At 41.7% G+C, this 139,979-nt stretch overlaps 3 protein-coding genes across 4 annotated transcripts; 2 read left to right on the top strand and 1 right to left on the bottom strand.

Moving 5' to 3' along the window:
* The first annotated feature begins 14,788 nt into the window (after positions 1 to 14,788).
* LOC311052662 (regulator of nonsense transcripts 1) lies at positions 14,789 to 41,270 on the top strand. Of its 2 annotated transcripts, none has more exons than XM_084067742.1 (24): positions 14,789 to 15,246; positions 18,323 to 18,465; positions 18,941 to 19,030; positions 19,618 to 19,785; positions 20,304 to 20,484; positions 21,970 to 22,131; positions 22,769 to 22,856; positions 23,414 to 23,512; positions 23,867 to 23,975; positions 24,573 to 24,732; positions 25,412 to 25,530; positions 26,381 to 26,545; positions 26,923 to 27,037; positions 27,582 to 27,725; positions 27,966 to 28,179; positions 28,639 to 28,756; positions 28,967 to 29,123; positions 29,901 to 30,043; positions 30,916 to 31,090; positions 32,521 to 32,602; positions 33,142 to 33,300; positions 34,154 to 34,380; positions 34,768 to 34,890; positions 36,938 to 41,270. In XM_084067742.1, the coding sequence occupies exons 1-23, from the start codon at positions 15,049 to 15,051 to the stop codon at positions 34,885 to 34,887; spliced, it is 3,336 nt and encodes a 1,111-aa protein (XP_083923868.1). In that variant the 5' UTR covers positions 14,789 to 15,048; the 3' UTR covers positions 34,888 to 34,890; positions 36,938 to 41,270. The 2 variants fall into 2 exon arrangements, with proteins under 2 accessions (XP_083923868.1, XP_083923867.1); XM_084067741.1 differs by having other exon boundaries at positions 23,414 to 23,527.
* An 882-nt stretch (positions 41,271 to 42,152) lies between these two features.
* On the bottom strand, positions 42,153 to 52,098 carry ddx49 (DEAD (Asp-Glu-Ala-Asp) box polypeptide 49). Its single transcript, XM_084067753.1, has 13 exons — positions 51,844 to 52,098; positions 51,370 to 51,493; positions 50,085 to 50,170; positions 49,472 to 49,593; positions 48,593 to 48,780; positions 48,021 to 48,161; positions 47,514 to 47,589; positions 46,665 to 46,741; positions 46,045 to 46,142; positions 45,766 to 45,840; positions 45,297 to 45,385; positions 43,813 to 43,884; positions 42,153 to 43,360 (listed from the first exon to the last, which is right to left on the bottom strand). The coding sequence occupies exons 1-13, from the start codon at positions 51,956 to 51,958 to the stop codon at positions 43,133 to 43,135; spliced, it is 1,491 nt and encodes a 496-aa protein (XP_083923879.1). The 5' UTR covers positions 51,959 to 52,098; the 3' UTR covers positions 42,153 to 43,132.
* A 5,408-nt stretch (positions 52,099 to 57,506) lies between these two features.
* On the top strand, positions 57,507 to 133,756 carry LOC311052674 (homer protein homolog 3-like). The gene is made up of 10 exons (XM_084067761.1): positions 57,507 to 57,998; positions 61,547 to 61,601; positions 86,113 to 86,269; positions 87,014 to 87,145; positions 89,300 to 89,407; positions 108,760 to 108,899; positions 112,341 to 112,500; positions 121,097 to 121,207; positions 125,807 to 125,887; positions 129,259 to 133,756. The coding sequence occupies exons 2-10, from the start codon at positions 61,579 to 61,581 to the stop codon at positions 129,442 to 129,444; spliced, it is 1,098 nt and encodes a 365-aa protein (XP_083923887.1). The 5' UTR covers positions 57,507 to 57,998; positions 61,547 to 61,578; the 3' UTR covers positions 129,445 to 133,756.
* The last annotated feature ends 6,223 nt before the right edge of the window (positions 133,757 to 139,979 follow it).

Raw genomic sequence — 139,979 nt, 5'->3', positions numbered from 1 at the left:
AAAGGGCCTCAGCTGTTACCTCATTGAAATACAGTATAATGAATGATTGGAGGTGCCCCAAGTAATTTTTATATGTGCAGGTCCTGAATGTGAAGGTCATTCACGATGACCGACATTTTCACCAGTACAAAAAACTAAAAAAAAGTAAGGATCACCATAGTTATGCTTATAGGCTACTACTACTGCTTAGTCCATCTTAAGAAATGGAATGAGTATATGCAGGTGGCGGAGTATGACACCATTGTTGGAGCTGTTGGCTTGAATGGTCACTGGACACTAATTGGATGTATTTTGTCCAAATACACATTATATTTACCACCACTTAAGCTTCTCATAGGCTACATGACACAACCTTAAATCATATTTGTTCTTAAAGGCATCCAAAGGCCCATAGGGTAATTTATTTTGACCCATTGGCATCACAAAAACTAATAAAAAAGTGTCAGGATTCCACCAGGTAAGTAAATCCAATACTAATATACTAATGTGTATTTAAAGCAATGATTTTAAGTGCTACGAATGGTTTGCTTATGTAGGTATTGTCCAGTGAATGGATTTAGTTGCAAAACAAATCTAGGCCTATGTGAAAAGTAGATCAACAAATGATTTATCCTCATGCTTTAGAGCCTTCATGAGGCAGAAGAACCTTAACATGTCTCGGTGGAAGTGTGTCACACCAGAGCATCCTCACCAGCAGGACACATCGTCCTGTGGCGTGTTCGTCTGCAAAGTAAGATTACAATTTCCAATTTAGGCATTTAGCAAATGCTCTCACCCAGGGCAACTTACAAGGGTAAGATCAGTGTAGATGTCATGAACCCTATAGAATAAAATTGGAGCATTTTAAAGTGAGTTGCGAGCCCCCCCCACATCTTGTCTTTCGTGATTATTAAACCTAAACACAACCTACACCAATCTTAACACAGCCTACACCAACCTTGATAGCAGACCTCCCCCAAAGGCAGAAACTGGCTGTGGAGGAGGTTGATGATGGGTAAGTACAGTACAAGCTAATCCCTAGGAAAGACAACTCATAAGTTGCTATTGCTAAAGGTACCACCATCCGCTTCAAATGCCCAAAATCTTGCAATTGAAAGATTGCCTGGATTGAGTTACTTGATTCCCTTTAAAAAAAAGTTTTTATTTAATAATTGTATTCTATATTATTTTCATTATTATTTACTGCCAAGGATGTTTTCATTAATGAAGAACGAAAAGTTGGAGGTTGGAAAATGATCAGATAAGACATTAATTATGTCTAGAGGCATGCCTGTTTTTTTAAAGGCCTCCCGTGGAGGTTGGACTGACAAAGATACTACATTGGTCGCTGCTGTTCATTGGAGTGAGACCAGACCTCTGCAGGACAAGATATCTACTCCACGGAAAAGATCGCCACGGCTGCAGCCGGGCTAAGAGGGCTTCCAAGTCATCACTTTCTGAAGAGGATGTGTCTTGTCTTGTCCTGTTTACCATGACATCTTCAAAGACCCTGTTCTCCTGCCGTGTCGCCACAGCTTCTGTGAAGTCTGTCTACAGAAGTGGTGAAGAGAGAAGGAAATGAAGCAGTGTACACTTTGTAAGGACATCTCCTCAGTAGATCATCCACCCTGTAACCTGGCACTGAAGAACATGTGTGAGGCCTTCGTACTGGACAAACATCAGGGAGTGTGTGTTGTCTGTCAAGATGCAGTAAAACACACCAAACAGCTTTAGACCCATCGCTAAAGCCGCACTGCATCACAAGAGGGAAACTAAGCAAGTTAAAACTATGATGTAACACTAGAACACATCAATTTCCATACCCATACAGAGAGGTGCATTAATGAACTATTTAACGGTTAAATAGTTAATTAACCTCATGGTTAAGAATAGATTTATGTACAGCACAGCAGTGCAATGGAATGATTTGCCTAAGGAAATAAAAACAAGTGCCTCTCTAAGCACTCTAAAACATCTCTTAATACTTGGATTTAGTTATTTTGCACCCATTTTTTTTAACTTTATTTATTTTTATTTATTTACATTCCCTTTGCCCTGCTGCTGTTGTCACGTAAATGGTTTCAAATTAATGTATGCCAATTATGCACTTTAATAGAATGTTTCGTATAACACTTTATATGATAAACTGTGAACTTTATTGTATATTATGCAGTGGAGGTACATTTGAAATGGGACATATGGTTGAAATCTATGTAATTGCATTGATTGCACTTTTTTTTAAATAGCTTCTGATGTTATTGATAACAATTGTGTATAGTTATGTATTGTGATCGTCTTTCGTCATGTTGTTTAGTGCTTTTTGTTGAGGATCGCAATGGAAATAAGCCCTCTGGCTTTCTTGTGTGTTCTTCCTCTGTGATGTGTATGTCGGAAAGTGCTCTGTGCTCTTTTTTTTTATGTCACCAAAATCAATCGTTTTGTTTGTTAGGTTAAATTTTAGATTTAGTTTAGTGTTTTTATAATCTATTGCATTTTATTGGGTGTTTATTTGGATCTTTTAAGCATCCACTTTTGTACGAACGAACGAGCTTCATCAACACCGGGACCATCTGGATCCAGGCGGTCGCTCGATCAGAGCGGTGTTACAGGGGATGCCGCTGCCCGAGAAGGAGAAGGTTCCGTCCAGGAACCAGGGCATTGAAAGAGATAACGTACCAGAAGAGCACTGAGCTACTGATTAGGAAGACACCCTTCATGCACTTGGTTAGGGAGGTGTGCCAGAATTTCAGCCACCAAGATCTGAGATGGCAGGTCTATGCTGGCCCTACAGGAGGCGACTGAGGCCTTCTTGGTCAGGTTGTTGGCTGATGCCAACCTGCATGCCATCCAGTGTTAATCTTTACAGCAAATTCTGATTAAAGGCCTTTGCAGACAGGGTGCGATTTTCCGCACGGAAAAAACGGACAATATCATTTTTTAAACGAACACATAGTTCTCAATGACCTCATGCACACCCCGTGCGGCGATGCGATGTGTTTTTTTTTTTCAATCGAACCCAGTTCGATTCGTGCGTCTTTTCGCACGCGGTAAAAACTGATTGACTAATCGCACCCTGTGGGCAAAGGCCTTTAGTCTTAGTCTTTTGAAGAACACACCATTTAGTTTTAGTCCCATTTTAGTCTTCTGATGTTTAGTCTTAGGCTAGTGTTAGTCGACTAAATATCAAAACCTTTAGAGCCAAGTGTAAAGTCCGGCCAAAAACCCATTCGCTTGAATAGAGAGTTATTGCTTCTGCAGCCAGCAGGGGGGAAATCATGGGGGAAATAGCGAAACTAGTGGCCATTCATATGAATTGTCACTTCCTATATGGTTTCAATTTTAAAAAACGGATGCTTGCCGCCTGCCTGTCACCAACCTCAGCACAACCTTGGAAAAATGAGATACCGTTGTAGTTCAGACCATAAATTATGTCTAGGGCGTCTACTAGTGACAGAAAGCTCAGAAAACGAAATCAGAAACCTGAACACAACCTACACCAACCTGCATTCCCAGTGTCTTCATTATTAAAATTATTTATTTACCCTACGAGTCATGTGTGGAATCTCAGACCATGACCTCATGTTCTCGCAGCCTGGTAGTTTATTCCTGAACAGATTGCTCAGATTATAATTGCTCATGATTAAGAGGGATGGCTGGGGGCATTCGTATTGCACCGCTAAAGGTGAAATTCCTGGGATTGTGGCAAGACGGACGAGAAGCAAAAGCATTTGTTTGTTAGCACAGCAATTCAAGTGGCCGTGTGCGCGTCACAATACTCTGCGTTCGCAGTCTTTTCAGCACAGAATCTTCACCTCGTAGAAATGGAGGCACATACATACAATATATAGTAATACATTGTTATATATATAAAAAATGTGGTTAATTGCCCAGCCCTAAGCTCTACTATGTTGGCTACAGGAAGGTGCCAGCATCAACAAGTCTCTGCTGACCCTGGGGAAGGTGATCTACGCCCTGTCAGAACAGTTCCTGACCAAGAAGAATTGCTTCATCCAATACAGAGACTCTCCAGTCCTCACATGGTGAGATATTCTACTCATTCATTCTTACATTATGCAAAATGACTAGAAACTCCGGTAGATTTTAATGTATGTTATTGCAACATATTAAATACCCGAAGGGGCATTTTATGATACTATAGTTGAACTTTTCCCAACATTTTGGAGATGAAATATTGCCACTCTACCCCCTTGGGGGAATTGTGTTGAAAATAGTCAAGCTGTTGGAACGAACATGGAGTGTGCAGGGGTTGACACTAAGGTCTCAGAGGCACTTGCCCAAGAAGAAGAGAGAAATGATCAACAAAATGTTCAAACAAAAACATTTATAATATGAATAAAGATTTTGGGTACTTAAAAGCAGCATCTCCTTGTTTCTGAGAGCGAAAATTTGTAAACTTGTGCACACAGTAGCACTCGGCAGCATCTTTTTAACACTAATGTGTTATTCACTCAGATGGTGCATTTTCCGTTTGTAGTAGATCTGCATTCTGCATGCTACTTATTAAAGGTAGGGTAAGTGATATTTTTTGGTTAAAAAAAAAAGTATTTTGTTAAAAGGTTAAAATACTATATTCTGATAGTAATCATTGCTATAGAGTGTTTTTTCAGTAACAGTCTCCCTGTCTCTCCAGCTCTTTAATAAACAGAAAATACATTTTTCGGTAGGTGTCAAAATCTCAGCCAATCAGGAGTAAGTACCCATTTTTAAGCTTAATTTTTATAGTGTTCCTTCCAGTTCCAATTTTGTCTGCTCATTTCTTAGTGTCATCACTTCCAATTTCACTTGTTTAATCTGTATCCTGATTGAGTTCTGTCCTGGTTGGATAAAATTGGAAATGAAACTGAAACGAAAATGCATTTTCTGTTTTATAAAGAGCTGGAGAGACAAGGAGACTCCTTTTACTGAACAAACACTCAATGAGTACTGTCAGAATATAGAGCTATTTAACACTTATTTTAACCAAAGCAAATCACTTACCCTACCTTTAAGTAAGCCTAACTATTTTAAAAAGTAAGTAAGAATAGTTACATTTTTAGTCTGCCTCTTGAGTGCAGGTATTGGTCAATCCGATTTTCGAAAAAAATGCCAGATATCTTCTGTCCTGGACAATTGACCGGCATATCTAGTCTTGACTCCTTTACCAATTCTTTGAGACGTTTGTCCCTGGTGGCAGGTTGCTGAAGGAGAGCCTGGGAGGAAACTCCAAGACCACCATGATCGCCACGCTGAGTCCAGCCGCCAATAACATGGAGGAGACCCTGAGCACGCTGCGCTACGCCAAGCAGGCCCACATGATCATCAACCTCGCCAAGGTCAACGAGGACACCAACGCCAAGCTGATCCGAGGTCAGAGACGCCACAGTACAGGGGCCACACACATCTCTAGTGTTGAGCTCAGCTCACCGGTATAAGGTGTCCCTGAGCAAGACACTGAACCGCTAGGTTTGCATAGCCAGACAGTCTGTGATCTCTGCCTAAAACGTCTGGTGACATCTAAATTCAATGTAGAGGCTAGAACAGCGGTGAAAACATACTGTACTCTGACAAACCTACGCCTACTGCTTAACACATTGGCTGCCAATTATTTCAGATTTTTTGCAGTAGACTGCCAGAGATTTTTCAATGAAAAAACAAAAGTACTCAGGAGCCGAGATACAGAATTTTTAAGTTTTAACTATACACTATATTTCTATCCATCTATATTCATCTATGGATGACCAACAACCTAATTACACCAACCTCAACACAATTTAGGCCTTTAGCAGACAATTTACAATTTAGGCATTTAGCAGAAGCTCTTAATCCAGAGCAACACAACCTAAATACACCAACCTCAACCTACAGTACATACACCAACCTAAATGCTCTGCCGCTGGGGGCTCAACCTAAATGCTCTGCCGCTGGGGGCTCAACATCATGCATAGCTGGTAAGACCTGAGTTTAACTTCTAGTTTAACATCTGACCGCTCCAGAACAAATCATACATATCGCAGTGTATCTGGAAGTTATACGAGTTCCTGACAGAAAATGGAGAGGAGACTAGACTGAAGAGGATTCAACAGGCTGTACTGTAAGTACTGTAGACTGTAGCTCACCTGACATTTATATTAACAGTATGCTCTTTATCTATACCTACTGTATAGTAAGAGAAGACGTTCAATACATTTATCTTCCAGGACTTTAGCAAACAGGAGCTGAAGGAAATCTTCATGCCGCTTGTCTTTTTTTTCGTTAAAGTTTTACATCTCCTTGTCGCCAAGTCTCGTTTAATACTTGCTGCTCTATTACCGTTTTGATCACTTTCACCACTCGTCTTTCTTGGAAACTGGAAAACTTCAATAAACAGATTGTGGGGGAAAAAATGTTTTTATTAAAGTTAAAGTTTACAATAGAACTTTCAAATCGATATGATGCTAGATGACGAGAGCTGATCCCAATTTCCAGCAATTAATTATTTTGTGAGTTTACAGTCTTTGTTGGTCCATCCAATATCTGTAAAGTAACTACGCAAATACTTTTACTCCACAAAAATTACATGAAAACTTTGAGTTACTTATTTTGATCATTACAAAACACTCATTGAGTATTTACAAAACAAACATTGAATCAACGTCAAGGTTTCCCAACCAGATTTGTTTCAGATCCGTTAAAGTGAAACCGTGAAAGTATGGCCACCAACATGGCCTCCCCTGACTGCACGGCCACCAACATGGCCTCCCCTGACCATACGGCCACTAACGTGGCCTCCCTCAGAGCGGGAACACGCCCACCAGGCCACGGGTCCCCGACGCTGCGTCACTCGGCAGCAAGCCTGCGTCACAGCCTGACCCGGGAGTCTGTCCGCAGAGCCTCCAGGAGGCTGCATAAGGTCAGGGGCTCACGCCTCCACCTGCATTGATAAACCAATTCCACAGTCTGTGAGATCGGCCTTTCGTTTGGAACCCCTGGTAGAAGAACATGCAGAGAGCAGCCAGAAGAAGACTGTGGCAAAAGAACGTCTCAAACTGGAAGCGCTCAAGAAGAAGCAGGAGCAGGAAAAAGAGAGGACAAAGAAAATGGGGCTTAGTCACTTTCCCAGAACTTGGTGTAGGATGGTTTGCAGCCACGACTCAACTGTATGAGATGTTTAGTGAACTGAACTGATATCCTGATCTCCTGGCAGGAAGTTGAGGTTCTCCGACAGCAGGTTGACCACCTTTCAGAGGAGAACTGTAAGCTTGGGGCCCACAAGAACCACAAGCTGCAAATTTACTATTTGGAGAAAATAATAAGAGAACACCAGACTTCTGGTGATTTTTGCCCATCCCTGATATGTTTCTGTTGACCGTTTGTTTCCCTTTCTCCTTGCGCTCCCTGCCCGCCCCCCCCTTCCTGAAAACAACAAGAACGACGACACTTGCACAAAAATGAATTCCACCCACTTCTTTACACCAGTAAACCTGTGATGTGGCAATAAAGTTGAATCTGATTCTGATCAAAAAGGAAAGAAATTATTGTGATGGTGTTCCTTGCTGAAAGAACACATCTACAAGCATTGCATCATGACAAGTTGCTCACCGTCGTACTACAGAGTATAAATTAGGCTCTATAGCCTTCCCAGACATGCGTCCACCTGTACAAACCCCTGTACAAACCCCCACATACAGTCATCATCCCAATACAAAATGTGCCAACTACACGCAATTCACAAATAGCGGCTGATTTGACTGCAGTGTTAACCCAATAAGACCTGAGGCCGATTCTACAAATATCTTCTAAATCTAAACTAAATGTATTTGGCCGTGGACCGCCATCTCAAAATATTTCATTCCAGAGACCCCCAGAAGCAAAGATTTGAGTTACATATGTTTGCTTTAAAAAATGATCAAAGATTAGCAAAATAGCAGATCTACAAGCTCATAGCGCGGCACGAAGTGACGCGCTAAGAGCTTGTATATCTGAATATATTATACTGAATAGCCAAAGTATAAAATGAGACAGACGCTTTCCCGGTTTTAAATGAAAATGTGCACTTGAATATATTAAACTGGCACCCCCCCAAGAGCACCTCAGTGCCCCCCTTTCAAAAATATCAATAATGCCCCCCAAAGTTATTTGAACGACCCCGTTGAGCACGTAGAATGCCACCACAATGACTGGGAGTGATCTATGGCCGTGTACAGTATATGTATACAATATCACAGCCATTCTATGGCTAGGCTAATATTTCTGGTGTGAAGTAAATAACTGGAAAGGCCCTCCCAAAAATAAAAAAGGCCCCCAAAAAGGCCTCAAGGGCCCCCAAGGTTTTTGGAGGGCCCCTCTGAGAATCTTCCCATAGGGTCTCCCACAGACTCTAGGATCACCCCTGGTAACACACATGTCAATGACCTTGTTGATCTACTATGAGTTTGCATTGGACTGTTATTGTTAAAAAAAAACATATTGCACCGGCCATCTGTTTGACTACCTCACAGCAACATTGTCCCTGTCGGGCAGAAACCTTCCATCTCCACATTACAACCTTTAGGTTTTCCGTAAATTAACGGCCTACTTCATCAAACAAGAGTGTTGCACAAAAGTAGTGAAAATAGCAGATCTACAAGCTCACAATGTGACGCACGCGCTGTGAGCTTGTAGATCATCTATTTTCATTTTAAAAAGATCAAATAATATAAAAAGGAACGTTTCGGTTTTCAACCGACAGCGATACCATGTACCTGCAAGCACTGTGATCTCTAATGACGTCTTCTTCTGTGGTCACGCAAACGCAGACTTCCTGGAGGCACTGCCATCTTCTATAACAAGGTCTTCTTCTGTGGTAGCGCAGACTTCCTGGAGGCACTGCCATCTTCTATAATGAGGTCTTCTTCTGTGGTAACGCAGACTTCCTGTAGGACACCACCTGAAGCTGCTGCTGGTCAACCTCCAGAACGCCAAGACGTTTTGTTCCAACAAGTTATACACACCTGAAACCACGAGACACAAATTCACTCACTCATACTATACCTAGAACCAATGGTGTGCTCTACCGTGTTGCACTGTATACGCTGTATACAGTGCAGATTTTTTTTTTAAAAAGCGCATACAGTCTAATAACCATTTCATCCATTGAAAACGCGATAGCATATTGCACATGTCGTGCAGGGAATAATTATTCTAAACCCTCCGAAAAAAACCTTGAACACATCACTGCCTAGAACCAGTGGTGTAAAGTAACTAAGTATCCTACATTTACTCAAGTACTGTACTTAAGTACTTGAGGTATTTTGCTTTACTGGAGTATTTCCAATGTTCAGCAGTTTTACTTCCACTCCACTACATCGCAAGGCAAATATTGTACTTTTACTCCACAACAATTTTTTGAAAACTTCAGTTACTTTGTAGATTTTGATTATTACTACAAAACATACAGTAACCACTTCAGCCCTATATACATTTCGTCCGTTTTTTCAATCTTTTATAGCATTTTTTTTTTTCTAACCCTAATGAAAAAATGAAAGAGTGGCAGTAGATCTCACTCATGCAGAACTGATGTTTTTGACATCTTTCAACATACCTAGTTTGTTGATTGGCCGCTTGCGAACGCACACAAAAATATTCTCATCTTCAACCTGCACAAAATCTGAAATGTAGAATGATGTCAAAAGAAAATCAATCCATCACATAGAATTCATGCCAGTCTAGTCTGACACCACTAGTGAGAATCACAGCCGTTTATGGTGTAATGCTACATTCATCCCGACACTTTTGGGATAGTCCAGTCTTACCGTATCCATGGCTGAGAGAGGGATCATCTCCAATGGGTCTCTTCTAGAGCTCTCCAATCACCAGGATGCAGAAATAGTATGTCTACATAGGACGTACTAAAGAAAGATGCAGTGGAAAGTAATGGCAAGCTGGCCAGATGTTTGGAAATGACTGTAGATGCTAGAGGGCTTGATCCAGGACCACCTAGAGAGAAATGACAAACAATAAAAAAAAATCATTCACATGCAACATTCCCCTACTATTGTGTCCAATACAAACACAGCTGCCTCAATTCTTTTTTAAAGGAACGGTACATAAATATGCTCACAATTTGTCAAAATCTTTTAAAAAACTGCAGATGGACAAGCTCACAACTGATTGCATCCCGACGCGTTTTGAGCTTTTAGAGCTGCCATTTTTGAATAGACCAAGTATAATATAGATAATAGAATAATGTATGTTTTGTAATAAGAATTTAAATCTACAAAGTAACTTGTAACTAACAATGTATGTTTTATAATAAGAATTTAAATCTACAAAGTAACTTGTAACTAAAGTTTTCAAATGTTTGTGGGGTAAAAAAGTGCAATACTTTCCTCTGAGAAGTATTGAAAAATAGAAACTCAAGTAAATTAAAAGTGCCTATAAAAGATTTACAGTACCCTACTCAAGTAAATGTACTTTCCGCCACTGTTGGCCAGGCAGTAGTTCAATTTGTACAAGTATACCACTTAGTGGACAATGATGGTAGTACAATTCAGAGAAAGTTAACATGGTTGGAAGGGTGTTATTAAGTTCAGATAAACAATGCTTTAAAGTTTGTTTGTTTTTTGATGTGCTGTAGTTGTATCAGGGTGGGTAACTAATTTGGCATGCTTTGCCCACACAGTGAGAGGTGAACATATAGGCAGACAGTGGATGAAAGTAACCTTGTGTCACGACAGGTCCATCTATCACATAAGGTCCAAGGTACCCGTTGCTGGTCTACCAGCTCAGTGGTCTATCTTCAGCCATACCAAGGCAGTGGTTAGCACTGTTGCTTTACAGCAAGAAGGTCCCGGGTTCCATGACCCCCTGCCAGCAGTGGTGGCCTGCCTGTGTGGAGTTAGCATGTTCTCCCCGTGTTTGCATTGGGTTTCCTCTAACACCAAAAGACATGCACTTTGGGTACTCCTGCCAGTGGCCTTGACAAAGCCACTGGCATTACAGTAGTTAACTTTGTGCCCGAGTGCTGCACTGTGGCTGCTCCTCCCAAGTAGTTAGGATGGGTCAAATGCAGAGCACAAACTTCCCCAAGGGGATAAATAAAGTACACCTTTAAGTGCAGAGTTTCAGACAGTCTCCCAGAGCATGTAGTTGGGTCCTTCACAGACAATGGTCTTCAGGCCCATAGACATCTCCTGACCACCCTCTCATTGACCGTGTGATTGGCCAAATGGATATCATTATATTCTCTAACTTGGCTAATGTTCACACAAAAAGTAAAAAAAAAAAAAATCATGCAATGATCCTGTGCCATCTTCTAGTGCTGAAGTACTGTAGCTTCCCAGTCAGTTCTTACACACAGCTGAGAAGACTGGCCAAGCACTTAATTAGGGTGCACATCTGCACCAACAGCTGCATCATCATCATCATTTATTATTATTATCGTCGTTATTATTTTTAAGTTCGAACTCAAGACCCCACTTTGAGAACCACCACCAGTCTAAGATGGCATAGGTTATGAAGAGTATCATTCTTCTGACTGCAAATATATTCAAACAGGACTTTGGGGGATTTGCTCTGAGAATTCATGTATAGCACTTTATATGCTATAGGTCAGTTATTCACGTCATGCAAAATTCCCAAATGCTTTCTATATTTGTAAATTGCAGGTTCTTAAAGAGGGCCTTTTCTAACACTTCAGTAAACTCATGGGCATCCTCAAGTGCAAAGTTACAATTTAGGCATTTAGCAGACACTAAAACGAGGTCAATATTCTAGAAATAGAGTGCAGAGAGAACAGTGTAGTGCCTCAAAGAAACTAGGATAAACTAGCACCTAGAACCAACCATGTTAGGAAATGATGGTGCTGCTATGCTCTGCAGTACATCTTTGAGTTCACAAACCAAACTCATCAACTGCGTTATGTCTTGCCTTAGTCAGTGGTGTACTCAAGTACTTTTACTTTACTGGAGTATTTCCAATGTTCTATACTTTTACTTCTACTCCACTACAGAATCAGAATCAGGTTTATTGTCACATCACAGGTTTACAAGGTAAAAAAGTGGGTGAAATTTGTTTTTGTACAACACTCCCTTCTACACTACTACATCTCAGAGCCAATATTGTACTTTTACTCCACTACAATTATTTGAAAACTTTAGTTACTAGTTACTTTGTCTGACTACAGTCAGTGTCTGACTACATACATTTTGGCCATTTGAAAATAGCCGATATACAAGCTCACAATGTGTCGCGGTGCAACAACGCATTGTGAGATTGTAGATCTGCTATTTTCAGAAGATTTTTTATACATTTAAAAACTTGTGAAATGGGACATTCTGCATAATGAGTACTTTGTACTTTTGGTACATTTACTTTACAACACGTACAATACTTTTACTCAAGTACATTTTGAATACTGCAATTTTCTACATTGCAGTATTGATTCTTTCCCTTAAGTAAAAAAAAATATAGTACTTTTTCCGCCACTGATAATCTGGTGCATCCTCTACTTGCATCCTCCTCTGTACCCTCTGGTTCAGCTCTCGGATCATATCCAGTCTAGAGAGGTTCTTTCCAACTCCAAAGGACTAGGAATGGATGGATGGGTGGATGGATGATTTTCTGTACAATACAAGAAACTCATGTAAATTAATAGGTTGCTTAGTTTGCATACAATAAAGACCTGAGGCCAAGTCTATATATCTAAATCAGTATAGCTCTCAAACTTTTTCGTAATTCAAAATTATTCAAAAAGGGTTTTCAAACACTTCAAGATTTTTCAAAAGTTCTCAAAAATAGCAGATGTACAAGCTTAGCGGGGGCTTGCCTTGTATATCTGCCATTTTTGAATAGTCAACACAAAAATCTAAAATGACACAGATGCTTTCCCGGTTTTAATGGGTTAATAATAATAATAATAATAACAATAATAATAATCAAATTAACAGAGCACAAGTTAAACTTACATTATTAATGCATCCATTAAGGTAAAGAAGGAATCCTCACAGGCAGCAAACCTCAGGATCAAGTAGGTATATAGGCTTCAACACAGTGCATGGTGTCTGGTCCAAACATTTCTATGGTCTGTATATCAAACGGGTACAAAACAATCCATCATAATCTGTTAGGAATTCACATACATGCATAACTTAACAATAAGTAAAATAAATACATTGACTGAATTACAAACAAACAAACTCACTGGTGTAGCAGCATTCTATCAAACAAAGGACAAAGCACCTGAGCATGCCAACCACACCCAGCACTTATAGCCACCTCTTATTTAAACTCCTCCCCACGGTGCACTTACAGGCAATGGTGGAAGAAGTACTCAGATTTCTTTTCGTTAAACTAGCAATAACACAATGTAGAAATACTCTTGTTAAAGGAGCATGTCACCCATTTTCAACCATATCTCAGAATCTCCTCATTGATTCGCATTATTATAAGATGGCTCCATACCTCCATTTTATTATGGTCCTGCACAGTTTACAGAAACCTGCCAATGACATCATTGATGAGGATTCAAAGCTAATTGAAACGACAGAGGTTCGGGTCTGCAACAGAATTTGTTAACCCATTAAAACCGGGAAAGCATCTGTGTCATTTTAGATTTTAGCTGAAAAGCATTCTTTTATACTTTGGCTATTCAAAAATAGCACATCTATAAGCTCAATTGAAACATTGTGAACATGTGTTAACTCCTTTAACAACACAGATCTTGTATGGGTCAGGCTACTGCTTGGCCTAACACCTACAACTCATTTAACCCCTATTCATTTTTCTAGGGTGGGATGGCTCAGGGTAAAGGACAGAGTACAGCAATGGGCCTGGTCTACAAGATACACTACAGCTCAAACACAAAGACACCCATGTACCTGTCAAAGTACTTCAAAAACGGGTTGAATTCATTCTCCTGCTATGCCACAAAAATGTGGAATGCCCTACCAAAAGCCGTGAAGGAGTGTAAAACCCTACTCTCCTTCAAAACCGCCCTAAAAGAGTACCTACAGGTTCGAAACTGGCCCTTGTAAAAGTCAAAGCCTAGCCCCCGTCCCCTCGAACTGTTTACTGTACTTTTTTTAAAACTGTTTTTAAGATGTTTTGCATAGTAGTGTATATCTATCTGTCATTAAATGTCTCTATGACTTGAGTACAAAGGACCCCAATGGAAACAAGCCATAGGCTTTCTTGGGTTCTAAATCCTCTACTGACCTTGTATTGAACTGTACTTTCATGCACTTGTTTTGCAAACTGCTAATGAGGTATTCAATCAATCAATCAAACTACTTCAAATACGTTAAAGACGTTCACAATCACAACACCAGAGCTCCATAAATCACATTCAACCCAGATTCGGCTCAAACAAGGGGTTACATTCGTTTTTGATTGATTGATTGATGTACTTTATTTAGTAAGACATGAGAATAACAGTACATGGAAGTACAAATTCACAATACAAGGTCTACTAAACTGGAAGACTCATTAAGCACTGAGCTTGTTTAAGATGAGATCCCCAATGCACACAAATCATGATGACATAAAACTGCTAAAAAATGTGATTCCTTTAACTCTCCTTCAAACCCGCTCTAAAAGAGCACAGGTGGCTGCAATTCGTAACTGGCCCTTGTAAAAAGTCTTCTCAATAGCTTATCACCAGAAATGACCCACCACCACCAAAAAAAAAGAAAGTTTGAGAACACACTGGTTGAAGTGGTCAAACAGGTGTATCATGCCTCTCACACACAACACAAGGCAAAAAAACACCCTACGTGGCAATCTCTATGGTGGCTGGCAATACGGACGCAAGGCCAAAAAGCACCCTATGCTATGCTAGGGAAGTTCGTCACTAGAGCGTCCGCCGCCGTTACGTTGGATTGTGTTTCTGCTGCTGCGGTTCCAACAAGTCGTGTTGTTTGGGTTCAAATCCAAGTCCGAACGAACGGAGTCAGATCCGCGTCCATAGCAGCAGCGAAGAAGTCTCGGGTGGTTTTATATTAGATCACCTTGTTAGAAGGAGAGAGAAGAACGAAACATAAAACATCTTTGTTTTGTTTGCGGCAGAGCGAAAGTGTTTCTTTTTTTTATCGTTATTATTATTGTATTTTAGAGATGAGTGTGGAGGCGTACGGGCCGAGCTCACAGACGCTCACCTTCCTGGACGTGGAGGAAGCGGAGCTGCTCGGGGCGGACAGTCACACCCAGGGCTCCGAGTATGAGTTCACCGACTTCACCCTGCCGAGCCAGACCCAAACCCAACCGGGCCAGACCCAGAGCCAGGGCCAGAGCCACAGCCAGCTGGACGGACAGGTAACCGTTACGGTGGAGCTCCGTGGGGGATGTTTTGAGAAAAAAAAAAAGAACCGCGGTGCTGCTAGCTTAGCGTTAGCGGCTAACGGAGGTAACCTAGCTGGCTAGCTTAGCCTGGCTGCCTGCCTCGCAGGAATTGACAGATAACCGCCGAGGATGCGGCTTTGACGTCACGTCTAAGTATCCGTCTTTACGGAAGTTCTTTTAGAGCACTTTTTTGACGCGGCTATGTTGGGCATGCCATATATATAGGGCAGTGGAATCACTGGAATGTCAACCTTTTGAGGCCGTGACCCCTCAAAATAATGGGAGGCATGCGTTAATCCGACAGACCTTTTCTCCGACTATGTGGCATCCGCGTGCGGTTAGGGTTAGGGTTAGGGTTTGGTTCGGGTTTAGTATTGGAAACGTCGGAGCGCTGCGCTGTCGGAGGAATGCGCTGTCGGACTAACGTACTGCACCCCAAAATAATCATATTTGAAGGACCTCCCAAATGAATCCTCATATTTGAACTTGAGACCCCCCCAGATTAATCATATTTGAACTTGAGACCCCTCAAATGAATCATATTTGAACTGGGGACCCCCCCCAAAAAATCATATTTGAACTTGGGGACCCCCCACTCTAGAATTTGATTCCACAGATAAATCTTTTGAATAGGGTTCAATCTTGTAGATCTGCTATTTAGAAAAAAGCCCCCTTCTTAAATTATTTGACAATTTGGTCAATTTTTGACCAGTTTTAATAGTATAGTTTTTTGATTACTTTTGATGCAGTAATGGTCATTTTTCTTTTCGAGTTATTAAAGTCTTAAAAGTCTTTAAATTGTCACTTCACTGTCATCTGGGGACCCCCCCCCCCCCCCCGAAAATCATGTGCACAGGTTGAGAACCACTGATATAAGCGATCATTTATTGTATTTATTTATATAAATAAGTCAAAATGTTTGGAAAATGGCAACGCTCAACACGTCGTGAGCTTACAGATCTAAACGTGCTTTTGACTCAAGGAATGGAACATGCATGAACTTGACTGCACTTTTAAAATATTGATTTTATGTTGTGCAGTGTCCGTGTAGCTCAATAATAAATCAAATGAAAGTAAATGTAAGTAAAGTACTTCAGGCAGCTACACGCCTCCTATTGTTTGTGACGTCACTGCCCCATCCATGGTATCTTTATTCTCCCAGCTTGCTGCTAACAGTCAACATTAGCAAACCACAGCTCGTTAGCTACATGCTAACTCCAGCAGTCTAAACGTATTTATGTGTGTTTTGACTGTTTATCGCGCCCAATCCTACACATGAACAACATTGTACACATGAACAAGTCAACAGTCACAGAGTGTGATGAGACACGAGAGTTGACAGCAGTCTGTTGATGATGTTTTGTACTTTCAGTGTAATGCGCCCACCTGTGTGTTAGATAGTCAGTGGACAGCTAACTTAGTACTTTAGTGCACTAGTTAGTCCCAACCCTGGTACTGAAATATGACTAGTTGTACTATTCCTACCTGGACTTCTAGTGCGGCTAGTTTTATATCCTACCAGGACCTCTAGTACTGCTGGTTTTACATCCTACCAGGACCTCTAGTACTGCTGGTTTTATATCCTACCAGGACCTCTAGTACTGCTGGTTTTATATCCTACCAGAACCTCTAGTACTGATGGTTTTATATCCTACCAGGACCTCGTTTTATATCCTACCAGGACCTTTAGTATTACTGGTTTTATATCTTACCAGGACCTTTAGTACTGCTGGTTTTATATCCTACCAGGACCTCTAGTCCTGCTGGTTTTATATCCTACCAGGACCTCTAGTCCTGCTGGTTTTATATCCTACCAGGACCTTTAGTATTACTGGTTTTATATCTTACCAGGACCTCTAGTACTGCTGGTTTTATATCCTACCAGGACCTCTAGTCCTGCTGGTTTTATATTCTACCAGGACCTCTAGTCCTGCTGGTTTTATATCCTACCTGGCTGGACCTCTAGTACTTATTTTACATCCTACCAGGACTTCTAGTAGCCTGGGACCAGACGAATCTGCCAGTGAAAAAAAAAAATTGCCCTCTGCGATTCGGGTCTGGCACTGCTCCGTTGTGAATCCATTACCTGCTCCCGAAGTCTGGGGTGACCAATCAGGGCCCAGTATTCAAATATGGGAGACTGTAATTGGTAGTTGGTTGTAGGTCTAACCAATTGCGTCCAAAAAAATCCTCATAGAAGCACCAGACTCATATCCACGCAGTGATAGTCTGGCTACGCGAGGCTAGACTTCTAGTACAGTTGTTTTATATTCTACCTGGATCCTATTCCCTAGTACTGCTGGCCTTATACTAGGACCCCAGTGCTTTCTATACTATCCCAAATACATCTGGTTTAAATTACGACCCTACGATTTGAGCATAGTACTGTTGACATGATATCCTAACAGGATGTTGACAGATTGACAGGTCTGTCTAGTTCTTTATGCACCTGGAAGGATAGTAAAGCAGAAAGACTTCCAGAGGACCAAGTATGCCTGTCACAATTATTAGGCTACATAATGGCCTGATCTCAATGATTTGAGATAATCACAATCATTTTGCATAATTGGCAGAATAATTTCTCCATGCGTTCATCTGTATAAATTCTATCAGTTGAAAAAAGTTGATTCATTTTCAAAAATAGTGGAAATGGACAAGCTTGTAGATCGACTATTTCCATTATTTGAAGTTAATTAATATGGTTTATTTTGGGCCTAGTACATTATTTATTTTGATTATTGGTACCGATCATTGTCGGTCCTTTCTTTTTATATTTTAAGTTATTTGTCATCTCTTCTGTGCAATTTTAAATTGCACAGAAGCCAAACGGCTTTTAGGCATATCATTTTTATTTATAATATAAATAAAAATGACCATCGGAACATATTATGTTCCAATGTTCATTGCCAAATAGACAACTAAATCATTTATCACAATTATGACAATGAAGCTAATATTTCATGATGGTTTCATGATGGTGACAACAACCCTAGGACCAAGGTAGTTTGGGAATGGTTGGCTGAGAGATCCATTCTGTTGTATTGTGCAGGTGAACGGCCCTGATGAAGGCCTCCATAATGGCGGTGTGGACGACTCCATGGCCAAGGCCAGCCAACTGCTCGCTGAGCTCAACTTTGAGGAAGATGAAGAAGACACCTATTACACCAAAGACCTCCCTCTGCACGCATGCAGGTACCACACCACACCACACACTAACACTCCATGACCAGTCCCTAGTCTGTTTTATGGTCTTTAACACAGTATGATACTGATATTAAAGACAGAGGAGTGGGTGTCACTTAAGCCACTATCTCTTGAACTGTCCCTCAGCACTGTATATATTAAGTATATTTTATACTCTTGGACATTTTGTTACACTGACATGCTAACTTGTTACAATGTTACAGCATGGCTGTTTACCCTGATTACACTTGTGTGGGCTTGTAAATCACCATGAAAAGGCATTGTTTTATATAAGCTATGGTACAGAGTATACACGCACACACATTATGCCATTATCGATAATAACGTCCGGCCCGTCGGGTAGCCCACCTCTAGTGTTGTCCTTATACCATGTGCATCCATTCATACTGTGATGCATCTGCACCAGTGTCGTAAAGGAAACCGAACCGAATTCTGTATAATACACCTAATGTTTTCGTTTCAGCTACTGTGGTATTCATGATCCGGCATGTGTGGTGTACTGCAACACCAGCAAGAAATGGTTCTGCAACGGACGTGGAAACACTTCTGGCAGGTATGTTATCCTGCCATAGTGGTCATATGGCATTGCGTCAGGCCAGGACACTAACTTCTTTGCTTGAATTGTTGATTCCAAACTTTATTCCACAATTTTAATACTTTCCCTGACATGACTACCTAGAGCAGTAGTTTTCAAAGTGGGCTTCTTGGACCCCCAGGGGCCCTCCTCGAGGATATTCTAGGGGGTCCCCAGCAAGTCAACTTTAATTCAATACACTTGAGATTATTACAGTACAAGAATGTGTGTCTGTGACACTGCTAGCATGTTTTAATATCACCAATAGAGTATGAATCTCATGCACAATTAGGATTGACATGAAAATGTTTGAAAACCCCTGACTTAGAGTATAGAAAATAATGTAATTTTAATGGTTGATGACGCTGGTTGCATAATAAGAGTAGGTAGCACTGAGATCAAATTATGAGGATTTGGTTTAGAATGTAGACTGTAATTGTAGAGGTGTGTGTGAAATCTACTTATCTTATGTCATGCACTGTATGTGAGGTCCTGTTGCTTGTCTCTTCTTTTCTGTTTCTTTCTGGTGTTTGGTTTGATGTGGTGGTCCTTCTTTTGCCCTACAGCCATATTGTCAACCACCTGGTGAGGGCCAAATGCAAAGAGGTGACGCTGCACAAGGACGGTCCTCTGGGCGAGACGGTGCTGGAGTGTTACAACTGTGGCTGTCGCAACGTCTTCTTGCTGGGCTTCATCCCCGCCAAGGCCGACTCTGTGGTGGTGCTGCTCTGCAGGTATGCATGGATTAAAGCTCTGTCGCCACGACTAGGGATGTTAACAATGAATTGACTGTCAATTAATCAATGGTCAAGAATCTACCCATGAATGTCAACATAAACATTGGAACAAAACCAAAATACAGCCAGAGGGATGTCTTTCTGCAAGGAAACACACCAGCACAATAATATAGTGGCTGATAGAGGGAAATGAGAGCTAAAATATGTATTTAGATATATATAAAAAATAGGCTAAAAGTTACCTAGTTTCCCTTTAAAGTTAACATTGATTGCTGTCAACGTAGGCTATTCATCTTCATGCGATAGACTCAGCTGTTGATTGCTTGTTTTCGATAGTCTGTAAAAGTTACCAAAGACAAATTTAGTTTGACTTCCTCCATCATTCGCTACAGCTGCGTTTACGCACATTTTTAAGACTGGATGCATCAAACAAACCATCGTTTGCTTAATTTAAACACTGTATCTAATACAACCTTGCGATGCGTTGCTGCTGTGTTTGTGATGCGTACACACAGACAGCCGTGTGCCAGTCAGAGCAGCCTGAAGGACATCAACTGGGACAGCTCCCAGTGGCAGCCTCTCATCCAGGACCGTTGCTTCCTGTCTTGGCTGGTCAAGATCCCGTCTGAGCAGGAGCAGCTCCGAGCACGCCAGATCACCGCCCAGCAGATCAACAAACTGGAGGAGCTATGGAAGGTAGGCAGCAGCTTCCTTCAAAATAAAACACTCTCGGGGTGTAATTAATATTTTTTTTATTTCCTCGGTTGTGATGTCATGGCTGCTTAGCTCTCTGATTGGATATAATTTGCTGTTGGCTGTTAAAACCCACCAAGTGTGAAGTCGGATCGGGTGAATGGTTTGTGAGATATGCGAAGGAATAAGATTCCTGGGATTTATACATAGATGTTTTTCTTTTTTATTTGTCAAATTAATCAAATCAAAGGTCTTCCTGCGGGAGGAGCGCATCACATGATGAGTTGTGATTGTTGTGAGACTCGGCGTTCCCACGGTCATGAAAATGGAAATATATTTGAAACGTTTTCCAGGCCTGGAAAAGGTTTGGAATTAATCAAATGTTTGGGAAAATTTTTGGATATAATAGTTTCTGGCTATTGATTTTGTTGTCCTTTTGATGTCCCAAAACATGTCTAGCATTGCGTCAAATATGTGTGGCTCAATGTATACAGGACGTGACAAAAATAATAGATCTATAAGCTAACAACACGTTGCACCGTGCGCTTGTAGATCTTTTCTTTTTGTCAAGTGACACCTTTGCTCGAATCTGTCTAGACCTAGGGGCATTGATAGCACACATGTGTAAAAGCCTCATTATTGCACCATGTGATTGCTATAGAGGCCTGGAAATGAGTTAAAATGGTTTGGAAAAGTTTAGAAAATTCATTGTTAAAAATGTGCGGCAACCCTGGAGACTGTTGCTTCACTGATGCTTTTCTAAAGGAAGTCACACACGCCCCCATCCAGGTGGTTGTACCGCAAGCGGTGGTGCTAGCACTAGTGAAAATGTCATCGGCTAATCTCAGAACGTCCATCGTAGTGCCAAGCTATTTCTTACCTTTTTTGTTTTTTTGATTCCGTCATAGGCCCCGCTAAATCCGTTTAAAATCCGCGTTCATTTGGTTCGACACAAACACGGGACCCGACCGAACAAAACGCTGAAAACCGTGCCGCGATCCGACACTGCATTCTGGAGAACGAGAGGAAAACGCTAAAATGGTGGATGCGGTGAGAAAAACAACAAGCCAGAGATAATGGCGTCCAAAGTTGACCGCTAGACAGGAAACGGAGGCGGGAGAAAAACCGGAAACAGTATTATTTCGTTTCCGGTCCGCCCCCTTCGAAACCGGAAGTGCAAAAAAAAATCCGGAATCTGCACCTGCACGATTTAACATGGGAAAACACCCGCCCCGTAGGACTACGGGAACGGCAGTTAACGGTTGGATTTAACGGCCCGTAGGACTACGGGCCTGGCAGTGGATGTGTTAAAGGGCCATGAAACAACATATGAAACCTTCTTTCAAAAAGAACGGAAAAATCAGCCCAGGGTTTCATGCCGTGCTTTAACTGCAACAGCCCTACTGGCTACACCCGGTATACCACAGCGTGCGTTTGAAAGGTAGGATTCCTAATAAGGCAGTGTCCCCTGACTCCTCCCCTTCCCAGGACAACCCCGGGGCCACCCTGGAAGACCTGGAGAAGCCCGGCGTGGACGAGGAGCCGCAGCACGTCCTGCTGCGCTACGAGGACGCCTACCAGTACCAGAACATCTTTGGCCCGCTGGTCAAACTGGAGGCTGACTACGACAAGAAGCTCAAAGAGTCCCAGGTACGTCATCAAAACATGTTGTTCGTGTAGATTCTGTCTGGGTTAGAATCAGAACGCCATGAAAACGTGGTGTGTGTTCTCGCTAGATGTAGGCCTGTCACAATTATTACATAATTGCAATTATTTGAGATTATCGTCATAATCATTTCCATGTAAAAAATGTTCATATATTTAAAAAATATATCAAATAGTGGAAATAGCAGATCTACAAGCTCAAAACGTGTTGCGATGCGACACGTTTTGAGCTTGTAGAACGGCTATTTCCACTATTAATGTTTATTTTTAAGTATAAAGTAATAAAATGTGTTAATTGTCATATCTGCCCTGTGCAACTTTTGTTTACGAAGCTTAACAGCCAAACAGAAATGTAATTTGTTCCAATAATGTCCAATGACAGAAACACAATCAAATTGTTAATCGCAATTATTTGAGTAACAATTAATCGTCAAGTAAAATTGAAAAGTATAATCGTGACAGCCCTAGCTAGATGTGGAAGGTATAGTTGGTGGCGACCCTATTTTGGGAACGTCGTTACAGAAGAAATCTTCCAAAAATGTTTCACACTTTTTTTTTTGAATGGCAAAAACAGCAGATCTCTTCTCTTCTCCCTTCCTCTCCTCTCCATCTTTACCCACAGACCCAAGACAATATAACGGTCAGGTGGGACCTGGGGCTGAATAAAAAGAGGATTGCTTATTTCTCTCTGCCCAAGACGGACTCAGGTGGTAATTCTGTCAGCTTTTATATCCTCGTCTTATTGCACCCCCCTGCCCACCACCGCCCCTCTCCTCCAGTGGTTAATGTTGTGTCGTATAGAACCCACATTCCTCTCGGCAGCATTGCACGCAGCATCAGCATCTCCACCCCATACCTGCATCCCTCCATGGCGTGGCGTGCTGTGCTTGTCTTATTTTATTTTGCCCAATTTTTAATTTCTTTTGAGGTTGTTGTGTGCGCTTTTTGTGTGTGTGTATCAAGGTATTGTATAATAACACAATATTAATAAATCATTAACCCATTTAGACCTGAGGTCGATTTTAAGAACGTCTTCTAAATCCTAACCAAAGTTTTCAGAAAATCTTCTATTTTTTATTTTTTTTAAATACATTAAAAACTCCTGTTGCTATAGACACATCTAAAATGACACAGATGCTTTCCCGTTTTTAAAGGTATAACAATGTATATGGTATATAATGTTCCCGGTCTTAATGGGTTAATTAATAATTTCAGCTGTGAGTATGGGTTTCTTTCTAATTGGCTTCTTGTTTGGTACGGCTCACAGATATGCGTCTGATGCAAGGCGATGAGATCTGTCTGCGCTACAAAGGAGACTTGGCGCCCATGTGGAAGGGAATTGGTCACGTCATCAAAGTCCCCGACAGTATCCTTTCTGTCTGTATCTGAACTACAACAAATGATCACCTCCACTTTAACATTCATCATTATCGTCTGTCGGGTGGAAACCTCATTCATGTCAAAAATGTTACTTTTTAGGACTCAAAAATAGCAAAAGTAGCAGATCGACAAGCTCAAAACGAGCTTCAAGCTTGTAGATTTGCTGCTTTTGATACTTGTGTTACGCTTGTATTATGATCAAGTAGGGCATTATTTTACGAAAAAACACAAAGTTACACTATGGCGATGAGAGGTTTCTGCCCGACAGCAACGCTGTTCAAAATATTCATATTTATAATGTACATAATGCTGGTTGGTTTCCTGAGCAGCGTCTTTTCAGACTATGGTGATGAGATTGCCATTGAGCTGCGGAGCAGCGTTGGAGCTCCAGTGGAGATCCCCCACAACTTCCAGGTGGACTTTGTATGGAAATCCACTTCCTTTGACAGGTACGGTACACTGCAGGTTCACCACAGTGATAGAAGACCAATATGTACTCAACAGTGTAGAGTAGACATTACTTCCATCCACTACTTTAAAAATCTGAACTTTACTTTTTCTGGGCAGCTTCACTCAATCCAATATCCAGGTCACTTATTTATTTAAGTGGAAGAATCCTGCTATGTATACTTTTAACCACTTAAACCCTCTACACTTGATAAACTGGACCTGAGGTGCTGGGGTTCAAGTGGTTAACAACTTAATCCATATATTCTGAGTTGAACGGGGTCCCCCAGGGGTCCGCTCCTTTTTTCCCACTACACCAAATGTCTTAAGCTGAAAATAGCAGACCTACAAGCTCAGGAACGCGTCGCATTGTGACTGATCAGTCCAGCTCTTTGCGAGGTTAGCTCCGGACTCAACAGAATGACCCTTGTATAGATGACTCCTGCAGAGCTAGAATACAACTGCGTCCAGAACAGGAGCAGATTTAGCCCCAAACATGAAACAAAAAAAACTCCAGATAGGACTGCCATATAAAATCCTAATAGAGATTTGTGACCTGCCCCCCCACCCCCCTATAACGTGTCTGTTTGGTGTCCCAGGATGCAAAGCGCGTTGAAGACATTCGCGGTGGATGAGACTTCAGTGTCGGGTTACATCTACCACAAGCTGCTGGGCCATGAGGTGGAAGATGTCATCATTAAATGTCAACTGCCCAAACGCTTCACTGCCCAGGGCCTGCCTGACCTCAACCACTCTCAGGTAACACACACAAGTATTGTTACCTTCTGAGTGTTGTGTCAACATTGCTGCTGTCGCCTGCTAAAAATAACAGAGATTGGAGAACTGATCTCTGAAGCTACAGTAGCAACTTGAAGATCTGCTCTTGAAAATCACTTCTAAAAACCTGGTTGGCTGAAAGGGCTTTTCAGATGGGGAGCTGCACAACGCCTGCGTTCTCGCTTGCATCTGCGAGGTCACACACTGTGCTCCTCGTGGGAATAGACGCGTTTTAAAGTGGCGAGTAGAAAAAAGGTCAACACATTTCAACTCTTAGAATATGTACAACCAAGGCACAGTTTAAAAGTGTTAATATAAGGATAGTTGCCTAGCTCTTCATTGGGACGGGTAAAAAAAAGAAAAAGATGAACTAGCCATGATTTAAATTTTAACTTTTTGGAAGAGTGCCTTGGTTTTCAGCTAATTTAAAAAATAAATAACCAAAGAGCACCTTCCTATGCCCACGCCTCCCTACCTGCCCGCTCGCTTCTCGCTGACAACGAATGAACAAGGCGCGTCAATCGCTCCTCGTGTGAAAAGCCCTTAAACACTAAGATTAGATGTAACAAAATTAGAAGCTATGCCTGGGCTGCATAGTGTTTGACCATTATCCTCTTAATGACGTGTGTCAATAACCGATGTTATTGTTATGTTGAACTAGGTGTACGCTGTGAAGACGGTGCTACAGAGACCTCTCAGTCTGATCCAGGGTCCTCCTGGTACAGGGAAGACCGTCACCTCAGCAACCATCGTCTACCACCTGGCACGACAGGGCAACGGGTAACACCATCAACTCATTAAGACATGTGGCCCATTCTATAAATGTCTTCTAAATCAGTTTTCTGAAAAACTATTTTTGCCATATCAAAATTATAGTATTTGACCGTAGACCCCATCTCAAAATATTTTGAGATGAGATGGCGTTCGTGGCCCACCCAGATGGTTGGGCTGCATGCATTTTAAGACATTTTTATTTGAATGATCAATCAATTGTTCAGTATCAGAATAAAAACAAAAAGAGAAAATACCATGAATTATTTTCTACATTAATTTTACAATTTTAATGTCACGTTATTATTAAAACATTAGTGTTATAGCAATTATTTGGGGGTAGCCTGGAAACCAGACAAATCTGCCAGCGCAACAAAAAAGCTCTTGGCAAATTAGTCTGGCCCCACTCGGTTGTGATTGGATTTCGCTTTCCCCAAGTTGTGGGGCACCAATCAGGGCCCTGTATGCAACTATTGGGTGGGTTTATGACCAGAGGCATTTTCTTTATCCTCAATGAAGTGATGTGCGTAATTCTATTAGTTTTCATATGATTGTTTTTATCCGCCACTTGGAGATGCAGGTTCCACACAGAGATTCCAGACTAATATCTACACAGTGATATAAGTCTGGCCATGCCCGGCTAATTTGGGGGCCCATTTGCAATATCCTCACAGCCCACAGGTTGAGAGCCAGTGTTTCATACCATCTATCACCTGACACAACTGGGCAACGGATAACACGCCATGTAGAGTCTGGCTCATTTTCAACAGAAAGTGTTGCACAACACTTTTAGTCAGGCATTTTGTCGGCAATATATTTACTTCTCAGTCCTCACCACGTGCACGTGTCCGTCCTGCAGGCCAGTGCTGGTGTGTGCTCCCAGTAACATCGCTGTGGACCAGCTCACGGAGAAGATCCACCAGACCGGGCTGAAGGTGGTTCGGCTTTGTGCCAAGAGCCGAGAGGCCATCGATTCTCCGGTCTCCTTCCTAGCCCTGCACAACCAGATCAGCAACATGGACAGGTCAGTGGCATGCTGGGAAACTTGAGTTTCTGCAAGTTCAATGGAAACGAGTTATGAGCTTGCAGCTCTGCTATTTTCTTTATTTTGGACATTTTGTGACTTACTTTTTTACTCTCCACCTATAATGACATGCCCAGAATAGGGATCGATTACTTATCAATGATTTGATTACATTATTGATTGTTTTATACATTTTACTACAAATACAGGTTTGTGTTGCAGTACAGCGCATATCTTCAAAGACCTGACCCAGACAGTCTGACCTGTGTGGACACACTGTTGACTATCCTGTTAGCTATGCTAATGTTACAATATTGCACGTGTGTGTGTGTGTGTGTGTGTGTGTGTGTGTGTGTGTGTGTGTGTGTGTCTCTTAGCATGCCAGAGCTTCAGAAGCTGCAGCAGTTGAAGGATGAAACAGGTGAACTGTCGTCTGCTGACGAGAAACGCTACCGAGCTCTGAAACGTACGGCCGAGAGAGAGCTGCTCATGGTGAGAAACACACACAAGGGCAACGGACGTTGACCGGGGCGGTTACTTCTAGAGCCGTACTGATATATCGGCCATTATTTGACTTTATTGACATCGGTATGGGAAATTTAGCAGCCGATATGTCCCAATTTGTACCTTCCAACACGTTTCCAAAATAGCCAATCTACAAGCTCAAAACTGTAGCTTAAGTGAAACAAAACGTAGTTCAGTTTGTGTGTATTTTATATTTACTTGTTTGCTTTTTCATTGTAAAATTATAGTCAAATGTTCTTTTCAAATATTGAAGTTTGATATATACTTAATATATATATATTATTTGTATTTAATTGTATGCCTACAAGGTAGCCAGACATTATTGCAGTGCATGGGTAAATATGTTAAAAGGCTAGTAAAGTTACAGTACAATACTGTTAAAGGGCCACATAACATAGAGGAGACATCAGCTAAACATGGAGAAGTGGATTTCCATTCTTATAGTGGGACTCTCTAGGCCAAAAATGTGTTCGGTTCTGACCCGGAGCTTCCTCTCTCTGTGTTGTTCCAGAACGCTGACGTGATCTGCTGCACCTGTGTGGGGGCCGGAGACCCCCGTCTGGCCAAGATGCAGTTCCGCTCCATCCTCATTGACGAGAGCACACAGGCCACCGAGCCTGAGTGTATGGTACCTGTGGTGCTGGGGGCCAAGCAGGTATGCACGCATGCATGCGCACACACACACACACACACACTCTTACACCAAAGGACGACAATGACAATAAGCCGTCAGGCTTCTTTGTGTTTTATCCTTTTGACTTTTGAACATTTTCTGGTCTTCACATCTTGACTGGTTTAGAAGGCATTTGTAAAATCGGCCTCCGATCTAAATGTGTTAAACGTCTTTAAACAACTTGATGGCATCATTAGTTAAACTGCCATTCATCCTCCGCAGTTGATCCTGGTGGGAGACCACTGCCAGCTGGGACCAGTGGTCATGTGTAAGAAGGCAGCCAAGGCGGGCCTGTCCCAGTCCTTGTTTGAGCGTCTGGTGGTCCTGGGGATCCGGCCCATCCGCCTGCAGGTCCAGTACCGCATGCACCCTGCGCTCAGCGCCTTCCCCTCCAACATCTTCTACGAGGGCTCCCTGCAGAACGGAGTCACCGCCGGTCAGTGCATGTCCACTTTGGAAATGTTGGACTTTCATTTATATTGCACTGCAGCGTGCAGCGTAATCTTCTTTTGGCCGGCTGTCACGGTGGCCAGGAAAAACACAGTGTATAGGCAATGCCGGTTATTTCACAGATGTTTCCTTGCACATTCCAATCAAATAATGACATTCTTTGTAATGTTAAGCTTCATTTATACTCCATGCATCCATCTTTACAAAACAAACACTTCTACAAGCTATTTTTAAACACTGGGAGCGTTTATTTAATTTCTGTTTGTCTCTTCTATTGAATGACTCCTGTCTCTGTTGATGCTTTGATCTCCTGTCTCTCTGGTTTCTATCTCCTCTGTCTCTCTGATTTGATCTCCTCTCTGGTTTGATCTCCTTTGTCTCTCTGTTGACGGTTTGATCTCCTCTGTCTCTCTGTTGACGGTTTGATCCCCTCTGTCCCGTCCAGGCGACCGCATCAAGAAAGGATTTGACTTCCAGTGGCCTCAGCCAGACAAGCCCATGTACTTCTACGTCACTCAGGGCCAGGAGGAGATCGCCAGCTCTGGAACCTCCTACCTCAACAGGTAAACGCTTAAATAACTGCTGTGCAAAGGACTCCACATAGGAGTATGTACAGTATGTGTATATCAAATATCCTCCAAAAATGACTTGCTCGGGGACAGTTAGACATGGGCGGACTGGGAGGCAAACCGGTGACCCCCCCCGTCTTCTGTTCCATATTTGCGGACCAGTAAGTGATTTTCTGTGTGTGTGTGCGTGCTGCTTTGTTGTAGGACGGAAGCGTCCAACGTGGAGAAGATCACCACCAGACTGCTGAAGGCCGGAGCCAAACCGGACCAGATCGGCATCATCACCCCCTACGAGGGCCAGCGCTCCTACCTGGTCCAGTACATGCAGTTCAGTGGCTCCCTGCACACCAAACTCTACCAGGTACACTGAACAACTACACATCTACTAGCTCTTCATCGTGCCGCAGTTTTAAAAAACATTAAGACATGAGGCCATATTCTAAAAATATCTCTAAATCCTAACAGTTTTTTGAATAAAGAATTTAAACATAAAATATCTCAAAATATTTTTTCCAGGGACCTCCAGAAGCAAAGATTAGAGATACAAATGTTCGCTGTAAAAATATATATATTCAAAGATTTGCTAACGCTTTCATGGTTTTTCAAAAATAGAATAGCCACGCTATGGCCTTGTATATCTGCTATGTTTAAATAGCAAAAGAAATCTAAAATGACACCGGTGCGTTCCCGGTCTTAATGGGTTTAGACCTGAGGCCGATTCTACTAAATCAGTAGTTCTCAAAAATGTTCATGCCATGGACCCCTGCGGACCCCGCATCAGCATTTTTCAAACACTTTAATGATTTTATTTTTTAAAGAAAAAAACAGATTTACAAGCTTGCAGCGTGGCACTAACTGATGCGCTGTAAGCTTGTATCTGTTTATCTGCTATTTTTGAGAACCACTACCAATACCGACGTATGGCCGAAAAAGTGGTGCATCCCTAGCTACACGTTGACTAATGTGTCCCAGCAAGTCACCTCCGAAAGCTCCCTGAGCGATCAGGCGGTTTGAATGCATTAACACCCATACTTGGGGCCATCAACTTGTGACCAGCTGACCCAGGAAACATTATTTTAATGCCATTGCCAAGTGTGACCGGAGCTGTGTTTTTTTTGTCCCTGCTCTCTCTCCGTAGGAGGTGGAGATCGCCAGTGTGGATGCCTTCCAGGGCAGAGAGAAGGACTTCATCATCCTGTCGTGCGTTCGTGCCAACGAGCACCAGGGCATCGGCTTCTTGAACGACCCTCGCCGTCTCAACGTAGCGCTCACCAGAGCTAAGTGAGTCTGACCGCCTCACTCTCTGACACTAGTGATGTGTAGAGCCTTTATTATGCCTGATTTCTCATCCGTTGCACATCATGCTGTGCATTGAAAATCTACAAGCTCGTTGCATGAGAAGCAGAGTATAAAGTATAAATCAGGCCTTAGGAGTGTCTTGTGGTCTGGTACATAAGAGTAAAAAATGTTTTTGTTTGATTCCTCAGACACTGTAGCAGCATTAGAAATACTAGTGAAAGACAAACAATAAAAAAGCAACATCTGCAATACAACAGCAGCAGTACACCAATGTTGCCAGTAGAGGGCAGTGTGACTCCAGACATAAACTGTTAGCTCACTGAGAGAAGACAGTTTCTACACATCTCTCCTCATGAAGTACAAACTGTTGTACGTTAACTTTTGTAATGTTAAGTAAACGTACAAACGTTTACTTAACATTTCTAGGACCTCCAGTTTAGTATTGATTAGGCCACAGACCCCCATAACTCTCAGTGTACAAATGGAGCCAATGGAGCCAAATTGGTTCCTAACGGGTTGGGATCCGGAACCGGATCCAACCTTGTGGAACCGGAATCAGTTCCATCACTTTTGGAACCGGTTTTGATCACACTGTCAGAGCTATGCAATTATAATACAGGTGGCTCTTAAACTTTTACATTTCAAGGACCACCATAACTCTGAGAGTGTACAAATGGAACCGAATGGACCAGTAAGGGGGAGAGGGTCCTTCGCTCTCGCTCTCTCCTGTTTGTGTGTTGTTGGTATAGATTACGGGGTGATCATCTGACCGCCGCTCTTTGTTCATGGTGTGTGTGTTTAGATATGGGGTGATCATCTGACCGCCGCTCTTTGTTCATGGTGTGTGTGTTTAGATATGGGGTGATCATCGTGGGGAACCCCAAGGCCCTGTCCAAGCAGCCTCTGTGGAACCACCTGCTGAACTACTACAAGGAGCAGAAGGTGCTGGTGGAGGGACCCCTCAACAACCTGCGAGAGAGCCTCATGCAGTTCAGCAAGCCCCGCAAGCTGGTCAACACCATCAACCCTGTGAGTTATATACAAAATACTAGATCTACAAGCTGGTCAACACCATCAACCCTGTGAGTTATATACAAAATACTAGATCTACAAGCTGGTCAGCACCATCAGCCCTGTGAGTTATACACAAAATACTAGATCTACAAGCTGGTCAACACCATCAACCCTGTGAGTTATATACAAAATACTAGATCTACAAGCTGGTCAGCACCATCAACCCTGTGAGTTATATACAAAATACTAGATCTACAAGCTGGTCAACACCATCAACCCTGTGAGTTATATACAAAATACTAGATCTACAAGCTGGTCAGCACCATCAGCCCTGTGAGTTATACACAAAATACTAGATCTACAAGCTGGTCAGCACCATCAGCCCTGTGAGTTATACACAAAATACTAGATCTACAAGCTGGTCAACACCATCAACCCTGTGAGTTATATACAAAATACTAGATCTACAAGCTGGTCAGCACCATCAGCCCTGTGAGTTATACACAAAATACTAGATCTACAAGCTGGTCAACACTAGCCTGGGACCAGACGAATCTGCGAGTGCAAAAAAAAATTGCACTCTGGGATTTGGGTCTGGCACCGCTCCATAGAGAATCCATTTCCTGTCCCAGAAGACGTGGGGAACCAATCAGGGCCCAGTATTCGAATATGGGCGACTGTAATTGGTAGTTGGTTGTAGGTCTAACCAATTGCGTCGAGGGACATTGTTTTGATCCCGCCCCTTGGGAAACAAAACATCCTCATAGAAGCACCAGACTCATATCCACGCAGTGATATAGTCTAGCTACGCCAGGCTAGGTCAACACCATTAGCCCTGTGAGTTATACACAAAATAATAGATCTACAAACTGTTCAACATCATAAACCCTGTGAATTATACACAAAATACTAGATCTGCAAGCTGGTCAACAGACTCAACACCATCACACCTGTGTGAATTATTCTCAAAATACCCGAAATAGCGGATCTGCAAGCAGATGTCATCGTGACACATTGTGTGCATTTGGTTCCCAACAGTCAATCATTTAGCTGGGGGACCCCTAGGGAAGGACCCCACGGGTGTCCCCAGGCCCCACGTTGACCACCAGTGGTGTAGAGCCTGTCATCTGGTCACGTGAATTTCTGGACATCAGTGTGACTCATGGACAATAAATAAGAAAAAGGGTTTCGGAATATTGTTATTGTTAAATCTCATCCAGAACTGTTGCTTTTCAGGATTCAAATTGAAAAAATATCAAAAGTAGCAGAGCCGCAAGCTCGCGGATCTGCTACTTTTGATGCTTTGGTGTGACGCTATAGTATGATCAAGTAGGGCGTTAATATACGAAAAAAACAAATAGTTAGAATATGGAGATGAGAGGTTTCTACATTATGAACCCTGTGCACAGTAAGAGCTAACGTGTGTTAATATTGCATGTTGCCAGGGGGGACGCTTCATGAGTACAGCCATGTACGACGCCCGTGAGGCTCTCATTCCTGGCTCCGCCTACGACCGTAGCAACCCAGGTGAGTAATCCAAGGGTTCCCACACTTTTCAGGCCGCACCCCCCCGCCCCCCCAAAAAAAACTATCAGATTTGAACTGGGAACCCCCAGTACACCCAGTACACCCTGACAAGCACTTTGGAATTGTAAGAGTTTGAGGCGTTGCATTTAGTTTGACTCGGTTCCACAGATAAAAATTGTGAGAATAGCCAAACTATAAGCTCACTACGATCTTGTAGGTCGTCTATTTTAACAATGTTTGCCTCTTTTTTTAAATAATATTTGATAATTTGGCCAATTTGGTCTTAAAAGTCATTACATTGTATCTTTAGTAACGTGCAGATACCCTGTATAAACGTATACTGTATGTTGGTTTGTTTACTGTTGAGTGAGAAAACAGTGTTGCACATTAAGCTAATCATCAGCCCCCCCCCACCCCCCCGCGTCTAATCGATGAAGAGCTTCCATGGTTGGAAATGCTGCATTTCTGAAGCGCCTTTATCCAAAGCGCTAGCCCAAAAGTGTAATCACATATCTGTCTGTCTGTCTGTCTCTCGGCAGGGCGTCCAACCAACATGTACTTCCAGACTCACGACCAGATTGGTATGATTGGGGCAGGGCCGGGTCACATGGCCTTGAACATTCCCATCCCCTTCAACCTGGTCATGCCCCCCATGCCCCCGCCGGGGTACCTGGGCCAGAGCAACGGACCCATCGCAGGTACAGCTACCACCTTATCAACTGGTGTTGATCTGTCTGAATAGGAAACGCAGAACGGGTAGTTCCGACCAAGCAATCTACTGACTTTTAATAGATATTAAAGTTGTTTGAATTGGTCCAACGAGCAATAGAATACACGTTCAAAAGCATCTTCCATAAAATCCAAATGGTCTCGTTTTTTTCTTAGAAGCACAGGTTAAAAGAGAATTCCGGACTACCTTTTTCTTACCTGACTAGTGGTACAGAAGAAAAAAATCATAACTCCATCCCGAGTCCACCGCAGCTAAAAACAAGCGGACGGTCCTTGCACTAGCTTGTGTATTTTAATCGCTCTTTTTATTTATCTGACGTTCATATTGACAGAAAACTCTCCACAGTGTTTGTGTTAGTTGCGCCCCTCCGGAAGTCTCGCAAGACGAGATTTCACCTGTGATTTCATCCAAGTCGGCTGGTAAACACTATGGCGGTCCATTTGGGACAAAAACACTGTATGAACGTCGTATAAAAAATGTGAGCCATTTAAAATACGTGATCTAACGCATGGTCCGTCCGCTCGGGTTTTTAGCTGCGGTGGAGTTATGACATTTTTCCACTGTACCACTCGTCCTAGGATATAATATATAAAGGCCCAGTCTCTTTGGCTGTAGAACAGGATCATAGGTTTAATAAAATGATAATACCTGGCCTAATACATTTTCTTTTGTTGCTTTAATCACTGTGTATATGTAGGGCCTATTGTCTAATGTTTGTAAAATGTTATTCATGAGCCCTCAGTATATTTTGTAGTACAGTATTACTTTGCACATTGTGGATATACGTCAGTGATTAACTGAAGCGCTGGTGGTGCCTCCAGGTCGTGGAGGTATGAAGGGGAAGCCGGGCCGCGGAGGCCGGCAGAGGGGCCGGGGCGCGGGCAGCCAGGGAGCCGGGGGCCAGGGGCCCAACGGCCCCAACAGTCAAGCCAGCCAGGACGGGGCCTCCCAGCCCTTCTCCCAGGGGCCCCTGACTCAAGGCTACATCTCCATGAGCCAGCCTTCCCAGATGAGCCAGCCCGGCCTATCCCAGCCTGAACTGTCCCAGGTAAGAAGCCTCAATCCATCCATTCTGTCCAAGGTAAAAACTCCTGAATCCATCTGTTCTCCATCTGTTGTTTTGGAAGTATCAGTTGGAATTTGAAATCAAATGCTCTGTTATGTTGTCTTGTGTATTGCTGTGTAATTATTGTACTTTGTTTTATGACAGTGAAGCCATGTGAGGAGCGTAACATTTTATTATTGCGGAGAATAATGCATAATAGGATTAATGTGGCCTGATAACAGTATATTGGTATTTTTTCATTTAAGCATATTTTGATTATCGTTAACGATTTAATTTGGCCGCAATAATCGTGCATGAAATGAAAATATCGTCCCATCCCTGGTGTCACAATATGGCTTTAACACTGTTTCTTTCCCTCTTGTGTCACAGGACAGTTACCTTGGTGATGAGTTCAAGTCGCAGATGGACGTGGCTCTGTCTCAAGACTCAACGTACCAGGGTGAACGAGCGTACCAGCATGGCGGGGTGACAGGCCTGTCACAGTACTAGAGAGTACGTACCTCAGACAGTACTGCTTAAGAGGGCACCAGGTGCTGCTGGCAGCAATTATTATAGGAGGTTCTAAGTGGTTAAACCTTAACCTTGATACAGAAACCTTGCATGGAAGACTGAATTCGGTGCACTAAGACGTCTTCACTGGTATACCCAAATAGGGTTGGGTACCGAAATTCGGTTCCAAGTAGAAACCGATAAGGAAATGGTCGGTACCGGGTACCCATACAAAATATGTCATTTCGGTTCTGCATATCGGTTCCTAGACGCGGCTAAAAGCCGTTCAAACAAAGGCGTTTAGAAGTGCTACACAAACAGCACAATACAAAAATCACAAATCCGGTAAAACACCGTGGATGGAGAAGTATACATCCGTTGCATCTCACTCGGTAACACACCGTCGTATGGTCGGAGGAGCTGCTGCTGCTCTCTGAGTGCAGCTGCATTCCTCCCCGCACCCTCCCCCTCCCCTCTCCTCTCACACAACACCGTCTCAACTTTGTAAGCTTTGTTGTTCTCATCTTAGAATCCACATGTCAGAGGGGGTAGCTATACAAGAGCCTGTGCTGCGCAAAATAATTAACACCAGCTGTAAACGATTCTGTCTTTGATTGTGTGTGTGTGTGTGTGTGTGTGTGTGCGCGCGTGCGTGTGTCTTTCTGAAATGAAACTGAAAGTAACTTCTCAAAAGAAAGGAATGGCAGGCCTAATATTATTAATGCATTTTGGCTGTGTGCAATAATGCAACTGCCTTTTGTTAGGTTATTGAATATTTGTTTTCATTTCTTGCATTCATATATAATTTGCAATAATTCAACTGTATGGCATGCTAATGTTTTAAATAACTGATCTCAATATGGAGCCATTATAGTTATTATAAGTTTTGCCATAATCATGTAGCTCTACAACATAGGCATAGCCATGACAGCAATGGTACAAAAAAATATTTTAAAAAATGTATATATTTAGATAAAATAATAATTTTCGGCTATTCGGTTTCGGCCAAGAATTTTCCATTCGGTGCATCCAATATTATTATTTTTTTTACCATTTTGGAACCGAAATATGGAACCGTTAGGAACCGTAACCGATAAGAGGAACCGGAACCGGACTCGTAAAAATCCTAACGATACCCATCCCTATACCCAAATTGAAAATGCTTGACAATACCCCAGACCTGTCCGGGTCCTTGTTTTATTATGGCCAGTTGGGTCCAGATTGGTTTGGATTCTATTGCCTCGGGTCCTGGGGTCTGTTTATCATTGTGTACATAATGGTGGATCTGAGAAGTCCCGTACTCAGTGCTGATCAGGAGAGATTTTTGTGAAAGGTGAAGTTTTGCGTGATAGGCTGACTGATCAGATTACTGCAGCGCAAAATAAGGTGGGGGGAAAGTTGAGCGTGCACATGTGTGCCAGGCTGCCAGCTGAGTTCAGTGTGTTTGTAGAGTGATCAAACAATATCTCCATGGGATCAAATGTGCAACATGCAATTTAATAGTGGTGTAACGGTACAGCAGTGCATCGATATGTAAACGGCAACATATTGTATCGTTTGACTTTGTATCGTTTTGTAATGGAAATAATTGTATCGATACTTGGTACTTGTGTGTCTTTTGATTTATTTGATTATATATTCTTTTGACAGAAAATTCTGATTTAGTCTTAATCTTTTGAATAACACACCATTTAGTTTTAGTGCTATTTTAGTCACCTGAAATTGTTTAGTCTTAGTCTAGTTGACTAAATATCAAAATCTTTGTCTCTTAGTCAACAAAATTAACATTGGTTCATATGATATCCATCAGTCAGGGTCGATTCTGTAATGTCGGATCACAGAATAAATTTCACCCGTCAAATTAGGGATTGGGTCCAAAACATGTCTGAACCTATGGGAACAGATTTCACAGGTCCATTTTGGACCCATGAAGAGCTCTATGGTGCACCTCTTTTAGTAGTCAGCCAGGTTTTGTCAAAAGATCATGATACTGGAACCGTGGAGTTGGTGGACAGATATCTAATGTGTTCCTCTCCGTTTTTTCCTTCAGGTTACTGGAAGAATGGAGCTAGGCTTGTGTGGAGCTTAGTTCGTCCACATTTTAATCTGGGTAATGATAAAAACACAAAATGGATACAATCTGTTTTCCTCTGCTACAACCGAAGCAACCACCCTGTGAAAAGCGACGGGAGAGCGAAACCAAAACCAATCATGAAGAGAGGGCGAGAAAACGAGTGAAGCGACGGGCGGCAAGTGAGAGGGATGGAGAAAAGGGAGAGAGCGAGAGAAAGCGACGGAGTGGAAGAGACGGAGCGCTGCCCGGACTCGAGGGACGAAGTGACGAAAGAAGCAAAGAAGACTAAAACGGCGTGCGGCGTGGTCGCGCTGCGTCGAGGGAAACCGCAAGTCAGGAGACTTCTAAACGGTTTCTCTTGTTGGGTGGGTGGGGGGATGTCAAACGAGGCTGTGACCTCACCAACCCCCTCCCCACATCACATCTCCTCCTATCACCTCCACAATACCCCCCCCCCCCTGTTCGCTAACGAGGAAACGGTCGGCCAAAAACTGACATTCGTCAGAGCGGGGAAAGGAGTCGAAGTGCTCGAGCTGAATTTGTAGAAAGGAACGCCATCACACTGGCGATGCCCCCCCCCCCCCCAATCCTCCCCTGAAGTCTAATTGTTTTTGAAGCCGCTTGAGACCCCCTCCCCCTCCCTGGGATCATTTAGATTAGGACGGCAGGGGAAAAGTAGCGGCCGTGAACTTCTGGACCCCGCCCCCCCCCCCCCAAAAGAAAACATCCTCAGCGAGCCTGAAAAACAAGAGGGAGCAGCAGCAAGTCGACACGCTTTCTCCTCGTCGTTCAACTCTTGAGTTGGTGGGAAACGTTAACGATTTTTTGAAAATGGTTTCTGCGCTTAAAGTCTGACGTTAAAGAACTTTGCATTGAAACGCCACTTGGCTTTTTCAACAGCTCTTTAAACAGCAAACGGGTGGTTTTTGGACGACACGTCACTTGCAGAGTGGCACGAGGATCTCAGACGGAAAGATTCTCGAGGCGTGACTCGCGGACAAACCGGGACCCCCCCCGGCTTACACCGCCACCATGAGACGATTCTTTTTAGGAATTACCTTTCTTATCGCAGAGCACAAAAAAAAAAGAAATTATTAAACGCGACCAGCATTGAATACTCTACTCAATGTCATTTTGAAGTTCCAGCAAAAAAGGAAACAAAATAAACCTTTTTCTTTTTTAATATTTTAGAAGGGGCTGATGCTTTGGCCCCGTGTTTTTTGGGCAGAGGATTATGAGAATTATAATTTTTTGCTTCTTATGTATGCTTAGATTTGGCGATGGCTTTAAAAGGACGGCTTTGCTTAAAGGGGAATTCTCTTGTGAATGTTGGGAACTTTAACCTTGACGTCGTACAAAATCCCTGTTTTTAAAATGACTGGAAGCAAGGAGGAGGGAGGGGGATAGAAACTTGGTGTCATTAGCGAGATGTTGGTGGACTGATTATCCACAAGTGTCCCCATTTTGGGTTGAACATTCGTCAAAAATAACCAACCTGCAAGGTCATAACATGTTGCGATGCGACGCGTTGTGGGGTTGTAGACTGGCTATTTTTTGCAAAGATACTTTGGTCTATAGGGGGGGAAATGTAGGGGAATTAGTATAGACCCCTGAGGAGTTAAATAAGTATATAGGGTTTAAGTGGTTAAACCAGTAAAGGAGAGGAAAAGGAAGGTGGCTTTGGTTGGGAGATTCAGAACGCAGCATAGCCCAAATGTTCCAGGACACATTCGTTTTTCCGAAGATGGCTGGGAAAAAAACGAGGGAGTGCTTGTGTTGCTTCACATGATAAACTATTCTGTCCAACAACAGCTTGCTAACTCAGGCGGTGAGTGCGGGCTATCGGTTGCTCGCAGCGGGCACTCGTGAGCCTCGGGCGTTGTGCTGCCGGCGTGCCTGCCTTGTTAAGTGATGTATGGGACAAAAAAAAACAAGCGCTCTTCTTACTCAAATCCTCCTGGAGGAAAAACGAGAGCTTCCAGGACAAGTAGATCCACCCCAGCTACTTGCTTGTAAATAGGGTTGAGTCTAGTTGACTGGTCTACCTACCAGGACCTTCAACACAACACTCTGTTGAAAATCTAGTTGGATTAATGGATTTGGAAAGGTTAAAGTTTCTGGTAGCTTTTGGGAGGCCCAAGCATTTTTTAACCAGGATAAGTTGTGTGTGTCCGGCCCCTAAATGCAACCAACCTCTGAATGAAGACGATATTTTCCAGTCTGTTTACTAACCACATGAACGCTAACGTCCTGTAGTCTGGGTGGGGGCCAACGTTCGGCTGACATATTTAGTGTAAGGGGGGGGGAGCCTAGTATAGATCCCTGGGGGACTCCGGTCAAGTATACATATTGGGTTTAAGTGGTTGATACAGACAAATGTACTTTTTAAAATAGTTCCTAACAAATGCTTATTACTACTCCCTACACTAGCTGTTCACCCCTAGCATCCCTATTCTAGGGTGGGGGGACATTTGCGACGCGCCACGTGAAAACTTGTAACGCGTTGTGAGCTTGTAGATCGGCTATTTTCGGGCAAAGAGATTTGGTGTAAAGGTAAAACATAGGTGGTTTAGTATAGAGCCCTCAACTAAGTATATCCTCTCTGTCGGGTGGAAACCTCACAAAACTGTTAATTTTCAGGATTCAAATTCAGAAGCAGCAGAGCCACAAGCTCAAAACTCGTCGTTTTGCGCCGCGTTTCAAGCTTGTGGATCTGCTGCTTTAGATGCTTATGTGTGACGCTGTAGTATGATTAAGTAGGGCATTAATTTACGATAAAACACAAACTTAAAATATGGAGATGAGAGGTTTCTGCCCGACAGCAACGACGGAGAGTTTTTAAGGTGACAGAACTTAGTGAGGGATCCCAGTTGAAAATGGAACGGCGAAAAAAAGGTTACGTGAACCAGTGCCTCTAAAACAATCTTCAGACCAAACATGAATGTAGGTGAACCCAACGTAATACTGTACCAGCACATCACAGGGCTCCCAAATCATTACCAAAACATTGATCATGTCATATTTTATTAGTTTTTTTTTTTTGTAAGATAGGTATAATATGACAGTTGTCAGAATTAGCCAGTATGTATTGTGAGATGTGAGGACTGATCAAAGCGAGGCGAGCCACCTTCCTTCTCTTGGGCTAGACTGGCAGAAAAAGATGTATTTGTTATTGTATGAACTTTTATTTGTTATTCAAGCTTTTTTTGGACTCATTTTTGATCACCCTTCAGATTTCTGTAGAACCCTATCCCAGAAGTTGTTGTGACCCAGGTTATTTATACGAACCCCTGAATTGCTACCACCATTTATATATATATATAATTTTGCTTTGATGCGCGAGGTTTTCCTTTGCTATTTTTGTGTGCCATGTTTTCAGGTTAGTCACATGATGTACTTTTACTTTAAGTCCTTTTGTGTAGCGGTTGGTTTGACATCAGGTCCAGGGACCCCCAGGTGGTCCAAAAATGGACCCTTTTGGGTCTGTAACTCTTGAGAGTAAAAATGGAACTGCACAGTATTGTAGTGTGTAGATTGCGGGCTCCTGTATTGTTTGTCACTGCCTCAAACCTTTTCATGTTAAGGACTCCCAAGTTGATGTTTTTGGCCGCGGACCCCGCATTTGAAAAGGTTTTGCTAGAGACCACCCAGAAGAGAAGATCTTTGTAAAAAAAAAAGAAAGAAATCATGTAAAAAAAAAGAAATAGCAGATGTACAAGCTCACAGTGAGCTCACACCTAGTAGCTGTGAGCTTGTATATCTGCTATTTTTGAATAGCCAACATTAATTGATAAACTGGTTAAAATGATTGTGATATATTAACACATTTTGCTGCTGTGGACCCCCTGGAACCTCCCACAGACCCCTGGGGGTCCTCAGACCCCACTTTGAGAACCACTGTATTAGGTCACAGACCCCCATTTGATACCATGTTTGTATCTCTGGGACCCCAATCTACACTGTAAGAACATCCTCAGTGTTCACTTAACTCTGAGAGTGAACAAGTGGACCTGTAAAGGTCCTTTTAGCTCCATTTGTGCACACTCTCAAGAGTTGAAGACCATTTGGACCCCCGGTGGGTTCCCTGACGGTGAGAGCCAGTGACATACGCAAAGGTCAAGTCGACCCCTAAAAAGAATGTATGTTTTTATTTCCATTTCCTTCCTAGTTTAAAAGAATTGTCCATCTGTGTAGTTCAATTCCTGCTTTATATTTTTTACCACAAAGAACAAGATGACAATCACGCTGTCCAGTAGATCTTGACACGTTTTGAAATCGACATGCTTAATAAATAGAAACATTTAGCCTGTTTGATCATTGAGAGTTCTTTGTTATATTGTTTACTTCACCTGTGCAATCATCTTTCTCCACATTCTCTTTCACTCTTTCACTTTCAACTTGGCATCCATATTGTTTTGGACATCTTTTAAACAATTATCCTAAGTCATTTGTTCACGTTTCAATAATTATACGAAATTGTCAAAGTAATATTTTTAAAGTTTCAAAAAATCTTTCAAACTTGTCGGTCAGCTTTTACATTTTCAGATTTTTTAAAATGGCATATCTACAAAATCACGTGTCTCAATGCATTGAGTTTGTACATTTTTTTTTCTCTGAAATATTGCTTAAGTATACCGCCCTAAAAGCCAAAGTGCAGTAACTACACAAAGAATCAAACCGGGGAAAAAAGGCTTTAGCTTAATGTCTTTTCAACTGGTCAGCCAAATGGATTATTGGTATACAAGTGATATTAGCACTTATATCGTCTGTCGGGTGGAAACTTCAGGATTCAAATAAAAAAGTAGCAGATCTACAAGTTCAAAAGGCGTTTCGAGCTTGTGGATCTGCTACTTTTGTGTGAATCTGTAGGATTCAAGTAGGGTGTTAATTAAAATAAGTTAAAATATCGAGATGAAGTTTCTGACCGACAGCAAATATTATGTTCATGAGGCAATTGTTATCCCCCAAATCATGAAGGCTGATTTGACCTTTGAGTCACGTAGTCGCTGCACTTGTGGCTTTGTTGGGAAGTATAGATGTGACATTTGTGTCACGTCCGCTGAACAAAAAACAACGGCATCACATTTGTGACGTGCAGTTAACTGACAACCAGTGGTGAATTACTTAATTACACGTTATTTGCATCTCTTTTATATCGGACAACTCCACAAACGAGACGGTTTGATATCAGTTCATATTTGAATGATTAGTCTTATTTGCAGTGAAGATCAATCGCAGCATTCACAATATTGTTGTTCCGTTGTTAAAAAATGTGTCAATAAAAAGTTGCTTATGTCAGAGCAAATTATTCTGGTGGAAAAACAATACACATGTCTTTTTTATGCAAATTTCAAACATTACAATATTCCACGATTTAATAAAGGCTATTAAATTATATACAGAGTTGATTATCCAGTCCGGTGTCATTTATGCCTCTTTTCCCACTATGAAGGGTTAAAACCCAGAACCTGTTCTGTGATTGAATGCTCCCAAAACCAAATGAAAAAGGTAGTATATGCGCATCCCCACAGTTCTTTAACACGGTCCTGGACCCAAAAATAATCAAGTGAAGGAAATAAGCAATGTCCGCACAAGATAAACTGCTGCCCTGTCTTTTATTTTAACCAAAAGTGAACTTTTGGCTAAAATAAAAAAGACGGGAGGGCAGTTATCATGTGCTGACATTGTTTTTTTTCTCCATTAGAACCAGAAAGGTGAGTCATATGAAAACATGTTTTTTATTAGAAGAATACGTTGGGTTGGGAGTGTACCACCTCCTGAGCAGGACTTAAATGAGGTTCTGAGAACCTTATCTGAAACCCAGCTGTAGCGTAATGGAAATGAATGATCCAGAACCTGTGAAATATCGTCACTGTCGGGCGGAAACCTCCTATGTCCATATTCTAACTTTGGTGGTTTTTTTGGTAAATGAATGCCCAACTTGATCATACTACAGTGTCACTCAAAAGTAGCAGATCCACAAGGTCGAAACGCGGCACGAAGCGACGTGTTTAGAGCTTGTGGATCTGTTACTTTTGAGTTTGAATCCTGAAAGGTAACAGTTTTGGACGTATGAGGTTTCCACCCGACAGACGATATGTTACATGGCTCGCATTATAGTTCCTGTATTGGCCATTAGATGTGTTCTGCAGAGGTTTCTGGTTTGTTTTGTCAGGCTGTTTCTGTTGAGGTTGTTGGTTCTACTTGTTTTTTGGGGGCAGTTTTTTTCTTGTTGGATTTGTCATGTTTTTTGTTCCCATTGGTCTTGTCAGGGTGTTTCCCATGCTGCTGCTGCTGCTGCTGTCTCTTCATGTCCTCCTGGATCTTCTGCTTGAACCGTTTCTTGTGTCTCTTGATCTTGTCCATCTCTGCTTTCCTCTTTGCCTCCAGGTCAGGATCCTGGAACGAGAGCAGATATCAGAGATCGTAATTACAACTCAACATCACTGTCCCTGCACTGTACACGTAACAGAACAAAGATTAATCACTTAAATCAGCACTATATAACACATGTCACACAAAATTATAAAGTTACATGTTTAAGCAATAACGATCATCCTTCCATACATTTATAGACCCAGGGGAATCTCGGAGACAATGAGTTTCATCCTGGCATTTGCCAAGGCAGATCACAGCACTCTTCGGTAATGAAGTCAAAGACGTTGGCTGCCGTGTTATTTGTGGCCACTGATATCCCCAAACTACATAGTGCTGCTTTGAAGAGGTATTTCACTTTATAACACTGTTTGGGGTCATTTTAACGTCTACTTGGGCTTGTGTGTGCACCCCAGACAGTTTTAAAGTTGCTTGATTCAATATGTATTTGATATTCATTACATAATCAGTTTTACCTTCCCCTCCATGATCATCTGTTTCCTCTTGTTAGTCTCCTTCTTCTCATCAAAGTCTGTCGACTCCAGTTTCTGTCAAACAATTCACACAGTGGAACACAGAATAACATTAACCTAACTATCGGTATAGGAATGCAGATTTGACAGTCAAATCCACACCGGCTCTTAAGATATATTATTAATGACATTTCACTATGACTCAGTCATTTAAATAACATATCTATCTTGTATCAACCAGCTATGTTTGCGCATGAGGGATTTGTCTTGAGATTGGTGCTTTACACCGAATAAGAAATGGCTTGTAGAGCTGCTATGTTTGGTGAGTGAGGCCGACACCAGTATAAATGAAGTATTACGTGGTGACTGGAACTTCAATCTATGATACGTATGAACTGTAAAAGTGTGAACAGAAAGGCAGAATAACGTATGAACTAGAGGTGTCATGATATATCGTCTCGCGATGTTAAAACATAACGATATACATTATATCGTCGTGACGTCATACTATATCCCCATATTTTTTAATATAAATATAGGTTTTGCTGGTAAAGGTTAGTGGTATAAATTGTGAGCTTATCATAATCACAGTAATCATTAATCATGTATTATAGGGCTATTATAGGGCCATATTCAAGGGCTTTTGGAGAGAAATGAGACAGACTCCAGTCACTTTCAGTTTAGCGCACTGCAGAGGTTAAGCTTGAATTTCCTATTTATTTTTGTGTGTAAAGCACTTTGTAACTTAGTTTTTTTTTTAATACTATAATTTTTATCCCGCGATTTTTGGAACCCATTTTTTTCACCCGGTGCCAATTTCCTAAGTGATCCTGGGCGCTACACCAGCCCTACACCAGCGCTACACCAGTCCCCCACAGCCAGGGAGGCCAGGGCCGAGCTCATGCTTCCCTCAGTGCATGAGAGCCAACTGACCTTCTTGTCACCTGACAGGGGGGAGTTTCCCTGGTTGGACGTAGCGCGTGGAAGGAACACGTTATTCCAACCAGTTCCCTTCCCCTCCATCAGGCGCCCCGGCTGTCATGGGGGAGGCGGTATAGCGACCAGGATTACTACATGTTTTTGTGAGGGTATTAACTGCCCTAGGAGACACGGGGAGAACATGCAAACTCCACACAGAGTAGGCCCTTTCGCCAACCCCACCCTGGGTGTGGGCGCTGATGACGCGGAGGAGAAGACACGCCCCCAGCGCCCACAGCGTCCCTGGCGGGAATCGAACCCAGGACCTTCTAGCTGTGAGGCGACCGACTGCGCCACCGTGCCCCTTGTAACTTAGTTTTTTAAAGTGCTTTTTGGATGATGGCCAATGTTGATAATTGAAAAAAAAGAAAAGAAACGATTATTAATAATTCGTATCGTATCTATCGTGAGCCCAATATCGTATCACGAAATGAGTGTATTGTGACAGTCACACCCCTAGTATGAACTGTAAAGGTGTGTGTGGACAGAAAGACAGAAGCTTTGCGTACAATCTCACAGCGTCTCCTGGTGACGTTGACCTGGGTCAGAATGCTGAGTACTTCCTTCTCTTCCACAGGAAACTCCTTCAGCTTGGTCTCTGCACAAAAGAGAGCATATCGTCTGTCGGATGGAAACCTCATAGGTCCAAAACCGTTACTTTTCAGGATTCAAATTCATAAGTAGCAAGCGGCAGATCTGCTACTTTCGATGCTTTTGTGTGACGCTGTAGTATGATCAAGTAGGGCGTTAATTAAAGTTTACAGTTCGACCTGATGGCAGACACTTTTGGACAGTGCACTTGCTTCCCTACCAAAATGGTGTGAAATTATTTATCCTGCCTTATGACTGTATGCACTTTAACTAAAACTCAGTCATCAGTGACCCATGGAAAGCACAAGAGACCCCGTCAACACTGGCCATTCTACATGTATTCATTGTTTTATCTAAGTTATGTATATGGATGTAGATTAGACTTACGGGTCTGCTCCTCGATGGACTGGACCAGGTGAATGTCATACTGAGTCACCAAGGTGATGGACACTCCATTCCTTCCTAAACAACAAGCACAGCAGATGCTAAGACTTGTGATATCCTTACAGTCTTTACGGCAGTGTTAAAGTACATCATACATCTCAACACCACACCCAGCACCATTATAAGCAGTAGGATTCTAATGGGCTCTTGCTAGGATCAAATAAAGGACTGTGTGTGTGTGTGTGTGTGTGTGTGTGTGTGTGTGTGTGAGAGAGACGTTACCAGCTCGGGCCGTTCGCCCCACTCTGTGGATGTAGGTCTTGGGCAGTCCTGGGGTGTTGTGGTTGATGACCACCTGGACGGTAGGGATGTCCAGACCCCTGGGGATGTGAACACACAAACCAGTCAGAGACCACCTTTAACCACTTAAGGTAGCTCTCCACCAAACAGACTACTACAGATTACTACAGACAGGCAGTCGAATGAAGTCAGGAGATCAGTCGGTTGGAAGGTGTGAAAAAAGTTGCTGAATGCACCTGAGAGCCGACACCGACAGACTGGCTATTATGGTGCTAAAAATAGCCTATGGCTTCAGCTTTTTCAACAAAAAACCCAGCTGCTATTCGACGGTCGAAAGACCATTCAACAGCAGATTTTTGGCAACAGACGTTTTCCAACATTTACCGCCACCAACGTCGGTGCGGTGGAGAGCTACGGAACCATGAGCTGATTTTATACTTTGTTTTCCAGTTCAGGTTAAAAACTACAGCAGACTAGTAAGCAACATAGCACCAAAGCCACGGTTAATCTCATCTCCGTCGCACGACAGTGTAGCTTGCAGACAAGGAACAGATCTCGTCTGCAAAACCTGCATGTCATTCTTTGCAGAAGAACATGGTTACCTCGACGCCACGTCCGTGGCGACCAGGATCTTGTAGACGCTGGACTTGAACATGGCGAGGTTGGCGAACCGTTGTTTCTGTGAAGAAAAGTCAAAGAATGAGGCAAGCTGTGATTTACTGTGCAGACCCCTTCACCTGACTTAATCCTCTTTAGTGCAGATAGGGTGATGATTGCTTTGTGAAGCCGCACACATTTCAATCACACTCTTTTCAGAAAGCAAATGGGATTTTTCTATTTTTTTCTTCATTCCTGAGAGAAAGAGAGAGTTCTTATCAGAGGGTTATTATATTTCCATTGGTCTTATCCTGAACCACTCAAAGGATTGAGTGGAGGAGGATCAGGGTTCAGTGCGTCGCTCAAGGACATGGGGACCTTTCATAATGACATTTCAGTGATAAATGTCTCTATAAATGAAGCACAGCTTGAGGATGTTGTTACTGTCATCTAGGACTGCCACTATCAATTACTTTTTTGATTAATCGAATAATCGAGAAGTGTCTTTGTTTTGAGGATACTTTTTTACATGTTATTTTTTCATCAACACACAAAAATACCGTTGCAGCTCTATTGGACTGGGCGGTCCAATTTGGCAACTGTATTAAGACATGTACAAACATCATAGGATTTTTCAAATTAACATTCACTAGTACTTGAGCCGAGCCTAGAAATAGTCACTAATAATCGGGGACACACAAAAGAAATGTAATAATGAACTGCCCTCTTCCACAAAGCTGAGGTGATGAGTTAACTTAAACGTTTAGTTTCTCCAGAAAGAAGCCCTTGAACAAAGGATGGAAGACAGTCAAATGGATTAGTTTGATGAAGTGTTTCATCCCCACATCAGTCACCTGTTTCATCATGGAGTGTAAGGAGATGGTAGGGAAGTTGAATTCACGCAGCATCATTGTGAGGATCTGGCAATTTCTGGAAGAATAAAAAATAAAAAAAAGGTTTATTATTCTTTGTTTTCATTTGACGGGGCAGTAGAAGCAAACAAACACGCATAAATATCGTAGCACATTGGTTCTCAAAGTGGGGTCCGGGGACCCCCGGGGGTCCTTGAGGGGATTCCAGGGGGTCCCCACTACTAAATCTGTTAATACAGCATCACAATCATCTTAACACCTTTATCCATATTTTATACGTTGTCTATTAAAAAATAGCAGATATACAAGCTCACAGTGCTGCAAGCTTGTATAGTGTTTGAAAATCTTTGAATCATTTAGATTTTTTTTTTACATAAATCTTCTCTTCTCACTTTCAGATGGGGGTCCGTGGCCAAAAACAATCACTTTGGGGGTCGTTGACATGAAAAGGTTTGAGAACCACTGTCATAGCAAACAGAACTGTCTTACTTGCAGGTGTTGGTGAAGATGAGGATGGACCAGTCGTAGTGCTGGTCAGTGAAGCTCTGGATGAGGTGGACCAGGTAGGCGTCCTTCACTCTCTCTGGGGTCAGCAGGTACCGCTGGTCCAGTTCCTCCACCGTACGGGTCCTGATGGAAACGTAGGACAGAAATACCTTTATTTTTGTGGAGCGTTGTGAGGCATGATGACGTGACCAATCATAGATGTTCAGACCATTGGTTCTCAAAGTGCCCCCCCCCCCCCCCCTGAAAAGTAGTTAATGTAGCATCACAATTATTTTAACCACTTTATCCATTTAACGTTGGCTATTAAAAGATAGCCGATATACAAGCTCACAGCGTGTCACTTTGTGCCGTGCTGCGAGCTTGTACATCAGCTATTTTTGAAGATTTATGAAAAATATCGAAAATGTTTGGAAAAAATGTAATCATTTTGAATTTATTTAAACCTCTTTGGGGACCCTGGTACAAAATATTTTCAGATGGGTGGTTCGCGGTCAAATACATTTTTGGGGGTCCTCGGCGCGAAAACGTTAAGAGAACTACCGGTTCAGACTCACTCAGACTTGGCCTCAAAGAAGAAGGGCTGGTTGAGGGCGACGCTCTGCAGCTCCTGCAGTGTGTCGTTGAGAGTGGCGCTGAACAGCAGCGTCTGGCGCTTCTTGGGCACAAAGCTGATGATGGTCTCCAGGTCTTTACTGAAGTCCTCACAGCCCTGCTCTAACAGCCTGTCAGCCTCGTCCAGGATCTGACACACACAGTCACACACACATTTTATGACGTTAATTTTTTATATGCCATTTTTACCTTTTTTGGGCCATTTTAACACTAACCCTAAAGCCTGAGTTGTACTTGCGCGCAAAAAAATAGACATTCTACGAGCTTGTAGATTGATTGACTATCTTTGGTGCGCATCACCAGCACTCTAATTCCAACTCCTAAAACTAACCTCTAAATATATGGTCTCCTTGAACCAGTTAAGCCCAGTCATGCCATACAATGCCATGCCATGCCATGCCATGCAAGAGTGTGGTCTAGCCAACACCAACTCTGGACTCCTGAATCGCTGCCCTCCACACTCTCCTGTCTAGCATCAGGGTCTTGAGCTCTACAGCGTTGTTAGCTAAGCTGTCGTACCGCAGTGCATCTACGTAGGTGGTGCGCTTCTTGCCTTTCCTGGCTTAGCCCTGGGTTGGCTCCCATAGTGTCCATTTGCTTGCCACTAGTTAAAGACATGTCTATGAGTGCCTGACGAAGTGCCCTGCCTCATCCTTCTCTCTCTGAAGTTAAGCCCTATGTACTTTGTTGTACAAAGAATTGCGAGATATAGCCGATCTACAAGCCGCTGGCCCAAAATAGGGACAGCAGGTTTGAAAGTGGTTAATGACGAAATCAAGTTGTAGATTAAGAAGAAGAAGAAACTCTATATGTAGACAGACCAGGAACTGCAGTCTGCTCATGCTGAAGGTGTCGGAGCTGCGGATGTGATCGGCCAGTCTTCCCGGAGTCGCCACCACAACGTGAGGCTTCTTTGACAGCTCCAAGGCCTGTGTGATCATGTCTGTTGGAGACACAGCGGACTTAAGACCATAGAATGGAATACAAACGTTGTCATACACAAAAACTAAAAAGTACAGTACTCACACAAAGCCCCCTTCTCAGTTCAAAAACCAACATGAGAGATATGACAACTGCTATATCGTTGCTGTCGCGCAGAAACCTCTTATCTCCATATTCTAACTTTTTGTGTTTTTTCTTAAACAATTTACGTCCTGCTTGATCATACTACAGTGTCACACACAAGTATCAATCACGTTTTGCGTGTGTGCGTTTGTTCATGTTATACTGTACATAGCTATAATGGGCAGGTCGCAGACGGTGTCAAACCATTGTGTTTAATTACAAAAAGAGAAAAATGAAACTTTTAACAATGCGACTACAAGCCTGTGTTTTACGGGAAAATTGGTCAAAATTTAACTTATTTTAATTTCCCATTTTGTCTGCTCCCAGTGCCAGAGTACAAACAGAATGTGCATATGAATGAAACGTTACCCATTCCACCGACCACGATGCAGTCTCGCAGACCCAGAGGTTTCCCCAGGACTCTGAATTGTTCAGCGATCTGGTACGCCAGTTCCCTGTCAGACAAACACCACCATGTTTACAAGCAGTGGTGGAAGAAGAACTACTCACATTTTTTACTTAAATAAAAGTAGCAATAACGCAATATAGAAATACTATTAGTACAAGTCCTGTATTAAAAATGTACTTGAGTGAAAGTACAACAGTACTGGCATCAAAATACACTTAAAGTACCAAAAGTAAGCTCACAACGCGTCGCAATGCAGCGCGTTGTGAGCTTGTAGATCAGCTATTTTCAAATAGCCAAAGTAAAAATATATAGGGCTGAAGTGGTTAAAGTAACAGTAGTAAGACGTTGGACACTATTCTGTCTCATTATACCCAATTCTGAGAAAATAAAGAAAATTGCAATGTTTTCTGATCAAAGGATTTACTTCCATTTGTAATAATGTGCATGGAATTTACTTGTATTTTACTTAAATCATTTTGAAAAACATCATTATTTGGTCATTGTCTCCCTTAAGATGAACCATTGTTATGTTCTTGGTTTGGTCTCAAATACAGCATAATTACACATACTGGTTGTTACAATAGTACGGTACTCTATTAATACCATTTCAGAAATAGCAGATCTACAAGCTCATAGCGCGGCAAGAAGTGACACGCTATGAGCATGTATATCTGCTATTTTTGCATAACCAAAATAGCAGATGGGGACCTGGAACCTCCTCAATGACCCCTGGGGGTCCGCCCGGAACCCAGTTTGAGAAACACCACTGTACTTAGCCCAAATATCTCCACTTTTCCACAAGTTGCACACGGACGACTGTCTGGACGCGCTAGGGGGGCGCGATTTGACTGACGGACCCTTTTAGGTAAATGAGTCCGTCAGTCAAGTCGCGCCCCCCTAGCGCGTCCAGACAGTCGTCCGTGTGCAACTCGTGGAAAAGTGGAGATATTTGACTAAACACACGTTTTCTGGCAGAACTTTCAAATGGATATGAAACTAGAGGACAAAATATGACTCCAAGTCTTAGGAATTAATTATTGGGTGAGTACAGACGGAGTTTAGAGCACTTTTATGGCCGCGCAGATCGTCACTACACAGCGCGCCGACGAGGGGGATCTATGACTGTGTATTTGAAATACTTGAAATGTATGTAAGATCACAGACATTCTAGGGCTACACTGTACTGTACTCTATTAATAATACCCAGAGTACAGTACATAACCCTATGGATGAGCAGACACCAACCTGGTAGGCGTCAGCACCAGGCAGTAGATACCGTACGGGTCTTCAGACAGTTTCTGTAGAACGGGCAGGACAAAAGCTGCCGTCTTACCACTGCCTGTCTTAGCACAGCCCAGACAGTCCCGACCTGGAGAACACAACCAGAACCATGTCACGTAAATAGAACCAGGATGAACTACTGTATGTCACTAGTAGAACTATGTCACTTCAATTCAAATTAGCTTTATTGGCAAGAGAAAACATACGTTTTACATTACAAGCCAAAGCAAGTGTCAAGTGGGAGTTTCAGCAACATTAGAAATGCAACATTATACTGTATGCCACTGTTTTAGTTTTTGCATTGCTGTAACGTCAGTCAGTCAGTCAGTATGTGAATGTGCTTTACCTTGGAGGATGGGAGGCACACAGTCAGTTATTTAGTCAGTAAGTCACTGTCAGTAGTCAGTCAGTCAGTTACAATATATAAAAGTGCTTTACCTTGGAGGATGGGAGGCACACAGTTCTCCTGCACAGGAGAGGGCTTAGAGATCCCCAGTTGTTTACATTGTTGAATGAGCCAATCAGAGAGGCCCAGGGACGAGAAATCCCCCATTCTGGTATCTTCTGGATCCACTAGTTATTAAATAACCTTATTTTGTTTGTTTCGTGTGATAGAGAAAACAAATAAACATAGAAAAGAGGCTGCTATCTCCAGTTGTAAGAACTATACATCTTTCCTCGTGGCGATTGGCGAATGCTACGTCGCTGTGTGATGACGTTAGGGCGGGGGGGGGGGGCAGCGTTGCCAGGTTTTGTGAGATAAATAAGCAACCAGGTCTCCCATACTTGCCAAAATAAGCAACTAGCCAACATGAGCATTTCAAAGTTAAACCTGCATCGCAGCCGATCTACAAGCTCAGTGAGCTTGTAGATCTGCCACTTTCAAATACTCCTGCATTAAATGTGGAATATTTGGAATATTTTTGAAACATTCTAACAAGACAAATGCTCCCTGTGGCACAAAACGCTTTCATGAAAATATTTGAGAACTTTACAGAAAAAGAAGCCCAAAGTCGCTTATAATAAGCAGACATGGCAACACTAACGTCAGGGTGGTGGGTGCATAGAGGTATAGTGGGTGGTATCCGAGCTTGAGCCGTCTGTGATTGGTCCATTTTCTAGTCAGGGGGATTTCTGCAGTGTCAAAAAGTTTTTCGCTTGTAGATCAACTTTTTTTGACACGTTAAGCGTGAGGTACAAGGTCTTAATATAAAGTTGAATGATTATTGACCATCTTAGTTCCACCAACCATACTTGCAAACGACAACAATATGATAACAACAACTGTGCAAAGTTAGAGGAAATAAGTGTTTTGTTACACTTTATGTGTTCATCCTGCATGGTTGAAGTTATAATTGTGTTGAAACTTGTATTTCTCTTACCAAAATAAAACCAATCAATCGATCAATCAACATACAAACAATTGAGGTGGTTGTATTTGGTCTCCCTGCTCTTCTATTGAGACATTTAGATCCTATGTCTAGGTTGAACACAACCTTTGACACAATCCTGTTTCTGGTTTGACCCGAATTTCTATTTCTCCCCTGAGCAAGCAAGCAGGCAGGCTCCATTAGCTCAGTGGTAAACATTTCTGCGCTTGCACAGAAGGTCCTGGTTCAAATCTGGATTTAAGCAGGTTACCCCTTTCTTTAAAAAAAATCTGTTTATTGGGTTTTCAAGATTTTTCTCCCATTTAATGAAAGGTCATTATTTCTAAAGATACATACATGAATACAGAAAAGCCCCTCGTTCTCCCTCTCTTCCCGGCTGCAGATACCACGATTACAAAGAAAAAAAAGGAAAAGAAAAGAGATGACATAAAAATTTGATAATGTTACAACAGTTATAGTAATAGTCATAATAATAAAGCAATTATAAACAGCTTTAACCTCTTAACCCCTTAGGCCTATATAGTGAAAATAGCAGATCTACAAGCTCACAAACAATAGCCTACATATATATTTCTTTTTTTATTAAGTCACCAGAACCTTCTGTTGTCAGTCAATTAGTCTAACATGGTTTAAATGGATTTGAAGTTCAATGGATTTATACAGGAGGGGGCGTGTCTGATAAAATAACTATCAAATATCTGAATATCGAATCAAGCAACTTAAAAACTGTCTGGGGTGCAAACAAACATGAACATGACCTCAGAAGTCCTTTTCTGTAATGTCATTAAAGATTGACATTAAAGATTGTCAGTCTTTTTTTTCTAGATCATTTTTATCCCTCGATTTTGTAACCCTTTTTTCACCCGGTGCCAATTTGCTTAGTGATCCTGGGCACTACACTCCCCCCACCAGCCTAGGGAGGCCAGGGCCGAGCTCATGCCTCCTTCAATGCATGAGACTGACCTTCTTGTCACCTGACAGGGGGAGTTTCCCTGGTTGGACGTAACGTTATTCCAACCAGTTCCCTTCCCCTCCATCAGGCGCCCCGGCTGACCAGGGGGAGGCAGTATAGTGACCAGGATTACTACATGTTTTTGTGAGGGTATTAAACTACCCTGGGAGACACGGGGAGAACATGCAAATTCCACACAGAGTGGGCCCTTTCGTCGCCAACCTCACCTAGGGTATGGGCACTGGTGACACGGAGGAGAAGACACACCCCCAGTGCCCACAGCGTCCTCGGCGGGAATCGAACCCTGGACCTTCTAGCTGTGAGGCCACCGTGCACCCTAAAGATTGTCAGTCTTTATCACTGGCCATCAGTGGAAAGCCAAAGCTGAGGTTGAGTGGTTTGGTGTGCTGCAACACCAAAGGACTTGTTGGCAGAGTCCAAACAGGAAGGACAGGATGGGGAGAAGCACAACCTTTCTGATCTAAGGCCAACCGGAAAGAGAGGAAGGAGATGGAGGTGTCAGAGGTTACGAGGGGGGAGAGAGGAAGAGCGGTACAAGATCAAGGCTGTGTCACATGACCGACAAGGAAGCTGGACAACCTGGGAAGGAGTTTTTAAGCAGAAAATCAGTTGGACAAACTCGTGAAAGATCCCACAGGCAACTGAAGGCACAGCTTCCTCATCAAGACAACTTATTACACACTCTCCCTTCCTCTGAACCTTCACCAATGGTTTGGGAAGGAGGAATGCTGCTCGCTCTGCAACGGTTTCAATGCAATTATGTTTGTTTCATGCTTCCAGCACATCTGATGCTGGGGTTTAAGTGGTTATGTTTATCAGGGAAGGCGGAGGAAGAAGCATCAGGCCAAGCAAAATGCCCATGGCTCTTTTCCTCCTACCAGGAATGGAAGATGGGAGTTGATCTCAGTAGGCATGCAGCTCTAGTTCACCCAGTGATTAATGATATGACCACCACGTCTCTCCACGCTGTATTCCTCAGTGAGCATACACAGTAACACTGGAGGAGGCAGAAGGCACTAAGATCTGGCAGCTGCAGGCCTTTATGTGCTTTATTGTTGAATTTTTATTGAAGGGATGAATTACTTGAAATGACTCATCTCATGTCCATGTGGAGTCCTTCAGACACAATAGAAAAACAACAACAAAAGCTCAACATAAGCTCTCCCCCATGCCCCACACCACCAGCACAAAGATACATAAATAAAACACCACCAAATATGATCATAAAAGATGAACCATATATCATTATAATTACATACATTTAACCACTTGAAACAACAATTTAACCTCTCAAAAATAGCCGATCTACAAGCTCACAACACGTTGCATCGCGAAGTCGCTGGGATCGGACACGAATGAAAATCGTTTGTCATCATCATATTGTGATATTTTTTGGTGAAAGCTCTATATTCTGTTGTGTTTCAGAGTGTTTGTTCAATAACAGGGGTCTCCCCGTTTCTCCAGCTCTTTAATAAACAGATAATTCATTTTCTGGTGTGTCGTCAATTTCATCCCATCAGGAGAGAGAACCCATTTACCAGCCTCAATTTTATATTGTTTCAATTCCAATTTTGCCCGATCTCTTTGCTTTCATCACTTCCAGTTCATCACTTCTCTCTCCTGATTGGATGAAATTGGTATCCTGAACTGAACATTTATTTTCTGCTTACTAAAGTGCTGGATAGACAGGGAGACCCCTGTTACTGAACAAACACTCTGTAGCAGTGGGTCTCAAAGTCTGCTCCAAGACACTGAGGACCCTTAAATGGACCCTTACAGGTCTTTAACTCGGAGAGTGTAATGGACCATTTGATTCCATTTGTACACTCACAGAGTTTTGGGCGTCCTGAAAGGTTTGAGAACCACTGCTCTAGAGCAATGATTACTGTGGAAATATAGAACTATTTAACATGAAAAAGGAGAAAGAAAGAAAGAAATCTCTCCAATCAGCTCCAATCAACTCCAGAGAGCAGAGCTGCATCCAAGGTCTGCTCTCTGCACGCTGGACTGCCAAACATGATGAATGTCCTCATGGTCAGGTCCTGTACACCACCAGATGGTCTGACTCCAGTCTGCATCACTGAGGACCAGGTGATGTAATGTCATGGTAAATGAACATGAGAGCTGCTTGCATGCATCTAACACACATACATATCGTCACTGTCGGCCAGAAACCTCTTATCTCCACATTTATTTTTGTAAATGAATGCCCCATATATTTGATCATACCACAGCGTCACACAAAAGTAGCAAAAGTAGCAGATCCACAAGCGGGAAACGTGGCGTGAAGTGACACGTTTTGAGCTTGTAGATCTGCTACTTTTGCTGTTTTTGAATTTGAATCCTGAAAAGTAACATAGTTCCAAAGTTGGACATATGAGGTTTCCACCCGACAGAGACGGTATAAGTATATTCCCCCCACACACATATTATGCACATTTGTATTCCCCACTGACTCAGTCAGTGCAGTGGTCTGAAACAGGCCACTGAGCAACATGATTGGTTCATGTACTGTAAGCTACAGTACAGGGAACACTGAATGAAATGTGCTGCCTCTTGCATTCATGTTGTTACCATATCCCCATGAGCTGAAGGTTTATACAAGTTCATCTTATCTCCAAAATAGAGTTTAAGAAATAAGTCAAATGACCAGTATTGGAAGGTATCTATCTACTTATTTTTTTTATTTTAGTTATTCAATTATTGTAAAATAACATCAAATGCAAATCAGAACAAAATGACAGATTTCACAAGGCACTACATTATTTCCCCCAACACTTGTATTCCACTTATCTTGATCAAATCATGTAAGTATGTTCCACCCGTGGGGTCGGGTCAGTGATGTGCATTAGTGTAAATAATCAAATAGTGTTCTCTCATGACAGTTGTTTAGTTGTATATAAGAATGCAGAAAGAAGCAGTCATCTCTAGATGCATTCTTCAATAAAAATAGACATTTGAAAAGTTTAAGTTGTGTCAAAGGTTTTTATGCACATTAACCATGTTACACTTATAGCCTTTGCTATGGCCTATAACCTATGAAATGAATGTTTACTTGGCCATTGATATTGATGCTGTGACCTTGCCATACCTTAGCCTTTGCTGAATTGACGTCACTGGCACTGCATAAAGTGGAAAGCAGTGGTGGAAAGTAACTAAGTACTAAGTACATGTACTCAAGTAATGTACTTTGGTACAGTTTCGAGGTATTTTTACTTTACTGGAGTATTTTCAATTTTCTATACTTTCACTTCTACTCCACTACATCTCAAAGACAAATATTGTATTTTTTACTCCACTACAACTATTTGAAAAGAGAATTATTATTACAAAACATAAAGTAACCACTTCTTCCGCCCTATATACTGTACATTTCGGCCATTTGAAAATAGCTGCTATTTTCAAAAGATATTTTTTTTAACTTGTGAAATGGGACATTCTGCAGGAGGAGTACTTTTACTTTTGGTACTTTAAGTACATTTTGATGGCAATACTTTTGTACTTTTTGTGAAGTAAATTTTGAATACCGGACTTTTACTTGTAACAGAGTATTTCTACATTTTTCCACCACTGCTGCATAAAGTGGAAAGGGAAAGTCACATTTTTAGTTGGTTATTTGACTTCACCACCTGGACCCGCCACACGGTGGCGATGATGTGCACATCCACACACACATCCATGAATGGGACCAGACAGCATACAGTCCATAGTGATCTGTCTGGGAGCGCAGAGCAGAGGAGGAGGAGGAACCAACACAACTACAGAAGTGCTGAAGGCGATTTCATTTTGTGCAACTCGACACAGTTCAGTTCAGTGTGTTGTTGTAAGCCGGGGACACACTTTCCGTCGATACTTCCTCACCTCACATTTAACTACAGCGTTAACAGGAGTCACGTTGCACACAGAATAGACGCGGTTTTGTCCTGCTGGCTTTGGCTGCTTGTGTCTGCTAAAACAAAGGAGCGGACGGGGCTGTAACGTTACGTTAGTTACATTACAACAACAACACAACTGTACTTCTTGCTCTAATCTGGAATTGATTTATTATCTCCGGGGGTCTTTTTTTCATTATAACGAAATGTAAACGTGGAGGAAAGAAGACGGGGATCCTTTCAGAGACTTAACTAAAGGAGATCTGGGGAGGAATCCAGTTGGATCTCCTACTGTCTGTCTGGGTGGTTGTCCCATAAAGATCATCTTCCATATCTTCTGTCTACATTGATAATGGGGTGAGTTGAACAGATCACTATAAATGCCTCTTCTCTTCTGTGTTTTAAGGCTGATTCGTGCGGGGCTTTAGTGTGTGTGTCCCGTCGTACGTCGGTGTCGCTTGGGTGAAAATAACTGATTTATACACGCAAACAAAAGTCCTTTAGATCACTGTTTCCCCAAACACTGGGGCGGGAGCCATATGGGGCGCGGACACATTTTTATGGGTCACGATCAAATATCCCTTTTCTCTGTTTCATAAAATCTATCAAAAATGTTCAGGAAAAAAATATTCAAATTTCAAAGAAATTCATAAAATCCAAGAAATTGTAGTGAAAATAGCAGATCTACAGATTCACAAGGTGTGCGACACATTGTGAGCTTGTAGATCTGCTATTTTCTCTAGTTTGGGTCCCTTGGAGACATAAAATTTCAATTTTGGGTCTCAAGTTAAAAAGTTTGGGAACCAGTGGTTTAGATCATGAGGGACACCCTGGGTTTCCTGACATGTCACTGAAAAGGAGAAGTGGGTTTTGATTTGTCACTTTCTGTTTCTGCACAAGAATCCTCAGGATTAACTCTTGAAAGGGCACAATGTAACCATTTGCTGCCCTCTCAGAGTTTAAATGTGATACATTTTTTTGTTACTGTGTATTGTGGGTTTTGCTTTGACTTAATAATACCGGTGGTTCTCAATTTGTGGTCCTGGGTCCCGCACGGGTCCTTTAGGGGCATCCAGTGGGGTCCCCGCTCCGCATATGTAAGTAAATACATTAATGCAACATACAAGATAAATGTAAGTAAATACATTAATACAACATACAAGATAAGAAGGAGTCACTCTTAGATCTGTTTCACAGTCGGATAGTCAGACAGTCAGTCAGTCAGTCAGTCAAGTAAGACTATTTTATTTTCCACAGTAGATCTTAGCCTACCTACATAAAACAGAATGATACAGATTTTTACCAAATAGTACAGGAACACTTAATAACATGGGTCACACAACAGACATTTGACACCCACAGTCAGATCATTATCATACCAAATAATGTCTAACAATAAACATGTTCAGAGAGAAAATCATTTTTTAAATCAAATTGTTAGATCCTCTCCCTTTCACACACACAGCATTGAAGTTGTTCTCAAAGTGGGGTCTGGGGACCCCCAGGCGTCCTTGAGGGGGATTCCGAGGGGTCCCCAGAACAAATATTTATTAATATAGCATCACAATCATTTGAACCCTATAGGCTATTTGAAATAGCTATTTTAACAACACACATCTTGTATGGTTGTCCCTGCCACAAAATATTTTCAGATGGGGTCTGTGGCCAAATACTTATTAATTTGGGGGTCCTTGACATGAAAAAAGTTTGAGAACCACTGGTGTTGTGTGTGGAATTTATGGAATTTATGTCGGCGGGACTATTAATGTCATGGATATTTAAAATGTAACTGTGTTGTATTTTCGATGAGAGAACCTGACCTCATTTCATGGGTCTAACATGACAATGTGCTTTTCCATGCTGGCAGTTAAGTGACCGCAGGATTAGCTTTGATATCTAGGACTGTGGTTATATTTATAAATGTGATTGCTTTAATGCATTACTGTTTATCCCAGAATGGTGCAAGAGCACAGTCAAAACAAACACACACAGTCAAAACAAACACACACACACGCACACACACACACACACACACACACACACACACACACACACACACACACACACACACACACACACACACACACACACACACACACACACACACACACACACACACACACACACACACAAGACAGCGTATTGATTTGTGGTCTGTTCCAGTACAATACTAAACATAAAATAGACAAATTACATTCAAAGGGGTAGTATGTCGCTTTTCCCTGTGTTTACATAACAAAACAAAAATGTTTTACCCATCATTCCCCTCTATACCAGCAGTCATCAGCCACTGGAGTAGTGTGGTGGTGTTTAACTGCAGAAACACACTGCCCTCACGCTGTATTTTGATGTTGTCACCGTTTGTTTGGTTAGACGGGGATGTTTTGGGGCAGCCAAAACAAACAGTGAAAGCACCAAAATATGCGTGCGTGTGTCAGTCATAGCCAGTGGATAGAGTAGCCTAACCTTTAACCACTTAAATGATATATAGTTAGTTGACCGGAGTCCCCCACGGTTCTATACTAGTTCCGCTCCTTTTTTCCCCTTAACCCATTTAGACCTGAGGCCCATTCTAAAAACACCTTCTAGATCCTGACCTAAGTTTTCTGAAAAACTTCTAATATTTATTCAAAAATTACAAAGAATGTATGTTACTGTATACTGTACATGGCAACAACAACCCCAAAAGGGGATGTCGGATTGCAAGGTGAGGAGTCACCCAAACAATTACTTATTTTCTATCAACTACTCACCCCATGAAGCCTTGAATTCATGGATATTAGTCGCATTCCTGAGCCAGTAATTTGATGACCATCAGAGACCCAATGGAGACTCAAAGAGTCTCCTACTGACCAGCCACCCCGTCATCAAATTATTGGCTCAGGAATGCGACAAAAAAATGAATTCAAGACTTCATGGGCTGAGTAATTGATTGAAAATAAGTCATTTTTTGGGTGAACCACTCGTTTAACACCAAATATCTTCACCGAAAATAGCAAATCTACAAGCCCACAACGTGTCGCAACTCGATGCGTTGTGAGCTTGTAGATCCGATCGGTTATTTTCGCCCCCAGAATAAGGACGGTTCAAGTGGTTAATATAATAAACCCTATTATATTTGACTGCGATTCCCCATAGCTCTATACTAGGTTACTATACAAGATTTCTTAAAGCTAAGCCTGAAGGGTGGGAACCCCTATTTGTAACTACATCTTTCAGGACGGGAACCACTTTTGGGGTTCCTGTTGCTATGTACAGTATATAACAACACACATGCTTTGTAATTCCTGAATAAATATTTGAAGTTTTTCAGAAAACTTAGGTCAGCATTTAGAGGGCGTTTTTAGAATTGGCCTGAGGTCTAAATGGGTTAAAGCTTTTTTTAGCACAACGAAGAGTGCCTTGGATTCTTTTTGGTTTTTATATGGATGTTTTTCCCACTTCTGAGCCAAAGAGCATCTTCTAATAATTATTTTACAAGTCTTGATCGCTGTAGCCCTTCTTTTCTCTATGTTTATAAAATATGTTGTTAATGTGCAGTGTGTTTTTCTCCTGCGTGGTCAGGTGTAGGTAAATATGGAGTGTGTTTCAGTGCTCAGGCCGCTGCATGTGAGGCCTCAGTGAAGATAATGTCATTAACAGTGATAGATCTATGCTGCCTCGTTGAATTAATAATGTGATGAGAGTTAGTCCTGCGAGAGAAGAGCCTGCGGGAGAGCGACGCGAACGGACCGCAGAAGTTGCTGATGAGCCACTTTGTCTCTTATGCCTCAAAAGGGTCTGTCTGACCCTGAGAGAAATCATGAATTGTTCTGCCGGAATAATAAACTAACTTTGTTTAACTGAAAGAAAAACGTTGTCCCCATTTGACGTTCTTCTCCTTCCTCCTCCTTCTTGTGCTGCAGAAAAGGAGTCGTCTAGGACTAGGAGGTGTAAAATGATTCCGCTACATCGAGAGAGGTACACCCGCTGGGTGCTGCTGCTGGCACCCCGCTCTGTGTTGTGCTTTTTTTTTCATCTTGTCAGTTCCGCCATCACATTCCTCATTAGCTCTATCTGTGTGACATACTACGCTGTAACCAGAGGCTATTATGATTTTATGTGGTCACAATATTTACTTATTTAGTAGCAGTAGAAGTACTGGTACCAGCTCTGTGGTCTTGTGGTTAGAGTATCCGCCCTGAGACTGGGAAGTCGGGATTCAATCCCCGGTCGGGTCATACCCGTTTCCTGTTCTAATTCATTTTCCCTTAGTTTGATTGGCTCAGCAGCAGATTTGAACTGGAAACACACATGAAGGTGTCATGTGATTCCAGTTAAAATCTGCTACTGAGCCAATCAAATGAAGCAAATGGAAAGTAAACTGGATCAGCAAACACGTATGCCACCTTCTGAAAACTGGGACTACAGTTATGCACAGAGCCGATTGGGTTAAGTCCCAGTGTCATACTAGCGTCATGTCCAGGGGGTGTACTTGTACATCATGTGACCTACTAGCATCATGTCCAGGGGGTGTGCTTTTACATCAAGATGGCCTCACGCTACAGAAACAGGATATATTAGATCCTGACCTATGGGCTACATGGCTCTGGAACCCTTGCTCCTCAAGGCTACTTACTTATTTACTAGTAGAAGGAACGACTGTGAACCACAATACTATGGGCCCTTGAAGCCTGACTTATGCTTAGTTGTGTGACAGTGTCACACGCTGACATTGGCAGATCTACAAGCTCACGACACATCGCGAAGCAACTTTCGTGAGCTTGTAGATCTGCTGTTTTTGGCATGAGCCTGCTGAGGTTGAAGATCATTGCTTTTAGGGTTTATCCAGGTGTGCAGAATATTCCCACCATTTTTTCTTTGGACATAGAAAGTGTTTATTTAAGTGCCAGAGGTGGAAGGGTGATCTAGTCTTTGGAGAGGATGTCCTGTAATCAAAAGGTTCACAGGTTCAATCCCCACACCAGCCCAGGTGAAGGGGGCTCAGTGCCTATTGTTAGTCCTGTCTTAGTGTCCTTGGTGAACGTGTCCCCCTCTCATCATTAGTCTCTGTGTGGGTCCGCCATGGGGCTGAAATGTAAATATGTACAATACAAATATTTACAGTACACCGCAATGCATCAATGAGTGCACCCCCTCTGTAAACCCAACACATTCTGCATCTCTCTATCTCTACAAATAAGACATTTCTGGGGTTACTAACTTCCTAGTATACCGTTGCTGTCAGGCAGAAACCTCTTATCTCCATATTAACTTATTGTGTTTTTTCATAAATTAATGCCCTGCTTGATCATACTAAACGCGGTGCGGCGCGCTTTGAGCTTGTAGATCTGCCACTTTTGCTATTTTCGAATCCTGAAAAGTAACTGTTTTGGACAAATGAGGTTTCCCCCCAATAGACGATATGATGGAATGGTCCAGAAACTCGGATTTATCATTTACCAATGAAACATGGCAATACTTAACGTAGAAATATGATCATAATGATATGTCTGATCATAATGTTGGCAATGTTGCAAAAATTAGCCCTGCTGGAAGTTGTGAAATAAAATATTTTCAGAATCAACTTTACTGTCAAATCACACAATTGCAAGTGTGAAAGGGAGAGTTGGAATGGAAGAACAAAGAACAGGTCAAATAACAGAACTGTCCAGTATGTACACATGCATGTGTGCATGTTATGACAATTTATTTGATCAAATCTTAATATGGAAGGCAGAAACATATCTGGTTAAAGTTACATGATTACATAAAATAAAATAGGGCTTAAGTGGTTAAGTAATTGGTTGCAGCCCTGCATGCAATGGAAAAGCAGCACAATAGGCCACAGCTGCATTGTGCGGGAAGTACAAGGTCACACTGTAGCTCCTGAAGAGCATCTACGTGTGTGTGTGTGTGTGTGTGTGTGTGTGTGTGTGTGTGTGTGTGTGTGTGTGTGTGTGTGTGTGTGTGTGTGTGTGTGTGTGTGTGTGTGTGTGTGTGTGTGTGTGTGTGTGTGTGTGTGTGTGTGTGTGTGTGTGGGAGGGGGTCATGGTGGTAGAATGTACTTGTGGAGAACCGTGTGTGTGGGAGGGGGTCGTAGTGGTAGAGCATGTACCTGTAGAGAAACTGTGGGAACACATCAATCATCAGGGCTCAGGAGATCATGCTCCATTAGAGGAACATGATGTCATGAACCTGTACGCTCCATGCTGAGAAGAAAAGGCTCAGTGCATTGCTGAAAAGTCATCGAGGACTTACTGCCTCCTAGAACGCTGGTTCTCAAGCTGTGGGCCGTGGCCCACTGGTTGAGAACCAGTGTTGCAAGTGGGACCCCAAATAGCTGGCAAAAAATATGTTATTTATGATATAACATTAATACAATTTTTATGTTAAAGGACGACCTTACCCATTTTCTTCATATAATAGGTCCTTACTTATGCTCATAATAATATGGTACCATTTTTGTACTTGGTCTGTGTCTCAGAGGAGGGCTGTGGACATTTCAGAAACATCGATTGGGAATCCAAGCTACCGGTAATAGAAAATCTGCCTAATGATGATGTCACTGGTAGGCGGGTTTCTGAAGTGTCCACAGCCCTCCTATGAGATACAGACTGTGTAGGAAAAAATGGTATCATTTTATCATGAGCATTAGTGAGGACCAATTAAAAGAAAATGGGTGAAGTCATCCTTTAATGTTAATGTATTCATTTGTAATTCAGTGTAGTTCATTTAAATTGATTCATTGAATGTTTTATTGACATTTGTTTAATTACAGCAATTAAGAATGGCAAGTGGATGAGACACCAAAAAAAAGCCAAAGGCTTAAAGTTTCTATTGTGGTCCATTAAACATGCACCACTCAAGCAACTAGAGTTACTATACAAACAACAAAGTGCAACAAACAACGATACACACAATATAGAATGTCAAAATATACAATTAACACTGAGGATATGTTACTGTGTAGCTATGTTCAGAGAGGGTGTATTCATACTGTAAATACAGTAGGAGCAATTGATCTACACAGAACTCGCAAACAGCTGTGTGTGTGTGTGTGTGTGTGTGTGTGTGTGTGTGTGTGTGTGTGTGTGTGTGTGTGTGTGTGTGTGTGTGTGTGTGTGTGTGTGTGTGTGTGTGTGTGTGTGTGTGTGTGTGTGTGTGTGCGTGTGCTATGTATGTGTATTAGTATACTTGAGGGCAAAATGTCCCCACAAGTATATAGTAGAATTTGAGAAATAGACATTGTGGGGACAATTTTATGGTTACAAATATTTTTTTAGTCAGGATTAGGAAAATATTCAGTTTGGGGTTAAGTTAGGATTAGATTTGTAGAGGGTTTAGAATGAGGTTTAGAGGTTGGGGTTAGAGTTTGCCTATTTTATACGTAGTAGTGGTAGTAGGCGATGTCACACATGTTGTGAGCTTGTAGATCTGCTATTTTTTTTTTACTACTTTCCAGCTATTTTCTGCTATATATTCTACTATGAATTATAGTAATACAAGTGTATATGTGTATTACTATACTTGTGAGGGCCAAATGTCCCCACAAGTATAGTAGAATTTGTTAGGTTTAGGTAATTAGAGCAAAACATGATTTATACTTTATCTACATAGTTGCGTGCCAGTGTCATGCACCGAAAGATAGCCGATCTACAAGCTCACGACACGTTGCAGCGCGTTGTTAGCTTGTAGATCTGCTATTTTTTGGCTCTAGGCTTATGGTTAAAATGCCCAAAAGATGTAAGCATGGCATTCATAAAATTGTCATCCTAAAATGTTAATGTCACAAAATGTGTGTGTGTGTGTGTGTGTGTGTGTGTGTGTGTGTGTGTGTGTGTGTGTGTGATTAGTTAATGTGCTGCATAATGCCATGGTGTGATGATCATCTGTCCTCCCAACAGTTCCAAGGACAAAATAGTGCTTTGTAAAGCCGGATTCATGCTCCGTTGCACGACGGTGTCGCGCACCAAAAATAGCCAATCTACAAGCTCACAATGTGTCGCATCCACTGTCGTGCGATGAAGTATACTATAAAATCGGGCTTAACACTCTGCTCTGAAGAAGACACCCAGTTATATCACTTCTCTCTCTTTCCCACCCTCTCCTCTCTTTCCTCTACTTCTTCCCTCTCTCACTTTCTTTCTTTCTGTTTTCCCCTCCCTGCCCCCCCCCTTTCCTCCTCCAAAACAAAACAAAACCCATTCTGTTCACATTTTCATGTTGATGTGATGACATCCCTGCAGTGACTCATGGTTCACACACTGACCGCCATTTTGGCTGACCCTCAGTCACTGTGCAGCTTAGGAATCGGACCATATATGAACATTTAATGTCACCATTATTGTGGCCAAAATAATGTGGATTAACAATATTATCACGATAATGAAAATATGCTTAAACCTCTTAAAATGCCTATTTTGTCAATGTTAACCAATTGAAGCATTAATATTCTGTGGGGAACATTAGCCAAAGAGAATAGCAGATCTTCAAGCTTGTAGCTATTTTTTGAGATTTATAGATTTGGTGTAGAGGGGAAAAAAGCAGGCCAAGTACAGAGCCAACTCAGTTCTGGTCCAGACCGGATATGCAGCTCAGCAGAAGCGAATTAATCCCAGTGTATAGCCACGTTTTCACTACAGTGCCAGAATTCTTCCAGCAAAATAATTAGCATAACTTGCTGCAATGGGAGAGGTCGTTTTCACATGCCCTCCTTGGCAGCCAAAGTTCTGGTATTGCCTGCTAAGCCACCGTTTTCATTTGTTTATTTTCTAACGGTGAGCTGTAAGATGATGAGGAAAATTTCACCATAAATTAAAATCTCTGCAATACGATTATTGTGAGTGTTTTTTTATTGCGATAAACGATTATAACGCCCTATCGTTGCTACTGTTCAACATGGCCCGACATTTAGAGACTAGCAGTCAGTGGTGGACCTGGGGTCCACACATAACATACAGACATTACATTAACACAGACAATGACATTACAATTGATAAAGTCAGTAGTCTTTCTTTCAGACCTATGTTACCCACTACTAAATCTCTTATTTCCTCAGTTCCCAGAAATTAATTGGAGATTGGATATTGTTACTTTTGACTCCACTACATTTCTAGGAAGGGATCCCCGGGTGTAGTTAATAGCAGGGACAGTTTTCTACATTTAGGTCTGCTAATGATACATTTCAAACTGTTTAATAATTGAAAGGGTGTTGAAAGTGTCAGTGCATTGAAACAATGTCAGTCATTTGTCTGGCAGCTGACATCTCTTTGCTTTAACCAGCCTGTCAAACGTTTCTGAGCACTTGGTATTTTTCATAATGTCATTTTAGATGTGTCACCTGTGAGTGCAGTTTAGATGAATTAATATTCATAACAGAGAACGCCTGCTCACAGAGACGTCGTTGCTGTGACGGGTGTCACAGCATATGTCCAAAAATAATAGCTTTTCAGGAAATGTAAAAAAAAAAAAGAACCTGTGTTCCAGTTAGTAGCTATTGTTTAGTCACAAGCTCTCTATGATTAATACTGTTCATCGGTTCAATATTTATAATACCCACAGACACACTTTCACTTCAACCTCAGAAATAGCGAAAATAGCCGATCTGCAAGTTCACAACGCGATGCATTGTGAGCTTGTAGATCGGTTATTTTCGCTACTTTTGTGTAACACTGTAGTATGACGAAGTAGAGCTTTTGTCTAAGTTGAAATATGGAGTTTTGAAGTTTAATCTTCCCGACAGCAACAACATGTTGTCCCTGAACCCTCCAGGTCAGTCTTTTGGTGAACACGGCATGCTGTTTTTCAGCGCCGCTTCAACTCGTTTAACTTTTGTGTTCTAACATCCCGCTGCGTAGGTGTCATGTTTTTCCTTGTTTTTCTCTGTGTGATGATGTCTCATAGTAAGGTTTGATGTTGTCATCCTTTGCAACGGCCACCTGTTGCCAGCTACACACACTCGCTTGAGCTCGCTCGGCGGTGCCTCTTGTGGCTTCAGACGGCGCGCCTCCGTCGGGGCTGTCTGAAAACAAGCGCTCCCTGACATCTCGCCTCCTACGAATACAATATTAGCATCCAGGGCAGCTCCCATGGGGGAGACAGCTTTCCCTGACCAGCCTGTTCCTTTAACTTTGTTGTATCAGAGTAGTTGTGAGCCAGCAGTTTGTCCATGCAGCGGCTGGCCTCTTGCTATTTTGGTCTTCAGTTGTCCAGTGTCAGGTTGCTGGTCTGGGTTTTAGACAGACTCAGGAATGTGCCTGGCTGCAGGGTGTGTGTCTCTGTCTGCCCGCTGCGCCCTGGGAGGGAGGGAGCAGGAACCTGGGCTCCCAGACACTACCTTAAGCACTTAATACCGTTGTTGAGCAGAGTCCCTCAGGGCTCTATGCTAGTGTCTTTTCTGTTCGGACCCTATATTAAATATATTCGCTGAAAATAGCCAATCAACAAGCTCACTGCGACACGTTGTGAGCTTGTCGATCTGCTATTTTCTGCGAAAGCTTTCCCCACAATATGGACGCTGGGGTTTAAGTGGTTAAAGCATCGGTACTCAAATTTACCCACATTTACGTATGTATATGGCCCCCCCATCTCAAAATATTTTGTGCCGGGGACCCCCATACAACATATATTCTAAAATCTTTTTCAAGATTCCTTTCAAAATAGCAGATTTCAAATAGCCGGTGTATATAGGGTTAAAGTGGGTGGACATATTTTGATGGAGACCCCCTGGAACCCCCTCAAAGAGTCCTGGGGGTCTCCGGGCTGCTTTAAGTAGTGATCTTTCTAGGTTTTTTTAAAGGTTCTAGTCTGTTTGCTCTATGGACCCCCTGTGAGTCTGGAATAAAGTTTGAATTTAATTGAATAGTCATTGTTATAGTGTGTTTGTTCAGTAACAGGGGTCTACATTTTCAGGTGGGATGCCAATTTTATCCAACTGGAGAGAGAACCCATTTATCAGCTTCAATTTTATGGTGTTCCCAATTCCAATTTTGTCTGCTCGTTATTATTTTTTTCATCTCCTCCAATTTCACTTGTTTTTCTTGTATCCTGTATGAGTTATTTCCTCTCCTGTTGTCATCTGCTATCCTCGAATAGCCAAATTATTAAATAGTGCTTTAAGTGGTTGATGCATATATCAACCACTGTTGTATTAATAATCTAGATCTGCAAAGTAACTAATAACTAATTGTAGTGGAGTATTAAGTGCAATATTTGCCTCTGAGATTTAGTATAACGTACACTAAAATGGAAATACTCCAGTAAAGTAAAAGTACCTCAAGTACAGTACTTGAGTAAATGTACTCAGTTACTTTCCATCACTGCCAGTAAAAAGCTGAAATCATTTATATTGAGAGTTGATGAGAGTTGGTTTGAATTGGTCAGGAGTCAGGACATTTTGTGCTGTGTATAGCGATAAATGCAGATCAGGGAAATGATGCAAAAAGGAACAGAAAAACAACCCAGCCTGGGCTGATGTTTCTCTGCAAGAAAATGAAAGGTTTCCAATGACTGAGTTCTGTTCTGTTATGTACTGTGAGTTTGGTCCGTTTAGGAACTCAAAACAAATAGCACTGAAAGCAGATATCGTCTCTGTCGGGTGGAAACCTCATATGTCCAAAACTGTTACTTTTCAGGATTCAAATTCAAAAATATCAAAAGTAGCAGATCTGCAAGCTCTAAACTCTACTTCCTGAGCCACTGACAGAGAAACGTGTCACACCTGTTTGAACTCAAACTATGTTCGCAAATTGTTTCCCCAAACAAAAATGTACAAACAAAAATGTTATATTATGTTATATTTAAACTTTGTATGTTTATATTAATAAATGAATGCCCTACTTTGTCATTCTACAGCATCACACAAAAGTAGCAAAAATAGCAGATCTACAAGCTCACAACGCATCGCAGATCTGCAATTCTTTCAATTTTTGCGAAAATGGTTAAATATGCCAGAGGAGTTTTGAATACCATATTTAACCAATGAAAAGTAAGAGCTTATATGACTAAATGATAACTACATGGGATCTTTTTTCCATTTCCTGAAAGGTAATGGTCTTGGACTTGCAGGGTTTCCACCCGACAGTGACGCTACAGTATGTATGACGTATAACGGGTAGTTATAGTAGAGTTAGGAGAGGTACGTCTGTAGCCTACTGGAAGTTGGCACAAGAACGTTTGCAGACAGACACACGCACGCATGGACAGACAGGCAGACACACATACAGTAACACCGACTTTTAAATGGCTTTCCCCCTGTAGAGTCCGCGCTGTCGAAACCACCATGTTTTCATGGTTCATTCAGAGTTTTGAACTTAATCCCCCGATGAGTCACGCTGCTCATTGCTTCTGTTTGTGTGAAGATAAGGTAGATAGAGAGTCTCACGCAGAGCTCCTAGTCTTTGAAACTGGCCCATGTCGGCTGCACTGCTGTGGCAAGTCACCAAACAAACTGACTTGGTCTGTGATTACACTGATGATGATGGCTTGTAGATGTTTGTTTGTTTGTTTGCCCTTGATAAATAGACATTGATGGTTATGTGTGAGGTCTGGAGTCTCAGCAGAGTCAGACTGAGGATTAGAGAGCTCAAACTTAATGTTGTTCACTTGGACAGACAGAGCCCAACGCAATCCCAACACCAGTTTCTGTCCATTAACACCATGAAGTAAAGTGAAAATATTACGCGTAAACCTGGACATGTAAAATACACAAGCTACTGGCTGCATGTTCTATCCACATTACTGGGTGTAGATTTTCCATGTACACTCTTCTATGTACAAAAGGAGATCTACAAGCTCAAAACGCATAGAACGGCTGCTTCCACTATTAATCTTTTTTTTTTAAAGTATAGAATAATTAAATGTGTATGTTATTTGTCATATCTGCCCTGTGCAACTTTTTTTTACAAAGCCTAAAAAAGTCAAAAAGATTTTTTTATTCATAATGTTCAAGGACAGAAACACAATTAAATTGTTAATTGCAATTATTAATTATTAATCATCAAGATTAATGTCATAAATAATCGGGACAGCCCTGAGTATAATACTGATTCATTGAGCAATATCTTAATACTTTAGTTTGTTATTTAAATGAGCGAATATTGATGATAAATACAAATTATATGAATGCGATTTTTCAAAGACACATTACATGGACTACAGTACCAATTACTTATATTTTATATGGCTTAGATTTCACTCCCATTATGACCTGTTTTACATCACTTATATCCATGCCTCAGTAATTCAGGAATGAGCTTTTATATAATGATGAGATACAGTATAATCCATTTAATCCTGTGGTAGTTTTGCTGAGCTTGCATACTGTGTCTTCTACTGTTGTACTGGGAGCTGACCAGTACAACTACAGTCTCCTACTGTTGTACTGGGAGCTGACCAGTACAACCACAGTCTTCTGCTGTTGTATTGGGAGCTGGCCAATACAGTCTCCTTCCGTTGTACTGCGAGCTGACCAGTACAACCACAGTCTTCTACTGTTGTACTGGGAGCTGACCAGTACAACCACAGTCTTCTACTGTTGTACTGGGAGCTGACCAGTACAACCACAGTCTTCTACTGTTGTACTGGGAGCTGACCAGTACAACCACAGTCTTCTACTGTTGTACTGGGTGCTGACCAGTACAACCACAGTCTTCTACTGTTGTTATAGGTGCTGACCAGTACAACCACAGTCTTCTGCTGTTGTTATAGGTGCTGACCAGTACAACCACAGTCTTCTGCTGTTGTACTGGGAGCTGACCAGTACAACCACAGTCTTCTACTGTTGTTATAGGTGCTGACCAGTACAGTCTTCTAGTGTTGTACTGCGAGCTGACCAGTACAACCACAGTCCTCTACTGTTGTAAACTGACCAGTACAACCACAGTCCTCTACTGTTGTAAACTGACCAGTACAGCATTAGTATTCAACCACTTTCACTTTAATTTTGTAAATGTTTATAAAATAGCGAAGATCAGCAATGTGCTCTAGTTTTTGTGTGACACTCTTTTACGGTGAACAAGGGCATTCATAAGCAACTGAAATGTAGAGATACACGATTTCTGCCCGACAGCGACGATACACACTGTCGTATTTTTTTTTCCTAACTATAGAAGCAGCTCCCTGTAACCAGGAGTGTCTGCTAAATAAATGTCAGTGATTCCAACTCGTTTCAGATGAGAAACCTTCTCTGCTCCGCAATCTGCTGCCAGAAAGATTTTCCTCATGAAATGCGTGTCTACTGGGATGTTGTATTGATCGGTGTGATAAATCCTGGATGTTGTATGGGGGTGGGTGGTGGTGGTGGGGGGTGCAGTAGCTCAGGAGGTAGAGCGAATGGAAGGTTCAAGGCTGTGCTTTATTGTTACATCTTGTGTTCAGGTACATAAGAGTAAAACTGATTGTTTTGTTCGGCGTAAAGAAAGCGAGAGAGAGGAAAAGTAGAGCAAAGGAGTCAGTCGTTTTATACTAATAGAATCATAAAAACAGATCAGCATCTGTACAATGTGTACGTAAAAGCTTGGCACATTATAGACACCATCAGCAAGCATTTATCAGCTGCCAGAGTACCTTCTTCTTCACAGTATCTTCTAAATCGTCTTCTGTTTGGTGGAAACCTCATATGTCCAAAACTGTTACTTTTCAGGATTCAAAAGCATCAAAAGTAGCAGATCTACAAGCTCAAAACGCGTCGCTTCACGCCAAGTTTCGAGCTTGTCTCGACTTTGTCTTTGTCGTTTCGAGCTTGTCTGCTACTTTTGAGGATTTTGTGTGATGCTGCATGTAGTACGATGAAGTAAAGTGTTAATTCACAAAAAAACACAAAAAGTTAGAATTATGCAGATAATTGTTAGCAACAATAATATACAACAGTTCAGGTAGGAACAGTCAAGCATATTAACGTGTATAAAAGGACACAAATTCAGTCCAGCAGATCTTTGTATTGGCACAGTAAGTCTGCCTGCTGTCTTACCTGTGTCCTTTCTCATCATGTTTGATGAGCATAGTCATCGACGGTAACATTTTCTCCTGTCTCTGATCCTTCAGAGGTTTTTAGCAGACACTCTTACCCAGACTGGAATCAGAGAAAATGGCATACAACCAAGTCAACAAATAACAGCGTAAATGGTCACCTAAGTAGAGTGCTCACTGCTAAGAGAATAATCTAGTGCTTCAAAGAAACTAGGATACCAAACCATTCGACAAGGCAAGGTTATTTGTATAGTACATTTCAACAACAAGGCTATACAAGCAAGTCGTTTTGAACAAAACACTAACTTCATTATTCATCATTAAGACAAAAGAAACACATTATGAGAGGACATTTGGATACAATTCAAAATATTTAAGACTTAAGAAAAAAAAAAACACTAGTAGAGGTTCGGTAGAGTTCGGACCACTATGCGAACATTTACCTGGGGACTCCCTGGCACCCCCCAAGGACCCCACTTTGAGAACCACTGGTCTGGATGGTTCATGATGTAGCAGAAGATCAGAAATGTATTTGGCCTTATTCAATGCTTTATAAAAAACAACAGCTGTATGTTGAAATCAATTCTCTGACAGTCAAACAGACAGGGAGCCAGTGTAAAGTGTGTTCTGAATCAGTTGCAGTGGTCTGATCGATTTCTTTAGGGATTATAGCTGGTGTTCTTCTGCTTGCTGTTACAGTAATCTGACAGTGAGGCAGTTGCATTCAGACACTTTTCTGTGGAGGAGGACCAGATACGTTCAAAAACGAGTCTTACATTCTTTTCTAAGCCATTGGATGGCGAGCCAGAACACAATCAATGGCTAATTGAGGACTGGAGCATGCGTCAAATCACCTTTTATATCGTTGCTGTCGGGGCAGAAACCTCGTATTTTAACTTTTCATTTTTTTCGTAAATTAACTCCATACTTGATCATTACAGCGTCACACAAAAGTATCAAAAGTGGCAGATCTACAAGCTTGTAGAGCTGCTACTTTTGCTATTTTGGGATTTGACTCCTGAAAAGTAACAGTTTTGGACATATGAGGTTTCCACCCAACAGAGACGATACACAAAAGTAGCTATATTGCTATAAAAGTTAATAAATAGATATGTGTGTGGTATAAGTATGGATAAAACTGTGTGCGTAATCAAATGCCATACAGTAGGTGCTGAAATGCTTGTGCATTCATTTTGTGCAGGCACCATCCTTGAATGTGGCACTTGGACGATCTTTAGTTCAAAAAAAGAAAAAAAGAAAAAAATCTGTAGACGGTCATACTCCTTTTTCAACAAGAGCTCTTTCATACTACTTCAAGGTTTCTTCTTAGAGCAGAGAGAAACAATGTACTGCTTTAAGTCATATGAAACACAGTTTTGATCAGTTGTCTTTTTAAACATGAGACGTTTGTTTTTCATCCACATTTTTAAAGAGTTAAATTCAACAGTGAAAACAGAACTTTCAAAGAAGAATGGAAAGAAAACTATGCGTTTATCCTAAGCCGGTTCCATCAGTACAAAGCCATTTGCTTTCCATATCCTACCCTTTCAGTGCTTTATAAACCAACAGCAGTATTTTGAAATCAATTCTCTTGACAGTCAGACAGACAGGGAGCCAGTGTAAAGTGTGTTCTGCATCAGCTGCAGCAGTGGTCTGATCCATTTCTTTAGAAATGAGCTGGTATTCTTCTGTTTGCTGTGACAGAAATCTGACAGCTGAGGCCATGAGAGTTTTTGTTGCGTTCTAATTGTCTGGTTCGATCTAGACTGAGTGAGGACCAGACGTTCAATAGCTTGCTCTTGCTCTAAGCTCTTGCTTAGGGATGTATCGATACTATTTTTTCCTTCCCGATATCGATTCCGATGCCCACAACTTGCATATCGGTCGATATTGAGTACAGATCTGGTAACGGTGTGTAATTTAAACAAACCTAGGACAGTGGTTCTCTCATAGTTACAGACCCTTACAGGTCTGTAACGATGAGAGTGTAAAAATGGGGGTCTTTTTGGTTCCATTTGTACACTCGCAGAGTTATGGGGTTCCTTGAAATTACAAGGTTTGAGAACCACTGATCTAGGATAAATAGAAATTCCATTAGTAATTGTTTAAGTTAGTAAAATAATAATGTTAATAGCACAGTAAGAGTATAAAACAGTAGTGAAACATCAACTGAAGCATTCACAATATTACTGTAAATGAAATATCATGTGATAAATCAGATTGGCATTGACTGGCATACTCACCGATACCAGCATTTTAAGCAGTATTGGAACAACTCTAATTTCAGTGGTAGACAACAGGATATTCACTGCCCCCAGTTGCCACGCTCTGGGTGATATTGGTAAATTATGGTGTAAATCGACTTTTTCTTTTATTTCTCAAAAGTTGTTTGTTGGGAGTCCAGTAGGCTATGTTTTGTACATTTAGCTGAATCAGCCCCCACAAGATTTGAGTTGGATTTTTAATTTTCTTTTACAAATATAACAAGATTTTCATGTTATATTATTAACACATTTTGCTGGGGAACGGGGACCCCATGGAGCCCCCTCAAGGACCCCTGGGGGTCTACGGACCCCACTTTGAGAACCACTGGGTTATACTGCATAGCATCTCCTTCTTTCGGTTAATTCTCATCAGGTTTCGCCACAGTGTATCTTCTGTTTCCATATGATTGTGTTGTTCTCTGCATCTTGCTCGGTCACTCCAGCCACCTGCATGTCCTCTCTCACCGCATCCATAAACCTCCTCTTCTCCTTGGCCTTCCTCTTCTCCTCCTTAGCCTTCCTCTTCTCCTTGGCCTTCCTCTTCTCCTCTTACCTGGCAGCTCCATCTTCAGCATCCTTCTCCCAATGTAGCCCTCATCCCTCCTCTGCACATGTCATGATTATGACATTTTATGGACATTTTTAAGACGATTTTGTTACACAAATAGTTGTGATTAACGATTGAATTTTGTTTCTGTCGTTGAACACTGGAACATATGAATAAAAATAAAATGCCTGTTTGGCTTTGAAGTTGCACAGGGCAGATATGACAAATAACCAAAATGTACAAAGAAATGACTGACATATTTAATTACTTATTTGAACGTTATTAGAGGCCGATCTACAAGCTCACAAGGCATCACATCGTGACTCGTTGTGAGCTTGTAGATGTGCTATTTCCAAAAAAAAGAAAAATGTTTGAAAATACACAAAACATTTTCAACATGGAAATGATTATGATGATCATGCAATTATCTAAAATAATTGCGATTAGGCGATTATGTAATAATTGCGATTGTGACAGGCCTACACATCTCAACCTTGCCTATCTTGCTTTCTCCTCAAACAATATATAGCATATTCGTTTCACTGCTTTTGTGTTGCTGTGCTTTGTAAATGTGCTAGCGTGACTTATTATTATGGACATAATAACAGTGTTCCACTCAGGTTAATGAGTTTAGTTCACATTTCTCTGCGTCACTGGCCCTGTTATCTGCCTGTATTCATGCATGGCAGGGTAGCAGGGAGTTCAATTCAGACACAACGGGGGGAGGGGGAGTGTTTATATGATCTGAGGAAATGAACAATAATCTATATGGACACCATGCAGCCCTCTCACTGCATGTAGGCAGTGGTGGAAGAAGTACACAGATATTTTTTACTTGAGTAAAAGTAGCAACACCACCATTTATATTATAAAAAATACTGTTATGAGTAAAAGGCCTGTATTCAAAAATATTGCCTGAGTAAGAAGTGTACAAAAGTATTGGCTTCAAATATACTTACAGCACCAAATGTGAAAGTACAAAAATTTGCCAACAGTTTTTGAGCTTGTCGGTGGGCTATTTTCTAATTGCCGAAGTAATTGGTTAATGTATGTTTGTTTTTTAATAATTATCTAAATCTGCAAAGTAACTTGTAATTAAAGTTTTCTTAGTGGAGTAAAAAGTACTTTGCCTCTGAGATGTAGTGGAGTAGAAGTATAAATGATTGAATTTGAACATCGTCTCTGTCGGGTGGAAACCTCATATGTTCTAAACTGTTACTTTTCAGGATTCTAATTCAAAAGCATCAAAAGTAGCAGATCTACAAGCTGAAAATGCGTCGCTTCACACCGCGTTTCGTGCTTGTGGATCTGCTACTTGCATGCTTTTGTGTGACGCTGTAGTATGATCAAGTAGGGCGTTAATTTACGAAACTCACAAAAAGTTAGAATATGGAGATAGATAGGAGGTTTAAAGTAGAATTATCTCAAAATTGTACTGAAGTACTGTACTTACGGTTACTTTCCACTGCTGCAGTTATACACAGCGGGGGAGGGGTGAGTGTGTATGAGCTGGAGTAGATGAACAATAATCTCTATGGACACCACTGTGTGTGTGTGTGTGTGTGTGTGTGTGTGTGTGTGTGTGTGTGTGTGTGTGTGTGTGTGTGTGTGTGTGTGTGTGTGTGTGTGTGTGTGTGTGTGTGTGTGTGTGTGTGTGTGTGTGTGTGTGTGTGTGTGTGTGTGTGCGTGTGTAATGCATGTGTGTGTAATGCCTGTGTAATGCATGTAATTCTGCATTCCATACATCAAGTCATGTTTACGTTAAAGTGATCAGCACATTAATCCTAATGGGGGAGCTCTGACATCATAGAAGAGTTCAGTGTAATTTCTGTGTTACACTGAATTAAATCTGTGTGAGAAGATTTCAGATTGTTTTTCTTTTCTGTGAAATCCTACCCTATTGGAACATCGGAAAATCCTATTGGACTGAATATTCTCTTTCAAATTCAAAGGGTAATGTGACATGAATAGAGCAATTTCACATCCAAAACTAAGTAACATAGGGCACTTTTTTAAACCACTTTCACCCTAGTATCCCTATTTTGTGCATTCAGGCAAAATTTTCAAACGATGTATACGTCAAGATTTGACAAAATATCGGGTATACAGTACAAGCTCACAATGCATTGCGATGCGTCGTGAGCTTGTAGATTGGCATATACAGTATATTGGCTAGCTTGTGAGCATGTATTTTGGATCATTTTGACATTTTTATTATTATTATCCAGTTAAACCCTATGGGCTATACTTTGTTGACTGTTGTCCCCCAGGGGTCTATCCTTGGTCCCCTCCATTTTCCCCCACTTCACGACATCTCTTGGGCAGAAACAGGTGATGCGTTCTTGTGAGCTTGTATTTTAGCTGAATATTCACTCTGGATTAGTGGTTGTGGTTAAGTGATTAGAAAATATATTGCCACAGAATCCGCTTTGTGATGATTTATTATATGTGCTAAAAGTGTGATTTAGTGTTGTAGTACTTTGCACTGTGATGCAGTGTGTGTGTGTGTGTGTGGGGGGGTAACAGGTAGAGTGGGCACCTCGATGTAAAATTTGGTCCAAGATGTTAAAAAATAAAATACTTAAGAATGAAAACGGTCTTATGTAAAGTATACATGATTAGAACATGATTGAACATTTCACAATTTAAGGTCTAATATTTCTATAATTGCTTGTTGTAAGAACTGTATATCCAAACATTTTGGGGCATAAACAAGAAGTTGAAGGGTAAATTTAAGTCTTATAATGATGTACCGTGCATGTTCTAATCATGTATACTTTACATTACTGAAGACCATTTTTCAATTATTTTTTAACATTTAGGACAAAATAGAACATTTTACATCAAGGTTCCCGCTCTTCCTTTGTGGCCACTCTTTTTGCATTTGTGTGTGTGTGTGTGTGTGTGTGTGTGTGTGTGTGTGTGTGTGTGTGTGTGTGTGTGTGTGTGTGTGTGTGTGTGTGTGTGTGTGTGTGTGTGTGTGTGTGTGTGTGTGTGTGTGTGTGTGTGTGTGTGTGTGTGTGTGTGTGTGTGTGTGTGTGTATTCTGTTGGCTCTCTAACCTATGTGGCTCAAACCTGGAGGCTGGTATAAGGTTTGGAAGGTGGTGCCAGCTGGCTAGTCCAGACAGGGCTGCCTGTCCCCTGAATGTGTGTCACTAACCCCCCCAAGGCTCTCTGCGACAGATGTGACAATGACATGTGAAATATGCATGCTCCTCTGTCTCTCCATTGACCTGGTGGAGACAGTGCTGCATGTCATAGGGCCGCTATGACAGCTACTCAAAATCATTGAAAGAGTATATCGTCTCTGTCGTGTGATAACCTTGTATGTCCAAAACTGTTACTTTTCAGGAAATGGGGAAAAAAGAACCTGTGTTCCAAATGGATCCAATGTAGTTATTGTTTAGTCACAATATTCATAAGACAACCAGGAGTATGGTTCCTGGTTGCCTGTGAGAGAGATTGTCTGTCTGTCTGTCTGTCTGTCTGTCTGTCTGTCTGTCTGTCTGTCTGTCTGGGTTGATTAGCTTGACGAGAGCTCAGAGGACAGACGTACGGACGTACGGACGGACGTCAGACTGACAGTAGATTAATATTTGTTATGAGATGCTGACACAGAGCTAGACGCACAGCTGTCACTCATATTTTCTCATCAAGAGGAGAATATTGTCGCTAGTGTCAGGTCGAACCTAGTATGTCCAAAAAAACGTTACTTACTTACTTTCTACATCAGAGGTACTCTACCCCACTACTTGAGACGAAGTATTGATACTCCTCCTGGTCAAATATTAGGCACTCAGCTACAGTACATGTTAAGTTAAAGTAAGAGAGCAATTTCTTTAAAAACATAGGCCTACTTAAGTATTCAAAAGTACATGCTTTTAAAAAACACTTAAGTACATATTTTTTATATCAATGCATTGCTGTGTTGAAATTTAGAACGTAAAAAAAGAAGAATTTAAAGCATTTTCAGGTATTTTCAAAAATAGTGCTATTTTACACATTTTCTTTTTACTATCAATGCATTGCTGTATTGAAATTTTGACATTTTCCCCCAAAATGCTGAGATTTTCCAGAAATATTCAAAAAATATAAATAATAGTGAAAATAGCAGATATTGCTTGTACGTAGATCAGCTAAATATGTTGTAAGTTTGGGTCCTAAGAGTCCTTTCCTAGAAATATAGTGGAGTCCAAAGTACAACATTTGTATTTGAAATGTTGCGGGGTGAAAGCCATGAGCTTGTTAAAAAAAGGAGAAAGAAATGCTTTTAAGTACTCAAGTAAATGTACTTAGTTACTGTCCACCACTCTGGAGACTGACAGCAGATATTAATATTTGTTATGAGCTGCTGACACAGAGCTAGACCCACAGCCGTCACTCATCTCTGCTCATTAAACGGAGAAATGTCCTCACTGTCGGGTGGAAACCATGTATGTCCATAACAGTAAAATTTTAGGACCTGGAATAAAGCAGTGGTTCTCAAAGTGGGGTCCCCCAAGGACCCCCAGAGGTCCTTGGGGGGTTCCAGGGGGTCCCCAGCTAAAGGAGTTAATACAGCATCATAATCATTTTAAAACCTTTATCCATTTACATGTTGGCTTTCAAAAATATCAGATCTTCAAGCTCAATCTACAATCTAGATGGGGGGAACACTTTCAGTTTGGGGGTCCTTGACATGAAAACGTTTGAGAACCACTGCTCTAACCTTAACCCGTGTTAATACTTTTCATTGGTTGAATATTCATAAAACCCACAGACTTGATCACTTTCACTTTCACAGCGAAAATTGCGTCTATATTGCGTGACTCTTGTATGACAAAGTAGGGCATTTGTTTACAAAAAAAAGAGAGAAATATGGAGATACAAGGCTCCTGCCCGACAGAGACGATTATGTAAATCTCAGCAGGATCCAGATGTAATATGAATGTAATTAACTGTAATTAAATGACTTGCGTATGTGTGCACTGCTGTCATTAATGATTAGTTTTAATAAGCACTACTGATTGGAAACAATCAGTAACTGTGACTGTTAGTGCAGCAGGTGTAATGGTTGGTGTGGCTGGAATAAAGGAGAGGGGGTTTAAATTAGATATGATTGACTTTGTCATTTGGTTTATAGATTTTTTTCGTCAACTATGTTTTATTAAGTACAAAAGATTACAAAATGTAATAAGTTGCACAATGTGCATTCTTATTTCTTTCTATACAACATAATCCAAAGGAGAAAAGGAAAGGAAAAGAGACAAAAAATAGACCCCCTGTTCAGAAAAGACAAAAAAAGAAAACCTGCAATGCCTCCCACCCATACTGTTCAGTGATATTACATAAAATAATAAAGTGAACCGTTGCCATGGAAAACAAAAACGACACTTGTGAAGATGATAATAGACAGTCGACCGCACTAATGGTGTCCAGTCCATCAAGTGTTACTCGTTATTCTTTTAAGGAGTACCTTATTTAATTCTTTGGAGGTGAAGTGTACTAGTCATTTCATTGAGCCAATGTTTAACTGTAGGAGCCTCCTTCTTTTTCCAATGTGTGTTTAGTATGGATGGCTGCAGTGAGATTCAGTGAGTGTTCAGTGAGTAGTACTGCCACAGGGATATGTGTTGGTGGCATGCTGCAGTGCTGACAATTTCATGCTAACAACTCTTCTTTTGCCAAAGTCCTTGGATGTGTGTAGGCTATATACTGAAGCCAACCGTATGCAAAAGCAGCGAGGGCTTGATGCTCACGAGGTGCCTGCGTGAGCTGCTAGGCAAGCGAGTGCCCACGCTTGGCAGCGGATGGTCAAGCGTGCCAATAAAATATTTTCTCCCAAGTATTATTATCATTTTTTCACTAGTATGTAATGGATAGAGTTGTTCTGATACCAATCAAAAAAGCTGCCGATACTGGCCTCAAATGCTGGTTATTATCGGTATCGGCGTGTATGCATTACGATACACCACGTCATTTATTATCAATTAATTATACTGTTATACTGTATACTCTTACTGTACTATTTACATTATTAGTTATTTTACTAACTTGTAGCTGCACTTTAACAATTATTAATGGAAATTGTATGTATTCCTAGATCAGTGATCCTCAAGCTTTTTTAATTTCAAGACCCCCATAACTCTCAGAGTTACAGACCTGTAAGGGTCCATTTGGAAGCCCCTCCTCAAGGAACCCTAAGAGTCCCTGGACCCCACTTTGAGAACCACTGTCCTTAAGATTTTTAAAATTTTATTTACACACTGGTATCGGATCAGTACTCGGTATTAAGGAAGGAAAATTCTTGTCCGAACCCAAAAATGAGTGCAGAAACATAATTGCCTTGATGTATATAATATTAACGAGCGTCAACGAGCATCAGCTGGACACAGACACGCACACCTCGGCTCCCCTCTGCAGTGCTCTATGGAGTCTGTCTCATTTCTCTCCAAAAGCCCTTGAATATGATGGAATATGAATTATGATTAAGGATTACTGTGATTATGGTAAATTCACATTTGATATCACACACACCATACCTGTAACTTAAACTAGCCGTTTATTTTTCTTTTTTTTTCAATTAATTGAAAATCGATAACTTTAATCTACTAAATTCTTAACGTAGTTAATCGATTATAGATTAATAGTTAACATCCCTACTCGGTATCGACACGGAATCCGTATCGAGAAGGAAGAAATGGTATCGGTACATCTCTAGTAATAGACATAGCTATCTATCTAAGCTAATAACAAAATGTGGTGTCCAAGGAACAAAGCGGAGGTTCATTATTGGGTTTGGAACGTTCACCGTTACGGTTGTCACTTTGAAACACATCAATGGCCACAGATCTTACAGCACAACTCTCTTCACTGATAAGATTAAATCTGATGTATTGTTCCGCTGAAAATAGACGATCGGCAAGCCCACAACGCGTCGCTGAAGCGACGCGCTGTGGGCTTGTAGATCGGCTATTTTAGGTGCGGGACGCCATCGTACCACTAAAGCATAAATCAGGCTTTAGTCCCCATCTCATCTTTCTAAACACACTGTTTATTTGTCTCAGGGAAGGTTTGCTGAAGATGTGTGTCCTACTTCAAATCCATACTGTTACTGCTGACCAAGAAACTCAGCTCGACCCAAACCTTATTTCGTCGCTGTCGGGCAGAAACCTCTCATCTCCATATTCTAACCTTTTTGTGTTTTTTCCTAAATTAACGCCCTATTTGATCATACTGCTGTGTCACTCAAAAGTAGTAGATCTACAAACTCCAAATGCGGTGCTAAGCGACACGTTTTGAGCTTGTAGATCTGCGACTTTAGCTATTTTTGAATTTGAATCCTGAAAAGTAACAGTTTTGGACATGAGGTTTGCACCCGACAGAGACGATTTGTAAAGCATGTTTAAAACGACCAACGTGCTGTATACAGGTTCAGTGATCAGAACCAAACAAAAGAGTCAGTAACAAATGATAGAAACAAAAACATTACACAGACCAAATACAAAAAAAAAACCAAGGGTTTTCAACAACAACAGTATGCAGCAAACACCATGGTGTCAAGGTCAACTAGAATTGAAGGCCAGGGAGAAAAAGTGAATCTTCAGTAACGATTTCTTGCCTCAAGGGTCTGGGCAGATGGAATGTGGAGAGGCTAGCTGTTCCAGAGCAATGGGGGCAGCCGCTACAAATGCTCACTCACCTCTGCTTTTCATCCTGGTTCTCGGTGCGTACAGAAACTGATCAGCCGACCACATATAGCTCTAGCTGAGGTGTCACAGTGCAGGAGTTCGGCTAGGTACAGAGGAGACAAAGGAAACACAATTATATACGATGACATTATAATAGAATGCGTTAAACAAAAGAAGTTAAAAATAACAGATACAATTACGTTGCAGAAGAGAAAGAAAAAGGGAAGAGTCACTCAATCAAAGGCAGCGGCAAAGTTGCATTAGTTGTGTTTTAAAATAAATAAGAGTGGTAGCAGACCTGCAGTTTTCTTGGAGTTTGTTCCAGATATGTGGTGCATAAAAGCTAAATGCTGCTTCCCCACGTTTATTTTTGGTTTTAGGAACAGAAAGCAGACCTTTCCCAGATGACCTGAGACATCTGGATTGTTCATGATATCATACAAGATCAGAAATGTATTTTGGACCTAAACCATTCAAAGCTTTATAGACCAACAGTAGTATTTTGAAATCAATTCAATGACACACAGGGAGCCAGTGTAAGGATTTAAGATGCTCAAATTGACTTTGGTGTCGTATCTTTATGAGATGGGAAACGGCTCACGCATTTTACTGTCCTCCCCTAGATTTTCTTAGCCGAACAATTTAACATTTTTCCCTTCGTTAACCCCCTCCTCTGACCCTAATTAGTTGTTGAATTGTGAACGTACTACAGTTCTGCCCTGTTCTCTCTCTCTCTTCTCTATTGTCTCCTCTGGTCTCTTCTGGGTTCACTAAGCTGTGCTCCAAACAAATCATCATGCCTTGTTCTGTTGTTTTTATGCAAATCGAAGTGCAACGTTGTTCCTTCCAGTTGACTGCAACAATGTTCTAGCACCGGCTTTGGCCTATATAGATAGAGACATGCATCTAACGCAGTTTGCAGAGAACAAAGCATCCTTGTTGTGGCAAAAATAATAATGCTAATTATATTTAAATGAGGCATAACAACACATGCATAACATTACATTATCATTATGTGGAGGCTATTAGCCGTATAATGTTGATTCCTCCCATCTACATCATTTAGTTCAATGTACATGGGTCATATCAAGAGGTTTAATTCATATGCTCTTCATAGATAGTGTCAGTGTGGATCAATGGAGTGCAGCAGTAGTGTTAAGAAGATCATTACACCAGTATTTAGCAACTACTGTATATATTGTTTCTTGTATATCAATGAATCGACACTGACACATTCGAACAGATTGTTTAAAATTGATTAAATCAATTAGTCTGATTAACCGCTTAACCCTGTATTATACTTTGTTGTACAATGGTGCCGTACAAAAATAGTGAAAATAGCAGATGCACTGTGAGCTTGTAGATCTGCTATTTTCAATATTGTAGTTTTCTTTTAAATAATCTTTCATTAATCATTATCTAGGGAAATCTTTGAAATAATCATGATATTTATTTGAAGTCATATCACCCATCCCTAATTGGAACCTTTAAAAATAATGTATTATCTTTGGACCACTAGGATATTTCGAACAGTCCTCAAGGACCAGCCCACCCCCACAAGCTCTCAACAATCTATAATTAGTATTTAGTATACTGTATAAGAAGGCATTACACAGTCATTTCTTTTCTTCTTTTTTTTGGCATTCAGACTTATACTTCGTTGCACGCTGCAGGTATTGTGCACCGAACAAATAGCAAACCTACAAGCTCAAAATGCATTGCACACATATATGAAGCCCCTAACAGCCATTATAAGTAAGTAAAGTAAGCCATTACACAGTTCATTACATTAAAGCCATATCATGTCAAGCTTTTCCCCCTACACTATGCCTATTAGTGACATGAAATGTTATTTTAACATAATATTCTTAATACATAACAAAGGTTATATACACACACACAGACACACACAGAAGCACAGGTTAAATTCATCCATTTTTCACAGAGAGAGCTCAGTGGATCAATGGAGTGGAACGATAATGTTTAGAGGATGCTGGTGCCTCATTACACTGACAGCCTGAGCTGACCTCCCTGCTCCCTCACCACACACACACACACACACACACACACACACACACACACACACACACACACACACACACACACACACACACACACACACACACACACACACACACACACACACACACACACACACACACACACACCTCTCACCACCACACATAGCTCACAGGCTCTGCAAATACAGCCCATAACATCCTCCCTGGATTTGTGGTTCACAGTGTCAATGTTATTTCAACTTTCCTAAGCCCTTGTTTTCAGTCGAATGTTGTGATTCAAAAAATCTTTAAAAAAGAAAACATATTGTCGCTGTCGGACAGAAACCTCTTGTCTCCATTTTCTAACCTCTTTTCGTAAATGAATGCCCTACTTGATCATACTAAACACTAAAGCATCACACAAGAGCATCAAATGTAGCAGATCCGCAAGCTTGAGCTTGTAGATCTGCTACTTTTGCTATTTTTGAATTTGAATCCTGAAAAGTAACAGTTTTGGACATGAGGTTTCCACCCGACAGAGACGATATGACACTTGGCAATATTATGATATTATTAATTAGAATCACAAAGCATAAGGGTACCACTTTTCATTGTGGATTAAGATAAGACTTGTATTGATGCCTGAAGGGAAAGAGGTGAAAAAACAGGAGAGACACTCATGATATCTCTCTGTTAGTGACTGCTTCCCCACAACAGGTTCATCTAAAATCTAATATTAGATGAAATTGGACCAAATATTGCGAGGACCAAATGTCCCCACAAGTATAGTAGAATTTGAAAAGTAGATTCTAGTAGTAAAAGTAGTTGAGGTTAGGATTAGACATTTAGAGGTTAGAGGTAACTATTTTAAACTTAGTTGTGCGGCGATGTCACACACGGAAAAATAGCCGATGCGAAGCGTTGTGAGCTTGTAGATCTGCTATTTTTCGGCTATTTTCAAAGCTGTCCTAAAATGTTGATGTCCTCACAAGTACAGTATACAAATCCAAACCTCTGTTTATGTGTTGATGTGCATCCAGGGAGCAGCCTATCTTCAGCAGCAGAGCCCATGTGTTCCAGATCGATCCGGCCACTAAGAGGAACTGGCTCCCAGCCAGTAAGCACGCTGTCACCGTGTCCTTCTTCTACGATGCTGGACGCAGTGTCTACCGCATCATCAGTGTGGGCGGGACCAAGGTGAGACCCCACCCACTTATATAGGCTACGCAAAGTAAACAGTATACTACTCATACACACGGTACACACAGTATTAGTATACTTGTGAGGACATCAACAAAGCCTCTCTAAAGCCTGAGTTGTATTTACAGTTTGTGCACCCAGTGTCGCGCACTGAGAGCAGAACTACGTGTGAGCGAGAGAGACACACACACACACACACACACACACACACACACACACACACACACACACACATGCGCGTGCACACACCCACACATACTGTTCACACACACACACACACACACACACACACACACACACACACAGAGGTGGTTGGGGGGGCATAAGGCATACAGTGACATTCACCATATCGTTTAGATTGAGTCAGACTGTTTGACTTTCAGTTCCTCATTTGAAAATGTTACATTTCAAACCCTTTAGCCCATTGTACGGCAAGTTGTGTGTGTGTGTGTGTGTGTGTGTGTGTGTGTGTGTGTGTGTGTGTGTGTGTGTGTGTGTGTGTGTGTGTGTGTGTGTGTGTGTGTGTGTGTGTGTGTGTGTGTGTGTGTGTGTGTGTGTGTGTGTGTGTGTGTGTGTGTGTGTGTGTGTGTCTCTTGATAGTCTGAAGACACTGCTTCTACAGTTATATGCTGCTGTGTCTGTGCTTATGTTGCTGTTGCTTGCAATATGTTCTGTGACCACATTATTTGTGCTTTATGTGAACATAAATAAATCCTGTCATTTGTGTGTATGTGTGTGCAGGCCATCATTAACAGCACCATCACACCCAACATGACGTTCACCAAAACGTCGCAGAAGTTCGGTCAGTGGGCTGACAGCAGAGCCAACACTGTGTACGGACTGGGCTTCGGCACAGAACAACAACTACAGCAGGTACACACACACACACACACACACACACACACACACACACACACACACACACACACACACACACACAGTGTATGGACTAGGCTTCTCCTGAGAGCAACAGGTACACAAAGGTTACAAAAGGTACACTCACCAAAACGTCGCAGAAGTTCGGTCAGTGGGCTGACAGCAGAGCCAACACTGTGTACGGACTGGGCTTCGGCACAGAACAACAACTACAGCAGGTACACACACACACACACACACACACACACACACACACACACACACACACACACACACACACACACACACACACACACACACACACACACACACACACACACACACACACAGTGTATGGACTAGGCTTCTCCTGAGAGCAACAGGTACACAAAGGTTACAAAAGGTACACTCATGTAGCCTGGTTCCAGACGAATCTGCCTTTGCAAAATTGCATGCACTTTAGCCCTCGGCAGATTAGGTCTGGCCCCCCTCCATAGAGATTTCAATTCTCTCCCTCCGCAGTTGTGCGGAGCCAACCAGGGCCCAGTATCCAAATGTGGGCGGGCTTATCACCTTATTTGGAGCAATGACGTACAAGGAAGCACTGCTCTGATTGGTTCGTTCAAGGAAGCACTGCTCTGATTGGTTTAGGTCTAACCAATAGAGTCCGTTTGGATCTTTTTGTAACCGCCCCTTGGAAGAAAATCTACCGTTGATAGGGACCAGACTAATATCCACGCAGTGTGTCGTGTGATATTGTCTGGCTACGCGAGGCTAACACTCATGCACACACGCATGTATGCCATCTTGATGAATTAAATACATAGGACCACAATGGAAACAAATCCCCAGGACGTTTTTGTCTTATCCTTTTAGCTTTACTGTCTTACTGTACGACGTGCTGTTTACATTTCTGTCTAATAAAGTATTCAATCAATCAATCAAACCCAATGGATTTAATTACATTTGAATACCCTCCCTCCTACACAGTTTTAATATGTTTTTGCTATTTCATCCAATTTGACTGTGATTTATGTGTTTTACACTTGAGTCTTGCTTTCATGGATTATTATTTATTATGGTCCATCGTGTCTTTTGTTTTGTCATCCTCGATCGGACAGCAGCACTTTGGGGTCAACTCCTGTTGTTGTTGTTTTAAAAGTAAATGATGACTTGAATTGGCAGAGAGGAATGAACAATTCATATATATATATATAATATTAGCAGCCAATCTAAAGAGGAGCATGACTAAGTAGAGGATATAGGTGAAACGCCAATTTATGCTGTATTGTGTGCTAGTGTAGTCTGGTAAACCATCCCGGCCGGTCGCGGAATTCACATTTCATTTCCATTCAGCAGAACGGTCTGCTGAATGATTTCGTCCGAGCCGCTTGTAAACACTACGACGGCCCATTTGGGACAAAAACACTGTGGCAAGGTTTCTGTCATTATGAACATCAGATAAAACCCCCCAAAAAAGAATTAGAGCGATAAAAATATGCGATCTAGTGCATGGACCTGTCCGCTCTGATTTTTAGTTGTGGTGGACTCGGGATGGAGTTAATAAAATGTTCTGTACCACTCGTCCTAGGACATAATAACATCACATAAAAGTAAGGAAAAGGCTAGTCTGGAATTCTCCTTTAAAGCTAAAAGGATAACACAAAATAAGTCCTGGGGACTTGTTTCCATTGTGGTCCTATGGAACTAAGCATAAAAGAGTGAAATACAGATGAGACAGAGATGTTGTCACAGTGTGATGTTAGTGAGAGTAAGGGCCTGTATGTGCCCTGCACAGTTCTCAGATCAGTTTAAAGGAATACAAGAACGCTCGCCCGGTTCTAATCGGGCGACCATGGAACGGTTGCCACCAGGTATTCCTAAACATAATCTTGGTAAAACCATGCCTAAAAGTAACCTTATTCCTAAACTTAACCTCAGTAAAACTATGCCTAACCCTAAACTTATTCCTAACATAAACCTCAGTAAAACGAATACAAGAACCACTGGGGGTGTGCGGAACAAATGGGGGCGAGCGTGTTTTGGGACGAGCATTCCGGTTAGCGTTTAAAGGGGTGAAGGAACATCTGTATCTTCCCTCCACAGTTCTCAGATCAGTTTAAAGAGGTGAAGGAGGTCAGTGAGTTAACAGCCTGCATGTTCCCTCCACAGTTCTCAGATCAGTTTAAAGAAGTGAAGGAAGCGGCTCGTTTGGCCAGAGAGAAGGCCCAGGAGAGGTTTGAACTGGCCAACCCTGCGCTCAACATCGCCGCCCCTCAGGTGAGTCTGGGAAATGCTTCAATGTTATTTACACAGTTCAACTTTGTCAGTGCAGCTTACACCACACAACATTTCAGGCAATGTCAGTGTCACAGACACATTTCCTACGTTGGAATAAAATCATGAGAGTTTTGCTAGAGTTGTGATATGCTCCTGTCATCTCGATGGCTTTTCTGTAAAGTGGTAATAAAACTCAGTCTGAGCTGTCTCTAGTCTCAAGTCAGTATTTTCTTGTGCTTTACGTTCCGATAAAATCATCCAATATCAAACAGGTTTAATATAAACGGGAGTCTTAGTGCAGACACCCGTAAGGTAAGCTAACCATTCCGGGTATGATTCTGATTCTGATGTACCGGACATAACAGGGAGAATCGGGTATTTGTAGGCTGGTCAAGAGCTGCTACTGAAAGAGTCTTAAATGGAAGCACAGGAAGTACCGCCCTGAAGGAAGTTACGTTGATGCTGTGCAGATCTGTTTACATACAGGGCATGAAAAACGTGTTGAGATTTGACAAAAAAATTATAAAAGAAAGATATCTTCCGGGTTGACGTACATACAACAGCCCTATAAACACTTTTGGTGTCTGTTTTAGTTCTTTGCCAGGCTTTTCTCCTCGTGAGATGAGATACGGTTGACCTGCATTGGCCTTTTGAAACGTAGGATTCCCAGTCGGTCACTCTACCTCCTAAGCCACTGCCAGCTGCCATGGGTGGTGGTGGCTGGTACCACCAACTCTGCCAAAGTGTCCTTGAGCGTGCCTGTGTGTGTGTGTGTGTGTGTGTGTGTGTGTGTGTGTGTGTGTGTGTGTGTGTGTGTGTGTGTGTGTGTGTGTGTGTGTGTGTGTGTGTGTGTGTGTGTGTGTGTGTGTGTGTGTGTGTGTGTGTGTGTGTGTGTGTGTGTGTGTGTGTGTGTGTGTGTGTGTGTGTGTGTGTGCGCGCGCGCCCCAAAACACACATACAGCATGTGCGGGGTGACCGTGTATGTAGGAAGGAGAGCTTCAGACACATTTCAATTACCTCTCTCTTGGTCCCCACTGCTTTGAGGTATTTTTGACACTGCATATTTGCACATAATTATGTGAAATTTGTCCTGGGAATTTTCCCAGCCTATAACTATGTTAGGAGCAGTGAGGCGCAGTACATTGCTCAGTCGGGACACACACACCTTGTGTTAATTGACAGTAATGTCATCTCGTCTTACCTAATGAAGAGGTTTCTTTCAGAGCAGTGCAGCTAAGCACCACAGATTCCTTTTAAACACGTAAGTCCTATTATAGTATATCGTCTGACATCCTCGCATAGGGATAACAACAGATCTACAAGTTTACAACAACGCATTGCGATGAGCTTTTGACATAGCTAGTTTTCTCCCAAAATAAGGAATTAAATTGGTTAATAGTGTTAATCAAACTGACAGAGCCAGGTTAGAGAGACGGGAAGGTGACAGATTCAATGTCTGTGGTCTTTGAGTCATTTTATGCTTCTACTGTTAGCACTGCAGTGCTTTAAAGGAGTACCGTAGTTCACCCAAAAATTACTTATTTTCTATCAATTACACACCCCATGAAGCCTTCAATTCTTGTCACATTCCCAAGCCAATAATTTGATGACGGGTCATCGGTCAGTAGGAGACAAATTATTGTCTTAGTTGTCTTATTAAATAAATAAAAAACTCCATGAATTCAATGCTTCATGGGGTGTGTAATAGATAGTAAATACGATTTTTTGGGGGGTGAACTGGTCCTTTAATAACCAAATCCTAATCACCTCAATACCTGATAGCATAATGTAATGTTCCTATCTGTCTAAAGCCAGCCTACCATACACCAGAACAGTCATTCTCAAACCTTTTTAATTTCAAGGACCACCAGTTTGATATGCATTAGACCACTCACCCCCATTTGATAAAAAATGTCTGGGGCCCACTGTAAAACTCCTCAATTTTTATGTAGCTCTGAGAGTGTACAAATGGAACCAAATGGGTCAATTTGATTCCATTTGTAATTTTGTACACGCTCAGAATTACAGACCCGTTGAGGGTCCCTGGAGGTCCCCGGACCCCCACATTGAGAACCAATCCCATTGCAAACTTTGAAAAGTCTGACAGCATCTCACTTGTGTCAGAAGTTTGTTTTGTTTGTGTGTTGACTGTTTTGTGTTGTTGAGATTCTTTAATTTATTGAATCATTGTAATTATTTATGCATTGTGCTCCGAGGAGCCACTTGAAAAAGACATGATACACATCAAGAGGCTTATCCTCTAATTAAATTCTGATTTACAAAAAACAAGTCCCGAGTTTTTTAGTCACACAAAAAAATGTAGCATAACAATAACATATCGTCTCTGTCGGGTGGAAACCTCATGTCCAAAACTGTTACTTTTCAGGATTCAAATTCAAAAGCGTAAAAAGTAGCAGATCCTCGAGCTTGTAGATCTGCTACTTTTGATGCTTTTGCGTGACGCTGTAGTATGATCAAGTATGGCGTTAATTTACAAAAAAACACAAAGAGGTTACAATATTGCCCAACAGCAACGATATCTGTGTGTCTGTGTGTGTGTGTGTGTGTGTGTCCGTCTGGCTGTCTGTGGGTCTATCAGTTAATGTGATTTAACCCATAAAAAATGTAATGGGTTAACCTACCGTCCATGTCCAGCCGGACAACAACAACACCAGCTGCTACAGGGACATGCAGATAGTTTGTTTCACTCCACTTGGACATGTTCATTCATGTTAAAGTGGAAATGATGGGACGCTGTTGGTTTTGTCACTTTATTATTTTGTATCACTTTAGAGAGAGACAGACAAACAGAGAGAGACAGACAGACAGACAGACAGACAGACAGACAGAGAGATAATTAAGTTCACCTGTTGATAATTAAGTGTGAACTTCAAATCTCTCTCCCTCACTCTCTCTAATGTTATCTATGTCTCTCGGCCAAATACAGTACATGCCGTACTCTACTACAACAATGCAGAACAGTTCATTTTAATAAAAGAGATTTGACAAAGAAGAAGCAGACTGGTTAACAGTGTGTGTGTGTGTGTGTGTGCGTTTGCGTGTGTGTGTGTGTGTGTGTGTGTGTGTGTGTGTGTGTGTGTGTGTGTGTGTGTGTGTGTGTGTGTGTGTGTGTGTGTGTGTGTGTGTGTGTGTGTGTGTGTGTTGGCGTGTTAGGACACAGTGTGCTGCCAACGTATAATTAACTGTTAGGAGGAGTATTGTTAGTGTTTTCTACAGGTTTCAAGCCCAGTACAGTTGAGTTTTCCTGTATAGGAGAAGAGGCATGGGGGCAGAATAAACACCGATATAAAAGAGATGCTGCTCTTTCAGCAGCAGAATTTTAACCACTCTTGGATTGTTCATTATTTTGGGGCGACAGTGCCTCAGGAAGCAGCACCAGGCTACTGACTGTTTTGTCTGAAATGTAACTTTGTAGGAGAGTTGCAGGCTGTCGACAGCACGGCATGGTGTACTGTCTGGTATGAGCGTTTTCTGGTTCACCAGACCGGTTTATGATGCGATACATCATTAATGTTTCAAATTTTCACTCAATTTGCGCTGTCAATTTTTCATTCATATGTACACGGCAACCAATGTAAATCCACACACTGTAGTGACCTAGTTTGAACAATGATCATTACAACAAAACCCAGCCCAGGCTGTCACAAGCTGCAGTATCATTGTCTTCATGACAGGGGGAAACAATAGCTAAGATTACAGAGTCAAGTTCACACACATTATCTGTCTCCTTTCGCCATTACTCCACTCCAATGTCTCGTCACTGAGGTGCTCGTACGTACGCAATGATTTGGTGTTCTCTTACTTCATTAATAAATTCACTGCATTGTTTTAGTGTACAACGTATCCAGTCAGTGCAGTTCCGGTTCCCCTACGCGCAATGGTGGAAAAAGTACTCACATTTTTACATAAGTAAAAGTATCAATACGGCAATGTAGAAATAATAAAAAAGTAAAAGTCCTGTATTAAAAATTTACTTGAGTAAAAGTACAAAAGTATTGCCATCAAAATGTACTGTGATCTGCCAACCGTCACGTAGAGCGTCACTGTCAGGCAGAAACATTGCCTAGTTTTTTCATAAATGAATGCCCGACATCAGGTCCGTGACCCCTTTTATACAATAGTTAGTTATAGTTAAAGTTTATTTCGGTCATAACACATAAACCATACACACATATGGCATTTCGTACAATAAAAGACAAAACAATTAAAAACAAATCAGCACAAGACTAAAATATGTAGTGGGGGTCCCTGCTTCATCTCCCTCTCAGCTAAGGGGTCCTTGGCCTGAAAAACATTGAAGACCCCTGATCTACATCAACGTGCAAGAGTGCAGTGCAAATGGTAGCTAAAATAGCGATCTATTTTGGCTACTTAGCCTGACAAAACTTTAAAGTAGTTTGATAATTTTTTGTGTTAATCCCTGGACTTGCATTGGAGCTATAGTGACACCATGGTCACACACGCACACGCACACACACACACACACACACACACACACACACACACACACACACACACACACACACACACACACACACACACACACACACACACACACACACACACACACACACAGCTGTAGTTAAAGACAGGGTCACATTTATCAGCCAGTCAATTGGCAGTAATTAGCTGTCCAAAACGAGGCCGAGTGGAACCAATCATTATTAAGTTCTTCTGGGGCTTATCCAATCACGGGTCTCTGCCACAAGGTCACCACGGCAACCGGGTGACCCAGTTCAGAGCGGCGGCGCCTGGTTCTGTCCACCCATGGAACTACACACCCCTACATCAGCACACACACGCGCGAACACCACACACGCAAGCGCACATACCAAGGGGCTAGCATCCGGATCGTAAATTGAGTCTATATAGGAAGTGACAGTTCATATGAATGGCCTGTAGTCTCGCTGTTTCACCCCTGCTGGTGTCAGAAGCAATTAGGCTCTATTCAAGCGGATGGATTTTTGCCGAACTTTACACTTGATTTTATTATCTTAGTAAACATTGTCATGAATACTATATGCTTCCAGTCGCTAGTTTAAAGTCTTCTTTCAATCACCATGATATGCGTTTTGGTAAATTATGGTCCCATTTATTTAAAAATTGATGATAAAGTAGGGTATGTGGAAAATAGGCTTAATTTACGGTCTGTAGAAACCAGGGGCGTGACGATATATTCTTACGGTCTATTTATGGCACATACACACACATCTGTATTTCTTTGGTGATGCTGCTATTTGATTTTAAGCACTAAACAACATTTTGTTGTATGTTTGACACACACACACACACACACACACACACACACACACACACACACACACACACACACACACACACACACACACACACACACACACACACACACACACACACACACACACACACACACACACACACACTCCAAGTACATGGCTGAGCAGACACAATGCAGCCTGGTTAGTATTGATTAGTAGATAAGACAGCAGTCATTGATGTGAGACATAATGAATGAATGTTCAGAGCTGTAAGAACACACCTCTACACTCTGTGTTCTCCTTGTATCTAATCTAATCTTAAATGTGATATTATATGATGGAATATTGAATAATATCGTTATCAACAGTAGATCTAGAGGACACATGAAGGTGATAGGCTTGGGCTGAGATCACAATTTATTTAACATGTCGTCGCTGTCCAGCAGAAACCTCTTAGCTCCATATTCTATATATATTTATATTGAAGGTGGACAAACGTGTCGCTTCGCGCCACGTTTGTCGATCTGCTACTTTTGATACATTTGAATTTGAATCCTGAAAAGCAACCGTTTTAGACATAGGAGGTTTCCACCTGACAGAGACACTATGCAATATAATGACAAATGTATACTAGTGTGTGCATGTGTATAGATAGACGAATAGAGAGACAGACAGGCAGACAGACAGTTTACTGTAGTGTATATAGAGCATTTTATAGAGCACAAATATATGGACATTAAATCTACAGAGTAAAAAAAAGGCATACTGTCTAACAACCAACCACAGTAAAAAGATTTAACAACAGTTGCCTTGGCAAGCCTCTAAGTTGATGCTAGTTAAAAACCAAGTATGCATAGAGAGAGATTATCAGCCAGGCAATAACGAATGCAGTTTATCATAGACCCATGACCTTTATTCACAAAGATGAATCCCTCCTATGTGCCTTGAAGCGGGCACATAGGAGGAAGCTCTGCTATGTAAGGATTAACCAATTAAAAACAGGAAAGCATCTGTGACGTTTTAGATTTTACAGTATTAATATATAGCAACATACGTTTTTCGGAAAACTCTTAGGATTTAAAACAGTGGTGGCACAAAACATTTTCAGATGGGGGGTCCGCGGCCAAATGTATATCATTTTGGGGGTCCTTGGCATTAGTACTACTGATTTAGGAGGCATTCGTCTTAGGTCTTAGGTTGGGTTAAAGCAGTGATTCTCAACCTCAAATCTCAAGGACCCCCAGTTTGATATGCATTTGTCCACGGACCCCCGTGCTGGAAGCAATGATTTTCTAAGGCGGCGCTCTTGGGGTCGCTAGTTTAATAAATTCAAGTGCACATTTTCTTCATTTCATCCTAAACTTCCTTTCATTAACATTGAAGTCATATGAAGCGTGGTTTGTGAATTGTGTCTAGTTGTGTGTTTCTTTTATTGGGATGATGATGATTATGATGATGGTGGTTTGGCTTATGTAGCTGTACAGTGCATGTCTTAAGTGTTGAATGGAAAGTGTTACAGTGTATGTCAGTTCTCCCAAAGACACATTTTCTGTGGCTATATGTGCCGCTGCACATGGACTTTGTGTGTGAAGGAAAAAGTTACACAGTATACGTCACCCAAAAAAATGACTTATTTTCTATCAATTACTCACTCCATGAAGCCTCGAATTCATGGAGATTTTCTTTTGTTTTTGTCGCATCCCTGAGCCAATAATTCAATAGGCTATTTGCTGACGCCAACAAAGTATATGGTGTGAGATTTTTCATTCTTCTTTGTTACCTTGAAAATCCATGACAAAAACAATCTATCTAGTGAAGCCCATAGTATTCTTAGCTAAGATAAGCCAACTGTCACATACATCTTTTATGGTCTCTTTTTGTTTCCTCTGTCACTTTATACTCAAACTCTACATATGAAGTTATAATTGGCCACTGGAAACGTGTTTTGTCAAGTGACCTGTTCCATTTAGCTGCCTGTGGGATATTAGTTTTGTTTTTGTTTTTCCCTTTTGATGTTTTTCAGTTTGTTTTTTTTCCAGTGTATTTCAAGGCTTTGTGGGATGGGTAATTGATAGAAAAGAAGTCATTGTTTTGCGTGAAGTATTACTTTAAGAAAGTGTATTTTGTAATTTTATTTCGTTTACAGCAACTCGTGTTGATCCTTGTCATTCTGCTGGCACTGTTACTCATCGTCTTTGTCGGGTGGAAACCTCATATGTCCAAAACTTTTCAGGATTCCAATTAAAAAACAGCAAATGTAGCAGATCGACAAGCTCGAAATACGTCGCTTTGTGCCACGTTTTGAGCTTGCGGATCTGCTACTTTTGATTGCTTTTGCGTGCCACTGTTGTATGATCACGTAGGGCGTTCATTTACGAAAAAAACACATATAGTTAGAATATGCATATAAGAGGTTTCTGCCCGACAGCAACGTCATCCTATACGATGGAGAGACGCCACAGGCTCCTGAAAAGAGCATTTATCAATATTTCAAACGGCCTCTGGACGTAAAAAAGAATTAAGAACAAAAGAAAGCCAACAGAAATAGGCAGTGTTGCCATGTCTGCTTATTATAAGAAACTTTGGGCTTGTTTTTCTGTAAAGTTGCTTGTATTCGGTACTTGTGGGTTGCGTTTTTTGGGCTTGTTTCTAAAGTGTAGTTGCTTATTTGGGCTTGCTTCCAATTAGTTTTTTTCATTGTTTCGTCTGTTTAAACCAGTGTTTCTCAAACATTGTCATGTCAAGGACCCCCAAATTAATATGTATTTGTCCACGGACCCCCACCCAGATTATTTTGAAAATAGCAGATTGATCCAACGCGTTGTGAGCTATTTTCTAATAGCCGATGTTATATGGGTTGCTTATTTCTCTCGCAAAATCTGGCAACACTGGAAATAGGCCACAGTGTTTTTAAGACACGGTATAAGGTGCAGTATGTAGGAATGTAAGCCGTGATGCACCCGTCCATGAATTAATGATAAGGGGTTTGGGGTCTCAATGAAAGGAAATCTGTAGCAACTGTAGCTCTGTACAAGACAAGGAAACGAGTGCAGTGCGGCTCTCAGATAAATAAATAAACAGGTTTTAGATGTACTTAGATGGCGCTTGGTGCAGTGATGTCACATGCTAGTAGGCTCAAAAAGGGACTGAAAACCGCATGAACGGGTCGCTATTGTGTTGGAGAACGTTTGGCGAAAATAGCGGATCCACAAGCTCACAATGCGTCACGTTGTTGTTGCGATGCATTATGAGCAGTAGGTCGGCTAATTTCGTCAAAGATATTTAGTGTGGATCGAAAACAGGAGGGGGCTTAGTATAGAGCCCGGGGGGACGTCGGTCGACTTCGTATATAGGGTTTAAGGGGTTAATATTTCATGGTTTCTGGATTTTTTTGCATTCTTTTGTATCCAGTGTATCCCACTGGATACAAAAAAAACTCTAACACCCTCTAATATTTGTCTTTGTGTGATGTTGAAAATAGCAGATTGATCCAATCATGACTCCCGGGTAGACATCTAATTTGCACATTTCGATGAGAAATCTTTGGAAATCTTCTTCTGTTTGGAGAGGAAGAGGAACTAAAGAGAGGGCTCTACAGTGGGGAGCACATGGATTCAAGTTGCCAGTTGCCACGACTGATTTCAGACTTTTTAGAGAGTATTATAATGGATCAAACTAGCAATAGAAAACATATTTTATTGCTTAAATTGTAAATTGATGTTCAGAAGCATCTTCCATAAAACCCTAATGACTTACTTACTGCCCTTTATGCCGGCTGGCATGTAGGACAGCAACAGAGGATTTCCACTCCTGTCTGTTCTGGGCCAATGTCTTCAGAGAACCCCAGGTGTGATGCAGGGTCTTTCATTTATTAATTGAATACTTTATTAGTCAGAAATGTAAACAGCACGAGGTACAGTCAGTCATTTAGGCTAAAAGGATAACACAAAAAAGGCCTGGGGACTTGTTTCCATTGTGGACCTATGTATTCAATTCATCAACATAGCATAAAAATAATAAAATAATAAAAAATATCAACAACACATACAAAATAATGTACAAAGGAGGAAAAAAAATGTCAGCAGTGAATGTCGCCTCCTTTCTATGGGAAAATGGTGTCAGGGCATTCCACATTTTGGTGGCATAGTGGTAGAATGAGAATTTTCCCATGTTTGTTCTTCGGCTCTCCCTCCACTGTCCTACGCCAGGCGTTCTTCGGTAGGCCTCTTTACCGTCGTTTACCGTCTGAGGGTCTATTGAAGGGCAGTTTAGGTGATGTTGTCATGCTCTCTACGGATTACATGCCCAATTCATTTCACCCCCTTCTGATAAGGACGGTAGCTATGCTGTCCTGTTTACACAGGCTGAGAAGATGTTGGTTGCATATGGTTTTGGGGCAGAATATTCTCAGTATTATCCGTAGGCTTTTGGTGTGAAAGGTTGACAGTTTGTGAAGATCATATTCTGTCGTTCTCAACCGTATAGCAGGGTAGACAGGAGGACGCAGCTCTGGCAATGTCATAGCTTGGTGATAAGACCCTAATGATCTTGGATATTTCATAAAGGCAAAGGTTTCACACTGTTTCTCAAATCACAGATTGGGGCGGCCTAGCAAAACTTTGTGAGATTTGTTTTAGCCTGGGGGCATTTCACTTTTCACATTTGCCCCTAAAAATAGATAATACTTTATGTGAACCAGAAGAAACGATTTTGCAAGCACAGTAAAGTTTACAGCCTACCTTTTAATCTTTTCAGTACAAACTTACTTATTACTCAAAGTAATATGAACTTTTTTTATAATTAGAATCCTCTATTTTAAGCCCACACCACTACCCCCCATGCCTTTTCATAATTGCAAGCAATCCCAAAACAATTATTGTCATCGGTTTGAAAAGGTGTAATTGTATATTGCCTCTGGGCAGCACGTTCCACCAGTGAGAGAGAGCAACGAGAGAGAGGGATTCACCAATTCCTTCTGGGTTTTCATGTGTTTTAAAAAGGGTATTATGATCATTTCCAACCCAGAATATGGAGGGTTTTTGTCTTAATTTTTCCAGGGAGACTCGACACAGCATGGATGCTGTTTTTATGGATAGATTAATTAGATGGATAGATGGATAGGTAGATAGATTAGAAACTTTATTAAGGGGGAAATTCAGGGTATAACAGCATTACAGGATAAGAAGAATAGAGAAACTGTGTGGAATTTTGCAGTGGCCTGGTTTTCAGACCAGGAAACAAGCTTGTTTGTCTGGCTTTGGTTTTTGGACTCACACTGAGCTGTAAAACTACTTCTTCAAGCTAGAACACAGCATTTATAGAAAAACATAAGGACTGAAAATGGAAAGGAAACCTGGCTTGCAGGTCATCAACAGTTTTTTGACGCACCGTAGTATTGAGTCAATTTCACACCGCCATCGCAGCAGTATTGACGTGCGTGAAGTGCAGCACATATCATCAACTGAAAGCGTCGCAGGGAGAACACCAATTGAGAACACACACAAATATGTTTTTACTGCACGCTAACACCTGGAAATACAGCAATGGCGTTTTGGAACACAGTGTTCCAATATGCCACCGCTGTGGGGTAGGTCAATAGACAACTAGAAAAGTGTGCTCCTCGGAGTACAGGTCTCCGCCAGGCCGTGTTGCCTAGCCAGGGCCCGCAAACATTGGTCATAGCCACTTGGAATGGGATCAGAAAAATCAAACGTACATTTTGGTGCTTACACGCTGCGTTCATGATTTGAGGCATTTTGTTCAAAACGGACCACTCCTGCAAACTTTGTAAGCCAATCTTAGTCAATCAGGATAGAATATGAAAAATCGGACAGATCCGTCTTGATCAAATGACCGATTTGTTTTTAAAAAATCGTCCTTTTTGGCCTCCTGGTGGCGCTATAACAGGCCAATGTGAAACATTTGGGGCAGAGGTTCTCCCTTGGCCTCCAGGGAGTATGCGTGCACAGTTTCACGACGATCGGTCCAATTAGCTGTACACAGACGGACGGACGAACACACGCACACAGTATCGGCCTGGCGTAGACAATAACGGGGGTGGCTGTTTCAACGCGCCGTTAGCGTACTGTGTTTTAGCCTTTACAGTCTTCATTAAAAGTAACAGTTTAGCAGCATCTCTACTAAATGCTAACGGCACGCATGATGCCACTTTTCAAAAAGCAAAACCCAGGAACACACTTGAACTCTCTGGAGACTGTGTCTGTCAGTGAACCAATATTTATCTGAACCTACACTTTGATGGTGAAATACACATGCAAGATTCACTCTAAAAGCTCGCAAACATGCAAACTGCAAACATGCAAACTGTACTTCACTCCCAGTGATGAAGCACTGAAATAGAGTATGCTCATGTTCTGTTCTGTTCTGTTCTGTTCTCTTCTCTTCTCTTCTCTTCTCTTCTCTTCTCTTCTCTTCTCTTCTCTTCTCTTCTCTTCTCTTCTCTTCTCTTCTCTTCTCTTCTCTTCTCTTCTCTTCTCTTCTCTTCTCTTCTCTTCTCTTCTCTTCTCGGGTCCCCTGTGCTGCATCATGGAAACCTCTCATCTCTCAGCTGTCCCAGGTGAGTTTGCACCGCCTCCCCTCTCCCCCAGGCCCCAGGCAGACACAGGAAGTGGGGTCATGCATGCTATGGCTCTCTTGTTGTAAACGTATTTCCCAGAATCCCCCTCTGCCTGCATAATGGATCTTCTCTGGGATTTCAGGGTTCATCATCGTTACATGAACTTGCTCCATGTTCAATAATTTAGCCGCTGCGTGATAAAAGTCGACTTCAAAGCGCTGGCGGGCGCTCGCTGGCGGAGAGCAGTGTAAACGACGCGAGGAAAAAAAACCACAACACATTTGCAGTGGTGGAAGAAGTACTCTGATTCTTTACTTCAGTAAAAGTAGCAATACCACAATATTAACATACCGGTACTCTGGCTTGTATTCACAATTTTACTTAAATAAAATTACACAAGTATTGGCATCAATATATTCTTTCAAATTTGTCAAACTTTTCTAAAAATAGATAAACTACAAGCTAACAACGTGTTTTGAGCTTGCAGATTGGCTCTTTTAAAATAGCGGAAAATTGTGCTTAAGTGGTTAATGTATGTTTTGTAATAATAATCAATATCTGCAGAGTAACTAGTAACTAGTTTTCATATAACTGTAGTGGAGTCTAAAATACAATATTTGCCTCTTAGATGTAGAAGTATGAATTATCGAAATATTCAAGTAAAGTAAACGTACCTCAAAATGTTACTAAGTACAGTGCTTGAGTAAATGTTCTCTGTCGGGTGGAAACCTCATATGTCCAAAATTGTGACTTTTCAGCATTCAAATTCATAAATAGCAAAAGGAGCAGATCTACAAGCTCAAAACGTGTCTCTTCGCGCCGCGTTTTGAGCTTGTGGATCTGCTACTTTTGATACTCTTGTGTGACGCTGTAGTATGATCACAAAAAGTTAAGTGGTTTCTGCCCGAAAGCAACAAAATATACTTAGTTACAGTACCTTCCACCACTGACAGAGAGGGAGCTTTTTAGAGTGAATCTTTTAGAGGAGTTCTTTTCAGCTCAGCCTAATTAGCAGATTGTGTCGGTCATTAGAACACATCAGGTTTCTGTTTCTCCGCCCGGCTATGACTCGTTGGTCAAAGATGAGAGAAGGGGACGGGAAACGTTTGTACATTTGTAATCCCATATATGAGTTAAACATGATGCGGAGTATAAATAATTCACGCCTGAGGCGAGCCTGCTGACTTTGGTCTCCAGCTTTGATTTCTTTCTCCTCTTCTGTGGATGACTGGCTTTCTCTCTCCTCTCCTCTCCTCTCTTCTCTTCTCTTCTCTTCCCTTCTTCTTCTGGACTTCAGTGCCCCACTTCGTCTTTGAACGCCCTCATCAAGTTTACTGTGTGTTTTCATAAATTAATTTCATCCAATATCGTCGCTGTGGGCGGAAACCTTGTATCTCCATATTTCAACTTTTTATATTGTTACGTAAAATAATGCCTTACTTTGTCGCACAAGAGTGTCGCGCAAAAGTAACGAAAATAGCCAATTGAAAAGTGAGGTGCTTAAGTGTGTCTGTGGGTTTTGTAAATATTGAAACCAACCGAAAGTATTAACAAGAGCTTTTGGCTAAACAATAACTACATTGGATCCATTGTAACACAGGTTATTTTTTTCCCCCATTTCCTGAAAAGTAATGGTTTTGGACATACAAGGTTTCCACAAGACATCGAGGTTATCGTTGCTGTCGGCCAGAAATGAAGCCTCTTAAAGCCTCTCGAAATGAAACCTCTTATCTCCATATAGCTTTTTGTGCTTTCTCGTAAATTAACGCCATGCTTGACAGCGTCACGCGAAAGCATCAAAAGTAACAGATCTGCAAGCTCGAGCTTGTCGATCTGCTGCTTATGCCGTTTTTTAATTTGAATCCTGAAAAGTAACAGTTTTTGACGTATGAGGTTTCCACCCGACAGGGACGATCTCTAAAGATAGCCAGAGAGCATGCAGGCAGGCAGGCTGTAGAAAACAAAGCAGATGTCCTCAGGGGGAACAGAGGCAGGCAGAGTAGGACGGAATTAATAATACACACATCTACTGCTGCTGCTGTTGCCAAGGCCGCTGTGTAGGACATACTGTATAACCCTAACTGTGGTTGTTCTGAGAGAGAGAGAGGGAGAGAAGAAGAAGAAAGTAAGAAAGAGAGAGAGGTGTCCTTGGGGAAATTCTTCAATCTTTCCTTTGATTTACTTTTTTATTTTTAAGAAGAGATGCAACTGGCTTCTAGTGACCTATTGCGATAAATTGTTTGAAAATCAATCTGTGAGGCATGAAACCTGGGTTGGTTTTGAGGCTGACGGTGACAGAGACATCAGGGCTGAATGCCGTGTTCACACGAGCAGATACAAAGATACAGTCTGCCATTCATTTTCAATGGAAGCCAGCGACATGAAGATACAAAGCAACATCCGACGTTTGTAGCTGCTTCAAAAGATACAAATTGAAGTTGAGCTTGGTTGAACTTCCAGATACAAAAATACAAAACTAACAACTGTAGCTCCGATGACGCAGCGCTTCATGACGTCAACGACCGCGTTGAGCAACGCGGATACAAAGCGACGGAGCGACAAATATGCTGTGTATTTTTGTATCTGCCCGCAGCATAATGGTTGGACTTAAACCGCAGCATCCGTACTGGTGGGAAAGCTTTCGCCGAAAATAGCAGATCGACAAGCTCACAACACGTCGCGTTGCGACGTGTTGTGAGCTTGTCGAGCGGCTATTTTCAGCGAAAGCTTTCCCCACAATAACGGAAAACAGAAAAGACACCAGTAAAGGGCCCTGAGGGACTCCGGTCAACCATATAACATGGGCTTTAAGTGGTTAAACCCTCTACACTTAGTAAACTGGACATGAGTTGGCTCTGGACCGCTTTTCCCCCTCTACACCAAATCTCTTCACCAAAGAGAGCCGATCTACAAGCTCACAACGTTTGATTGATTGAATACTTTATTAATAGTTTGCAAAAAGTACAGATGCACAGTTGTACAATAATGCTAATAACACAAAAAGCCCTGAGTCCTGTGTATTCAATCAAGACATACAATGCTCTACAAGAAATCATCAATACTAGGAGCAGTAAAATGTTGTGCTTCGATGCGTCGTGACCTTGTAGATCTGCTATTTTTGGTGCCCCCCCCCGCCCCCTTCAAGTGGTTAATCTTCAGCCGTAACAAACACAACGGTCTCAGTTTGTGCGGACAGAGAATCCTCAGATAACCTGAGCCAGTGTTCCTTTGAATGTAAATCCCATTAGCATTCATGAGCCATCTGCTGTACTGCAGTACAAGATAACACTCTGACCAGCTGGGCTTCCTCCTCAGAACCATACACTCATATTAGTATGACTAATATATATACATGCATGGAACTGTACAGTTATACTGTAGCTCATAGCTAATATAGTTATATCTAATAGCTTAGAGTTACAGCTTATAGCTTATATAGAGTTGTATCTACAGAGTTACAGAGCAGTGGTTCTCAAAGAGGGGTCAGCTTTATGATTGATAGATAAGAATCATATAAACCCTTACAGGTCTGTAACTTAGACTGAGAGTGTACAAATGGAACCTTTGCGGGTCCATTTGGTTCCATTTATACACTCAGTGTGATGGCCTAATATGCATAGTGGTCTTTGAAATTAGTTATAGTTACTGTATATAGAGAACATAACATACATTAAATAATATGTGCATGTACATAAGATGTAACAATAAAGACCACCTTGTTACCTAATATTGACCACTTGAACTGTAGTGTCCCTATTCTGGGGGAACATAATAACAAAATATTGATTTCTAAGCGGTTCTCTTACAGGTTACACCAGCATTGGTGAAACCAGCACCGTTGTGAAGCAGTTTGTTTGTGTTTTATGATGAAACTAAGAAAGATCACGGCACACCGAAAGTAGCGTAAAGCGTCAGAAGTCGGCTATTTTTTGCTACTTTTGTGTTTAGCTACCGACCGGGTAGCTCAGGCGGTAGAGCTCTCGCCTTTGGACCACAGGGTCATGTGTTCGAGTAGCACGGCTTGGGTGGCACGGCAAGTCCTGCAGTAAGTACTGGGAGCTGATGGTAGGTGTGGCGCTCCACCTCAGAAATCCATCTCCCAGGAGTCTATCTAGCACATTGTAACAGGGATATACTCACGCGCGTATTGGCTGATACCGACAATAAGCCTCTCCGACCTGCTTACTTTGTGTCACACGTAGTATGATGTCGTGGAATTCTGGATAAATCAGCAATTGATAAGGCACATAGGAGTCGAGACAATATTCTAGGTGGAGGTGGTTATGCTTTATATACATGATATCATGGTCAGAAGTACATTAACACTCATGTCAGTGGTACGGTAGTTCTACCACGAGCACAGGGCAGAGATCATAGTTATCCTGTAGCTGCCTGAAGGACAAACTGAACCATAACAAGAGAGGCTGTACCAAAACAATAGCTATCAGGCCTAGTGGAGAGACGCTCTTACAAACTGTCAAATATCATAATGTATTGTAGAAGTATTATAAGTGATAGTAACATATAAAGGTTAGATATAAGCAGCCATATCATTTCTTCCTCAATGACGAAGTAGGACGTTAAATTGGAGATAAATTGGAGATATCGTCGCTATTGGGCAGAAACCTTTTTTTCCCATATTTTAACTTTTGTGTTTTTGTGTTTTTTCGTAAATTAAAGCCCTACTTTATCATACTACAGCGGCACAAAAAATTATCAAAAGCGCTGCGTTCGGAGTTTGTAGATCTGATATTTTTGCTATTTTTGAATTTGAATCCTGAAAAGTAACAGTTTTGGACAGGTTTCCACCCGGCAGAGACGATATACTGTAACTCTAGAGACATAACAGGCATAGGTGCTGTGGCTGTCTTGTCTTGCTGAAGGCGTCTGAATGCACCAGGCCAACGCCAATGAATATGGAATGTAACTGTTGTTTACGGCACCCCCCATGCTTTCAGTCTGCTCCAGGGGATTGACTGTCAGGATGTGTTGTTGATTGGAATCCACGCTACTCACTGACTGAGGCCAGCGCATGCAGCCCAGATTTGTCAAGTAATGGAGAACTTGTAGTACTGCAATGTTGCTGCAAAACCGAGCAATCTTCAGAAGTCTGGATAAATAAATGATTTAGTGTGCTCTCCAAGCATCGGCACTTAAGATTCAATAATTCATTTGCAAAACAACTTTACATTTGGTTTGGAATATGTTTTGGTGGCTTCAGAGATAACAGTAATGAACATATTAACCACAGTTCTGGTCTTAACTCTGTAAAGTCTTTTACCCAAAGTGAGACAGTCCTAGACTCTTCTCCCTCCTGGCTCCCAAATTGTTGAATAAACTCCCCAATGCAGTCATAACTGCAGACTCACCCACTCCTGACATGTTCTGCCATAATCTGAAGACCTAACTCTTCAGACACTCCTAAGCACTCCCCTCTTTAGATTCCACTTCACCCCCTAGCACGCCTCCCCCAGTGGGGGTTCTCGTGGCCCGGTGTTTATTGACAATGTTTTTATGTACAGAAATACATCACTATCAAAAGGATATAAAACAAAAATGCTAAAAGCTTATTTCCATTGCGGCCCCTTGTAAAATGTGAGATGTATATGAAAAGTGATAATAAGTCAGTGTGTGTGCATGAGTGTTTAGGAGTGAGTTAAATTATTATTATTTACAATTTAACTCACTTTTCTTCTTTTTTCGTGTGTGTGTGTGTGTGTGTGTAAGAGACATGGGTACGTGGATGTACATTCCACAAAACGCAGGAGGAAAAGCAATAGTATAAAGATACAGCATGCAGTACAATACATTTAGAATAAATAAAGATAAAACAAGGTCGGTGGCGCTACGTCTTGTGAAATGATTATGAATGTCATAGAAATAATTATGGAGATATCTCGGAGTGACCTTGTTTCTTATCCTGTGGACCATACACAGTTTTATTAATGAAACTAATCTGAGCCACTTGAGGTTATTAAAGTGAGCAGGGAGAAGGTGTGTTCTGGGGTGGAGTTTTAGGATAACCCTAACTAGTTTATTTTGTGAACTTTGTAGCTTACCATTCAAAGTTGCAAATATGCCTGTGTACCATGAAGAGCTTACATAATCAAAATGACATTGGACCAGAGCCCCAGCCAATATTTTTAGAGCATTTCTATTTAATAATGAAGATGTTCTAGAAAGGAATTTCACTATTTGATTAATCTTATTTATGACCTGCAGTGCCATGCTCTCTCCGGATAGGTTATTGTCTAATATATTGGCACGGTACTTGATTGAGTCCTTAGCTGAAACTTCAAAGTCACCAACTACAACCCTGAACCAAGGGGACTTCTTTAGTATAGTGTTAGACGCAAAGAGAATCGACTCTTGTTTTACCAAGATGTAGAGACGGCCTATTGTCTACTAACCAGGAGCTGATCTTGAGTAGCTCTAAACTAAGCACTCTTTCTACCTCTAAGCCCTTTTTCCATTACGGCTTATAGACCAGTCCAGTCCAGCATATACCAGACCAGAACCGCACCGCTTCAAATTATCTACTGTTTCCATTACACAAAAGTACCCCTGCTCAAATCCACAGGTATGAGTAGCAGACTCCGGTCATTCACACTCATTTGTAATGTAAATTTTTGCCTAACAATGGAATGTAGGTGAGTGGCCAACTGTCCTGTATACAAATGTAAATCACCTGTGCATGTGGCCCAGCTTGGCCTAGCTCAGACCTACCCAGGACTGGGTACTTTTTAGGCACCAGTTTAGTACCACTTACACACCACTCTACCCACTTCATTGTAGTGGAAACCGCTGCTGTGGTGGTCGGTGTGGTGTGGTGTGGTGTGGTACCATGCCAATGGAAATCCGCCTTTAAGTTGTCTTGATGGGAGACAAGAAGAGCGGCATCGTCAGCAAAAAGATACAGATTGCAGTCACAGGCTGACTGCATGTCATTTATATATAGCAAAAAGAACAGTGGACTTAGAATGCTCCCCTGGGTGACTCCACTTGTTAGAGGAAATAAATAATTTCATGGCCTGTACACCAGTGGTTCTCAAAGTGGGGTCCAGGGGTCCTTTGGGGGGGTTCCAGGGGGCCCCCAGCTAAATTTGTTAATATAGCACATCACAGTCATTTTAACCACTTTATACATTTTATATACAAAAATAGTAGATGTACAAGCTCACTGCGCGTCACTTCGTGCTGCTGTGCGAGCTTGTACATCTGCTATGATAAAAATATATTTCCCAAAATGATTCAAATATTTTGAAAGAATTTGCATAAATCTTCTCTCCTGGGGAGTCCCTGGCAAAACATTTTCAGATGGGGGTCCACGGCCAAATACACATCCATGTGGGTCCTTGACATGAAAAAGTTTGAGAACCACTGCTGTACACTTAAACGCAGAGTAATAACTGCAGTTCATTGACACAGCAGCATGTACCCGTTTTTGTGTCTGTGGTTCAGGAGCCATTTGAGGACCGCCACTCAGCATGTACCTGTTTTTTGTGTTTGTGCTTCAGGAGCTGTCTGAGGACCGCCACTCCCCCCCCCTCCTGACGGTCAATGGTCCAGGGGAACAGGACAAACTGGTGCGCAGTAAGAGTGCCGAGGTAGAGCTGACCTCAGAGAAGGAGAGGATCAAGAAGATGCTGTCAGAAGGGTACGAATAAATAATACTCCATGGATGTTCATCTGTACCGCTCTGGAACTAGTTTTCATCAAGACTAGGGGTGCAAAACGTTATCAAATTAATCGATTTTATTGACTTTAAAAGATGACCTATTTAGATTACCTATAACTCAGTACGTCAGTACCATCTCCTTAAATGGGCAAAGTTTCAGCACAATCCGGCCTCCATTGACTTCCAGCATCAAATGAATGTTTGTATAACTGAAAGGTGCATTAAGTGATATTCTTTTTGTTACTATAAGTGTTAAATAGATTTATATTGTGATAGTAATCATTGATATAGAGTGAGGGTGTATAAACTTTTGAATTTATACACTCAAGAGATAAGTCCGAATGTGACGGCCATCGTCGGTCCGCCTGCCCATCCACTCTCTCCAGTGCTGGTTTGTACTGACTGTAATTGTAATGATTGTTAAAAGCTTATATCATTATTTATGATCTGCACAGCTCACTGTGGCTGCAGACCTGGCTCCCCCAGTGAGACGAGTTGTATTGCACGTGTGTGTGATCTGAAACCAGATTGTAGATCAGCCAGCTGGAGTCAGTTGAGGCCGATGGTTAGCATTAATTCTCCTCTAGTGCAGTGCTTTGCAACCTATTTTGAGCTCTGAACAAGTATTTTGAAACAATCCTCAAGGACCGCCCCACCCCACCTCCCCAGAACATTATATCGTTGCTGTCGGGCAGAACCCTCTCATCTCCATATTTACACTTTTTGTGTTTTATTTTTCGTAAATGAATGCCCTACTTGATCATACTACTGATCATACTACTGCGTCACACAAAAGCATCAAAAGTAGCAGATCTACAAGCTCGAAACGCGTTTCGAGCTTGTAGATCTGCTACTTTTGATACTTTAAAATATGAATCCTGAAAAGTAACAGTTTTGGACATATGAGGGTTCCACCTGACAGAGACAATATTTTAGTACATATTCAAGAATGCATAACAGTGTCATTTCTTCAATTTTATCAGTATTTCTTTATTAATATTTGACCGCTAGTTTTATACTACCGAAAATAGCCGCTCAAGTTGTGAGCTTGTATGTTGTTCTGCTACTTTTGGTGCACGACATCTCACACGCAATGAAATATATCAAGGCCTTAAAAGTCAATATTCCGTTTCAAGCTGGTTTCCCACACTACACCTATAAACTTTTTTAAAAATTGATGGATTTATGAAATATTTTAACATATTTTCATACATTCATTCAACAAAGGTGCAATATATATTTGTTGAACATTTAAAAACATTTTCCCATGGATCACCCGTAATTATGCCATGGACGACTGTTTGAGAACCACTGCTCTTGTGCAATGGTTTTCAAACTTTCTCATGCCAAGGACCCCCAAATTGATATGTATTTGCCAGCAGACCCCAATCTGAAAATGTTTTGTGCCAGGGACCCCCAGAAGAGAAGATTTAGAGAAAGTTTTGTATTAGGAAATTCATAGAGAAGGCATGGCAGTTGCTTTGGAGAACGGTGTATCCATAACTCACTGCCTGGACAATTAATATGTTTGTTTGTATTTATTTATGTATGTTTGTGGACATCTTGGTGTATGTACATTTTGCGAGTGTCTTTTAAGCCCGTGCAGGCTGGGCATCTTGTGGTGCAGGACACTATGATAAAAATCTATCTATCTATCTATCTACATTTATTAAATTATAAAATGTATAGCACAAAAAATAGCACCTGTGCAAGCACGGCACAAGTGACACGCTGTGAGCTTGTCGATCTGCTATTTTTGAATAGCCAACGTATATATGGAACCCCCCAAGGACCCCTGGGGGTCCCCAGACCCCACTTTGAGAACCATTGCTCTAGCGTCAACGTGCTCAAGAATCAGATCAATCATTTTGCCAACAGCCCACTCGTCTCCAAAAGAAAAACACGTCCAATTTCCTTGGCTGACTCACTCGTTGGAATCGACTTAAGCAGCTGCGTAATCTGACCTTTCCTGTCCCAGTTTGTTATTACTGTGATTGTGAACACCAATACTATATCTGTACTTACTGTGTGAATACAGCCACATGCTGGCTTTGATCTGGTTACCATGGTGACCAGCTCTACATTTGGATAAGGCCTGATGCATCTGCTCGCCATGGGCAACACAACTCTTTGTCTCTCTCTCTCTCTCTCTCTCTCTCTCTCTCTCTCTCTCTCTCTCTCTCTCTCTCTCTCTCTCTCTCTCTCTCTCTCTCTCTCTCTCTCACTCTCTCTCTCACTCTTTTTTATTTTCTTATTTTAGAGTAGGCAATTATTCTCAGCCCTTTTGTCTCCCAATTTAGTTAATTAATTCCTCCCCCTGCTTGCCCCTGCTGTTAATAATAATTATATCTCAAATTTATATTCGAAGTACCCAAAGACGCTTTACATGGGGGGGGGGGGTAGAAAAAAAGAAGCAAAAGAAAATCTACTTCATTAGGAAAAACACTAAGAAAAGGCTAAGACTATGGAATACAATTAATAAAAACAGTGGAATGGTGAGACAGAGGAGGGTGTGCAGTTAGCTGGGGAAAACCCATATTGAAGAGGTGGGTTTTGGGAGCAGTTTTGAAGTTTGGAGGGTGGGGGCTTCTCTGAGAGCATTGTGGAGTGCATTCCACAGGGTTGGGGCAGCAAAAGCCCTATCGCCCCATGTACAGCACTTTGGTCCTGGGGACCTCAATCAGGTTGGCGTCACCAGACCTGAGGGAGTGGGAGGGGAAATGACGGTGAGGGTCCCCCACTGGGAAGACGTAGTGCCTCCGTCCTACTCCTCCTGCTCAACACTCCCTGCTGACAGGCGCTGCCCCCCAGCCCCTAGGAGTACGTGCTGTGACACATATCACCCTCCCCACTTCGCTTCACTCCCCCAAACACAACCAATTCGTATAGAAGACACTCAGCCAAGCAGGATGAACCACGGTGGATTCCAACTCCCAGACCTGTGGTTCTCAAAGTGTTGTCCAGGGACCCCCCCAGGGGTCCTTGGTGGGGTTTCCAGGGGGTCCTCAGCTAAGTTGTTGATACAGTAGTTGGGAACCAAATGGACCTTTCACAGATCTGTAACTCTTGAGAGTGTACAAATGGAAGTGTCCATTTGGTTCAATTTGTACACTCAGAGTTATGGCCTAATCATGCATACCAATCAGAGGGTCCTTGAAGTTAAAACGTTTGAGAACAACCTTGACTTTACACTTCGACACCCAGGGGCCAAGCCCTCTAGATGTGTGTGTGTGTGTGTGTGTGTGTGTGTGTGTGTGTGTGTGTGTGTGTGTGTGTGTGTGTGTGTGTGTGTGTGTGTGTGTGTGTGTGTGTGTGTGTGTGTGTGTGTGTGTGTGTGTGTGTGTGTGTGTGTGTGTGTGTGGTGTGTTGTGTGTGTGATATGTATCTGTTTGTGATATAAATATGGTATGTTTCTCTCAGCAGCTCGGTGTGTGACATAAACTTCGAGGCGGAGCTGTTCACCCTTCAGGACAGTAATGCTAAGCTAGTAGCAGCGCTGCAGGAAGCTAACAACAGCGTGGAGGAATGGAAGAACCAGCTAGCTGAGTACCAGGAAGAGACGGACAGACTGCGGAACCAGGTGAGGCCTTTGAGTCCTGTATGCCGTGTAGGGCAGTGGTTCTCAAACTATTTCATGACAAGGACCCCCACATTGATTCATAGGTGGAGCAGAGGGTCACTATCACACCCCGCCAACGGACTCGGTTTTGGGCACGGGCAGTTTTCTTCTAGCCTGGTAAACCATCCCAGTCGTGTGAATTCACATCAGCATGTGTCTTCTGCAGATCAGTCTGGCCCTAAGCGCGGGGTGGGCGTTTTGCAGAAAACAAAAAATGGGAAAGCCAATCAGTGTCTACATTCAGGGCCCTGTGATTGACAGACGCTGATTGACTCTTCCACTTAACTAGAAGACCGTGTAGAGTAGTATTCTGAAATTAATGATGACAATTGCGCGATCGGTATTCTATCACTCGTTTGCAAGTCACATCACTGTGTGCATGGGTGAATTAACTGCCTGATACTGCCTGTCTGTCTGCTGCCTGGAACTGGGAGCCTGCTATGCTGCGGAGGGGGGAGGGGCGTCTGTTGACGTCGCAGCGCACCTCTCCACTCTCCCACATTGTTGAACAGTTAATCCAATTAGTACAACTAGTCAGTCAGTCACACACACTACAAAATGCTATTTAAAAATGTAATTGAAAATGATTAATCTTGAATTATCTTCTCCAGGTCTGTTTTGGCCTCCCCACCAGTTGCGTGTCCAGACTTTTTTGACTAGGGTAGCCCAAGTGGGAATAGAATTTATTACCATTTTGTCTCCTACTCATCTACTTTAATTGCTAACATTGCAGTGTGTTACATTCCTGTGTTTAAAGGTTCATCCAAAGGATGAGGCTCTCACTGGACAGTGATTTTTGCGGTTTCTGTAGAATATACTGTGTGTTTATGTACGGTATGTATATGAAGAGTTTAGTTCCAAAATGACACAGCCACCACTTGCCACAAACTTTTCCTCATACAAATGTATAGTAACAGAAATAGACAAACTACGGTACTTTTTAGAATACACATGCTAATGCAGTGGTTTTCAAACGTGCCCAAGGCACACCTAAAGGTCAAGTCAAAACCTCATAGCATACCTGTATTCATATCTGTGCAAAACAGCCTCTTTATCACTGTGTAAATGTTTATTTTTGTAACACAATAGCTACTGAGGGCAGCAGCTAAAAGCAGGAACTAAGGGTTATAGTTTTCACACACAGATTGTCTGCGAATGTTCGGCACACCTGAGATGTTTCAGAGACGTGAATAAGACTCATGACTTCTAATGTTACTCTTAGTGTTAATCCTACAACAAACATTTAGAGATATTGTTGAAAACTAGTGATATTCCCGATAATAGGTTGACATTCACTGATGGCAGTATAGCCAATGTTTATATGTTGTGATAATTGATGATGCATCCCTATTGAAAACCATCTTGATTTCCCTTTAATATTACAGCAAGGTCTTCATAAAGACTTTCTATATAAGATATATACTGTAAATGATTATTTGGATATTATTTTCATCTCTGTCCGCTTCTTGCAGTTTTGTTGTTGACATGGAGTGTATTAAAATCACAGAGCACAAATATAACCATTTCATCTTCGGACTGCACACAGACTGTTGGTCAGGCTCCACCAGCCTGCGTTAATGAGGCACATTAAGTTACAATGCACACACACTAGTTACAATTTAGGCATTTAGCAAACACTCTTATCCAGAGCCACCTACAAACTGCCACAAACAACAGAGTAAATGCTCACATAAAGAGAATGAAAATAGAACAAGTTAGTGCTACAATGTAATGCAGGGGTTCTCAAAGTGGGGTCCGATGACCCCCATGGGTTCCAGGGGGTCATATCAAATTAATTGATATAGCATCAAAATCATTTACCACTCTAACCCTATTTTATACTTTGGCTATTCAAAAATAGCCAATGTGCAACCTCACAACGTGTCACAATGCAATGTGCTGTGAGCTTGTAGATAGACAGCTGGTTCTGTTTCCAAGGAAAATCATCCATCTCTCTGAGCACAGGGAGAGGTTATCCCCCCTTCAACTACCTCACCTCACCTCACCTCACCTCACCTCACCTCACCTCACCTCACCTCACCTCACCTCACCTCACCTCACCTCACCTCACCTACAAAGTCAGCCAGGTGGCAGGAATTGGAACAGTCTTCCAGGATTTGGCGTAGCGTAGCTGGAGAAAGCTTCTTAAATCTGTTTTAGGATAGGACACCCTGTATGACACACACACACACACACACACACACACACACACACACACACACACACACACACACACACACACACACACACACACACACACACACACACACACACACACACACACACACACAGTCCTCTGCACTGACCTAGTTCAAAGAAAAAGACAAATTACCCCAGGATGAGTGGGTGAATCAACAGCCAAGTTGTTGTTGTTGTTTCTTACTCTAGTCTGCAGGACATCTCAGAACAAACTGTGTTGTTTTCCTCAGGCAGGCCCCCGTCACTGTCTGAGTCAGTGGTGGACCAAAGTACTCAACCCCAGTGCTTAAGTCTAAGCTACAAGTCTAATACAAGGGAAGGTTGCTGTGTCAAATTTGGACTGGAGTTAAAGTGCTGGAGCACTTGCTTTTAAAAATTATTCAAAAGTACAAATTGTAGCAGATCCGCAAGCTCCAAACGCGCGCGAAGCCTTTTGAGCTTGTCAATCTGCTACTTTTGCTATTTTTCTATTTGAATCCTGAAAAGCAACAGTTTTGGACATACAGTATGAGGTTTCCACCCCCACAGATATGAAATGTACTTAGTTCCTTTCCACCACAACAGCCTCACATTGAACTGTCTGTGGGACTGTGCTGGACAGGAGCACAGCATACGAGAGACAAAGACAATCTGTTGGCTTTCCTTTGTCTGCTCCAAATGTTGGCATCAGCTTTTTCTTGGGCTTATTTCACTCATGTTACACCAATACTGGTGCCTATCGATTTTGTGTTGCGCTAGAGAACTTCTGAAACAGCAACTATTAAATGTTATTATTGTAACAAAATTATGTACCAGGAATCCAGGATATATTTTTTGATTCTCACAAACTGTTGGACCATTCAGCGTCCAAAAATACATGCACACTGCCAGTAGGCCACAGAAATACCTCCACTAATTGTTCTAATCTATACTTTTTGGAAATATTGAGCTTACATTTTGTAATGGAAGTAAATGGGGGGACTGAGACTGCACTAAAACCTTTGCCTAAATTTGGAGTTAGTTAGTTAGTTAGTTTATTTATTTCGGTCATGATTTTTTTTTTAAATAACCGAAAAGGTATGGTACGGTATTTTGGCCATCTTATTACCATTTCAATTATCACAGTAGCATAAAGAAAACGTAAGAGCAAACAAAATAAATTGCAATATCAACAAAGCTTCAAATATTACACTTCATACACACTTAAGTCATACATCACAGATAATAAGATAAGATAATTGATCCTAGGAGGGAAATCCAGCTGCCACAGGCAGCACAGCAGCTTAAGATACAGTTACAGAATCAGAACTTTATTGTCACATCACAGGTTTAACGGTGTAAAACAGTGGGTGATATTTGTTTTTGTGCAAACTCCATCGTTTTTGTTATTTCCATAAGAGAAAGGGAAGAAGAAGAGGGGGGGGGGGGGGGGGCGATAGATCAATAAAAACAAACAAATGATCTACATATTTACACATATTTACACATCTACATATTTACACTATCCGGTGCAGTAAGTACCTGAGGTAAGACATAAGGTGTGGTACAGTAAGTACCTGATGTCAGACATAAAGGTGCGTGATAGCAGCAGATATATAATGTACATGATGGACGTTAGTTAAGGTGCGAGCGTCACAGGGCAAAAGAAAGTGATTTAGGTACAGCAGGGTAAAAGACATCACACTCAAAGAAACACCATCGATTATGAACAAAATATACAACACTATACAGCCTTAACGGTGCTTTCATAGAAAAAATAAATAAGAGTACACACAGTAACCATGGCAGATAGTGTCCTCAACTGTAATGAACTGTTATTTCTTCCGAACTAATTAGTCTATTGAACAAGCAGAGCGGCCATTGTGTGCATCGATATATAGATGGATATAGATAGAGTTGCATCATAGACGACTGATGTCATAGGCTGCTGACATGAAGTCCAACACCCACATTGGAGCAACACCATTTCTAAAGGGCCTTTCACACCAAGCCGATGCGATGCAAGAGTGCTGTCTAGCCCACTGTATAGCCGATCTACGAGCTTGCAGTTCGGCTATTTTCACAATACTTATCTGCTTAACCGAGTCAAACCAAATGCAATGGCTTCAATTCTAAGTACTTGACAGGGTTGGGGGTCCCGAGTTCAACGCTCCCCGCTGACAGGTGCCGCCCCAGCCCGTAGGAGTACGTGTAATGACCATTATCACCCTCCCCGCCCGGCTTCCCTCCCCCGAACACGGGCCAATTGTGTTCGTGTACAGTAGACGCCCGGCAAAGCCGGATGCACCACGGTGCATTCGAACCGACAACCTCCGTGGTGGTGGGCAGGGTCTTTACCACTGCGCCACCCGAGCGCGAAGTTCAGGGCCTTTAGTTCTGTGTGAGCCAAGCACGATAACTATGACTATGTGAGCTTGTAGATCTGCTATTTCCGCTAGTCTTTGTGCAACAAAGTCTATCGTCTCGGTCGGGTGGAAACCTCATATGTCCAAAACTGTTACTTTTCAGGATTCAAATTCAAATGTAGCAAAAGTAGCAGATTGACTATCTCGAAACGCGTCGCTTCGTGCCACGTTTCGAGCTTGCGGATCTGCTACTTTGGATGCTTTTGTGTGACGTAGTAGTATGATCAAGTAGGGCGTTAATTTTCCAAAAAAAAACACAAAAAGTTAAAATATGGAGATAAGAGGTTTCTGCCCGACGGCAACGATATAGGGATTAAGCTGCTAAAATAATTGTGCTGTTGCTTTGAGAGGAGGAGGATTCCCATTGGAACACACCATGCCGCCCCGGCAACAGATCAGTGATGTGGAACTATGTGTGGAGCAGCAAAGAGATGAGAAAGCTCAGTGTTGCCAGATTCTGCGAGAGCAGTGAGCATAGGTCTCTGAAAACAAGCCCAAAAGAAGCAGCTATAGGCCACATGAGTAGCCTGGTAAACCATCCCGGTCGCGTAATTCACATTTCATTTTCATTTGGTCTGCTGGCCTGTACATCGGATATTCTATCTATCTAATCTATTATCTATCTATCTCCAAAAAATCTTGAAACTTTTTTTTTTTTTTTTTTTTTTTTAAATAGGTTTTTGAAAACTTTTAACAAGACAAATCTAGCACAGGGAGTCAGAAAATGCTTTTAGATGGGGGGGGGGGGGGGGGGGGGGGCTTGGGGGTCCGTGGACAAATACATATTAATTTGGGGGTCGTTGATATGAAAATGTTTGAGAACCACTGATTTAAACATCATTTAGGAAACAAGCCCATATAAGAAACTACACTTTAAGCCCAAAACCCCGCAACCCGCAACTACCAATATTTACAAGCAACTTTACAGAAAAACAAGCCCAAAGTCGCTTATAATAAGTGGACATGGCAACATTGGCACAGAGATTGAGCGCTGTACAGCTAGCATTAGCATTAGCATCAAGGGCCCCCTAGGGGTCTGACACAGACAGTTGTGAGAGGGCAACACACACACACACACACACACACACACACACACACACACACACACACACACACACACACAAAGAGCTCAGATGGACAGGACCGTGTTGCAGAAAGACACGCTTGGAAAATCCGTTTGACAGAGGAAAAGGAGGTGGGGAGGGGAGGGAGGGGGTGGAAGTTTTGACGTCTGGTCTGAGCAGTGGTGGAAAGTAACTAAGTACATTTACTCAAGTTCTACTGGATTTGGGGGTACTTTACCCAAGTGTTTACCATTTTTCTATAGCACCATAGGAAGCACCATAGAAGACGGGGAAGCACCATAGAAGACAGGGAAGCACCATAGATAGAAGACAGGGAAGCACAATAGAAGACAGGGAAGCACCATAGAAAGCACCAGGAAGCAACATAAGAAGCACCATAGGAAGCACCATAGGAGACAGGGAAGCACCATAGGAAGCACCAAAGGAAGCATAATAGATGACTAGGAAGCACCAAAACAAAATGAATTGGTCCACCACTAGTGGAAACTGTTCTGCAGCTGTTGTCGTTTGTCTGTCTGTCCGGCTGTTTGTATTTGACCTCTGATTAGGGCTGGGCCATATCACTTCAAATCAATATCACCATTATTTCGAACCTTTACCTTCCTACCTGATCATTATTAATGAATGAAAACAATTAGTGAAAATGGCAGATCTAAAGCTCACAACGCATCGTAATGCGATGCGTTGTGAGCTTGTAGATCGCCTATTTTTGCTATTTTTGTATGCCACCATTGTGCAAGTATGATATTTGAAAAGATATTAGAATAGTTTCATGTCGATTAATTGATATATGATATATAATATATAATATATATTATATATCAATATATAACAAATAAAACCTTGCTTCTCGATTATTGGTTCTAAATGTCTGTTTCATTATATTTTCTGTTAACTGCCAAGCCCTGCCTCTGACTTTCATCTGACCTTGGGGTTCTGGACTATTAGTTGTCGTCCAGCGGTGGGCGACCCTGCTGAACCTTGCCTTGTTGAATTTCATGCCTCCTCTGTTTGTGTCTATGTGGATGATAAGCTGTGTTTAAGACTTTAAATGAAGCAACAACTGTTCCAAACACATCCTCTGTGATCTGCTATCAAGTTGAATGAAGATGTGAGTCGATAGAAGTTCTCACTTCAAAGGCCTGTTTAGTGAAACTGCCATTCAACTCTTTAATTCCCACAGTTTATATGCTAATCACCAGCAAATAGAGCCAGCTGCTGCTTTTCTGTAACGTTGAATTCCTCCCGGCATTAAATTTAAAGTAAGGACTCAGCAGTGTGGTCCCTCTGTGTGTGTGTGTCCGTGCGTGTGTGTGTGTGCGCATGCACGCACGTGTACTCGTATTGCTATACTTGGAGGGCCAAATCTATTGAAAAATAGACATTGTGACAATTTCCCTGGTCCTCACAAGAGCAATGGTTGCCTGATTTATACTTTCAGGCTGAAAATAGCTGATCTATAAGCTCACAGTGTGTATGTAGGTGATCAGCTATTTTTTACTTTAGGGTTCGGTTTAAAAATGGGGGGGAATGGTAAAATTGGCATGTTGATGAACTCACAAGTATAGTTTAACAGCTGAGAGAAAATCTATCCGCTTTCCCGTTAAATCCTGCTGTTACGACCCTTGAGGTCTAGGGTAAAGATCGCAACATAATTATGGAAACAACAGTTTTGGATGAATAAAGTGTATTTATTAACCCACAGATGGAGATGATAATGTTGTGATACAACCTTGTGAATAAGAAATAACAGAATGAATGAATAAGCTAATATAAAGAATAATAGAACAAATGAATAAACAACAGGACACAACACAACGGAACTAATACATGGCTAACCGATAACAGAAGGATAACTATAACTAAACACAAAATGAGGGCTCCCCGAAGGGATCTCAAGGCACTATAGACGGATTTCCGCGCGACGTCATCACAGAGCAGAATGCGCAATCTGCGCATGCCCGGGTGAAAGGCGCGTTCGAAAATACAGCCATGAGCGGCAGTGAGCGCACTGGCCAATACAAACTAATAGGCGAGTGTGCTCCGGTGCGTAATTTCCAAACGCACCCATAGGCTTCCCCCTCCTCTGCGCGGTCATATTCCTCTCATGTTTACTAACAGGAAACCCGTCTATAGTCATTGGTAGTTCAGTCTAGTAGGTGGCGGGGGAAAGGAGGGATGGGACTCCGCTTGCACGTATTGAGTGCCGCTGCTTCCCCATCGGCTGTCGGCGACAGACTGAGCTTTTATGGGCGATCAACGGCCTCTCAGCTGATCGCTGTCATGGCGACGGAGTAAGAAGACCAATCCATGGGGGCGATCACTCCCCACGTGACGATCTGACGGCAGACCACGCCCCCATGCCGAGGATGAATGAAGGGGCAATCAAGCCAACGCCCAGCGCTCCCATTCATGACTTTGAGACTTCCACCATATGGAATGTAGAAACACAGCCGTGACAGCACAGTACCTTAATACAAATAATAATACTAATAACAATAATACTAATAATAATACCAACGGCCACTGGCCGTAACACCTGCCAATACATGCAACCTGTGTTTGTGTGTCTGTATTTACACAGTATACGTGTGTGCCTGTGTGTATCTGTATTGACATGCATATCTCTGTGTGTGTGTGTGTGTGTGTGTGTGTGTGAGTGTGAGTGTGAGTGTGAGTGTGAGTGTGAGTGTGAGTGTGAGTGTGTGTGTGTGTGTGTGTGTGTGTGTGTGTGTGTGTGCACGTGGCGTAATGTATGTGTGTACAGTACATACAAAATACAATTTTTGCCTGTGTGTAACCATGAGATGTGTGTGCGTGTGTGTGTGTTTGTGTGTGTGTGTGTGTGTGTGTGTGTGTGTGTGTGTGTGTGTGTGTGTGTGTGCGCAGGTGTCAGAGCTGGAGGCTCAGAGTGGGCGTCCTGCATCCAGTGACCCCGGCAGAGAGCAGCTGAGTAGATCCCTAGAGGAGCTGCAAGCTCTGCTCCAAGACAAAGAACAAGTAAGAACACACTCCACTCTACACTATACTACACTTAAATACACGGCTTGGTTGAATGCTTGATTGTGATTGGTCAATCACTGAATTCACCGCTGTTTTATTTTTGAGTAATCACCGCTGAGCTCGATTACAGACTGCTGTCTAATCAAAGACTCAGAGCACCTGCTGCGCTGCTTGATTTTGTGCTGTATCCAACATGGCAGCCATGTAAACAAACGCACAATGTAATTTACAACTAAATATTGCCCTCAAGAATGTTTTTGAAAACATTTGAAGCGAGAAATATACAATGCAGTGACCGAATATTGATTCTATTTTATCAACACTTTCCGTTGTTTTCCGAGGCGACACGTTGCACTGGACGCACCTGGCATAAATAAATGGACTGCTTTCATTACCGTCAGCAATGAAATCCTTCGTTTTGTTTTTACTTTTGGGTCAATTTATTCATTTCTTTATTAAGGCTAAAGTTTGAAACCGTCTGTTATAGCGTCCACCATGAGGCCAATTTAAAAAATGGATATCTTGCTTGGCCTACTGGGAGTGTGTGTGCAATAATGGACACCGATGGGTCCAGTGATTCCGGAGATTACAAACAAACAACCAGATGGAAAGAGGCGAAAACATAGTCTCCGGCCTTCGGCCGCCTGGCCTGGTAGAGATTATAAAACCTTTATTTTCAAAGCAGAAACTTAGCCTAAGTTACAATTGGGTGTGGAGGGCGGTAAGGGACCTGGATACTGGATATGGGGGCGGTGGTTGAGATCCACTGTTCTAGTGTATTAGTCTACTCTAGTGTATCCACTGTTCTAGTGTATTAGTCTACTCTAGTGTATTTAAATTGTCCTGTAAAGTGATTTAAAGTCTGTCCTTTTGGCTCCAGGCTCTGGGTGAATCTTTCATTCCTCCCTGATTCACTGCTCTGTCCTTTGTACTGGAATCCTGCAGCTGTTCTTTCACCTTCTCCTGTCTTTGTGTTGAAAGGTTAAAGTACAACGTAATTTCTTACAGAATAAAATACAATCTTTCGTTTGCACACGTGGATGTCGTGGCCTTTGCCTTTTCTGCATTAGAATTAGAAACGGACAAAAACAATATCAAACACACACCACTAAGACAAAAACAACATTGCTAGAGCCTCTAGTTAAAGCTACTCTATGTAACATTTTTGTGTTGTGTGAATGTTATTTCGACCAAACTGTAGGGTAGAATATGCTAATACAATAAAACTTGCACAACAATTTGGGGTGGTTATATTTGTTCTCCCTGCTCTGCTATTGAGACATTTAGATTCACTACTGTGTTTCTATCTGGTGGCACTGCATGAAGGTCAAAATTGTATTTCTCCTCTGAGTAAGTGAATGGTGCATTTATATAGTGCCTTTATCCAAAGCACTTTACATTAACGTCTCTGGGGTGGAAACTGTCCAAACTTTTCAGGATTCAAATTCTGAAATGGCAAAAGTAGCAGATCTACAAATTCAAAGCACGTTGCTTCGCGCCACGTTTCAAGCTTGTAGAGCTACTATTGATGCTTTTATGTGACGCTGTAGTATGATCAAGTAGGGCGTTCATTTACGAAAAAACACAAAAAGTAAAAATTTGGTTATAAGATGTTTCTGCCCGACAGCAACGATATGCATTACATTCATTCACCCACACACACACACACACACACACACACACACACACACACACACACACACACACACACACACACACACACACACATGCTGACGCCAGACAAAACCTGGAGCATCAGGAGCAGTTAAGGCTTCAGTAACCTCGGTACCCAGGCTTTTCAGCCATCTGACCACTTAACATGGCAACCGAACGATAAGCGGTCAGGTGGGTGAGCCGTGAACACTTTCATGATTTTCTAGTGGACCCCTGATCCAGAAAAGGTTGAGAACCCCTATTATAGAGAACTATAAAGAAAAAGCCTTGAATGGAAAAGAAAATGAAGATTCTTCTGGAATGATCTCAGAAGAGGAGTCTGACAGACAGGCATGCAGTAGGACAGTGATTCTCAAACTTTTTCACGTCAAGGACCCCCAAAATGATATGTATTTGGCTTGTGGACCCCCATCTCTAAAATATTTTGTGCCCGGGATTTTTCAAAAATAGCTGTATACAGTATCTGCAATTTTTTAATAGCCAAGTATAAAATATGGTTAAAATTATTGTGACGCTATATTAACACATTCACTGCCAGGGGTTTTCTAAAACAGGCTGTAGTTCTGCCAGCATTTTTAAGCATTCTGACTAATCTTTCAAGAACCACAGAATATTTATCTCCAGTATGATCGATCCCCTGATAGTTACTAATCACCGAGGATTTCACTGTGCTTCCGTGAAAAAATAAATGTCATCGCGACCTCCCGTTCGCTTCTTATACCCACTTGAAAATAGCATGTTTCGCCAAAAATAAAACACAGGAGCCGAGATACAGAATATTTCCCAAATACTTTAACCAGGGAGTGAATGGAGCAGTAAATCTTTGGATCGCATTATCTCCTGGTTCTGTTTTTTACCCCCTGTTACCCCCCCCCAAGGACCCCACTTTGAGAACCAATGCCCAAACGCAAAGCACGTACTACTGGACGTGCTGAGTGGATAATATGCAAATCCTTGCTGTCTGGCACAACCCTTGTACAGTATCTCCATATTTCTACTTTTTATGTTTTTTTTTTTTTATAAATGAATACCCTACTTCATCGTGCAAGAGTGTCGTGCAAAAGTAGTGAAAATTTCCGATTTACAAGCTCACAATGAGTCGTCTCGCCACGTGCTTGTAGATAGGCAATTACATTCATGTTGAGTTTATATCTAACCAGGCTTGTGACTAATATCTACATTGGAACACACGTTATTTTTCCATCTTTGATTGATTGAATACTTTCAAAAAAGTAGAGGTACAGTTAGGCTGTACAATAATGCTAAAAGGATAACACAAAAAGCCCTGAGGGCTTTTTTCCATTGTTACCTTTCTCCTGAAAAGTAACTGTTTTGGACATACAAGGTTGCCACCCAACAGCAACAAAATGCATAATAAACAAAACAAAAAAATGTTTTGGATTTGCATTATATACAACACAAAAAAAGTGGAAGATAAAAGGGTTCCCAAAATACAGAGGGAGGGAAGCCATATTAAAATACAATTATTTAATACATTCAAATATGCTCTTTACAGTGTTTTATATAAAATGCTGTAAAGGGTATATTAATTAACTGTATTTTGCATTACACAGTGGCTTCCCTCTTCATTCTTTAGTTTTATATTTTGGAAGCTTGCGTTTTTGGGAACCCTATTATCTTACACTTTTTGCATGGTATCATTATGTAAATGCAAAACAAACAAAACAAGAACAGAACTATTATTCAGACGTGACAGAAGCACACTCAGCCAAAACATTCCATCTAGAGTCAAATGTGCCTTTACTTCACTGGATCTCAATGTGGGGTCCGGGGACCCCCATGGGTCCTTGAGGGGCTTCCTGGGGGTCCACAGTTGACTGATTGATAGTTAGGAAGCAAAATTGATAGTTAGGAAGCAAATGGACCCTTAATGTACATATCTGTAACTCTGCTACGAAGTGTGGACACTGGCAACAAGTATTTCCCTCTGCACCAAAACTCACAATGTTCTGAGTTTGCAGATCTGCTTTTCCCCGAACATTCGACCACGGAATAGGGATGCTAGGGTTTATGTAGTTAAAATGGTTTAGAATCACTGCTTTACTTGAAGTGTGCAGATAACGTCTCTTTCCCACCGCAGCACAAACGGGCAGACACAATGCGGAGACGCAGATTTTAAGATGCCAAGATGGAGAAAAAAGGATTCTGTCCTTGGCTGTGGCGTCTTTGTCTAACCGTGTGTGGTCTGTGTGTCTGTCCTCCACACTGCTCGCTGCGTCCCGTTGTGGCCTGTGTGAGACTCACATACACTAACCAAATGTTCCTTGGGCCTCGGAGGGGAGGGGGGGGGGCTCATCAAGGTGTCCCAAATCTGAAATGTGAAACACTGCTGTTTCATCCTGCCAGCAGGTGACAAATGACTCGGCTGCTTTTAGAACTGGACCTGGGAACTAGCATATCAGTGGCGGACAGTAATGAAGTACATTTACCTGAGTACATAAAGCTAAAGTACTTTGTTTTGGTACTTTTAACTCAACTAATATTTCTAGGAAGAGACCCCCCCAGGACCCAAACGCACAAAAGTACATTATGAATTAACCATTTAAGCTCTATTTCAACAAAAGTGCAGCTTGAAGAGCTGCTATTTTCACTACTTCAGAAATGTTTTGTTTTTTTCTTACAATAAATAAATAATAAAAAGTCATGTATCTCGTGAACCGTCCGACCGTCCGTCTTGAAACTCGGACCGTGGTCGACCTGTAGCTGTAGGAGTGCCGTGGCCGGCGTCAAGTCAGTCGGATAGGCAGTTGTCCAGAACCGCCGATCCGACCAATACGCCCATATATAGGCATACATGAAGATCCGACCGACCGACCTCAAACTCGCTGTGCGTATCGAGGACCCAAGCAGAATGTAGTTCTGTATTCATATCTTTTTTCTTCTTTTTTCTCTTTCTTTCAGGAAATCCAAACCCTGCAGAGTAAGAAATCAGATGCCAGTGAGCTGGAGAAAGAGAGAGAGGAGGCCCTACACAGACTCCAGGTGAGAGGGGAGGGGCTTCAGGTGAGAGGGGAGGGGCTCATGTAGGTGAGAGGGGCGGAGTTTCAGGTGAGAGGCCCATGTTAAAGGAACACTTCACCTATTTTCAACCTTATCATCATAATAGGCCTATTTAGGGCCATGCATAACGTGGAACGATAAAAGTCGTTCCATTTATATTGGCTATGCGGCACAAATGTTATACGGAGCTCGGCCAATCAGTTAAGCCAATCAGGGACTTATACTGGCTTAGGTTATATTTGCATTGAATGAAAGCACTGCATAATGATAGAATGGCCTATGCATTTTAGCCATGTGAAAGAATGCAGTTCTATTTGCATTTAATCATTTTATGTAGAAAGACTATGTATTTTATTTGAAAACATGTACAGGTTACTATGTACATAAAAGGGAACAGATAATGTATCTACAGAGCATAACCTCATGTCTGCTTTTACTATGCAGAAGGGTACTATTAAAAATAGTTTCAGAACCACACTGGTGCACAAGTTAGTCAGATCACAGCACGCTCAGACAACTTTGTCAAGGATTGTCATGTCCTGGCCCACTCCTGGTTTATGCTAGCCTGATTATCAGCCTGTTTGGAACCAGGCTAGGTGTATGCATCAGAGTGATTTAATATATGGTACTTGTTACGTATAGTGCCTATAACCCTCTCTACATGGATCCTGAGGTGTGCTATCGTGCGTGTTTCTTCCACGTCTTTTTCTGTCATCTGGGCTGTCAGACAACCAAGCCATGCATTGTCTCTTTGTGATGTTGGGAGACCTGGCTGGCTTCCATTTGGGAATGCGGTGAAAAGTTAGTCCGTTGTCCATTTTATCCCCTTTATTCTCAACTTGTCGATGGTGAGAAGCCGTGGAACAGTTTTCATACAACAATTCATTCCCATTTTGGCGAAACACTGCTGAAAGAGCACCAACTAGCAGGCTACTATTAGTGAACCTCCAAGTGAAGGGACATGTTGACACCACCGACTGGGGGCGGGGTCGCTAGCCCCGCCCCCGGTGACACCAGCCTTGCTTGCCCTAATAGGGCAAGCAAGGCTGGTGTCACCGGGGAATCAGGGAAGCCGATGCATACAATCTCCCGAACAGACTGATCATTTTTGCCTCTTTCTCAAACAAACAAATACTTGTGATTTTTCGGTTCTCGGGTCTGCACACCTAAGGGTTATATGATACACACATACCAAGTTTGAGACTGAACGGTCGGGCACTGTCCCGAGTTATGCCAGGACACACACACACACACACACACACACACACACACACACACACACACACACACACACACAAACGCACACATTCCGTAAGATTGTTAATTGGTCCTCACTAATACTCATTATAAGATGGCACCATTTCTATCTACTCGCTCTGTGTCTCAGACCAGGGCTGTGGACAGTTCAGACACTTGCCTACCAGTGACATCATCGGTAGGCAGGTTTGGTCATTTCAAACAAGATTTCTTGGAATCCGCATCGATGTCATTGATAGACAGGTTTCTGAACTGTCCATAGCCCAACAATGAGACATAGTAGACTTTAATGGTGCCATCTAATATCTATCATTATTGAGGACCAATTGTATGAAGGTTGAAAATGGGTGAACTTCTCCTTTTCATAGAGCTCCGCAGATGTGCAGCGATAGTTTAACTTTAGAAAGATTAAAAATACATCCAGACTGGATAAACCAACACACTATTAAGGTTTATATCTGGCAATTATTATCATTACTTACCAGGAAGTCAGACACAGGAATGGCAAGTATATGCCTGGCGTTATCCAAACATAAATAAGCAAACAGTGCCATCTGCAGGCTGTATTCGTCACAGTGGTTCCCAAACGTTTTAGCTTGAGACCCAAAAGGGAAATTTGATGTCTCCCAGTGACCCAAAGTAGTGAAAATAGTCGATTTACAAGCTCATAACGCATCGCAATGCGACGCGTTGTGAGCTTATAGAACGGCTATTTTCACAACTTCTTGAAATATATATATTTTTAATTCATGAAATGTTTAGATTTTTTTGTTTTACATTGTTCAAGAGAAAATAAAAGAAACTAAAAGATATTTACTCACAACCCATAAAAATGGGTCCACAACCCCAAAATGGGTCCCAACCCAGTGTTTGGTAAACACTGTCCTGAAGCAGAGGACATAGAGCTGGTGTATAGTGCTTGGCTTTTATTAGACAGTACAGCTCAGCTATGATTTATGACCATTCATCCCTGCCCTTTCATGTCCTTCTGTTCTCAGCCCAGAATAATGTATAATATCAATGATAATTTATATCTGCTTTATGGATGCACAATCACTACACAAAGCAGCAAACTGCACATTGACTTTATAACGTGTGCAGGTAAACCATTTGATGGGGAACAGCATGCATGCAATGAAACAGTTCACATGTATTATTTTGACATGTTTATGCTTTATTTGGGATAGGTCAGTGTAGAACAGGGGTTTCCAAACATAACGGCTCTAACTATCCATCCCATCCGTCTGTCCTTCCTTCCTTCCTTACGTCTGTCTGTCTGTCTGTCTGTCTGTCTGTCTGTCTGTCTGTCTGTCTGTCTGTCCTTACGTCCATCACCTCAATACTTAACACACACTCACATGTCCATCCCTTGTCCCTAACCCAAACTAAGGTCCATATCCAATTCAATTCAATTCAACAGAGAAGGAATTAGTATTGTTATAATTATTATTTTTGTATTTTATTTTATTCTTTATTTTGTTTCTTTATATTTATTATTTATACATTTGACTTTGACCTACTTCTGTCTTACTCTTTTAGCTTAACTGTACTCTTTAGTTATGTTTCTGTTTGCCAACTTTGTTTTACTAGATTTTCAGGCCACTACGCAGCCTTCAAATCTGGCCACCGAGTTATGGCCATTTGTAGTATTAAACCCTGCTGTAGCGCACCATATGTGTTACAGCATTTTTTGGGTTGTGACTATTTTCATGGCAAAAATGGCAGTGTTTGTGGCATGTTTGGTGGAGATTGGAGCAACGGTGTGGCTGTGGCCTCTAGGGGCCCGACGTGGCCCCAGGGGCCACTCATGGCCCCTGGAGGCCACATGTGGCCCCTGGTGTGGGTGACTTTTGTCATGGCAGACCCCTTTTTGGTGCTGATCGGAGCAATGGTGCACCTCACAAGTCTGGATGTGACTGCGGTCGACCCACACTCTAGGCAATTTTAATATAGCATTCTAGCATTATTTTATTTGCTATTTTATCCTAAAGCACTTTGGGTTGCATTTTATGTATGAAAGGTGCTCTATAAATAATGTTATTATTGTTGTTATTGTTATTATTAGTCATGAATGTTTTGTTGTTGTGTTCCACCAGGAAGTGGAGAGTCATAACGCAGAGCTGACGGAGCGAGTGCAGATGGCGGAGGGCACTCTGGCCTCCAAAAGAGAGGAGAGGGAGAAGTCCGAAACGGAGCTACAGACCCTTGTCCAGGTGCTGGACGTCAAGATCTGCGATCTCAAAGACCTCAGACACAGCCTGGCCAAACTCATCGACAAATAGCCCCCCATCAATCCCCCCCCCCCCCCCCCCCCCCCCCCGCCCAACGCTGTCAGGGTTCAGTCCACTGGTTCTCAACGTCAGGTTCTGGGGACCATCAGGGGTCCACAAAGCACTATAACTATAGCAGGGCTGGGCAACTAATCCACACTAAACTGCTCATGTAGGTTCACCGATTAATCAAGAGGCTGTTCTCTTTTTCTTGAATCAACAAATTAACACAACATTCTAAGCCTAAGGGATTCTTTATAATCAACCAAATCGATTAATATGATTAACCACTTAAGCCTTGTGTTAGGCTATACTACTTTGATGTACAATGGTGGGTTGTTATTATTTTTTTACTGAAAATGTGTTTGTGAACTTGAGAACCAGTGGTTCAGTCCCCCACACTCACAGCCCAGAGGGACACATCTCAATAGATGTCACCGTCCCCCGGGGGACACTGTTGTCTCGACAGTGTGCAGGGCTGCCTTTCTGTTTGGTCTCTCCTCTGCCTCTCCGGCAGCAGTCTGGTCAAAGATGTCTGACAGGAGAGGATGGGAGGAAAGAACACATCTAAAAATGAGTAAAGACTGATTTATAATGTATGGGCTGTCAGGTGGAAACATTGTATGTCTAAAACTGTTACTTTTCATTAAATCCAATGTAGTTATTATTTAGAGATTAAGCTCTTGTTAATAATGTTCATTGGTTAGATATTTATTGAACCCACAGACAGTCTTAACCACTTTCAGTTTGAAGAATTATCTAAACAAGCGAAAATAGACGATCTACAAGCTCATTTGAGCTTGCAGGTTGGCTATTTTCATTTTGCCACGTTTTCTGTGACCCTGTAGTATGACGAAGTAATAATAAAAAAAGAAAGAAAAAAGAAATATGGAGGTACAAGGTTTCTGCCCGACAGCAGCGATATACTATATGTATACATTTCAGTCTGCTACACTGAAATCAGGTCATTAGGGGCCGTGTCCACAGACCACATTTTATGGAGGAGCATTATCGAGTAACTATCGACAGTTATTATTAGCACAAATAACTGAAATAATGTAAACATGGACTTCTGATGGTTGTGGTAAAGATTCAAAATTGGGTCGTAAGTCACCGGGATGCCAGACACAGGCCAGGAGGATCAAACGTTAGGATTGATGAACCGCGCTCCTCTCCAAAAGTTTAAATTATTTGACGTTAGAAGTCCTAGGGCGCTCCGTCAAAACACGCTAGGAAGAGGAGCGCTCCGGCGCTCCTCTTCCTCTTCCTCTTGCTCCTCTTGTTCCTGTAACGGTCCAGTTCTTATATTATGTTATAAAGATATTTTCATATTTATACATTTACAATTGATAGGTACAGGAAAGTGACTGTCTAGAATACATTTCCATAAGTAAATCGGATTCAGCATAAGTTAGTGATAACGTGGCTTTGCACTTTCCTTGGTTATAAGACCTCGAAAAGGAAAACTTAAAATAGAGAAGGCGGGGGGGGGGGTCATAAACATCAGCATACATTTTCTTGCAATAAACAACATAACTGGTGTTATTCATCGTAATCACGTAAACCGTATTTTGTACTTTGTCGCTGGTGTCTGTGGGCGAAAGTAGCCCACAATGAGCTTGTAGATTGGCTTTTTTCCACTATTTGTGAACCTTTCTGGAAATTTTGGGAAATGTCGGGACATTTCCACCTTTGCTCAAGATAGGGACCGCAGGTTGAAAGTGGTTAAAACCGCCAGAGATGGACTGAGAGCGTGTGGATGTCTGTTCATGTTTTAAAATGATCATTGTTACGTACACTATTGTTTATTTGCATTGATTTATATAAGTCTTTATAGTCAGGGTGAGAAATGTCCTCCAGCTAAATGTCAGTTGATTGTGGGGATAGCTGACAAGTTTAACAAGTCCTTACACAACGCGGACGAGATGATTAAACGATCCGAAAATGCGTCGCGAATATTTCACATCAAACTATTACATTGGTGATGCATCATCCATAGAGGTTTGATGATTTTATTCGCGCTTAAAAAAATAAATAAAAAAAAAGTTAAATAAAATGAAAAATAAAAGTTGCTTTATCGCTCCGGAATATTCGCATTGTGTGTGGATGTACTCTAGTGTTGTTAAGTAACGAAAGTAATGAGTAACAAAAGAGTAATGAATGAGTAACGAGTAATACATAACTTTTTTACGAGCCCAAAACCGCTAAACCGCCGTTCAAATTAATGTGAATTAATCGCACAAAAGAAACGCGCCTCCTAGTGTGCACGGATCTTAACCACTTAAATCCCATACAATTGTTGAGCGGAGTCCCTCAGGGCTCTATAGACGGATTTCCGCGCGACGTCATCACAGAGCAGAATGCGCAATCTGCGCATGCCTGGGGGTCAGTGGGGGAAAGGCGCGTTCGAAAATACAGCCCTGAGCGGCAGTGAGCGCACTGGCCAATACAAACTAATAGGCGAGTGTGCTCCGGTGCGTAATTTCCAAACGCACCCATAGGCTTCCCCCCGCAGCTGCGCGGTCATATTCCTCTCATGTTTACTAACAGGAAACCTCCCTATACTAGTGTATTTTCTGTTTTCACTCTACATTAAATATCTCCCACTCCTGGATGGAATGCACTCGTTGACGTCGATGCCAAACTACCGTTTAGTTTATGTGTTCAGATGATCAAGTTCTCCCTTTTGTCTCCTTTTCTGTTACGTGACACTAATGTTTGCCATAGAAATAATCATGATAATAATCATAGAGAGAGTATTTTTGTCACCATGGGTATATGAGAAGAACACAGTGCATGAGCCTTGCTGATCTGAGGTTAGCTGAACAAGAAATGTCAAACCATGTACGTATGTACGTACGCTACATCAGCGATTCCCAACCTGTGGGCCGGGGCCCACTGATGGGTTGTCAGGGTATTGCAAGGGGGCCTCCAAATAATCGGCAAAACACTAAGATGATAATATAACGGTAATATGAAAATAATTGCATGGTATTTTTCCTTTAAAACCGTGACAAATGTTTTTGTCTTTGTGATTCCGATACATAGGAACTTAAAGTATAGTACGTTGGTTCCACTGATCCAAGGTGGAACACAATCAATTGATTGATCATTACAATAAACATGCTCTGAAAATGCACGCGGCTGCCGAGTAAAGTGGTCGGATGGGTGGGCCGCGGGCATTTTCGAGATTTTCAAGTGGGCCCTGGATCCAGAAAACGTTGGGCACCTCTTAGTTACACGACAAAGCTGCGCGCAACAGCTAACTACTAGATTTAAAAGCACAATTTAAAGTAGTTTTTAGGGAATGGGTACTTAACATACTTGATTGCTTAGTATGTGAATTTCTGATGCACATTCTCTGTATGTGTGTAACATTATTTTTGACCATAAACTTTCGATTTCTTCTGATTTATCCTTGGTTGCACGCTGGTGTCTTGCACCGGAAATTGCCGATCTACAAGCTCGCAAGCTTGATCAGCTACTTTCGGCGTAAGACACGACCCGCAAAACAAAGCGTAAATCGGCATTCACAGTAATGTTGGTACAAATAAGGTGCAAGCATTGTCAAATTTAGCAATAATGTTTCTAGCTTAGTTCCTGTTTATAGTGAATACATGGCAGGTACTGTACTTTTGTAAGTAACTAGATTTCACCAAAGCCAGCTCCGATATATATTTTAACAAAAGAGTATAGCGCTCATCGAGTAAGCAGCGTTTTGCTTTTTTGGCTTTAGCTGCTCTGTTAAGGGAGTGATGGATCATCAGCCTCCGTCCTTAAATAAATGAAGTTTGTACCGCGCCAGCAACTTCTCTGTACCTCTAATACGTCTTTGTTAGAACGGTGTGCACCTGTAATACGTCTTTGTTAAAACGGTGTGTACCAGTTAGGATTTCATTGTGCCAACGTCGGAAGAAACACGATCTCTGCACCAAAGATGCACTACTGGTCTCTCCCACTCTTAACTGGAAAGCACAACCATCTCGTATGATACTGAACAACTCACTAGATTGTCTTAAAATTGCTCATGAAGTGAATCGCTCCATTCACAGTCCTCCTAAAAATCATGCTCAGAAATACCTCAGAATAATTGTGTCTCATGTAGGGCAGATTTAAGAGCAACACATATCTACACTCCAGTGGTTTGTGACTAGTGAGGGATGTGATGGGAAAAGAAACGTTGGCGTTGACCAGGGTTACATTTTTTTTTTTTTTCTTAAATTGTTTTGAGAATCTGGTTTGTGGATGTTTGTGTGAGATCTGATGCTATTATTGTAAACTAGGAGTTCCATTATATTTGTATTCAATTAAAAGGTTAAAACAATCGTGTGAGTTACGTTTCTGTTTGTCCGTTATTATCAAGGCTGACAGTGGGTAGGGGAAGTGACTTCCTGAACATATTCATCATGAAATATGTACAGTGGTAGAAGAAAATACTGCTCATAAAAGTAACAATACCACAGTGTAGAAATACTGTTACAAGTAAAAGTCCTGTGTTCAAATTGTAAGTACAAATGTATTGGCATTGGATATTTCTTGTATTCAAATCTTTAACATCAAGGGTAAAGTGCTTAAGGAGTAAGGAATGCATGAATGAAGACTGTGGATATCACATACATACTGATGTAATTTTAAGGTTTCACCTTAAGCTGCTCTCAGAGCTCCTTTTATGCCAGGTGAGTACAGGTGATGGCCCAGACCCCACCCCTCGCACTCCTGGTACCCCATGAAGACAAAGGCATACATTTACATCACTATATAGGTGAGAGTCGCTCTGCTGAATGGATGACTACTGGGATTTGAACATGGGACCTCTGTGCTGAGAATCCACTCTTCAGACCCCTACACCATCTCTCAGCTGCTCACATTATGTCTCTTTGTGCTTTTGACTTGCTTTTTTGTGTTTTACTTACACCTAGAACCCCCATTCAAACTTTAAAATGTTCATCTTACTGTGGACATGTTTGCCTGAAAAGGAATCTTTGAAATGTTTAATAGTTTTAGAATTGTACTCCTTTAAAAGTTCAGAGATTTATAATGGAGGTTGATGGACGATTTTGGGACCTCAACAAAACACTTTCACCTAGAAACTCCATTTACAGTTCAAAAATTCCACCTTACTGTGGACATGCATGCTTGAGATTTGAGATGTTTTCTTTGAAATCATTTGTAGTTTTGGAGATATTTAACTTTACGCACCCAATGCATTGTCAATGCGGCCAATGGACATTTAAAGGCAGGCTTACAACTACATACTTACGCCTAGTAACCTCAATCATACTTTAAAATGTTCATCTTCATTCCATCATCATTGGCCGCATTGTCAATGCGGCCAATGGACTTTTAAAAGTTCAAAGATTTATAATGGAAGTCGATGGAAGATTTTGGGACCTCAAAAAAATACTTTCACCTAGAAAATCCATTCACAGTTCAAAAATTCCACCTTACAGTGGGCATGTATCCTTGAGATGTTTTACTTTGAAATGATTTGTAGTTTTTGAAATATTTAACTTTAAGCGCCCAATGCATTGTCAATGGCAATGGACATTTAAAGGGGGAAAAGTACAAACTTTGGCTTTTACCTTTATCTAATCTTTCATTGAAGACCACGCAAGTGAACAGATTGAGTAAGAACCACTGTGGTGCAGTGGTTTAGATGCAGGGCTTGTAACCAGAAGGTTCACAGTTCATAACCAACTAGGACATTTTTTGAACTTTTACCTGACTCTTGCACCTTTATCTAATCTTTCACTGAAGAATGTGCAAGTTAACAGAATAATAAGAACCTCTGTGGTGCAGTGGTTTAGATACAGGGTTTGCAACTGGAAGGTTCCCGGTTCAAATTCAACTAGGACATTTTCCCAACTTTTATCTGACTCTTGTGGTCTGTATCTAATCTTTCAGTGAACAGCCTGCAAGAGACCAGCGAAACTATCAACCATGGTGGAGCAGTGGATAGGATACAGGCCTTGCACACAGAATGTTCTGAGTTCAAAACCAACAAGGAATATTTTCCAACTTTTACGTGGCTGTTTTACCTTTATCTAACCTTTCAATGAAGAACATGCAAGTGAACAGAATTAGTATGAATTACAGTGGTGCAGTGATTGAGATACAGGGCTTATAACCAGAAGGTTGCTGGTTCAAATCCAACAAGGACATTTTTTGAACTTTTACCTGACTCCTGCACCTTTATCTAATCTTTTCAGGGTCCCCACACATGTTTAGCAATGAATTTCCAAAACTTTTCCAAAACTTTTCCAGAATATTTAGCCCAATTTCCAGGCCTATATAACACTCATTCAGCGCAATAATGTGTCTCTTACTCCTATGTACAATGCCCAAAGATAGGCAGTGTAGCAAAATAAATAAATAAAAAACAATAAAAAGTGTTTGGGGGTGGGGCACAGCCGCGAAACCTCGCTCAAATAGAGCCTGCGAGTGAAAATAGGAGGGGTGGACGACGTCGTTGCACGGTTCGTTGTCGCTTGCGGTAGGTCAGGACGGTCTCATTCAAAAACATGTATTTTAATGAGATTTCATCGCCCGCTCTTGTCGCGCCACGTCGCATCGCTGGCAGTGCGGATGGGGTGTTACACAGCCTGTTCGGCGAAAAACTACTTTTGTTACATATTTCGTGTAATGTTATACATGTTTATGAAAAGGTTTTGTATTAAAAATAATCAATAGCCAAAAACAATGCATAGCCAAATATTTTTCCAGGACCCTTGATAAATTCCAGGACCTTTGATGAAGTTTGATCAATTCCAAACCTTTTCCAGTACTGGATTTATTTTTTTTAAATTTCAAAATATTTCCAGGAATTTCATGACCGTGGGGACCCTGTCTTTTAGTTAACAACACGCAAGTGAACAAGTCAGTAAGAATCACTGTGGTGCAGTGGTTAAGATACAGGCCTTACAACCGGAAGGTTCCCAGTTCAAATCCAGCTTGGAAATTTTTCCAACTTTTACCTGACTCTTGCACCTTCAAATCCCACATGACAAAAAACAAGTTACAACCACCAGGAAACCTGTAACTCTCAGCCAACAGCATAGCTCAACTGATAGAGCGTCTGTCCAATAACATGACTTGACTTGACTTGAGTCAAGTCAAGTTACTTGAGTCAAGTCAAGTTACCGGGGACACTTGACTCGAGTGGGAATCGAACCCACTCAAGTCAAGTCAAGTCATGTTATTGGACAGACACTCTATTAGTTGAGCTATGCTGTTGGCTGAGAGTTACAGGTTTCCTGGTGGTTTTAACTTGTTTTTCTAGAAGTTATTCTGCAAAGGGAAGCATCACGAAGGATATCAGTCAATTTATCCGTTGCCCCAAGTTACCGGGGACACTTGACTCGAGTGGGATTCTAACCCACTCAAGTCAAGTCATGTTATTGGACAGACGCTCTACCAGTTGAGCTAAGCTATTGGCTGAGAGTTACAGGTTTCCTGGTGGTTTTAACTTGTTTTTCTAGAAGTTAGTCTGCAAAGGAAAGCATCACAGTAAAGACAGCAGTGGGATTTGAACTCATGGCATCTGGATCATGAATACTGCGTCTCAACCCATTGAGCTAACTCTTGGCCAAGAAATACAGCCTTCCTGGTGCTTTGACTTGAACAACAAACAAGACAAATACATTTATTTTTTCACCATTGTGTCACTACCGAAACGAAAGTGTGTCACTACCGAAACGAAAGTTAAATCCGAAAAAAATCACTAAGTGTGGAGGCCAAAATCGTCCCCCAAAAAACCTGTTAGGAGTACGTTTCAGGCAATTTAGAGTTGATTGGTAATTTTCGTTTCGGTAAAATTTATTTTACCGAAACGAAAGTTAAATCCGAATAAATCACTAAGTGTGGAGGCCAAAATCGTCCCCCCAAAAACCTGTTTTCAGGCAATTTAGAGTCACTACAAATGGTACTACCAATCAACTCTAAATTGCCTGAAACGTACTCCTAACAGGTTTTTGGGGGGACGATTTTGGCCTCCACACTTCTAACTGTACAACATCCACTTAATACAATGAGTAAACAATTACATGGAAAATCACAGTTTAAAAAAAAAAGAAAAGCTAAGGCCCAAATGTACCTTATGGTGATATTGACTCAAAAAGTGTCTCACATTACCTCACTCTCCCCTACTCCTAACAGGTTTTTGGGGGGACGATTTTGGCCTCCACACTTAGTGATTTTTTCAGATTTAACTTTCGTTTCGGTAAAATAAATTTTACCGAAACGAAAATTACCAATCAACTCTAAATTGCCTGAAACGTACTCCTAACAGGTTTGCGTGGGGACAATTTTGGCTTCCACACGTAGTGATTTTTTCGGATTTAACTTTCAAATCCAACCAGTGCACTTTTCAAACTTTTACCCGACTCTTGCACCTTTATCTGATCTTTCACTGAAGAGCGTGCAAGAGACCACAGAAAGTATGAACATCAAATTTCTCTTTTGGGCCTTGAGTCCCAAGACTCAAGACCCAAAAGAGTCTTGAGTCGAACGTATTAGATCCAAGTAGACATCAAATTTCTCTTTTGGGCCTTGAGTCTTGGGACTCAAGGCCCAAAAGAGAAATTTGATGTCTACTTGGATCTAATGCGTTCGACTCAAGACTCTTTTGGGTCTTGAGTCTTGGGCCCTCTACTGGCCCTCTACTGGCAGTGACGTCACACTTCGGTGCTCTATATCCATTGCCATTGACAATGCATTAGACGCTTAAAGTTAAATGTCTCAAAAACTACAAAACATTTCAAAGTAAAAAGTTCAAGCATTTGTGTCCACAGTAAGATGAATTATAAAAAGTGTGAATGGAGTTTCTAGGTGAAAGCGTTGTTTGAGGTGCCAAAACTTTTAGAGGAGTACATTTCTAAACCTATGAAACATTTCAAAGATTTGTTTTCAGGCAAACATTGTTCACAGTAAGATGAACATTTTAAAGTTTGAATGGGGTTTCTAGGTGTAAGTATGTAGGACTAATAGCCTGCGTGCCAAAGTTTGTACTTTTTCCCCTAAAATCTATAAAAGCAGTGATTGTCAATGGCAAAATGGACCTCAAAAAACACTTTCACCTAGAAACTCTTGTCCATTTTTGTCCAAAAGTACTCCTCTAAAGGTTTTGGCACCTCAAACAATGCTTTCACCTAATTCATCTTACTGTGGACACAAATGCTTGAACTTTTTACTTTGAAATGTTTTGTAGTTTTGGAGATATTTAACGCCCCATGCATTGTCAATGCGGCAATGGACATTTAAAGGCAGGCTTACAACTACATACTTATGCCTAGTAACCTCATTCATACTTTAAAATGTTCATCTTACTGTGGACATGTTTGCCTGAAAAGGAATCTTTGAAATGTTTAATAGTTTTAGAATTGTACTCCTTTAAAAGTTCAGAGATTTATAATGGAGGTCGATGGACGATTTTGGGACCTCAAAAAAACACTTTCACCTAGAAACTCCATTCACAGTTCAAAAATTCCACCTTACTGTGGACATGCATGCTTGAGATTTTTTTTTTTTTAATCATTTGTAGTTTTGGAGCTATTTTACTTTAAGCGCCCCATGCATTGTCGATGCGGCAATGGACATTTAAAGGCAGGCTTACAACTACATACTTACGCCTGGTAACCTCATTCATACTTTAAAATGTTCATCTTACTGTGGACATGTTTGCCTGAAAAGGAATCTTTGAAATGTTGCAGTTTTAGAATTGTACTCCTTTAACAGTTCAGAGATTTATAATGGAGGCGGATGGAAGGTTTTGGGACCTCAAAAAAACACTTTCACCTAGCAACTCCATTCACAGCTCAAAAATTCCACCTTACTGTGGACATTCATGCTAACTTTGAAATGATTTGTAGTTTTTGAAATATTTAACTTTAAGCGCCCCATGCATTGTCAATGGATATTTAAAGGGAAAAGGGTACAAACTTTGCCAGGCTAAGTTAACAGAACAAGTGTATCAAGTGGTTTAGATGCAGGACTTGCAACCAGAAGGTTACCGGTCCAAATCCAACTAGGACAGGTTTCCAACTATTACCCGACTCTTGCACCTTTATCTGATCTTTCACTGAAGAGCGTGCAAGACACCATAGAAAGTATGTACCATGGTGGAGCAGTGGTTAAGATTAATCGAGGATTAAGCCCTCATTCTGCTTTTGTGAAATAGGCCCCCGTATTATAGTAAATCCATTACTTTAGTCACCACTATGGGAGAACGATCAGCACAAATAAACAATACTCCAGTGCACAATGGTGTCGCTTGTCGAAAATAACCTTTCGGCTAGCGACATGTCATACTAAAGAGTATAAATTAAGCTTAAAGCCCACTCTGAAGCAAATAAAACTAAGTCAGGATACCACTTTCATCAAAACTGCAGAAACGTCTTACAGGATAAACAAAAATGGGAAGACAACATTGAATGTGACACTAAAATTGAAGCTGATAAAAGGGGTTCGCTCCTCTTCTGGATGAAATTGGCAGCCCACCTGAAAATGAGTGTAATCTCAAAAGCATTGCAAATGAGTGCAAACCGCAATGC

The sequence above is a fragment of the Gymnoscopelus microlampas genome (genome assembly GCF_963454915.1).
Source record: "Gymnoscopelus microlampas genome assembly, chromosome: 9".
NCBI classification, from domain to species: domain Eukaryota; kingdom Metazoa; phylum Chordata; class Actinopteri; order Myctophiformes; family Myctophidae; genus Gymnoscopelus; species Gymnoscopelus microlampas.
This window is presented reverse-complemented; position numbering and strand designations above follow the sequence as displayed.

Bases quoted from the DNA above. Each gene is read 5' to 3' on its own strand.
- LOC311052662 (XM_084067741.1), top strand. From the start codon at position 15,049: ATGAGTGTGGAGGCGTACGGGCCGAGCTCACAGACGCTCACCTTCCTG. The intron at 31,091-32,520 runs GTGAGTTATATA...GCATGTTGCCAG, and splicing joins TGGTCAACACCATCAACCCT to GGGGGACGCTTCATGAGTAC. The intron at 32,603-33,141 runs GTGAGTAATCCA...GTCTCTCGGCAG, and splicing joins CTACGACCGTAGCAACCCAG to GGCGTCCAACCAACATGTAC.
- ddx49 (XM_084067753.1), bottom strand. From the start codon at position 51,958: ATGGGGGATTTCTCGTCCCTGGGCCTCTCTGATTGGCTCATTCAACAA. The intron at 45,386-45,765 runs GTAAGTCTAATC...TCTTTTGTGCAG, and splicing joins GTCCATCGAGGAGCAGACCC to AGACCAAGCTGAAGGAGTTT. The intron at 43,361-43,812 runs GTAAAACTGATT...CTCTCGTTCCAG, and splicing joins AGATGATCATGGAGGGGAAG to GATCCTGACCTGGAGGCAAA.
- LOC311052674 (XM_084067761.1), top strand. From the start codon at position 61,579: ATGATTCCGCTACATCGAGAGAG. The intron at 86,270-87,013 runs GTGAGACCCCAC...ATGTGTGTGCAG, and splicing joins TCAGTGTGGGCGGGACCAAG to GCCATCATTAACAGCACCAT. The intron at 87,146-89,299 runs GTACACACACAC...TTCCCTCCACAG, and splicing joins CAGAACAACAACTACAGCAG to TTCTCAGATCAGTTTAAAGA.